Raw genomic sequence first — 102,136 nt, 5'->3', positions numbered from 1 at the left:
GAGACGAGCAACACTGGACTTTGGTTGGAATGCACAAAATACAAGTTTTATTTGGTTTTCACAAAAAGTTTAGAAAAAGGTTACAAAAACGAGTAATAAACGTGAAATAATAGATCATACAAAATCTCAAATGTACCAAGTTCTCAAAAAGCCTAAAAGCTCTAAGAAGAGCGTCCAGAAGCCTCGATCTTTTGTCGTCTCCTATTATATAGCGAATCGCGCTGGACGCGCCGGAGAGGGGGCGTGGCTTATCGCCCTGAAAGCCGTTCAACTGTCCGCCATTAACCATGGAAATAATAACCTCTATTTCTGCTTAGTACGTGTTGTGGAAGTCACAGATATCCCGGGAAACTAAACGCCGTCATGACGTTCATAACATTGTCTAGAGGAGCTCCGTGGATTTATATCGAAGTGTATTCACTGTGTCTAGCAAGCCACACGTCGCTGTTTACCACAGCTGTATGAACACAAAATAAACTGATTTGTCTGTGATTTAACGGCAATAGACTGACAAAAAGGGACTCCGAAATAACTACGTAATGATGCCGATTTGTACTTGTCTTCTCAATGGAGCTCTAATGGATTGGTGCTAGGCGATGCCAACATTGTAGCAGTTTTTTCCGATACCGGTGCCTAAACGGTGCCTGAACAGATACTTTTTTCTTCAAATTGATCAATATATTAACCGTTTAAAGTATACTATGAATATAAATAAATACAAAACACTTGGCTTCAAACTACAGCTTCAAACCTTTTAACTGTGAACAATATGTTAACTGTTAACAGTTTACAGTATACTTAAATAAATATAAATGAATAGAAAACACACACATACACTCTGTATACACACACTACAGCTTCAAACTTCAGCAATTATTTTGCAGAAATATGAGCATATTTTCCTTCTCTGGAAAAATACGACACGTCTCATGACTTATTTTATTTTACCAGTTGGTGGCGGTAATGCGCCAATTCGACGTTTGCCAACCGCCAGTTGGTCTCAAAGAAGAAGAAGAAGAAGCTTTCACGTGCCTGTGTTGTTGTGCTTTTGAGCGACAGCGCTATGTACCCCGTTGTAATAATACTATGAGTGAGGAGCGGAGGACCGAGTCCTGCTGCCAGGACGGAGTCATCAGGAGTCGTGTAAAAAAAAAGTATTTCAATCGGCTCAGGCACCGAAATCTGCGTTACGTATTTATTTCCTGATTCAACAAAGGCAGGACGTCAGTGATGACAGGAGAAACATCTCAACGCTGATAGGCTATCGCGCTGGGGCGTAACGCGAATATTTCGCCGAAGTTGAAAAATTCCAACTCACGCAAATTCGCGTCACTCCAGTCTCATCGCGTCTGTGCACAGACTTTGTATGTAATCTACTCGCGCGAATCATTCGTGCCGCGTTTGGTGTGAACGCACCATTAGGCTGATAGAACGCAATAGATCACAACTCATCATTGATTTGGAAAATAAAAAGAGAAATAGACAACTCACATAACATACAAATAACACCTTGAGATAGGATTTCCTCTTTTTCTAGAGGCCACAGGGACCACGTTCCCTATATGCTAATTAGGTGATAAACTATAATGCGCCTGGAAGACTTCTCTGTATAAGAGTCAACCAGATGCTCAAACCACAAGACGCTGCCTTAACGTCATTTGGAGCCTGGCCTCTCTCCTGTGTGACATCTCATGTGTCTTCAGACTTCCATTTTCAGTGAAACATTTACCACATTCTGAGCAGCTGAGAGGTTTCTCTCCTGTGTGAGTTACCATGTGTCTCTTTAAATGTCCACTCACTGAAAAAGATTTATTACAAACTGAGCAGCTGAAAGGTTTCTCTCCTGTGTGCCATCTCATGTGTGTCTTCAGACTTCCATTTGCAGTGAAACTTTTACCACATTCTGAGCAACTGAAAGGTTTCTCTCCTGTGTGAGTTCGCATGTGTCTCTCTAAATGTGCACGATCGGAACAAGATTTATTACAGACTGAGCAGCTGAAGGGTTTCTCTGCTGTGTGACTTAGCATATGTCTATGTAACTGTGCCGTACGTGAAAAAGATGTATTACAAACTGAGCAGCTGAAAGGTTTCTCTCCTGTGTGACATCTCATGTGTGTCTTCAGACTTCCATTTTCAGTGAAACATTTACCACATTCTGAGCAGCTGAAAGGTTTCTCTCTTGTGTGCGTTACCATGTGTCTCTTTAAATGTCCATTCACTGAAAAAGATTTATTACAAACTGAGCAGCTGAAAGGTTTCTCTCCTGCGTGAGATCTCATGTGTGTCTTCAGACTTCCATTTTCAGTGAAACTTTTACCACAGTCTGAGCAGCTGAACGGTTTCTCTCCTGTGTGAGTTAGCGTGTGTCTCTCTAAATATGCGCGATCTGAAAAAGATTTATTACAGACTGAGCAGCTGAAAGGTTTCTCTCCTGTGTGGAATCTCATGTGCTTCTTCAGACTTCCATTTTGAGTGAAACGTTTACCACATTCAGAGCAGCTGAAAGGTTTCTCTCCTGTGTGACATCTCATGTGTATCTTCAGACTTGCATTTACAGTGAAACTTTTACTACATTCAGAGCAGCTGAAAGGTGTCTCTCCTGTGTGACATATCATGTGCATCTTCAGACTTGCATTTAAAGTGAAAGTTTTACCACATTCAGAGCAGCTGAAAGGTTTCTCTCCTGTGTGACATCTCATGTGTGTCTTCAGACTTCCAAATTCAGTAAAACAGCTATCACATTCTGAGCAGCTGAAAGGTTTCTCTCCTGTGTGAGTTACCATGTGTTTCTTTAAAGTGTCATTCCGTCCAAAAGATTTCTTACAGACTGAGCAGCTGAAAGGTTTCTTTCCTGTGTGAATCATCATGTGTTTCTTCAGATTTCGACTCTTGCCAAATGTTTTCTCACACTCAGAGCAGCTAAATAGTTTCTCACCAGCACTACATCTTGAATCACTGATAGGAACTTCATCATTATTCACAGAGTTTAAACCTGACTGAGGTTTTCTGGTCTCCTTCCAATCACCACTGTCATCAGTGTCAGAAGAGTCTCCAGTCTTCTCATTAGTATCTGGTTCTGGATGTCTATCTGGATCTGAGTTCCTGCCTGGTTCTGGTCCTCCACAGTCCTCTCCATCAGCTTCTGTTTCCATCTGTTCGGTTTGACTTTGATGAAGTTGTGAGGACTGAGCTTCCTCTTCATCGTCTTCACTCTTCACAGGAGTGAATGAGAACTTGATATCAGCCTCCTCCAGACCTCGAAGCTGCTCTCCCTCCTGACTGGTCCAGAGTTCCTCTTTAATGTGTGGGGGCTCTGGGTCCTTCTGTTCCTCTTTAAAGTGTGGGGACTCTGGGTACTCCTGTTCCTCTTTAATGTGTGGGGGCTCTGGGTACTCCTGTTCCTCTTTAATGTGTGGGGGCTCTGGGTACTCCTGTTCCTCTTTAATGTGTGGGGGCTCTGGATCCTTCTGTTCCTCTTTAATGTGTGGGGGCTCTGGGTACTCCTGTTCCTCTTTAATGTGTGGGGGCTCTGGGTACTCCTGTTCCTCTTTAATGTGTGGGGGCTCTGGGTCCTTCTGTTCCTCTTTAATGTGTGGGGGCTCTGGGTACTCCTGTTCCTCTTTAATGTGTGGGGGCTCTGGGTACTCCTGTTCCTCTTTAATGTGTGGGGGCTCTGGGTACTCCTGTTCCTCTTTAATGTGTGGGGGCTCTGGGTACTCCTGTTCCTCTTTAATGTGTGGGGGCTCTGGGTCCTTCTGTTCCTCTTTAATGTGTGGGGGCTCTGGGTACTCCTGTTCCTCTTTAATGTGTGGGGGCTCTGGATCGTCCTGTTCCTCTTTAATGTGTGGGGGCTCTGGATCCTCCTGGTCCTCTTTAATGTGTGGGAGCTCTGGGTCCTCCTGGTCCTCTTCAACGTGTGGGCGATTTGGGTCCTTCTGTTCCTCTTTAATGTGTGGGGATTCTGGGTCCTCCTGGTCCAGACTAGAGCTCCACTCTTGCTGCTCTTCTTTAACCACCAACAGCTGCTGGACGTCTGTGGAAAATAATGAATTACATACACACCATAGAAAACTAATTTCATGTTTACAACTAATCCACTGATAACACTACTTTCCTATAATGTGGGGAGACATGTTGCACATTTTGTATGACATATTCAGACTTCATTCAAACAAAAACAAACTCAAAACTGACATGTGTCTTACCTGGCTGTGAGACAAAGTTTCACTTTGCGGGAGTTGTTCTTGTTTCTAGAAAATTAGAGTAGGAGCCAGGAACAGCCTGTGCCATTTTGTACACCCTATTTGGTCACTGGTGGTAATTGAGTCACATGGTGTTGTGGATAGCAATGGGGATATATGCTGTTCCGTGGTTTAGTTTGATGAATAGAAGGACAGGGGGTGAGAGTCGGAGTCTTCTTTTTTGCTGACTGCTAATATCGCTATCATCACTATTATCATTGTTGATCGCTGTCAATTACCTTTGTACACCAATGAGAAAGTATTTTGAACATTTTTATCTCCCCGGCTGTAAGACCTGTATGACTCCTCTTCAGCCTGAAGACGGTCATGACCTTTGCCCCTCGAGCATCTGATGTAGAGCCTCTTGGAGAACCCGTGCATTAACTGCGGCATCATGCCTCCCGGGGTAAGGTCTACTAGGCTGGCCGAGGTGGAACACCTCCTACCTGGAACCACGTGTCAGAATCACGCATGCTGACTACTAGGGATGGGTATCGTTTGGGCTTTTTCCGATACCGGTGCTAAAACGATACTTTTAAAACGATACCGGTGCCAAAACGCTGCCTGAGCTGATACTTTTTTCTTCAAATTTAACAATATATTAACTGTTTAAAGTATACTATAAATATGAATAAATACAAAAACACTTGGCTTCAAACTACAGCTTCAAACTTTTTAACTTCAAACTATGAACAATATATTAACTGTTAACAGTTTACAGTATACTTAAATGAATATAAATAAATACAAAACACACACACACACTCTGTACACACACTACAGCTTCAAACTTCAGCAATTATTTTGCAGAAATATGAGCATATTTGCCTGACTTTTATTTTTATTTTACCAGTTGGTGGCGGTAATGCGCTAATTCGTCGTTTGCCAACCGCCACTACACCTCAAAGAAGAAGAAAGTTTCACGTGCCTGTGTTGTGTTTATGAGTGACGGCGCTAAGTACCCAGATGTCGATGGAGGAAGTCAGTAGCCTGCCAGCCGTTTGACAGATCTCGTTCTTTTTTTTTGTTTTTCATAAATCATGGCCGAAGGTTCGCCAGAATGATGGAGGGGTTTGTTTCTAACCGTGCACGGCTCTTCCGGTTGTAATAATACCATGAGTGAGGAGCGGAGGACCGAGGCTGCCAGGACGGCGTTATCAGAGTAATGTAAAAAAAGTATTTGCCACCGGATTTCGGTACCCAACCCTACTGACTACGGGGTTCCACAAGGTTCAGTCCTAGGCCCCATTCTCTTATCGCTCTACACAACATCTCTGGGTTCTGTTATTCACTCGCATGACTTCTCTTACCATTGTTATGCCGATGACACCCAGCCAGCGTCGGAAATACACGAGGGCAAAGGGCAAAACTGCCCCTAAGAAATATAATTTTGCCCTCGATATCACTAGGAGGGGGGCAAAAAATGCCCCCATAATTTCCTCTAATAATAATAACAATGATAATTTAATGAACTTGTCAAAAACATCGTGGCCTATATGACCCAGTCCAGTTGCCATAGGATGGTTTTGATTTTCGCCTTGACTGATGTTGCGTGTGAGTGAAGCACCGAACTTTCTAAACTAATAAAAAAAATGGAGCGCTTCTTAATCAGACCTGTGACTGCGGTCAACTCAGCAGACACTTACATGTTAGTGCACCTATATCCTGAAATTCACGGTAAACTCATTCAAACGGCGCAGATCGGGAGTGAGCGAAGGACTTTGTAAAGTTAGTGGAAAAATTAACGGCAGACAACATCCTGTTTCTTGAGACGAACATCCGGTTTTCAGAATAAGATACCAACAAAGTATAAATATTGCATAATGGAAATGAGATTAAATGAATTATATTCACATTAAGTATAAAACATGCTACCTGCATCTCGTGAGTTAAAGGGAAAATACACCTAAATTGTGCGTAAAGTGTCTTTATTCTTTGATTTGAGGGTTGCTGGAAATGAATAATAGCTGACTGACAGTCAACTAAGATAATTTACTAAGCAAAAACTCTGAACTGAATTTGTACCTTCAAATCGCACATTTTTAAAGTTGTTACGGTGCTATAAAAATGTTTTTCTCAACAATTCCACACAATGACTAATGCATAAGTTCAGGACAAAAATGGGTAATATCACAATATTTGAGGTGCTACAAAAATATTTTTTCTCAATAATTCCATACAATGACTGATGTACATGTAATCAAGGCATCGTTGACTTAATTGTTAATAGTTGTTTAAAAAATGTAATAATAACAATAAATAACCACAAAGAAATAAGAATAAAATTGAATGATTGTCTGATTTACATTTGTTTTTTGTTTAAAAAAAATCTAAGAAAACACTTTGAATCTGTAGACTACTGCCTAATAGTCTTATAATTGCCATTTGCTCATATACTGTAAGCCTAAATAAGTATATTTATTATTTTGAACAAAGGTTACATGTTTCACAAGTTTCAAAAAGTGCCCCCAATGTTTTGAAAATGCCCCTGGATTTCAGTCACTTCGCTCTGCTGCTTTGGGGCGATTGGTTGCCCCGTCGCTCAGAGGTCCCTGCGCCCGATCGACCTGGTCACGGCTTTTTTGTTGCACTTATTGTATTCGTATTAGTTTGTTGCACTTATTGTTTTCGTTTGTTTCTGCACTGTACTTTGGCTCTGGGTTATGCTCTTAGATGCTGGTTTAAAAAAAGGAGATGTAGCCTACTTATGACTTCTGGTGACTAGTCGTTCTCTTGAATACCTATGTTGAATACACTTATTGTAAGTCGCTTTGGATAAAAGCGTCTCCTAAATGACTGTAATGTAATGTGAGGTTCACCTCCGCCTGTCAGGGCAGTAGAATCCAGCTCAACCTACCAATTTCAAAGAAGCGTGAAAAAACAAACAAAGAATCGTAGAGCTAGTTAAAGGTAGGCAGCTGTTTGTTTGGAGCCCTGAAACGTAACAGCAGACATAAGTCAAATTAAATCTGCGAGCAGCATTGATCGGGCTCTTGTAACTTCACGCACGTCGAGGGTACTAGCAGGACTCTTGCCATGCATTTCTGTGACCGTCATACACTGCGTGCACGAGTTAAACGGTATTTCCTGGTACTGGCAGGACTCTGAAGCGTGATATCTTATTGTGAAGGACAGAACTACGGTCCCGGATGTGTTGACAGCATTGATGGTAATTCTCTGAAACAAGTCAATAAAACCAACAGCACCCAGTGTTTACAACGAGAATAGAATTTGGTCCGAATAGATGTGGATTTTATTGGAATGTTCGCTAAAAAACTGTCCGGACCAGGAAACAATTCCGTTAACTCTCTTATGTGACATGAACATATTTTAGATTTCAACCCACTTTCCGGTCATTACGCTGTCATTTTCTTCGGCGATCGCCAACCAAACGCAAGTAATATTAATTCATACATATCAAATAATCTACGTGTCAAATTTCATGAATATATATGGACGTTTATATGTCTAAATACTATAGGAAAGTGACTTTGATGAGAGGAAGCAGAAAGAACGCTCGGGCGACGCTCTTTACTCTGAGAAGTGTCTCTGTATTTTCTCCGTATTGCTAATATAAGTTAGCATAGGAGTGTAGTTTGTAGCTAGCTTTACACTACTTTGTCTAGCCAATGAAAATATAGCATTGATGTGTGACATAATCTGTAGTCGAGGGGAGGGAGGCAGAAATGTTGTGTCTGAAAAAACAGTTGTGGCCGCGGGAAAAACGAACAAAGAATCATAGCGCGAGTTAAAGGTAGGCTGCTGTTTGTTTGGTCTTAGCTCTGAAACATAACAGCAGACATGTAAAATAAAATGTTTTTCTTGTTTATCATAAGCCAGGCTACATCAAGTATAATACACAATGATCTGATAAATTATGCAAATAATGTTGGTGTGTGTGTGTTTGAGAGTGAGAGACTGTACATTTATTGAAAGCCAGCAGTGGCTCTTATGATTAGAACTATTGTTTATGTAGGTAAGTAGGGTTGGGTATCGTTTGGGTTTTTTCCGATACCGGTGCTAAAACGATACTTTTTTCTTCAAATTGAACAATATATTAAGTGTTTAAAGTATACTATGAATATAAATAAATACAAAACACTTTGCTTCAAACTACAGCTTCAAACTTTTTAACTATGAACAACATGTTAACTGTTAACAGTTTACAGTATACTTAAATAAATGTAAATAAATACAAAACACACACACACACCGCCGAACTGCATGCTGGGTAAAGCTCGCCGACAGTCTGCTCACAGCTGTGAGAGGCTCTGTCGCGGCAGTAACGTTACATTAAAGAACAGAAAAGAGCGATGCAGGATGAACACAGACTGAACAACAAAAGGTATTTAGGTCAGACACACATGCAATGCTGATTACCATAATGTGTATGGTATTTGTTATAAATATACATAGACGGTGACAAGAAGCTATATGTAGCGGCTTCTTCTTCTTCTTCTTTAAATTCCATCCACCTTCATAGAGTGGTCTCGTGTGACGTCACAGTTTAGCTGTCGGCCATGTTGGAGTACACACAAAGCCACTGGCATGCACGGCTGAGTCGCATAACCTATCGATCATGGTGAACTTTTGTCCTGTCTTTGGTTGTGGCAGCAGAGCTGATAGAGACAAGAAATCATTCTTTCGTTTGCCAGCGGTCATTACACATCAAGGAAATGACACGAAGGCGCTATCCAAGCGATGTCGTGAGAAATGGCTGTCACGCATCTCTCGAGATATAACGGAGCTGTACCCCAAACCGGACAGTTTTTAGCTAATGTTTCAATACAATTCACTTACAATGTTGATAAAAATTATCGTGTAATGTTTTCAGTTGATTTAACGGTGTTGAACTGAAGTTAAACTTCGTACCTTTCAAACGAAATATTGTTGTAATTATTAGTTAGCTTTGCCTTTACCAGAGTCGTTAAAACGATGCCAACACCGGTGAATTAGCCGTGCACTGCTATTGGCCTAATCCGTGGGGACTTCTATCCTCGTTGTAAACACTGGCTGCTGCTGGTTTTTCGGGGATATTCGCTTGTTCCAGGGTCGCAAAAATGACCATCAATGCTGTCAACACATCCGGGACCGTAGTTCTGTCCTTCACAATAAGATATCACGCTTCAACAACTCCAAATGATGCAATAAAAGCTCCTTAATTTCCGTTTGAGCTGTTTTAGCGTCGCCCGAGCGTTCTTTCTGCTTTCTCTCATCAAAGTCACTTTCCTATAGTATTTAGACATATAAACGTCCATATATATTCATGAAATTTGACACATAGATTATTTGATATGTATGAATTAATATTATTTACGTTTGGTTGGCGATCGCCGAAGAAAATGACAGCATAATGACCGGAAAGGGCGTCACGACGGAATCGTTCGAGACAGGCCAATAGCAGCTAGCGCCGAGCGAGGCAGGCCATCGTTACGTTAAAGGAATGGAATTTGGCGTACACTAGAGTATGTGCGGATCACTTTATAAGTGGTCAGTGATTTTATTTACAAATTCGTTTGTGAACAGTATTTAATGAAGGAAATATAAATTAAACTTTGACATGAGAAGGTTACCGAAGCTTCATCGGACCGTGACAGCAGTCGGTGCCAGAGACGTGTCGAGCATGTACAACAGGCGAAACACATAGATGCAGCCTCAGCATTGCTTGATATGAGTTTAACATCAGATCATATATATATATATATGTGTGTGTGTGTGTGTGTGGGGGGGGGGGGGGATGAAGTTAGGGGTTAGTTTAAAGTTAATTCCTACACACACGCACACAATGACATGCATGTACAATGTAAACAAACACACGTGTCTGTTTGCACTGAGTAAACATTGAATATTGCTAAATATCTGACCAGATCTGTATATATTTACTCTTCCAATGACGAGATGAGAATTCTCGACGACCGTTGCTTTGACGTCTCGGACCCATCCACTGACAAACTGATTATAAGCGTCGAGCCCTTTGTAGCACTCCAGCTCGTCTTTTGTGTAAGGACTGGGGGTGTTCACGAGATACGTGTAGATGTTGGCGTAGTTTACCGATGGAAGATAAGTAGGATCGGCACTGAAACCATCTGCACTCATCGTATAGGGATCCAAGTTACCAATAACCTTCAATTTGGCCAGGTAGCGACCCTTTGATGCACTATCCAGTGATTCAAAGTATGGTATTTTCGCCGCACTTCCTTGTTTACTCGCCACCATGTAGGATCTGTATGTACTCCAACATGGCGGACAGACCTCGTAACTAAGGAGATCGTGACGTAGGTGAGACCACTCTATAGTGCATACCACCACCTACTGTACCGGAGTGTGCATTTTCAGGGTAACATTTCTTCACTGTTCCGATAATAAAATTATATATATATATAGGGGTGTAACGGTTCACAAAATTCACGGTTCGGTACGATACAGTGGAGCCACGGTTCGGTACGTTTCGGTACAGTAGAAAACTATAAATGCCAGAGAAATGTACTTAATTTTAAAATATATTTATTCATTACAACTAACATCATAAAGTTATTCTTTGACTTTGAACAATGATGGAACTATACCCGAGTGACTCATCTTCTGGGGTGTCTTCTTAGCAACACATAAGCATAAAAAAAAAAAACTGCTCCGTAATGTTATGTAGTATTGTTACTGACATCTTGCTTACATCTTGTATTGTTACTTATATCTTGCAAAATAGATTTTTAATCTCAATGGTTAAATAAAGGTTTTAAAAAAATAAGTGAATTGTATTGAAACATTAGCTAAAAACTTTCCGGTTCGGGGTACAACTCCGTTACTTTGTGTGTTAAAGATGCTGAGTGTTTAATGAACCAACCTGCTCTGTGTAACCGAAGCTGAGGGATGAAAACAGGGTCCAGTAGTTTCCGTTTGTCGCTCGTTCGTCGGTGGTTGACTAAACATCTCAGCATTGGGACTTTAGACATTTTCACACAACCACACAAACCGTTTGCTCTGATTAAACTCTGACTAGCGCTGTGTTGATCACTTCCGTCCCCGTCGGTCTGTTTCCAGCTAGCATGCTAAGCTAACTTCAATAGCTTTGTAGGCTACCGGGAGATGAGTCAGAGGAAAAACATCCAGAAAAACAAGGTGAAGAGCTAAAAGTCCATTCAGACATACAGAGACTCTGATGGATCAGTACTGATGGAGCTAACTGAGACTTTATCAACACAACAAAGAGACGCTGCTGTTGCTGACAACGTTAGGCGCCATGTTGATAATGGAGGAACATCCGGTTCCGCTGATGCGTGGTTTGTAACCTTCAAAATAAAAGCACTAGAATACTACATACTACAATAAGAAATCGTAAATGATTATTCCAATCTTCAGTTACCTTCCATCATTTCCATATGTAACAGGTATATTGTTGAAGTGATTTCTTTCTAACATGTATTTGTTTCTGTAGAAGATAAAATATCACCAAGTATTTGCCTTCTGATCATTTTCTGCACCTCTGCTCCCTCAGCAACTCAAACTGAACTGTGTGATTTCATTAATTTTCTTCAAATACACAGAGAAACAACAACTTGACATTACAGTATGTACTCGGTTCAGGGTGCACATTACTCGTCAAGGGCTACAAAAATAACCAAGTAAAACATCTAACCTAAATCACAACAACACATTTTAACAAAGCCATGAAAAACAATATACAAGAGGAACAACAGGGACACCTGGTGGTGAAAGTAACAAGGTTTGTGGGAAATTATAACATTAAACACATACTTGAGGAAGTCAATGTATTTGCACATTATTTGCCTTCTGGTATTTTTCTGCAATGCTACCTCTAAACATGCAGAATAACAGAATTTACACAAGGAGATAAATGCCAACATCTATGCAGTGTCTATCTAATCTATGCATCTATTGTCATGTAACACAGGACGGCCTGCAGTGATAGAAATGGCACCTAATAATTACAGAAGAACAGCAAACTGCTTTGAACAGTAAATTAACACTATACCAGTATTTATATAATTCTCACGGGTTCCAAGTGAAATGTACACTTTGGATAGTGTTGATATTTTAACTCTTTGATAGAGTTAATCAATTCAATCACATTTTTTTTTACGAGACATGAAAGTGTATTTTTAACACTGAATTGTGCATCTGTGTTCACATAAGTTTAAAAGTGTTCACCCACAAGACGTAACAGTGAACTATAAAAAATCATTGAAACAAACAATTTGATCTTTCTTTTTATTCCGAAAGAAATCTTCCAAGCACCATGGGCACAACTTAACTTAAGAAAGAAAATAAGTGTACAATATATAAGCTCTCATCTCCACCATAAGCACTAAGTATTAAGATACTTACACGTGCTTCCCTTGGTGCCGCGGCGCGCGCGTCCGCGCAGCACCAAGGGATTCTTTAGCTAAAACTCCCTAAACCGTTTCCCATTCATTTTCAATGGTAGTCCTAAACCAGTACGGATGTAATATATCTTTGGCCACCAGCAGCGCTGTGGTGCCGTTTTGCGAGAGAAAGATTTTCTCCGGTGTTTGTCAGTCAGTCGGAGCCTGGAAAGAGCATCGACAGCCCGCATTTTCCGGAGCTATTCGCTGTGTGGACACTACGTTGAACGGTAAGTCATTAAGATGAATAACAATGAATAAAAATGTCATGACAATTAGTCTGGGCTGTCTGACATTCACTTGAAAGCTATGAAGATAAAGTGAGTTGTGTTTTTTTTGTGTTATATTGTGTCGAAGTCGGACTTCTGTATGAGTTCGTTACCTTATAACGTAACGTAATCTGGAGCCGTTAACGGTTCATACCGGTTAATTCATGTCCGACTTTGATGCATTTTTGTGACCAAAAGTATCACAAGTTAACACGAACGTGCATGCAAATAAAATGAGTTAGCGTTTACTACGTATGTCAGTGAATAGAGTGGTCTCGTGTGACGTCACAGTTTAGTTGTCGGCCATGTTGGAGTACACACAAAGCCACTGGCATGCACGGCTGAGTCACATAACCTATCGGTGGTGAACTTTTGTGCCGTCTTTGGTTGTGGCAGCAGAGCTGATAGAGACAAGAAATCATTCTTTCGTTTGCCAGCGGTCATTACACATCAAGGAAATGACACGAAGGAGCTATCCAAGCGACGTCGCGAGAAATGGCTGTCACGCATCTCTCGAGATATAAAGTAAACACCGCGACAGACGGGTGAGATCAGCCACGGCTGATCTCACCCCAAAACGCCCGCTCTCTGCTCGGAGAAGTCGATATAGTTCAAGCAGGGCAAAAGTGTAATGGCCGTCCTTGAAAACTTTCAAGTGACACACAATTAAAACTCAAAAAAAAATAGTCTGTGACAGTAAATAAAGATATTTATTCATTTTATTTGATGAGAATCTCAGCTCATGCAAGGATACAGCTCTTGTCAACAAATATCACTTGAAAATATGTTATAAATGTGCACAGATTTTCTTCTTCTTCGTCTCGGTGTCAAACTCTGGAATGTACAACAATGTGGAAGTTGAGTCGTATTCCAGATTATTACATGTAGCCCGAATATTTCATCGCCTGGCCATATTGGGTAAGAGCCGCTTGCTAAAAGGGAGTGTTAGGCATCGACACATGGCGCGAGGGCCACCGTAAGGTCAGACATGCAGTATCAACTTGCACTCTGGAGTCCACAATCCAACATCATGGACTCTGTTACAGTTTTGCGGACAGACGACAGTGAAAGCACACACACACAGGCACGCACACACATCCAACACATGGAAGGAAGTCTGAAGACGATTTAAAAGCAAAGTAACACTTGATTCAGACATTTGTGAAAGACATGTTTAAAGATATTTAACATTAAAAATATAAAATAACGAGGAATGATATTAACCAGTACTCGTGGTACACGGGAGTAGATGTGAAACGGTTGTACAATATTTTGACTTGGAATTAAAAGCTGCTGTGTTCCTCTGACCCGTACAGCAGACCAGATAACTTGTAAGCTTCCTCCTGAAGTTCTAATGAGTAGGATTTGAACGTTTTCTTTAGCCGTTGGCGGCTTCTACTGGTGGTATCAGAGAACACCAAGAGTCAGCCACGCTAGCAGCTCTGAGCTAACACGCTCCAAAGATACGTTTCCAATTCCCCTTTTTGTTGCCAAGAGAAACTGTAAAATGCACAACTCGTTATAAATCGATGACTTTGCGTATCTCGTTTGTATTTAGGTATTTAGGTGTTTTTTTTATGCTGCATGTTTGGATATTTTTTTAAAAATTCAACGGTCGAGATGTTTTTGGAAGATTTTTTTTAAACTTCATATATTTCATATATTAATATCTGCCTCGATAATCCAGTATTGGTCAGGCAACGATGTAAATGTGTAAGTTTAGCATATTAGCATGTTAACATTTGCTAATAAAGACTTAAAACGACTGCACTTAGAAGTGCACTCCAAGGTGCGTCGGTACGCCGTTACCTCACTGTGTGGGTCAGAGAGGTCAGTGAAAAACTGCTCTCCAGCGTGGCGTTAGGTTCCTCGAAAATGTTACCCTGAAAAGTCGGAGGATCACTGAAGATATATCATCTGGTAACAATGAACGCGTCTGTTAAATATTGAGATATTTCAAATCAATAACTTTGATCTGTTGATGGCGTCGAACAAACAGAAACAAAAATCAGGGGGTTGCAAACATCGTTAGGATTCGCCCTCTGGGGACCATGAATGCACCAAATGTCTTTGCAATCCATACAATAGTAATCGACATGTTCCAGTCTGGGTCCAAAGAGGTGGAGCGACAAACTACGTGACAGACAGATGGCGATCGTTAGCTCTAGAGCGATGATGCTAAGTGGCTAAAACACACAGATTGCACCAATTCCACCCGGGATTGTCTCGTTTTTCAACACACACAGAAAGTTCCACCAAGAATAAGTAATGTGAAGGATTATATAATCACGTAGAAAAAAAAAAAGGGGGATTTAATTCATTCACACTGCTTCCAGTTTAGTGTGTACTCGGAATGTAGACCAGAACAGATCATGTAGGATGAGGAGAAGACAGCTGATTCTCATGCGCGACACAAAGCAGAGACACAAATGAATCGCTCTGAATCAGAGCGGGAGGAGGGATGGGAGAAAGGAGAGGAAGAGGTAGAAAGGGGCCGCGCTGGAGGTTAAGAGGCTTAAAAGCAGGTTGCAGAGATGATCAACGTCAGCAACCTTGATAACAGAAGAGTGCAGTCTGTCTTACTGTGTTGTGTGCTTGTGGATTCGGTTTGCAGAATATAGAACTCTGGTAAACTTCTGAGAAACATTCCCTGCGAGCGAAACAGCTCGACAAAAAAATTGAAGACACCAGCGTAGGAGAGGCCCTGGATATAGCATTTGACTAGGCATGTCAGTAGACTTAAAAAATATAGATATACAATATATCATGCTGCAAACTGTCCAGACACAGTCGTGGTATATATATACATATACATGTACGCTCCCGTTACAAACTTAATAATTCTTTTTTTTTTTCTCTCTCTCTCTCTCTTTTTTTTTTTTAAACAGGCACAGTAGTGTTACCCTGGGCAGAAACAAACATAAAAAAGAGGAAAGAAAGCAGAGCGCTCTCGCTCCGAAAGCACCGCCGCCTCGGAGTGGAGCACTGGGAAAAGAAAAAAAATGAATTCGCTGTGATCAGAAGATGTTAACTGAAATCGAACATTTTCTCTTTTTTTAAATTTGTGCATCGTTTTAAAAAAACAATTGAGTCGAGGAAAACAAGCGCTCCCTTGCTTTATACAAAGTCAGTAGTACTGAGAGCCAACCTCCCCCCTGAGGGGTTCAAGGAGCGCTGGAGTGACAGGGGAGAGAGTGGGAGTGGCAGCGCAGTAGTTTGAAGTAAGGCCTCTGTTGTAATTTTGTTGTGTGTTGGCAAAAAAAAAAGAAAAGAAAAAACATACATTTGTAACTTAATTACATGTAGCTTGATAATGTTTTTATATGTGCAAAAGTGTAATTCTTACAAATATGGGAAGAGTGTATTTTCATAGGTCACTGAGTAAAAAAAGAAAGAAAAAAAGAAAAAGGATTGTGCTCCAGGTGGTTCTTGTGATTTCCCCCCCCCCCCCCTCCCTCCCGTCCGCTGAACTATCCGTCCGGTCACCGCTCTCCGGTTGGTCTGAAAGGGCCGGCGGCTGACCTCGACGCTCACCGCTGATCGGGACGCCGGCTTCACGTCGAGTGGACGGTCCGCTTCAGTTTTTCTATCTCCATCTGTGAGGACAAAATTACTCTCACACACACACACGCACACACACACACACACACACACACACACACACACACACACACACAGGCTCAGTACGGGGGACTGTGACGCTGACAGAGAACTTCCTTCTCCTCTATCTGCCAGGGAGGGTTTTGAGCCCGTGATCCAGGCAACGTTGATCCCCGCTGTGAGGCACAATGGTGCGGGTTTTATTACTGCCGGTGATTAGGAGTACCGGAATGACAATGAAGCCGGAGCCAGGAGCTGGAGGAGAACTTCAGCCGAGCAGCACGTCTTTGACAAATCGTTTAAAAAAGCACAACGACACGATGCTCGATGAAACCACACCCACACTTCCTAATGAAGCCCACGAGTTGGAAGATTTCAGTGTTGGATGTTTGTTTCATTTCTCAAACTTTGAATTTGGCTGTTGCTTGTTAAGTCGTGACTATCTCATGACCCAGTTCCCCAAGGAGTGAAGCCGGAACATCTCCATCGCCCCCTGGTGGCTGGCTTTGAAAACAAGTTTTATCAGATGCTCTTCACTTCACTAACATTGGGTTTTCCTGACAGTCACAGAGGTTCATCGAGATATCATGGTTAGCTCTTGTGTCTTTCTAGCCAAACAGGTGTGAGCGTAGCAGCTAGGTGGGATATTTCGGCTTCATTTTTGTGCAGTGGGCGGAAGTGGAGGTGCGTTGCCCATCTACAGATAGTCCATGGGTAAAACCTGCAGGCCCACAACTTATTATCACCTAATTTGAGCTTTAAACAGCATGAATACATACAGAGCCTTGTTTAAAAAAACTTGGAGGAATAGTTCAATACACTTCTCTTTCTTGCCGAGAGTTGATGAGAACATCGTTACCGGTCCCATGTCTGAACGGTGACCTGGGGCAAGAGACAGCTTAGCTTAGCACAAAGACCGGAAACGTCACTGACTGATGCTATATACTGACACGAGGGGCAGCTGTGGGCAACAACCAGTTAATGCTGGGATGGGCCGGGGTTCGCGTCCACCGCTGTTTGCTTTTTTTTCGCTAGAAAACTCTAATGGCGTGACCCGTGATGCTGGGTCATGCCAGAGCACAGGGAGGCTGAATGTGTTCACCCTCCAGGGACCGCTAAAGCGAGCATGCCGGCAGCCATGTGACCAATGGAAGCAGCTGACCCGGCTTACATAAAATATTATAATCATCATTTAAAAAAAAAAAAAACATTGGCTGAAGGGTCTGCTCTCTTTTCTTTTGATACAATGTAACAAGCTGTCATGAAGCGCTGTGCAACGGTCATCTATGGTGTAACATTATCACTGAAAAGGATCGTTTTACTACAATATTACTGGTTTGTATTTTAACATGAACTAATGTAAACTACAGGTGTTTTTTCTTGTTAAGATTTGAATCAAGTTAAGTCTTGACTTTGGAGAAAAAAGAAAAGAAAACAATCACCTCGACGTCCGTTTAGTAGCGGCTCTGGAGCTTTCAAAGATATCACATGACTTTCATCAGCAGACGTTTGCCCAGAAATTGAGGGACTCAAACACACACGGAAAAACAAAGAAATAAAAAGGAATCTTAATTGAAGCTGCAGTGGCCGAGATATCCTGACTTTTGACCTTTAGGATGCACCAGCAAAGACTGAGTAAGTAAGTAAGCGTGGATGAAAACGATGCTGGATTTATATACTAAATAAAGCAGGGACGCTGGCCATCGATGTTACCTGCAAGGCCACGCGCTTCAGCCTCTCCTCATCCAGCTCTGCTCGTAGCGCCGCAATCTCTTTCCTGGAAGCAGACATATAGACTCATTAGTATGTGTAGAAGCTAAATGTCATTTACAAGCTGAAACACAACAACGATGGGAACAAAGCTCCATAACCCTGCTCCCGTCTGCACTGAGCTGCATTACATTTGCTGGGCCTTGAGCAGCTCCACGGACATCAGCAGCTCCTTCATCTGGCTCCTCAGCTCGGTCAGCTCGCCGTTGGGCTCGTCAGGCTCCAGCCGGGCCCGGCCGCCCTCTGAGCTCGGGGCTGCCGCGGGGCTCGGCTTGGCCTCGGTGCCGGTCGCGGCGGGCCTGAGGGGTGCCGGTGACAGGGATAAGGTGTTCGTGGAAGGCTGTGAAGGACGGAAAATACAAGACAGAGTCAGACAGACAGGGATTTGCCAAATGTGTTGCGGCAGATATTCCCTTACTTGGCTCACAGATCATCGTTCATTTTCAGACTCATCAAATGTGTCCAGTGATCCTTTGTGCAGGGCTTGGTACAAGCAATGACTCTTTCTTGAGAGGGGACAGTGTCCAGAATATACAGCATGTGGGTGACCTGGGATTAATCAGATCCTTGCACATCGTTTCCACATCTTTCACTTCATTTTTGGCATCACTGCACTCTCAAACTAGCATTCACCTTTGAAAGAAAACTGCAAATAAAAGGATATTGTTGGGCTACGGTGCACAGACCTCTCATCACGGACAGCTTTTCTGATCCCACGCGGCACCGAACGTTCTCCGTCTATGCTTTTATCACATCCATCTCACACAAATCAGTCTCTCGGGAGAGAAATGCCTCTATGAGAAATAACAATGACTTCACTGATACTAGAAGCTAAGCGTATTGTAGGCACGTCTAACCGCACATATCTCCTGCTGTCTTTATGTGGTGAACTTAACAAGCTACTCTGGAGTTTTGGACCACTAGTAGCACAATCTTTTCAAGTGCGAGTCTCACAAGACAACTCAGTTTCTGGGTATTCCAATGTGCCACAAAAAGGAAGGAAGAAAGGGACTGTTAGCAAACAAACATGGATGATTACAACATTAAAGGAATACTTCTCTCACACAACGTACACCTGTATATCAAGTACTCGCCTCGCGTTACCTTGAATTCTTTAAGTCAACTTCATCTTTCTGGCGTGCCTCCGCGGTGAACGTTAATTCGAAAAACGTGGAGGCATGCGAGAAAAACGTTTTCTTCAAGAAGTTAAGGTAGCACACGGTGAATGATTAATATATACAAATGGTCATGTCGGGGGTCAAGTATTCCTTCATGATTGTTCTGCAAAAATCTGCTCTGAAGAGGGAAATACATTCAACACACATGTCCACGGCGAAAGTGGACATGTGTTATTAAAATAAAATAAAGAAATACAGGCTACCGTTAATATTTATAATGGTTGATCAAGGGCCCACTCTTACTACAAGCTTTCTGGGATCACTATGAGCATATGAAGTTATGGTGGACACGCAATACAAAATAAATGATTCAATAACGACAAACACCATTTTCTTATTGTGTACTCGTCCATTCAGTTCATGACATCATTCACTCTGGTTTAGTTTCTCCTTACGTATTCCACGAATACCAGATAATCACACCCAATGGGAACGTGTGCTTTGGACCACAAATTCCAAATCTAGCGTTTAAAAAAACACTAGGTTTAGATTTAAATAGAATAGAATTTATACTATCTTTATCCCTTTAAGGGGGAAATTTGTCTCTGCATTTGAAACACACAAAAAAATGTTACACATTTCACACCCTACGCTCCACCTGACATGACAGAATGAGAGTAGGTGAAGAAAACAACTGGTGAATGGCCACGCCACGCTTTGACCGTGTGACAATGAGTGGAACTGACTGGAGAGCAGTACAATTCATATTTACGGTTCATATATGGATGTTCACACCAGCCATTTTGTTTTCCCACATTCTGTCTAAGCCATGATGATTATAGTTACATGTTTCAGGCTCCAGGTTAAAGTTCATGTGTTGACTGTATCCAATGCCGTGTTCGTCACACTGTATAGAAATAGTTTTGCCTGTGTAGTGAACAACATGGACGATGAGGAGCGTTTCTTTGTTACCGTCACTCAGAAAGAGGTACGGCTTGTTGTAATGATGTTGAAAGGGATCCCTTCAGGACCAGTATGCAGAGGAGGAATGATCACAGTGACCGCTAACTCTCTCAACATACATGTGACTGTTGCTTTAAGACACACAAACGCATCCTTGACCAAATACACAGTTCACCTTTAAAAAGGAAGCACTTGCAATCGTGCGTTTTATTGCATTGTCTTCGGTTTTTATCCTTTAATTTGTCTGCATCTACACACACACTGAGCTGTTTGGTTATGAGCGCTGCGAGCTAAGCTTTACTCCGCCTGCTTCTTATGTCTCTTGTATGTGTTTTTTTTTTAAACAACAGATGATCTGCAACCACCCCCGCCCCCCAGCTGAATAGTCGGGTCGAATTGGTCTCGGCCTGAGCATGACCAATCCAGACTCGATAGCATCTGAGGCAATTACTGAAATGCTGCCTGAATAGCAGGCGGTGGTCCTCTCCACGCGGAGGACTGTCACTGACGGAAAGGTGCCAATTAACCAGCTCGTCTTCCATGTTGTTCATATATTGTCCCTGGAAGGTGCTCAAAAAAATCATATGTACATGACACAGTGCTCCATGCTCCATGCTTGCAACTCTCACTGTCACAATAGATTATTGTGACAGTGGCGTGTGAACAATCAATTCATCGTCAGGTCTATAAAATGTATAAAAAAAGAAAGATAACCTGCGAATATCAATATTTGATAAGTACCTGCGCTTCTTTTGGTTTCCCTTCAATTCGTCACCCGTCTGCATCTACAGTATTTCATTAGCGCCGTCCTGGTGGGAGATCTCACTGTGTACCTCTCTCTAATATGGCTTCTCTGGGGTTGTTTTGTATTGTCTTCACAGTTTCCATTTGCTCTCTTGTAATCTTTTCTCCTTTCTTCTGGCCACTGCTGATTTGTTAAGTCTGTATTTATGATTTCTGGGGGGAAAAATGGACAAAGAGCTTATAAGCTGCAAAACCGTGATGACGGCTGTTCCCCCTCGCTCAGAGGACATGCAGACCATAATAACACCACTTGGTAAGCGTTTGAAGTCGTCCGGTGGTCTGCAGTACCGCGGTTTTGCACTCTGCGTCTCACGTTCCCAAAGTTTCGACAGGCGTGTCGGGAGACTACGGCGGCCTCAAGGTGACGTGAAAGGCTCTCTCTAGAGCCAGTGTTAGTTTGTCCGTTCTGGGCTTCTGTAGAAAGAAACATGGCGGTGTGACATGGAGGACTCCATGAAGAGGACCTGATCCCTATGCAGACATGAGGGGCTCATTCTCAGCCAACGATTCTTCTTCTTCTGCTCATAGATCCCCGTAAGCCTACACACTGGCCCTTTAAGTCTGCTAACGTTAGCCACAATAAGCCAATGGTCATGCCAGACCAAGTGACTCCCCAGTGTATTAAAATGAGCAAGTGTGTTTTACTAATAATTTATTCAAGACTGATGCATCTTTCTTCTGAATGTAAGTTACTTAGACTCACTTGAACAGTTGCAATAGAAGAGGAAAAGGCAGCGATGTTATGTCGCTCTTTGTTGGCCATGTCTTTTCCACGAAGGAGTGGGAATTAAAATGACATCCCTACATTTCAGTGAGAGGAAACCGCAAGGTGAGCTCTTCGCTGTGACTATTATGAATATTATATTCCTGCAAATAGATCCACCAGAATGCGACACACTGGCCCTTTAACCAGTCTACCGCAGTAGCTCCAGTTCCTCACTTTCAACCAGTATTAACATGGCTGTTGTCTTTAATTTTTTGTCTTGTGCGACGAGAGTGTAGCCCAACACACACTGTCATTCTGATGCTTGCATTCCAATGCTAAAGACACAACAAACAGTACTGAGAAACCGCTACACACGGAGTAATACAATTACATGAGAATTGATATTAGACATGATATTTAACACCCAACACCTTTGAGTACACTAAGCAACTAAGGGAGATAAGAGTTATAGTGATGAGGCATTTTAAGGGGGTCATTGTAGCAAACCATTTGATGGATATCGTACCATTTGCAGTGTCTGTCATCTGGTGAAAGATGGCGCTCTAAGTTACCTTTCTGGTTTCTGTCAGCTTTGGTTTGGCAGCAGCATCCTCCTCGTCGAACTTGAAGGACTTCTCCACGCTCACCTCCTTGGTGGGCTGCGAGGGAAGAGTTTGATTCATTGTTTGAGTCACATTGTGTGTGTGTGTGTGTGTGAGAGAGTGAGAGTGAGAGTGAGAGTGAGAGAGAGAGAGAGAGAGAGAGAGTGAAGGGGTGTGATGGGTAACAGAGAACCAAGGGACCTCAGAGTGAAAGTAAAATCCATGGAGTGGTACATCCATTTCAGAAGAGAGCGAGAAAATAATCTGATATGTAATAACGTATTTTTGGCCGATGAGCCAGACGTATAACCAGATGGACCTGTTGATCCAATCTGAAAAAGGCGGAATGTAAAGTGACTCAATCTGAACTTTTTTAAAGCAATAAGTGTAGCCTCATTACATTACAGTCATTTAGCAGACGCTTTCATCCAAAGCGACTTACAATTCAGATTCGATCACATTTCTAAACAGTAGGCACAGCTACAGGAGCGATCTTTGGGTCAAGTGTCTTGCTCAAGGACACATCGACATGGGACTAGCGGAGCTGGGATTCGAACCACCGATCCTCTGATTGAAGGACGGCCTTGCTCTCCACTTAGCCAAAGTCGCCCTCATGAAAGCTGACTTTGAATATGAAAGGTCCATATGCAACCTGAAGTTCTGAAGTTGATGGCCTGGTTGAATTACTACTGTAGATTAATACAAACAAAGAATAGACACCTGACAACAGCCAAAAGTGTCTTTTTAGCTTGAATTGAGGTTGATTAGCTACAGCTGATTAATTTGATGCCAGTTGTGTTTTCTCACTTCAAAGTTTATCTGACCCGGTGGCACCGATGACAATCATTAAGAATAACGAAATAGAAATAGCCAAACTTCTCTCTGCCATTCTCGTTTACTGGCGTAGGTCATACAGAGGCGTCAGTATTGCATTGATACTGCTTCACAACTAGTTAAACATTCCTTGTATTAACTTGAATGAATCTAGGTATTTGGCCTACCGGAGCCGGGTCTAAAAGTTATCAGAACCCAACCCAATCTGCTACACAGTACTGCATGTGTAAATCAACCGTATCATGTGACTATCCACCTGCAACAGCAATGTGACATGATATCCTGCAGTAAAATGCAAATTGGAAAGAAACGGAAACGATTTCTAACATTTTGCTAATCCTAAACATCCTGACATGTACAACATGATGGCCATGATGGGGCTAGTTGCGAGTTGCCGAGGCGCTTGTGTGCGCTCACCGAAAGTCCTCCGCCAAACTGGGCGGGCAGCCTCCTGCCAGGCATCTTTGGTCTGTTAGCAGTGGGGTGAGAGAGCTTCTCCGAGGTAGACGACAACTCGTCAAAACTGATCAGATCTGTTGGGAATAGATGGGGGAGGAAGAGCGGGAGACGGAAAACCGATGAGTAACGGGGTGAACGCACGATCTCATTTCATTATTGCTCGTGAACAGCTTGGGCAGCAGAAAAATGAGCCTATAGCCCTTTAAACTCTTAAATCTGTCAATGGGTGATAGAGTTGCCGAGTGATGAAGTTACGCCATTGGTCGAAGTGAGTCACGAGGTTACGCCATTGGTCGAAGTGAGTGACGAAGTCACGCCATTGGTCGAAGTGAGTGACGAAGTCACGCCATTGGTCAAAGTGAGTGACGAAGTCACGCCATTGGTCGAAGTGAGTCACGAAGTCACGCCATTGGTCGAAGTGAGTGACGAAGCTACGCCATTGGTCGAAGTGAGTCACGAAGTCACGCCATTGGTCGAAGTGAGTGACGAAGCTACGCCATTGGTCGAAGTGAGTAACAAAGCTACGCCATTGGTCGAAGTGAGTCACGAAGTCACGCCATTGGTCGAAGTGAGTGACGAAGCTACGCCATTGGTCGAAGTGAGTCACGAAGTTACGCCATTGGTCGAAGTGAGTGACGAAGTTACGCCATACAGGACTGTGCTGTCCAGTACTTCAGCAATGAAGTCCACAAGCTTGAACATTGGTGTATCAGTTGGAAAATACACAAACTAGGTTCCTTTAGTATACGTTGGTACGTAAGCTGTTGCTGCTCCAATTCTTTGGACGTATTTTCCCTCAGAGGCCATGTTAATAGCTAGCTAACATCAGGTATATTCTCTCTGGAACAGCAGAATTAGCACAATGCTAAATGCTACAGGACATTCTATCTAAGTTCTGGTAAAATGCGATTTAACGTCTGAACACATTCTCAAACAGACCCCGAGTGACTGCTGAGCAACCGCAAATTCTCATGTAGTGTCTTAGTGCGATGCGAAAATGAGATGCGTGGACTACGGAAAATCTGCATGCTAATTTTCAGCGTGACGACTTTGCACTTTGGAAATAAAGAGGATGTACGGTACACATTTAAATGCAACTATACGGTAATATGACGTTTGTTTATGAGTGTGTGCATTGGAGCACAACAAACTTAAACAGAGGACAGAATGAGTCATTTCCACTTTTTCTTTATACATGCAACTTTAGCTTGTTGTGTAACAGCACTTTGCAGCTTCACACTGACAAACCTGCTGCAGTCGGAAGAGCATCGCATGTGACTGCAGGCGAGATTGGATTTTCGTGTTCGACGGCAATGTGCGTTTCAGGATGCTAGAATAAGTGGTCTGCCGTTTTAGCGGCTTTTAGTCGCCTCTGCACGGAATCTGTCGCCAACAGAGAACTCTCTGGTGGGTAAAAAGAAATCAATCCTAGTTGTCTTTTTTCTGGCCCCTTTGGCGCCCCCTCCATTTCTCTTCCCCCCCTGTGCTTCTGTTTATCACTTAACACCTCAAAACTATTCATCTTGTAAATTACATCTCCCCCTGTTCAGTTTCCTCACCACGTGCTGTCTTTTTTTTTTTTTTTTCTCTCATGCTTACACTGAGCTCTGGCTATGTCGATTGAAGCTCTGCGTGTTTTCCCTCACGTCTTTTACCATTTTATTGAAGGCAAATTTGCATATTGATGCACAGCTCATAATGTGCAAAAGCCTGACGGCTGCAAACTGCTGACTGACAACATTTCAATGGTCGACGTGAGGGAAGTCTTGGTGGCAAAAGGTTCATGAGGAATGTGTCTTTTAACTGTATTATAGGTATTCCAATAGGTAGTATTCTTCTACAGGGCATCTAAACCTAAACCACAACTCTGAAATAATAGACTGTTAAATTAACAAATAAACCACTTTGGTATACAAACAGATCTTTGTATCCATAAAACTAAATGGAAAAATGGAACCTAGTTGAGGATGCCTGTTTAATAGAGTAGGGAGGATTTTTGGGGGGATAACATTTATTTAAAAACAGAAGTTGAGTCTGTGTGTTCTGGAAGAAGAGAGGGTTGTTACTGACGTCACATCTCCAGCAGTGGAGAACTCCCTCATGACTGCCTGACTCCACGTGCTTTAGTATTATATAACTAGAGCATGATTTAAGTGCTTTCTTCCAAATTAAGTAGAAGGTTTGTGTTGTAAACTGTGCCGTCGCGTTTGAGTTCCACCCTTGTCGTTGATTTCTTGTGATTCTGAGTCGTAGACGATAACGCTTTATTTATACTCGCGCTTGGCGTCGTAGCGCGAGCCTCCGCAGACGACACGCGAGATCCGGGCATGAACGGAGCCGTATATACTCGTATTACTCTCCAAAACGCCAGAGGGCGTACAAACAAAAGGAGCCGTGAAGAATCAAGAAGACCACAAATGTAACCCAGAGATATGCCCACAGACTGTAGGTGCCACCGGCAAAAGCCATGAACCATCCTCCACAATGCAGAGCAGGGATGGTAGTTATCTGTCAAATCTCATATCAATGCACCTTCATACAGGGCCTGTAAAGAAAGAAGTTAAGTATTGAATGCAAATGTAAGCAGTATATTATTAAGTATATTATTAGTATAATTTAGCAGTATATACTGCAGGGGCAGATCTGGGTGCTGCACCATTTGGGGAACTAATCTATTCATCGCTTTTGGCCTAAAAAAAAAAAACTGATTGGAAACTACTCATTTCGTCTCACTCGTGGAACATTCCGTTTCACCCAGAGTGTGTTTTGCAGTTCAAATAATCAAGATTCCGACAAGCAAAACAAATCACCTCCGTTATTGTAGACTGACATCTAGAGGCAATACTGTACATACCCATATCCAAGGACTTCTCCCCCCAGTCCCCGGACAGCGTTTTGGGTTTGGTGGGCAATACCGGCTCGAAGTCGGACTTTGGTCGCGTGGAAGGCACCTCTCCATTGTGCCTGAAGACAAAGAGGGGGAAACTTTTTTCAACATGAAATTACCGTACTCCTGAGAGTACATTCATGTAAAAATGACTGCTCACATCAACACACAAGAGACGAGACTAATAATGGTGCACACGAGCAGATGCTGGACTGCCGGCTAAATAGACATGGATAACGGACTCACTTGAGGTTCGGCGAGGGAGCGAGAGGCTTGTCCGGTCTCTTCGGGAGGAAGCCTCCGGGCCTGCCTTTCCCGGGAGGGGGGACTGGCTTCTTGGGTGGGACCACCGGCGCTGCAGGCTTGGATGGTTTGTGATCCGGCGCGGCCCTGTCAACTGAAAGCAGAGAAGAGAGTTGGAACAAGATGTTGATGAAGCTGTGAATGATAAAAGAGAAACAAAGAGGCAGAGAGGAGAATTTGTACAAAATATCATTATAGAAGATTGAAACCGACTAAATTTCAGCTTCCTGCAATCAACTCGACAATGACGCTCAGGAAACCGAGGCAAATCCTTTCGAAGTCTGAGTCTCAAAAGGTAAATTTGTTTTTGTGCAGCGCTGAAGCGACAAGAACAAATTGATGTTCGACAAGCTTATCTGCAGATAGAAGTTTGTCCTCAGCTGAACGTCTCGTCATCAGGCAGCACTGTTTCGTTGTTTTGAGTGAGGGTTACGGTCCTCACTATGTATCAAGTATAAAACTGCGCGCGCGCGCACACACACACACACACACACACACACACACACACACACACACACACACACACACACACACACACACACACACACACACACACACACACACACACACACACACACACACACACACACACACTGTTCGACCCGAAGTAAGATAGAAACCGCATTGACAGCACATCTGTCTCCTTACCAAGAATGACTTAACAGAGCTCGCCTCGACGTGTGATGCGATGAGATAACTCAAACCATCTGACCTCAAGGTGTCAGCGCTTCCTGCAATCACAGAGCGACCGCCACAGAGGCGTTTGTCGGAATCTGTCACTTCTATTTCTATCTATGGATAACAGATTCATCTGCTCCCATACTTCTTGCGGCTTTGCAACAGGGGTTTTGTTTTGTATCATGTGTTTAAGTGGGTTGTTGGTACCTGCATTTATTTCGTATGTTATATCAGATTTTTTTAATGCGGGTTTTTAACAAACCTTTGATTTTAACATATTGGAAATGTCACATTAACATATCATCCTTTTCATTCAATTATTCCAATTTGGTAGATTTAAAAAAAATCAAATCAAAAACTTTAAGAAGACAGAAAACACAGAAAACGACGGATGGCAAAAGACAAATAACCAATTACAAGGAACAATTTTGCTTGTATTTACAAAATGGAGCTTTTCAAAGGAGCATGACGAGAGTCACATGAAGCTGAAGCGATGCCTTTCAGGCGACGAGGAAGAGACTATTCTCACACTATGTAAACGTGGAGGAAGAGCAGCATGAGTAACAGAAGAGCAAGGATGAAACTCTGAGAGCAAATGTAGGAAAAATGAATTCAGTGAAAAAAAGAAAGAAAGGAGTGCTGAAGGAAGGACGAAATGAATAGACAGTGGTGGAAAGTTACATTTACTCACGCATCAAGTACAATTTTGAGGTACTTGAACTTCACTTAATTGCTTGTTTATACATACTTGCTTCATACTCTCGGCGATATAATTACTTTTCAGATTGAGATGCTTCCATTAAAGTCATATGATAATCTTAATACAATGTTAAACAAGTGGCTTGTGACATTTTACGTGACACCCAACAATGGAGCAGAACTGTTTTCCTCTTTCCTCTCCCATTATTTAACCTGACGACCCTTTGGAGGGGCCTGATTCCTAGACTGGACCAAATGGACGAATTGTATTCAAAACATATGCTGTATATAAGAAGTGGACTTTGTAACAATGACATCAACCATCAGTTTATGGACTAGGAGTTTGAAGCCTCGTGTTTGGCACTTTGACTGTCGCCAACTTGGTTCATGGCTGTCGCCATGTTGTTGTTTTTTCAACCGGAAGTGACACAAGAGGGTGGAGCTATGAACAACCAAGCACTGAATAAGACATTTGAAGGCATCCACAATTTTATGATCAACTTTCATGAAGTGAAAACACACTGTGAAAGGGTTAAAGTTCTAAGACGAAAACACAGACAACTCCCAGACCGGACAACACGGTGGTAGAGACCTGTCAATTACAATGTAGCCCCGCCCTAAAGCATACTCTGCTTTATGGTCTATTTGACTCTGAATGGACATCATGCTGTGTTGAAGAAGACTTGAAACTAGAGATTGAGACCATAAACTCATGTTTACAATGTTTACTGAGGGAATAAATCAAGAGAGAAGTAGAGTCATTTTCTCATAGACCTCTTTACAACCAGAGGAGTCGCCCCCTGCTGGTCAGGAGAGAGAATGCCGGTTTAAGTCTTCACTTTTCAGAATGGGCGGTTGCCACCTGATATAGAATAGTTTAAGCTAGCTCCACCTCAACCAGCTACAACAGTAAACATTCTGCCTACACGTTCAAGTCATTGGTATTGACAATCGATCAGTCACAAGGGACATGTTTCTAACGAACCACTACTTTTACTTTTGATGCATCTTCCACCATCGGCTAAGAAGTCCCAAAGGGAAGGCACCGTTGGATTAAAAGGAAACAGAATGGCTCCTGGTTACATCAGGTCAATAGTGGTGGCACGGACCACAGCACGTGAGGAATGGTGTGTTCCACTTTTTTTTTTTAAAAGGACAAGTGATGCAAAGGTGAGAACGACATTGAGAAAAGGAGCTGAGGAGGGTGAAGAAGTAAAGATGGACAGTCCTACCTCTGTCCTCTGGCCTGATGGGATGAGGCTTCCTGTCGGCACTGGGAACCTCCGGCCTGAGAGCTGAAAAACGAAACATGGTCCACAATCTGTCCGAACACGACTGATTCAAGACTCGCCAGACAATGAGGAGGAACACACACACTTTCAGAAGTACAATCGCACAAAGAAAACCACCGGGTACACACACACACACTATACTACGCACTGAGAGACAGTTGCAAACACAGATTCAATATGCCTCTCTATCTGGCCCACACTGTACTGTGCATGTATAGCTGCATGCGCTCGCCTGTGGTTTGTCTGTGCACGGACATGCATTCATAGATTCCTCAGAAAGACACACACCAGACTGCAACACGATGTCGTGGTGTCGAGGTTGTGAATGCAAATGCTCCGCAAATGCTTCCTGTTCAGACAGGAAAACGATGATGCAAGCGTGTATTTTGCAAACTGCAGATCTTGGTGCTATGAAGGGCTTGCTGCTTTAAAGCGAGACACTAAAGGAAAAAACATTGTTTCTTTCATGCGATGGTCGACGTTGGCTGATTTTGCTTCCGTCACACTTCTTCTTTCAGACGAGTGGGGAGAAAAATAAATGTTACTACATTTTTCTTTCTGCGTTGGTGGATTTCCCCTAAATTAACCACAAGTTACCATTAGAAGATGCCTCATTTGCATATTTAAATATAACATTTCAGAGAAACAAAACATAATGGTCTTACTCGAAGTAAACCACTGTGGAACTTTCATTGTTATATATCCATTAGTTCACAGTTTTACTCTATTCACAGGTAGTGTCTCCCCTCCACCACCAGTAAAACTATGCTGCCTTCTACTTCCATGTTTGGTGAAAGCAGAACTGCAAAACACTTTAAGTGAAACCACCACGTAACTCTGGAACAAGGGGGTGGTCTTTGAAAGGTTCCATGTATTGAGTTGAACTACAACTCTACATTAAACACTCGGTCCTCTCTGAATTGTGCTCATGTGGGAACCACGTGCCAGGAGATCAAACAAGAAAAGCCCTCATCGACCTCTGCATGTACGTTCTCCATTCTCCTGGTGAACCACACGCAAGTAATGCGATTACTGGCCGTTTTCAGCTCTGATCGGATTTCGGAAACATCATGCAAAGGGAACACAATTTGCTCTTATCGGGTAAAGTCAGGGGTTCTCAGCCCATTTTCTTTTTTTGTTTCATGGACTGTTTCTATACCGACACTGGCCTTAAGGCCTTGGACATCTGGAAACCATAACAACCCCATTTAACACTTTAACACTCCCCTACCTGCTCTGCAGAAAACACTCAAGGACACAGCACCTGCTGAGCTGAAGTGATTATAAAACACGAGTTGTATTGCATGCAATTCTGGTGATCCATTTTCCAAGTCTGATCTACATTTGTAGTTTTCTCTCCTGGGTTGATGAACAGGTGAACATTTATTTTGCTGTTGTTGTAATACTCACAAAAGGCTGCGGTGCAACACTACTCCATGTTCTAATTAGCACGAAGCACTTCTTCCAGGTGAGTTCTAAATTCCTCCATGGACTCTTTGGTTAAAAACATACTTTAATTGGCTCTAAACTGCCATTAGGGAAAACATGAATGCTTCTGGTTCTATTTAGAACAGGGTGTAATGGTGCACTTCAGCCTCTTGTGGCTGAAATGAGAATTACAACAACACACACATTTTATTTCATCAACACCTGAAAGAAAGTAATTGAAATCTGACTTGGTACTTTGCCTGAGCCCTGATCCTGCTGTGGCTCTGCACACTCAGCACACTCTGAATCAGTCTAAAAAGGTGACTGCATTCAGTATCCAGCCAGCTTTTGTTGGAGAACCAGCATGTTCCACTGCACTGATCAAGTCTCACCATTTCCTCACGCTCCCCACTGAGCTGGGGGCGTTTAATGAGGCGGACGTTGGTTCTTACCTCTGCTTTTTGACGGCGGAGGTGGCTTCTTCGGCTTCTGACAGGAAGAGAGGGTGAGAGAAAAAAAAGAAAATAGGTCAGAGTGACTCACATCTGTTCTCTCAGTTACAGAAATCAGAAGGAAGGAGAAAAGGACGACAGATTAAGGTTCCGGTCTTAACACAGAACATCTAATAATATCCAAGAGCCCAGCCTGGAACCTGGAACTTAAGCCTTTAATGGTCAGAGGATTGCAAATTATTTTCGCATACAGTACAAAGGCTGGGCTACAATTCACCAATACAACAAAGACCATATCATGTAATACGCATGCTGTTGACTTCCACCATGCTTCCCAGCCTGTACATGAAGAAGCTAAAGGTTTGGCTTTACCACGGCTTTGCTAGTAGAATATTCAACAACAAGAAAGCTCGTTTTTATCGTTTTCCATCATTCATAGAGAGAGATTGCAGCGACCATGGCAACAGCAGCTTCAAAGGGAGGCGTGTCCACTTAAAGAGCGGACCGTGACTGCGTCACATTCTTCCAGAAGGCCAGCTGCTTTTTGCTTTGATCACCACCTGTACTGCTGCTAAGCAACTATTCACTGACAGCGCTCTTGTCAATCGTCCTTGAAGGACAAGCCCTTCAAAACACAGCGCGTATAATCATTCCTGTTGCGTTATTAAATCTCAGCGCGGCCCATCCCGACACGTCACTGCGTTCTCTTCTGCTCTACCTCTACACGCTCCCGCCAGCTCAGGTTATCGGACGACTAAATGTCTTGGCGTGATTATGCAGCCGACGCTCAGATTTACACGACTCCAAAAGCGTGTGACCGCGGTCCCGTACAGCGAGTGCATTCAAATGTTTAAGGCCACAACCTGGACGTAGACATGGACTCATCCCAAAGCTTAAATCTTAGGTGACTTCCAGTATCTGAGTGGGACACTGTTCATATTCATCGTGAGTTTATGATTAAATGGTTTATTAAGATAGGAAAATTCCTGCATTCACAATGTTACTTAATAAAGTAAAAAATACAAAAGTATTCGCATCAAAATATATTTAATGTACCTAAAGTAAAAGTATACTCTATATTCATATAATATATTTACAGTAGGCCTATATCATTGGATTACAGTTATTGATGCTTTAATGTGTTCATCCCTTCATCACTTGTGGAGCTGGTAACAGTGGAGCTCATTTGAACGACTGTATATACTTAATAACTGTACACTACTTAACAATACATCATAGTTTATTAGTTGATTTATATGTTTTATCAAGAATCTGAAAAGAAGCCGAACTACAAACTAATATTTTCATGTTGTCCCATGCATTAGACTAAAAGTATAAAGTTACATAAAACACTCACGTATGGTACAAGTATCTCAAAGTGTACTTCAGTACAGTCCTTGAATAAGTGTGCTTAGTTATATTCCACCACTGATAGAAAAACAAAGTGCACCAGATTGATGCATTTAGCTCCGTTACGGGGGAACATGCCCCCTACACCCCCATAGAGGGTCCGAGCGCCGCCCACTGTAGTCTCACAACATCCTGTGTGATCACCTGAGTTGAAAGAACAATTGTCAGTCAAGCATTAAGTTTGTGATGGATTCATTACTCTTTAGGCTGACTCTATAATCGGGGCATTTCACCAGGAGTGGGCGATGCTCGTTGTCTAGTGGTCGCTGTGATGGTCGTGCTGATTGAATGTAGAGGAATTCATCTGATCTGTGAACTGCCAGCGTCTGTACTGTATTATGAAACCCGCCCACTGCGTCCTGCTCGATGTGTCTGTCTGTGGTTTGTGAGGTAGTTTGTCAGGTTTTGAGCCCGGCCTTGCTTTGCCCTCAGACGTGGTGCTTTTCACACAAGAGAAATATATTTTTAAGAGAAATATATGTTTTATATGTAGAGATTTGTCACTGAGTCACAGTTCAGTGTATTCTTCACGGGGAAACCTCCGTGGGGTTATAAGGACACTGATTTCATCTTTGCGTAAGACAGAGAGACAAAGAGGAGGGTCTGGACCTCCACCTGGTTATACCACTTCAAAAAGTCTCAACTGGCCCTTTAAAGAGGAACCCATTGTGTTTCATGGCACTCACATCACCGGCGGCTTACCTCTTCTGACTCCTGCTTGGGAGATGATCTCACCGAGCCTCTCGACGTGGGCGTCTGAAACACGGACACAAGGACGACAGGATCAAATAAAGTAATGGCGTCTGAGGAAATCATGGCCTCGCTGCATCTGCTTGTCAGAAGCCGGAGCAATGAGCTAAAATGCATCCGGCTGATTATCCGTCGGCCTCGTTACCCGATAGTGGGAAAGCCCTTCGTCAGAACTCAATGTGTGGAAAACATAAGCTGTGCTTTACTGCTCCATAATATCAATTCGATGATGTACGGTAATGGACCGCCATGCGTCAGGAGTTGAGATTAACATGAGCAAGGTGAGGAATAGACTCACCCTCTCCCAACTCTACATTACAGGTTTTGTTTTCTAAACATATTTCATGATAAACTTTATCGAGCTTTTTAAAAAGGTGACTTTAGTCTTTTTTTAACCCGTTCTCCCATGTTTCTATGGATAACTGACTAATCAGGGCAATGGAACTGGTCCAGTATCGAGGGCAGAACGCAGTAGATGGAGCAGCCTCTAAACGGGCTGCGATGTAATCACACAGAGGCCCGCTGCTCATTAAAGTCCACTGAAAGTGTTCGTTTAACCACCGACGAGCTCGGCTTGTTGAGGGGGGGACGAAAAAAACAAGCAAAACTAAACACCCGGAAAATGTGTTCTCCCTCAATACTGGACCAATTTTAAAAACTGCTGTCCTCAGTCGTCACTTTGTATCATTATTATAAAAACTGAAATAGTAGTACTGGGCCTTTCAAGGGTTACGTTTTGAAAATGAATGAATGTTTGGAAGTTATTATCAGGACTGTTGATGCATCAAAGAATGTTTTCATGCAGACTATATGTTGTCATCTCTTTAGACGAGGCTCTGAAACTGATCTCACCTCTTTCTCTGCTTCAGACAACGCGACTACAAAGTTGTCCGGGAAGACGCCGTCTCTGCCCCCGATCTCCCCTCGCCACCAGCCGGGCTCTCCGGTGTCCTGTCACAGATCCCCCAAAAAAAAAGAAGAAAAGTCACATTCTCTCCAACGGGCCTGCTACTTATTTACGTTGCAGCAAGAGGCAGATTCTAAAGAAAAGAAATGAAACTTCACAAAATCCCAAAAGTTAAAGTCAGTCTAGAAAGCTAGAAAAAGATATCAAAAACAACACTTGTGACCTTTTTACTGAGCACTTCTCATCTGTCTCCACTAGATGGTGGTAGTGTTCTACTACAGTCTTAGTGGGGCAACTGAAGGAGTCAGAGTCATCACACCTCGACATGATGTCACAGGCAACTGAGCCGAGCCAACAGAGTCTGTGGCCCAATCCCAAGGCTCTTAATTGTCATTTCCTCGCTTCTCGCTTGAACCGGAAGTTGTTCTGCTCCGCCATATTGACGGCCGTCCCAAAGCTCTTATTTCTGCTCCGAGGAGCAAGGAGCAAGGAGGGATCTCTGAGGAGCCATGAGCGAGGGTGCATGAGAGCAGCCCTCCAGGAAGTGTTTTAGCGACCGACACGTCCCCTCGTTGTTCACAAGTTATGTGATTGGATGCTGCAGCTGATCGGACCGATTATTCTCAACATCTCTGGAGTTTCACACCAGAGTGTAGACGGATCACAGATTAAACTCTAGTTTATATTTGAATAGGATTCTGATTCACCGTCTGGTTTAAATAAATGTGCATTGTAGTCTGAACAACAAAAGGACCACAAACTACTTCCTTCATTGTTTAGAAAGATTTGTCTTTTCATGATCTGATGTTTCCCTCAATAAGTTTTATTATGATACAATTAAAGTCAGAGAGCTTTTTACATCATGTATCATCGTTCCATTCAGTCACGTGAGGCGGATCATTCCTGAGTGTTTGATGAGTTTCATCATTTAACTTTGACCTGAAACATGGAGCCTAATAAATTAATTCCAGTGTTCAAGAGAAACCATAGTCGCATTCTGCTTTTTTAAATAATGACTTCACAAGCAGAATTTCAAGACGCAATTAATTCATAAATAAGACAAACCCACCCCGCCGGTAGAAATCAGTCCTGCACTTATAAACAGGACACAGAACACAGTATAAATACCACAGACTGTGTATAAATACTCTCTGCAGTCTGTTAACCGGGGAACAGACTTCATCAGAAACAGGCGTCGCTTCACGTGATGCTTCGGACAATAAGGACGTCTCATGTCTCTTTAAACATATTTCCTTGTTCCCTCTCTCCTCGTATGGTTTCCTCGCGTCTCTCCATGCATCCCTGGTGGGAGGGACTAGGACGCAAGGAAAAGACGCAAGTGAGGGAAACGGGAATGCAATTAAGAGACTTGCGGTGTACCCTGTGTATCTTTATGCACATTTCAGTTTGTATTCACGACTTTAGACGGTGTTTTGTTTTAGAATAATACTTATGATCAGCGCATAGATCCATGTTCATTCATCAAGTCTCTCCCATTTAACTCATCGGTGGCCAAACTACGGCCCTCGGGCTAACTGCTGCCCGTTTGTTACCACGGCCTGAGGTGGATGTTCTTTTGGCTCGAGCATATTTCTAATAGATTGCACTGTAATTGCACTGTATGTGTACTGGACATTTTTTAGCTTGAACTCCAGATGTCGCTGCCATTTTGAACGCCTACTTGACCAACACTGGTAACTAGTCGATGAAAACATTCACCCCAGTTGACTGGGTCGGCACGGTGGAACCAAAAAGTTGGCAAATAGCAAATGTTTGCTGACAAATTTCTAAAACGTTGTGAAAATGTTCCCCCCCCCCCCAGAAACCAAGCGGTGAAGTGTTCCTTTCATGCAGGAGGCGGTGAACGCGTACCTTGCTCAGGATGTGGATGATATCGCCCTCCTTGATGGTCAGCTCGTCCTCATTTGTCCCCTCAAAGGTAAAGGTCACCTTACAGTACTCTTTTGCTGAGGAAACAGATACGAGGGTCTGAACAAGGATTCAAGGAAACCAAACGGAGCGCATTACATGAACACAAAGTTTACATCAACACAGTCTGTTAGAAGAACTGAATAAGGGGCTTCATCATATCCAAACTACAGCAGAGCTTTTAACTAATGACAGACGCTAAAAATGCTAACAGAGCTAGCACGCCCACTTTAGAAGTACACAGGACGAACAGAAAAAAACACTCACGCCCCCCCCCCCCACGCACACACACACACACACTGACAAGGAACTGTTGACAGTAAATACAGGTTTCCACACATCAAAGCGTCCTCTGCAGTACTTTTGCGGTGCTTTACCTTTGGATTTGCCGTCTCCGTCCGCTCTCTGCGAGTCTGTCATGTTGGGATGGGCGGGCTTTGCAGCGGATGGTAATGATGGGATTGGCTAAAATGGAGCAAACCATACAGATGGAAATGATTTAGCGCACATGAGTGGATGTGTGGCGGAGTCCCCGTCTGTGAGACGGGTTCGTGTGTGTGCACCCAGTGAGCGGAGTCACGTGGCTCCGTGAGTGTGGAGTGTAATTGTTGTGTGTGTGTGTGTGTGTGTGTGTGTGTGTGTGTGTGTGTGTGTGTGTGTGTGTGTGTGTGTGTGTGTGTGTGTGTGAAAGACGCTGTTCATTTTGGGGGGTTGAAGGGCAGGTAAAGGGGCGGGTCCAGCAGCATTGTTTTCAGAGGTTTTCAGATAAAAACTCATGTGATGTAGGTTACCAAAGTGAGCTGATCAATAAAGTTATGAATAATGTGAATGCAAGCACAAGGTGAGTCAGCGTTGTGTGTCTACTCCCTTGTTCTACAGTGTGGCAAAATGACTGTTTTTGTCAATGGAGGTTTTGAAGAAAGCAACAGAACGGTTTGCGTTCCCCCCGTCGTAGCAGGCCGTCTGACGACACGTTACCACGGGTCACTGGAGGAGTTATCTTTGGGCTCTTCAAAGTCACCAGATCCCATTAACAAAAGCAGCACTTTAACACGGCAGGACACAAGATCTGCTGGTCTACTGCTGCCTCGGTCGGTAAGTTTGTTTCTCTTATCGTGTGACGAGTGACAAACTAGCGCAGGGTCCACAGCAGCACTTCACCAAGCTTCCTCGCTGGTACTCCTAAGTGCTTCTCCTAGCTGAGGAGCGTGGTGCCACCGTCAGCTAAGTTACTGTATGCAATAGAGTGGTGAAGGGATTGAGACCACCAGAGAGTTAGCATCACACTGGTTCCCTCAACAAAAACAATGAGATTTTACCACTGAAAGTGTGACTGCAACTGGACGAAGTGAACAAAACTCCACCAGAGTCACATGACTTCAGGCAGAAGTCATGTGTGTGACTGCGTTCACAGCAAAGTTCAAACTGCAACAACCCTGCATCTTTAAGTGTGCCTTCGACTAAAACCAGCAACACAAACTCTACAGGATTCACATACATTGACAAACCTCGTCCTGAGGGGCGGGGAGGTGGTGTTGCTGCCGTTTACAGGAAGGACATTAAAACAACCACCATTCCCATTCCTGCCGTTCATTCTTTTGAACACCTTGCCTTCAAGCTCTCTGGTCCCACTCCTTTGGTTACTGCTGTAATCTACCGTCCACCCAAGCCAAATCCCTCCTTTCTCTCTGACTTGCGCATTGTCGGCACACAACTCAAAGCCCACCTCATCTCCAACGATCTGTTCGAGTCATTTCAATCTGGTTTCCGCTCACAGCACAGCACTGAAACAGCCCTCCTTAAAGTCACCAACGACCTCCTCCTCTCCTCAGACGCTGGTCATCTCAACATTCTCATCCTCCTCGACCTCACCGCAGCGTTTGACACCATCAACCACAACATCCTTCTCTCCCGCCTCAAATCCTCCCTCAACATCACCAGAACTGCTCTCTCCTGGATTAAATCATATCTCACAAACAGACAACAGTTCATCAGTATCAACAACTGCACCTCCTCCACTGCTCCTCTGTCTCAAGGCGTCCCCCAGGGTTCGGTGCTTGGTCCTCTTCTGTTCATCCTCTACTTGCTCCCTCTTGGTAACATCATCCGTCAACATGGACTTCACTTTCACTGTTACGCCGATGATGTCCAACTCTACATCTCCACAAAAGCCATCACCACTGCTACTCACTCCACTCTCACCAACTGCCTCACTGACATTAAATCATGGATGCAAACCAACTTCCTCAAACTGAACTGTGATAAATCTGACATGATCATCATCAGTCCCAAATCCCTAACTAAAACCTGTCACAACTTCTGCCTCACCATCGACAACTCCACTCTGTCTCCCTCCCCACACATCCGCAACCTTGGAGTCATGTTTGACAGCAACCTCTCCTTTGAACACCACGTCAAACAAATCACCAGAACTGCCTTTTTCCACTTAAAAAACATCGCCTGTCTCCGCCCATCACTCTCCTCATCTGCTGCTGAAACTCTGATCCATGCCTTCATCACCTCCAGAATTGACTACTGCAACAGCATTCTTTACGGCACATCATCCAAAATCCAAAATAAACTCCAGTACATCCAGAACTCTGCTGCTCGCCTGCTCACCCACACCCGCTCCCGTGACCACATCACCCCTGTTCTCCAGAACCTCCACTGGCTCCCCGTCCCACAACGGTTCCAATACAAAATCCTTCTCCTCACTCACAAAGCCCTCCACAATCAGGCCCCCTCCTACCTCACCGACCTGCTTCACCACCACACTCCATCCCGCCGGCTCCGCTCCTCTGATGCCAACCTCCTGTCCCTTCCACTCAGGACCAAGCACCGGACATGGGGCGACAGAGCCATCTCCATATCTGCCCCCTCCCTCTGGAACTCTCTCCCCAAAAACATCGGAGATTGCACTGACCTTTCCATATTCAAATCACAAATCAAAACTCACCTGTTCAAAACTGCTTTTAATGTGTGACTATTATTGTGTACTTTGTTTTTAGTGTATTGTTTTTATATATGATGATTTTAATGTAAAGTGTCTTTGACTGTCATGAAAAGCGCTATATAAATAAAATGTATTATTATTATTATTATTACTTAGACTCTCAACAAGTTCAAAAAGGAAGACAAATCAGAATCTATTCTTTCTAGCTCTATGTATCTTGTTCTTTATGAAGTTGGATGTCCCGTCCTCCTGTCAGAGGAGCAACTTTCAGGCGGGATCGCAATTTTAACCCTGTGAACTCCACGCAGCTTCGGGGAATTCCTGCTCCTGTCACATCCTCTGTGTGTGTCCTCGACTTTCACTGCAACATAGAAGCAGCACCTCTATGGAAACAGCACACTCGTGGCTAGAACTAGAGAGTAATGTATTTTGTCAAGTTTAACACAGTTACAATGCCACTAAGCTAAAGGAGGACCAGTGTTCTAGTGGTGACCTTTAGTCGTCTCATTTAGACACTTGTTAGCTACCGCCTAGCGTAAAGGCCGGAAGGGTTTTTGAACCCTTTTATATCGTAGAACAAAGTGATAAAATCTCTTTTGCTTGTGGTAACATTTCCGGGTTTAAGGACTTATTCATGCAGTACTGTACACACGGCATACAAGGATGTATATAAACTGTGTATGTGGCAGCGTCATTATGCGTAAACCTACGTCAGGCCACATGGAAAAACGTCTTTTAGACGCAAAAACGTACTTCGACCAAACTGTTGTCTTGAATACATAAAGAACAGCGTTGGGAAGCTACAGAATGATGTAAAAACATCAAAAAAAGGAATAAATAATGGACCCGCCCTTTTAGGATTGTAGATTATTTGGAAAGAAAGAAGAATTACTCAAAGACAGCAAACTGTGAAACACAGCAGGCTTCTACCTTTTCTGCTTTACAAGGAGGTAAAGTCTGATGTTACAGCTTCTAAGTGATGATTAGTCAGTCACAGCAAAAAAAAATAAAGACGACATAGAAATAAACAACCCGAAAATAAGTACCATCATGCTGTGGTGACTCAGAGAAATGAAAGCAGAGTATCAACCTGCTAAAAGTAACCAGGCAGGTGTACAATAGAACTTTTTGGATTAACTGAAAATCATCCCAAAAAAAATAAAATAAAAAGAATGTCCCGAACAGGATGCTTTATGTCCCCGATACTGCTGCAGGCCGAGGGGAGAGCAGCGAGAGGATTGGTCGAGGCCAAGCGGAGATATCTTCGGCCGTGAGGAGGAAGAGCGTGAGAGCATGCGACATGTGAGGAGAGCGAGGGAAGCCGTGTTAGTGGTGAAAGAAAGTGCGAGGGCTGTTGTGAAGAGGAGAGACAAGGAGAAGAAGGGAAGAGTTTCAGAAGGCAGTCACGTGCTGAACTAAGCAGCGAGCCCACGTCATCATTGGCTACGTCAGTACGGTAGAGGGATAGTCGGGCGCTTGGGAGAGTGGTTGGATGAGGTTCTTCTCCACAGTCAGTGGATTACTTTAAGTGCTATATTTCATCAGCGCTGTGCTGTCAGACAGCCCGCTCTGATGGGGAACTGAAGTCCTCGTATCCATCTGTGTGATCCTCATCGTCACCAGAGACTCCATTGGAGAAAAGAAAACAGGACTTTTAACAGGAAGAACGCGGGGGCTGCTTGTCTGCCGCCGCCTACATCTGTTAAGCTTAGTTGACACTCGCCGTAGTAAGAGGCGCGCGCCAGAAAACAACCTAATCCCGGCGGTGCGCCGTCGTGCCACTCGGAATTTTTGTGACTGTCACAAATAGTTCACTGATAAAAAGCACCGTTTACACGTCTAGGGATACAAAGGACATGTCGCTGTTAAATGCTTTAGAAACGGGTGTTAAAAATCTTCATTTGAGTCAATATTTTACATTTCTTCATCATGCTTTTAATACTGAACTTGTTTCTTTACAGGGCTTGAACAAAGGTCTCCATGAATATGAGTTTACAGATAATTACTATGCCTCCTCTGCATTGTGGAGGCTGGTTTATGGCTTTTTGCCAGTTACACCTTCAGTCTGTGGGCATATCTCTGGGTTACACTCTTTGTCTTTTTCATTCAAAAACAAAGCTTTAGTTTCTTTGTGTTATCGTGTGACTTTGGTGAATCACAACGAACCAAAGACTCACAATAACACTCGCGAACTAACTAACTAACCCGATGGAGGCAGCGGTAGACCAGCCACTCCCGTGCTGTGAGGTAAAAATACTGTTTTTATCGTTTTTCCCAAGAGAGTCTGGAGGCGAGATCATATAGAACTGCTTCAGTTGCCCGTAGGAACACAGGCTTTATGTCTGACAGCAAGGTGAACCGCTGCAGATATTCTAAATATAGCGCTAACTTTCACTGATAGTTAAACTCCATCCACTGCTGTAACACACAGACTATGGAGAAGCACCTCTTCCAAACCATCCCTTTCATATCAACATGCCATTGATCCCATATCCTCCCTTGTGTTTATTAAAACTCAAAATACGAAATAAACAAATAAACAGAAAATCAAAAAATTGAGTTTTGTTTCCATTTAAAAAGTAGACTTCCTGTTTCCACACTGGCTGAATTGATCTTAAACTGTGTGTCAGTGTAACTGGTATTTCCTGCTTGAATTTACGGTCATTGAAGGTGCCAATGACAGCGAAACAGGTGTGTTCACAAAGAGAAGAAGCTTCAGGTGAATCTGGGATTGTTCCTCCAGTGTAGGCAGTAAACAACAGAAAGGTGCATCTTCCTCCAAACGACACAGAAATAGAGAGAATAGACCCGCATGTCGTATAGATGGTTAAGAGATAGAAGTGAGACTCACACATGTTTACATAGCCTGCTGCACGTAACTGTCAGGACTGAAATATTTTGGGCGGATGTTATTTACATAGACCACAACGTATGCAAATGAGCCTCGTCTCATTTGCATACGTTGCGGCTTTAAACAATGTGATGATAGCTATTTAGAACGGCCACGAGTCAGGAACCATCAGATTCCACTGAAGGACCGGTTGAGTGAGTGGACTAGATTGTTTCTGTGAACAGTAGCGGGTGAGAATCCTTCGGTGTCTCGTGATTCTCTCTGAGTCGCTGCAGTCTGCGTCTGTACGATTATGCAGTTTTACACTTGAAAAAGTTGTATCAACTGATTGCGATCGTGCTGAACTTCCACAAATAAACATTCATGAAATGTTTTTAGTATTTCTCAATGATTTATCTCAGTGACTTCAAAACCCCCAACCCTAGTAAATAGGTAAAAAATAATATCACTGGCTTTCTTTTTCCAATGAATTTGGAATTTTCGGACTGAGACAATTAAAGTAGTAATATTAACTTAAATGCCAACGTTATGAATGAAGCTTCCAGCTATGCGGCCCAGCCCTACTAGCAGGTGTTGGGCTATGCCCAGTGTTATATCTGACTCACGCAGTGGTCAGTCTGTGGTGATATTCCTCACCTGTTACAATGAATAGTGCATGTGCTAAAACAAAACCTTGGTGCAGTCCTTCAGTGAATAAGGATTGAAGCAAGTTAGCCTTCTGAACCCCACGAGAAATGTTGTCTTTAAAAAAAAATTTAAATACACCGTTTGTCAAAGCCAGAAACAGAACTTTTGCCCAAAAATAAAACTGTTTGCACAAACGACAGCGTGTAAGAAATATTAAATTCTGTGCTTCACAGTGCAACTGTAAAACCAGCCGTCATAAAAAAGTGTCAGTGACACTTGGACTGACCTGCAGTGTGTTTACACAGAGGACTGGAGAGCTTGTAAATATGTTTTCCCACTTTTTTGTCAGAGAAATGATTAAGAAAGTGTTTTTTTAACGATCTATGACACTAGACCTCTAATAACAGTAAAATCAATGTTTTAGGTGCTCCCTCCTTCTAGCCATGGTTGTTCTGTTTCCATAGAGGTGCAAGAAAAGCACGGCCACTGTGAGTAAACATACTGCCTACCTACATACATATCTTATTTTAAACATAAAAGAGAAAAAAATGTCTCCGGAAATATAGTACAGGAGCTGAAGTAAAGAAGTTCTGACAGCAGTTCTAATGTCCCTCTGTATCGTGTATGAGAAAAAAGTGTTTTTGTAATTTCACCTTTCAATACTGCAATCTTTACCCTGACGGTCACCACCTCCAGATGATTGCTTTAACCGTGACACTGGTGAGCAGTGGTATGTACGTGCACAGTCGGCTAGAACAACATGTCATAGACTGTATGTTCTCACTTACTCTCTCCTTCTTCTCCTCCGGTTCGTGGCTCGGCAGTCGGGCCCTCAGTTTGACCGACCCTTCTCTGAAGATATCGCCGAAGCCGACGCCTCGGATCTTCTTGGGCTGAGCAATGACTCCGTTCCCCGAGGCGGGCTGCGGGGACGCGGCGCTTTCTATTCCACTTCCATCTGCGGAGGAGAGACACAGCGGTGGTGAATTAATCACATCTCACTGCTGCACTCTATGGACCCATTAACAGTTTGGAAACTATGACGCCGTACGGACGTGTGCGCACGCAGTTTGGCAACGGAAGTACGGCAAAAGCTCGTCTAGTTTGAATAGAGAATAGTAGAATATATCAGCTGTTGAAAACAAGAACAACAAAAACAGAAGTGACCATATTATGACGGCAGAGGAGCGACGTAGAGACTCTGGCAGCGACCCGTCAATCACAAGGTAGCCCCGCCCCAAAGCATCCCCTGCTTTATGGTCTGTTTGACTCTGAATGGAGCATCATTTACAAAATGAACATCATGCTGTATTGAAGAAGACTTGAAACTAGAGATTGAGACCATAAACTCATGTTTACTGAGGTAATAAATCAAGAGAGAAGTAGAGTCATTTTCTCATAGACTTCTATACAACCAGAGGAGTCGCCCCCTGCTGGACATTAGAGGGAATACGGGTTCAAGACACTTCTGCATTGGCTTCACATGTCAGAACCGGAGGTTGCCTCCTGGTTACTACAAGCAATCACAGACGTATTTGTCTGAAAGTCACCAGTTAACACGGTTACTCGTTAAACTGAAACACGGGACCGCAGTATAACTTGAATCCCCTGTTGGAGTATCAATTCTGACAACCGAACATGCAACAAGCAGACACTGTGATGCTGGCGATGGCATGAATGCAACGTTTAAAGCTTGCCAACTCGTCTAGACGGCTTTGGAAAGACTTCTGTTGCCCACATGCCCACGCGTATCTCTGATGACGTCGGCTGTGAAAGAGTCTATAGGACAGGATACATCATTATTCTTGGAAAATACACATTTCATTCCCCTTTCAGCCACCAGAAGGGGCTAGAACTCTGTTTGTGAGGAAACACAGATGACATACACCATTCCTAAACGTATGAATGACAATATTCATTCTTAAACAACTGTATGTCTGCAGTACACCAACACATAATGAAACAAAAAGCAGGCACGAGATGGGGAACTTAATTCACAGAGCTGTTGGACCTCCCAGTCACACAAATAGCAGACGAAAGGCTTCAAACGTCTGAACCTTCAGCCAAACCTCTTGTTCAGGCTTGTTTCAGCTGAGCCGCAGTAACACCTGAATGTAACTGCACTTCATTTTACTGACAACGAATGAATGGCCACAATGCAAAGAGAAGAGCAACGCCGGGGAGGAAATGCTCCGCATCAACAATTCTCGAGTAAGTCTTGAGGCAGTTTGCCGTTCTTCCCGTCTTACCGGTCTCGTCCGCGTCGTTGGCGTCTCCGTCCTCTCCCGTGGCGTCCAGCTCTTTGACGAAGTTGGAGGGAAACAGTCCTGACTTGCCGTTGAAGCTGCCGTTCCACCAGCCCTCCTCAACCTGCGCGGGGACGACAGTAGAAGATTTAAACAACCTGACATAGTAATGCAATTTGGGTTTTTCTGTACTTGGCAACATGGCTGACTTCACCCCGACTAACCCCTCTCGACAGACGAAGGGGAAATCAGGTCGTTAGGAGTTTATAGATCCAGTCTTAAACCTCCAGACTCATCTAATATGTCATATATGTGTCGACCGTGTTTCACATTTAGGAGTTCAATTCTGGATGATTATGTCAGGCCCGCGCTACGCCAACGAGAAACACGAGCCGGAGCAGCCGACTGTGTTTCCGAGCGACTTGCAAGCGTTCTAGCCACGGACGCTAACATTAGCTAGCACACTACAGTTGACTGATATTCCAGTTCTTCGTGTTGGTCGCGTCTCCCCAACTGTGTCTCATCAAGACAGTCTAGCTTTTCGGGGGGGGGGGGGGGGGGGGGGGGGGGTTGTCACTGCAAAGCATCACTACAGCGAGTCGTAGCACCACATCAGTCCCCGTCTTATTCACATCGGCTTCCCCATGAGATCACCAGAGAGAGATTACATGCTTTGTTGTTTTTGGCACGACTATCTTAATAACAACCTGTAGTGTGTGTGTGTGTGTGTGTGTGTGTGTGTGTGATGCGCCATTTTTCTCTCAGATCTAGTTCTCAGCTGTGAACATTCCCATTACGAGCCTGATGTAACCCAGATTTCACAATCGTTCAGGCCACAAATCTCTTGTGGCTTTAAGGAAGCTCAACGGTTCCACTGGTGCCATAGATATACGATCAACACGAAGATGACGTTTTTATTAAGAAAAAATGCAAAGCAAATAATACAACATTTAGAAAAGAAAATGAAATGTGCATTTCTTGCAATAAGTATAAATTGACACGTTAAAGACCAACTTGTACATTGTAATACACACACATTATGCGTTTGATGTTCGTCGCCACAGCGCACACATCTACCTCCTTATGAGAGCGTCTCTCCCGTCTCTTACCTGTTCTGACTTGCCAGCACCACAAATAACCGGTTAACAGTTATTTGTTGTAATATTACACACAAAAAGAACTGAGCCCCGCTGTCTGGTTTATCCTTAACGCCCAAAAAACAGGTTGGCCGTTAAAAAGGGCCCATGTGGATGATTCAGGAAACGCCTGCTTTACTCAGCCGCTCATGACAGAACTTCATTAAAAGTCTACCGCGTTGATGCACGCATCTAAAAGTACCTCTTCGATGACGTCTACGATCTCTCCGATTTTCAGCTCCAGCTCGTCCTCGTTCTGCGGCTGATAGTCAAACAGGACCTTGCACTGTCTCCTCTTGGGCTCTGTGGAGGGCGGGTCAGAAGACAAGAAAAAAAAAACAACACCAGTTAGTCACCCGACCTGTTGTGTGTGTGTGTGTGTGTGTGTGTGTGTGTGTGTGTGTGTGTGTGTGTGTGTGTGTGTGTGTGAGAGCTGAGACAGCAAGCAAGGTGTAAATCCAGGGAGTGGGAGGCGGCATGCACACACCCTGCTGAACAAGCAGAGCTGCACACGGGGAAACGGAGCGAGCGGAGAAGGAACGACGCTGACGTGAACGTGAAGGGACAGCATCCAGCAGAGCGAAGAGTCCAGACTGAGGACGACTGGCACAAAGCTGGTCCCCACACTTACAGGACAACTTTGTTCATTTACATTCCCTGATCGACTGCCATGTGGTAAGAATACAAGTAGATTAGCTTTAATGTGCATGACGAGGCGCAACGAGAGCAGTGAAGACTCAGAAACGGTGCAGATGCAGAAGATAGCGCGGGGACTTTTTCCTTCGCTCCTCTGAGCGTGAGAAACAGGTGTAGCCGGCGTACGGTCCGGATAGGCTCAACAATAAGACAGAAGGAAATGTCCCGCATTACTTTATCTTCAATGTAATCAAGAAGCAACATTTCTCGTTCATTCACATTACGTCCCGTGTAAAGAGCAGACCGTGCAGAGTGACAGCTGGTGCAGGAGGAGCCCTGCACCAGCTGTCCTGTGGTGAAGGGGAACTGAAATAACAAAAATGCATTGGAGGAAGGAAAACGTAGACCGTACAGGGATTTGTATTAAACACAAATAGGAAGTGTAGTATTTCGTGCTTTCACTGGCAGTATTAATACTGCACATCACTCCAGCCACGACGCACTCTAACTAGGGACGGGTGTCATTAGGACTTCATTGATACCAGTACTCTTATCCACACTCGCATCGGTTCTTTTTTATAATATCGTTTGGGAAAAAAAGACAACTCATCAAGAAAACAATCAATATTGCCTTAATAATTTCAAGTAAGTTCAAATACATTCACAGCTGAACAACTAGCTACGTGATTAGCTTTCAATAACTTTATTTCCATAGCACCTTTCCAAAACAAAGTTACAAAGTGCTTCAGAAAATAAAACATGAAAGCAAATAAGAAACACAATCAAAAAGGTAAGATAAGATAATGAAACATATAAATAAGTGAATAAAATAATGTAGAAATATGCTAACGGTATTTACAGGCATTGAACGTGTACGTATTGTGTGTGTACTCATTTGCAATAGTGTTGCGTGTGTCATAGAGCAAAGGTTTGAATCTCCCGTACAAAGAAGACGCTCTGACACAGGTAGTTTAGCTTAAACTCGTAACTAGATGTGTTGTGAAGCGGGTTAGTCCGTGAGATATTGTGTAGCAACCTGTAGGAACAGTGGACCGAGCCCTGACTTTGTGTCTGTTGCTTGGGATACTTAATCAATTCTTGTGTTTTGTGAAACCATAGATCCATGTTGTTTATGCTTTGATGCTTGACTTATTAAATTGTTAATACTTATAGATCGTCTACTGTCTTCTGTTCATCGAATGTAATTCCAATCAAAAGGATCGGCGCGGGGTCCTTCTGAAGGATAGTCTTTTGGAGTCAGATTATACGGTGGGCTTTTTGCCCGACGGTAAATCCCCAACAATAAGCAGAGCATCTTACTCTTGGAAGCGGCCGGCGGCTGAGGCAGGAAGCCGCCGGTCGGGATGCCGATGGTGCTCATCCTCTGGACCAGGTTGGCCACGTTCCCCGCGCTCTTCTCTCTCCTCAGAGGCTGAGACGCCTCCTCTTTAGGCTCGCTCTTGGTTTCCTTGACCTCTTTGGATTCCTTCTTCACTTCCTACCAAAAAAGACAAATAACAACACGGCAATAAGTTGGAAGCTCTCTGTTCCACCGCGTCTTTAATGCAGCGTACTTTAGGATCACTGTTATTAAATCATCATTCTATCTGCAAGAGGTCATGAAGTATTCTGCATCTGTGGCTTCCATTGCTAATTCAATACTTTACCTTTTCTTTCCATATTCATAAAAGACATTTTGAATAATTTCTTCAAAAACAGGTGATGTATTACATCTAAATGAAAATTAAATGTGAAAATTGTAACGAATAAAATAGATTTTTGCATTGACATCAATCAAAATATTGGTGAACGTTAAAACAACGTGGGAGACATACTAGATGAAGTCATCTTCTCAGAGAGGAACACCGTGATCACTTTTGTTTGTTCGGTGGCAGACAGAAGCTCATCGTTTGCTGGGCGCAGGCCGTGAACCTCACTTTATAACCCACAACCTTAAACCCCAGATGAACCCGTCAGGGAGGCGAGGACACGCACACAGCAACAAATAAGCCCAGCAGACCCTATTGTTCCTCTTGGGACTGCAGCCAAAACAGTGTGGTCACCCAGACCACTTCCTGGTGTGGTCTACGAAACGTTCCGCTACGCCGCAAAACACAATGCATCCCCGTTCCACATCCAGCTGCCATGTGCATAAAAAGTGCAGCTGAGACTGCAACAGTGTGGTCACGTAACGCGAGCAGGAGAAGCGAGATGTGACGACGCAGCGCATGCTGCCGGGCTGAAGAGCCACGAAATAACCCGCAGCTATGGCAACGTGTGGCAGTGCTGCGTGGTGCTGGTCACAGCCCACCTGTGCTAAATGTAGCGTCACGCAGCCACAGCTGCTCTCCCAGCCGGGGGAACTCCCTGAGACGAAAGGCACAAAGTCCAAGTCCCACCTTCACCAGGTAGTGTCAGGACTCAGGGGCATACAGTGCGAGCCTTATGTATGCATCACTCGCCAAGTCATTCAGAACTGGGACCGCCCTATAGACATGCAACACAGCAGCTTTTTTCCCAAGTATAATAATTAAATGAGAGTACTCAAATACAGAAATATGTCCATCACCCAACACACAACCATATTTGCAGGTAACTTAAAAGTCTCAAATGATCCTAACCTGCATGGGGAATGCTTTTGCAGCAGCTTATTACGGAACTGTAACTATATCTGTGGTGCATTATTTATTTTGATTTATTACTTTGTACAATTGTATTATATTTGAATAGATTTAAATGTCATTCTAATGCACGTCTTTGTGCTGCACTTTGAATTGTTTGAAAGGTTTCAGAGCGTCATTAATTTGCCAACACAAGAATAAAACACAATAAACAATGTTAGACATCGTCATCATTGTGAATTCTTTTAACCGCATTGTGAAAGTCTGGTACACCTTGTATTGTGTAGAACTATTATTATTATTATTATTATTATTATGATGTACGCAGAAATAGTATTTTAACTGTCAAATTCAAAAAAGTGCCATTAGCCTTTCAGTGCATTTATTAAGGGCAGTTAGGATTACTGAATGTTTCATGAAGTTCATAAAGAACAAGAGACACAGACATCATCAGTCCTTCTTCTAGCAGATTGAAGCGGCAGCAATCCAGCAACTTTTTATCTCACACATGTAGAAAATGAATTTCTTTCTACCGGCCAGAGCGACGGGTAGCCTCCGTAATTTACTCTCATTCGGCGACTGAAGAGTGCTCATTCTGGACCCTGGGCGCTAGAGAAATAAACTTGCCTTTAAACAAACATAAAGAAGTCTGCTCTGCAGACGGCGTTCACAGCCAAGTTCAGACTGCAACAACCCTGCATCTTTACATACATGCATACATGCATGCATACATGCATGCATGTATGCATGCATGTATGCATGCATGTATGCATGCATACATGCATGCATAGCTCTCCTCTCTGCTCAGTTCAGTCAAAGTTTCACAAAATTGTTGTCATGTGACTGTTGGTCTCAGAAGAATCAATCATGGCTTCATAGTTGCGCTGAGCAGCTCAGAATTTAATGTTTTTTACAGGATCTGATTAACGCAAAAGGTTTACTTGTGGCGAGATTTTAAATGAGACATGTAGAATAACATGATTTTGATGAAATATCACAATTTTAAGCTTAGATTCTTTTCTTTTTTTCACAAAACCATCAGAGATGGTGTGTTTCAGGAACGTCGGAAAGATGAAACACTGACGATAATGGCGCTCTTCACAGCTTCCGGCTATAATAAAGGGTGTAGTTTGAGTGACTCTTTAACCCTTGCACCTAAAAGCATGCTTTTTTTTAAAGGACCGTGGCGTATGACCACGAGGGTATACAACGACCCTCAGACGGGTCACTCTGTGTAGACTCCAGTCAAAAGGTGACAGAGGCTTTTCCTGCCAATGGCTCCAAGGCCCACAACAGGCCCAACAGGTCAGTATTATCGTAACTGAAGGGAAAACTTCCTGTATAGAGAAAATGATCATTGTTATCACTCAAACACACCCACACGGAGGGACTGGTCTGGTGCTGCACTGTTTTCAGTCATTCAAAATAAGAAACGTCACACTGGGAGCTCAGGGGAACAGCAACTAAGTGTGTGTGTGTGTGTGTGTGAACAGGCATTTTTGCACTTCCGGTTCCCTTGTCTCAAAGTCGATGTTTTTTTGTTTTTTTTTAAAATGGGTTTTTGGTTTTGCGTCTGGAATAAGGTCTGTGCTTAAAATATTGCGTTCTACACTATGAAACACAATCAGTAGGTCCCCTTCTCTGGAAATTTCAAGCTTTTAAGCATCTTAAAAAAGGCAGTTGGTAACAAGTGGCTAAATAACTACGGTAGTCCTCCTTGTAGTGTAGCTGTTCATAGCCTAGCATTAGCTTTTTACTCCACGCAATTGCATTCACCCTTCAAAAATAAAAATAGTGATGTTCATCTGCGGAGAGTATCCCACTGAACAAAAACATTGGGGGCCACAGAGCTGATTTCCTGCAATAATCCAAAACCCAATGGTAATAAATCCCACTGGCTTTTTGTCTAGGGAACCACTTACCGATTGGCCAATAAAAATGCTTGATCCATGTATACCCTGGATATATTGAGGGTATTCTCTGGATACCCTCTATACGAGTACATCACAGTAAGACACCATCAATTACAGAGGCAGAAACAGACTACAGTAAAAACAGCTTCCACAGAGAGATGAGGATACGGAGAGAGGAAAGAGTAATGTGTGCGAGTGTAGTTCGTGTGAGTGGATCTCTGCTGAGCGCTTCACATCGCCACATATATCCACACACACTGCCTGCCCACACACACACACACACACACGTTAATTAGAGTGAACATTAACTACAGGCATCATCTCCTCGTCCTGCACACTCATAAGACAAAAGGACCTTTTGTCTTCCGTGTCAACTTCGACGGGTCTCATGGTTGAAGTGGCCAACACGATAGAAATTACAAGAACCACTGGGCTCTTCACTGAAGAGGTGACGCCAACGGCTGTCAGTCTGTACCGAATGTTCTAGGACTCGGACCACAAGCTCTTCATGGACAAGAGTCTAAATTTTATTCTATTTTGTGAGCAGTTTAGTCCACAACCTCGGGACCAGAATAGCCGTCTTGGTTTTGCCCGGGTAGCTAGCATCGCTAAAAACAAATCCCCCGGTAGATAGCGAACTAGCTTTCTCCTGCATGAAAACAATGAGCAAAACGACGACAAAAGAAACGGACCATGGTGGTGATATTGCCGGAAACAGCCAGACACATCTGCGATATTATCACCCTGTGGTGTCTGATCTGTAGCAGGTGTTTCACAGTTTTAGCTAGTTAGCAAAATCATTCCGCTCCTCCAGACGTTAGACGGAGGTTTTTGATCTGTCTTTTTTTAAACTGCTCACATTTGTGTACAACTACTTGCGGGACTCAAAAGCAGCCCTTGTTTTTTACCCCAATTTGATTGGTTGGAACAGCCGTAAACAGCGCCTACTAGAGGCATTACTGCTGCAGTGTTGAATCTGCCTCCAGTTGCCTGCCCTCCATCTGGAAATCACGCCGATGTGTGATGTCATCTGCAAAGAACCTATCAGCATGGCAGTGCAACAGTTATTTATAATCATGAGGAGCGAATCGGGAATGATGCCGATAACAGACCTGGGTACCACTTTGAGATATTGTAGACGTGAATCAGTGCTGTCTGCACAATGAATGGCTGCACATCATTGGCATACATCATCTCATGCTCCCCCCGAAGACAAACATTTTTTGATTAAATTGAAAGCAAAATTAGGATCGATCTAAGATATTTGTGCTCTTCACTGTAAATAACATGTTCTTGTACTTTACTTGAGTATTTCCATTTTCTGTAACTTTATACTTCTACTCCGCTACATCTTAGAGGTGAATACCGTACTTTTCGGACTATAAGCCGCTACTTTTTACCCAACGCTTTGAGGCGTAGGCTTATAGTCCGGTGCGCTTTATATCCGGGTTTTTCCGTAGCTTTTCTCCGCCACAACAACCGCAACTTCCGGTTCCGGTCAAACACAACATTTACTAGCTCCCGACACAGAACAGTTGCTACCAGCAACCCCTCTGCTACCAGCTGTTACTGACAGGGTTGCTACAATATGGATGAAGTACCTTTGACCTACCTCTCACTAGGACTGTTAACAAAAAAGGTTGAACGGCAAGATGCTTTTAGCAGTACATGTCCGACTCACTAGCTTCTAAGCTAATTTTAACATTACGGCCAATGGGGAAATGCTAACCGCGATTAGCATTAGCGAATATATAATATATCTTTGTACATCTTTTCATGCAGACATACTTGCATTACAGACTAAGGTCTCTCACGGCTACCAAACGAAAAGCAATGAGGCAATAACTGTTGTTGCTCATAGCTCTGAATAGCTGTTGTGCTAGCAGCAACTGGCCAAGCCAGTTAGTCGTGAATGCTATTCAGAGCTATGAGCAGAGAAGATCAGCTTTTTATCAAGTCTGCCAGTGGATCCTAACAGCCCGGAACAGTGTGAAAGAATCCACCTTCACCAACAGGTTCCGAAAGGCTGGGATACTATGAGAGTAAGGGGACAGCGCAATGAGGAGGACAACACAAGCGCAAGGGCGGATTTGCCCCGGTTCATGATGTGGTGTGTCAAGGACCCAAATGCAGACTCGTTTTTTTTTTTTCCCCAGTTCTACAAAACTTGTTCTACAAAACTTGTTCAAGAGTTTTTTTGTGTGCGTGTTTTTGAGTGAGAGAAATAAATGTTTGCTTCCTGTTCCTATTCCTGTTTCAGAATAAGATATTTCAGAATAAGATAAACTATGAATTATATTCACATGAATATTAACATTTCCGGTTTATAATGGGAACTGTAGTTCCAAAACTTAAGAGCATGATTGTTCCCACAAATAGAAATAATCCATCAATATGAACTTTTTTGTGGTGCACTATAAATACTTTAAGATTTCAAATGCTCAGCAGGTCTCAACATGTTCCCTATATCCCTCATCCCTCGTGCACACGGACCTGAACACCTGAACCCCACACAAATCACACAAACAGACACGTCATCTTCACGACAATCTTTTCCATCGACTACAGTCATTTCGAGGAACCAGGGACACATTCAAGTCAATTAGTTAGCACAATGAAGCGCTCCTTACCATCTCCTCCCCCGACATGTTTCATGTCTCCCCCCTCGGCAGCTACGACGGCATTTAAAAAGGAAGCAGGAAGAGGGACGACGTCGTGGGGGGCAAAGTTCAGCCGGGCAGCAGGATCTTTAGAGGATTAACTGGCCGAGTGACTGGGCCAGGCCGTTTAGCAGATTACCTATCTCACTACGAAGGATTAGGATCATAAAGGCATGCGCGGTGGGAAGATAAGCTAACTGCTCTGTAGTGACTCATTTCACTTTGTATCGGCTGTGTAAATACCTCGCCCAGAACACCAGATTTCACAGCAGAGCGCTCAGATGCATCGAGTGTACTACCGAGTCGTAACGAGAGATGACTCGACTGATAGCGTGTCTCAGTCTACAGCTGCAGAGTGAACTGTGTGACCGCATCAGCCGCAAACTGAGATTACAAGTTGGATTTTAAATGGAATATTACATTTAGATATGTATGGTATATTTAAATGGAATGTTTACATCAATAGGATGTTGACTGCTGCTGCTGGTAGGCATCGAGAGGACTCAACTGCTTACCCTTCTCACTCAGCTAATAACCCACAAGCAACTCTCTTTAACCCTCTGAACACCAAAAACCGCCGGCGGGTTTGAAAAGCATGTTTCCTTTAAACAATCAGTAAAACTACAACGTGTATCGCAGCCAGAAGCAAGGAAAAAAGAAAAAAGACTTTCATCTTTCTTTCTTTCTTGTCCTTGAACGCAGCATGTGCGACGAAAGCTTCAGTCAGAAAAAAAGCTACCAAAACGAAGCTTAAAATCGTGATATTTCATCAAAAACATGGTATTCTACACGTCTCATTTTAAATCTCGCCACAAGTAAACCTTTTGCTTTAACCAGATTCTGTAAAAAACATTCCATTCTGAGCTCATCAGCGACATGTGTGAGTCTTCTCTCCTTCTAGCCATGAGTGTGGCGTTTCCACAGAGGTGCAGCACTTATTGCAGTGAAAGTCAAGGACACAGAGAGTAGAATGTGACTGCTTGGGTTTCAGAGGGTTAACAGGGTAAACGCCAGGGCACACAACAATTTGCGACACATACTAATGAGCGTGCATTTAAGAATTTACACCGCCAAACGCCATGCTGGGTAACGTTATAGACGGGACAGCTAGCAGCGTGACACTCTGTTAACAGCTGGGAGAGGCTCCGTCGCCACCGCACATTCAAGAACAGAAGAGAGCGATGAAGAAAGAGAAACCTGTCGGAATGTCCAACGTATTGTTAAGTTCTTGATCCTGCTTTTCACCAAGATGTCGTCTCTGCAAACGTTACGCTCATTCAGATTTCTTCATATGTTGGATAATTTTGTGGGGACGAGCAAACCCTAAAACACTAAAGCCTTCAGTTTACACAGGACATTAAAATGTTTGTTTTTTTGTGTATATTATATGCACTCGTGAATGTAAAATAACCAGCCATAAAAAAAAATTATATATATATATATATATATATATATATACATATACACATATATATATACATATACACATATATATATACATATACATACACATATATATATACATATACATACACATATACACATATATATACATATACACATATATACATACATACATACACACACACACACACACACACACACACACACACACACACACACACACACACACACACACACACACACACACACACACACACACACACACACACACACACACACACACACACACACACACACACACACTAGTGCTGGGCAATGATTAATCGCATGGATGTTTTGCGATTAATCGCATTGTTATGGCAAAGATCAATAATGAATTCAAAAGTAGTGTATTGTGCACTTTTATTTTAATAGTACTGCTATATGAACAAAAGGGCAATAACATTTGGTTTGCAAACACTTACAAAAACAAATTTGGTGTTTTTTAACAGCAGTATTCCTTTTACACAGCAGCAGTTCTATCTCTTCACTATCTGTGCTCAGTGTGTGACTGTATGTGAAACGGTCCACTGCTGTGCAACAGGAATAACATGTTTCAGCAAAAACGTCTGTCTTCATGACAGTCAGAGCATGTGAATGCAGCTCTACTGTTCATCAATATAATGCTGTAACTCCGAGGTGATGATGGTGACCCAGCGATCAAAGAATAGACACTACGCACAATTTAGGTGTATTAGGTGCAGGTAGCATGTTTTATACTTGTGTATACGCATGTGAATATAATTCATAGTTTGTTATCTTATTCTGAAATATCTTATTCTGAAAACCGTATGTTCGTCTGAAGAAACCGGATGTTGTCTCACATTAATCTTTCCGCTAACTTTCTTAGCTCATTCTTGAGGCTCATACATGCCGTCATTCGTTGCGATCCTAAAGGTGCGTTCACACCAAACGCGATGCGAATACTAATCGATACTAATCAGCTGCAGTTTGTTTCCACTTCTCTGTGGCTTTTGTTAGCTTGTCTTGCTTTTGTTTATCTAACTATACTTCTCCCACACGCTGCAGCAACGTAGTCTGCTGAAGACTTCCTTCACTGCTGCCAGTGAGCAGCGGCCTATCAAAATAAAAAAAAATAAAAAAATGCGTCAACGCCGATAAAATAATTGTCGGCGTTAATTAATGAATGTGTTAACGCTAAATTAACTAATTAAATAGTCCATCAAATCTGATACCAATAAAGGCTGGACTATAACCTCTTTTTACGGTCAATCAGCGCACGTCCAAATCCAGATGTGACTAAGAAATCAGCCCCCACATCTCCAACACAGATGCGACAGCCCTCGCAGCTTCAATGAGATGATCTCTGATGGAAACACAGCGTTTGCAACCTCAGAGGAAGTGCGAGGTCAGCTCTGGTGAAGAGTCAATTGTGATCGAGCCTTCCTCTTCCTCTCACCTTAACAAAGTTGTCGGGGAAGAGGCCCCTTTTCCCGTTGAGGTCCCCCTCCATCCAGCCGTCCTCCTCTATGTAGCGCACGTTCTTGATGACGTCGCCTGGCCGCAGGGTCAGCTCGTCCTCGTGGAGCGCGTCGTAATCGTACTCCACCACGACCTCTGCTCGGGACAGGGTGAGGGGGGGGGGGGGGAATAGATGGGAGGGTGGGGTGGGGGGTAATGGTGGAAGAAAGAGAGGAAGCCGGCACAGGGGGGGAGGGGGTAGCAGGAAGAGAATAAGGGTGTGAGGGGGTGATAAGAGAAACAATAAGACAGTTAATAACTGAATATCAAAATTACATCTTAACTCGTATTAATTCCAGAGCGATAAAACATAATAGTTGTAATAACTTTTGTCATTCTGGCAGTTTGTATAGAAACCTCCAGGGCAGTTCAGTTGTTAGAATAGCCTGCAGTAGTCACAACATTCGTCTGAATTGTCTTAATTAGCATACAGGTTCTTGAGCTATGGCCAAAAACCTGTTTTGTGAGGTCACAGGGACCTTTGACCGCCCAATTATAAGCCGCTTTTACCTCGAGTGCGAGTGGACGTTCCTGAGTTATCAGCAGAACGGGATGGAAGTGAGGTCACACAGACCTTTGACCACCAAATGCATCCATTCAGTTCCTCCTCGAGTCCAGGTGGAGGTCTTTGCAATTCAAACAGGTACTCAAGTATCCGTGTACACACTGCTGGTAATATTCCGAGCGGCTCGAATACGTTTCTGATCACAAGAACAGCGAGTGAGAGAGACAGAGGCGAGGGACTTTTTGGCAGGCCTCCTGACTGCTTGCAGAGCAGCAGGTTGAGCAGCCTCTAAAAATAACAGCAGGGCTGCAGAGGACTAACTGGTAGTCAGGTATTTCACCGCGCGGTCTGGCCCTTTGAAAACACATGACTCACGGCGGAGAGACGCTCCACTGGCACGGCCGACTTCACACAGAGCACAGCCAAAACAAGTACAAGAAGGGTGCACGTACACACACACACACAAAAAAAATTGCACACCTGGGCAAAGTCATTCAGCACCACAGCTACATTGGTTCAGCAGCACAAGATTAACTGCTGTTGAACTTGGCCGTTCCCACCACCGGCTCTCCCCTCTGACATCACCGGCCTTGGCCTCAACGCTACAGCAGCCCGGGCCCACATCATATTTAGACATATATTCACAAAGCTGAGACTCATGAGCGAGAAGGGGGGGGGGGGATTTACTGACTGACGTATTCTATATCGTAGAGCAAAACATTAACATATGTTAAGCCTGCGTTAACCACCGAACTTATTTCAGGCACCTATCCAAAAACACATTAAAAACAACAACACATGGACTTCTAAAGGACGGAACCGGATGTGCTATTTTCTTTAATTGTTGGAATGCTGTTAAGCATTCCAACTATTGTTATCCTGTTTCTTTATTCCACTATTTCTTCCGTCCCCCGTTTCGTCGCAACGCTTCTTCTTCTTCATTTTTTAAGCTACAGAAACCGTTCAACTATCAAAATGTTCAGCTCCTTCAGCTCATGTCAGCTCCTTCAGCCCTAACTGAAATGCTTGTGATGAGCCTGTCATTTAATAACCGGTTTGTGTTTATCTAACATTATGATTCTGTCTCCTCTCCCCTTCTCCCCCACACCCCACACCCCATTTCAAAATAAAAGCCCCAGAGAGTGAATTCTAACTGAACTGCTTGTGATAAAGCCTGTCATTTAATAACCTCTGTTTATGTGTCAAACATGATGATTATGTCTCCTCTCCCCCTCCCTCCCCCACCCAGTCCCACCCTTTCAAAATAAAAGCCTCATGGATTAACTGTATTTAAACGTTTTGCTCAAAATTAGGCTTTTTTGTTGAAATAATGAATGCTCTTACTAATACTGCCACAACTACTACTACTGCTAATATTTCTAGTATTACCACTACTACTACAACTTTTGCTGTTGCTACTATTACTACTACTGCTATTACTGCTACCATAAATATTATTACTACCACTACTGCTATTACTACCACTACTATTATTACTGGTACCACAACTGCTAATACTGCTATTCCTGCTACTACCAGTACTAATAACCAGTACTAATACTACTACAGCTATTAGTACGACTGCTGATACTACTACTTCTACTACTTCTTCTAATTACAAATACTTCAACGACCACTTCTACTACTACTGCTACTACAAATGTCACTACTGCTACAACTAGTACTTATTCAAATGCTACTCATACTTATACTGCGAATAATACTTCTCCTACTACTACTACTACTACTACTACAACAAATATCACTACTGCTGGAATTCTTTTAAGCTACAGAAACCGTTCGAATATCAAAATGTTCAGCTCTTTCAGGAGAGGGGTGACATAACTTCATATTTGTAATCTTTCAACTTTTTGAATTATTCAGCTTTTTGCAATTTTTTTTAAAAATTGGATATCTATTTTCAGCAATGTTTTTGAGATTCATTTCAGCTTTCAGCATTCCAACGCATTTTCAGCAGGAAATGCATTTTCTAGTTGTTTTTAAATCTCCTTTTCTTTTGCCTTATGTTTTGATGCTTTTAATGGTTTTATGTGAAGCACTTTGAATTACCTTGTTGTTGAAATGTGCTATACAAATAAACTTGCCTTGCTAAAACACTGACTAATTTCCAGGTCTCGTTCTCTCTAGAATGGGATTACTGCAGTCAGTCAAAGTATTTTAGTGTATTCTCACCACAGAGAGTAGTGCTACTGCCTGTACGCCACGCCGCATGTCTTTTGAGTGTGTGCGTATCGCCTCCTCAGCATACCTCCGTCATGTCAGCTCTTGTTCTAAACAGTGGCCTAAGGGTTAAACTAACAGAGTGAGAATCTCAGTCTTCACTAGACATATTTCCAAGTCTTCTTGAAGCATACTACATCATGTTCTATGTGTCATCTCCAGTCTCGCGTGGGGCTATCTAACCCAGAGTGCACGGCACATGTTGGACGTCGCTTCCCGTCTGTGTGGCGGAGAAGGACCGGAACTTCCAGGTTATTGTTTTCCTTTCCTCGCACAATGCTTCCAGGTAAGGAGCTTGTAACAATATGGCTCTTATGTAAAGCCAGTGACAGACAGGGGGATGTGACGGGGGGAGAGGGGAGGGGGGCAGAGAAGGAAAGAGGGGAAATACCCGAGGCCACGCATGCAAGCCGACTTGGTGGGTGGACTGAGGTCTGGAGGAATGCTTCCCCCGGAATCATTTTAGAGTGAAATGCAGTAATCTGGTGCACTCAGAGACAAATTAGGAGGCTAGATCTATGAGGACGTTTGTGCTCTAGCAGTGGTGGAACGTAATAAGTAGGGATGGGTACCAGAACCGGGGATTAAAGGGGAACTGGTGCTAAATCGCTAAAGATATGATAAGGTAATGATAAGCTCAGACCTTACCGGCTCTGCTATCGGTACTTTTCACCCTGGGCTGCTCTTTGTGTCGCCGCAGAGCAGGACATGCGCCCGGCGAGGGCTAGCCATACCAAAGTGCCAAAATGTTCATATGAAACTTTGGCGGGACAAAACAGACTATCGCAGGCCGCCACAGTCAAGGTATCTGCACTGGTGGATTTTAGTCGATCCACTAGTAGCAGGAGGCATGCGGCCTGAGCTAGGCTCAGAGAACAGTAACACAGAATGTGAGGGGCTCACACACACACAGCTCGGACATGTTCAAACACAGCTAAGATATCCTCAGAGATGAGCTGCCCGAGGGAAGGCATACCAAGAGACTGCCAGGCAGACAAGTCAAAAAAGATCTGTGCGCTCTCTGTGCTTCTCTCGAGTCGCTCACGCAATCAGCGTGGAGGAAACTCATAACCGCATTCCTCCCCCCGCGAGCTGAGCTGATACGGAGGGCACGGTGTCAGCGAGTGAGCTGCTTCAGTCAATGAAAAGACAACCCTCCCGTTCACCTGCGTGTTACCCACGGCACAGTGGAGGATAACAGCTCGACATGTGTGCGTTCCACCAACACCCTCACACCTGGGAGCAGCACAGGCTTTGCACGGTGACTGCATCGCTATTGAAACACGTCCTGTTTCACAATGTACATAACCAAGAGTTCCGTTAGCGAACTAAAAGGCCTCCAGCCGCGCGCACACAACGGCGGTGTCCGTGAGTGAGAGAGGAGGCGTAACTATTGCTGCGTGTTACGGCTGTAACGACGCACAGGCCGTAGCAGAGCAGACGGCCGTGGTGGGAGCAGGAGTCTGCTAATCTGCTACAATCTGCGAATAAAAGTGTAGCTCTCGCCAATAATCAATACGCTTGTATCCATGTGTGCAAAGTGCCTCTTGTATTTCACGTCATTTAGCAGTTTTTGCAGCGCTAAAACTATTAGTCAATCAAATCAATTTAACCGGAAATTCCAATTTCTTAAATGTGGGGAATCGCTGCTTTTCTTTACATCGTGTGATAAGAATGTTGATTATTTTTTGACTTTTATTGAGAGGAACGTGAAAAGACCACCTACCTCAACGATTTCTCAAGAAACAATTGACAGATGAGTAAATTTGGAAATGATGCAATCGTCAGAAACTACGTCATGTTTCCAATGTTTAAGAGTACAGTAGCATCGCAAATATGAGGCTTTGGTGCTTTCGCCTTACTTACATTAATGAATTGAACACATTTGGGTTCTGACATTTGGTCAAAGTTCGAATGAAAAGGAGGCTGGTGTTACGATGCTAACATCTGCCTGACGTATCCACTCATTGTGGAGCCACTGACGTGTCCGGCTACACAGTTTGTACCTGAAGCAGGTATTGGGTCAGCTGAGACGAGACAAAAGATTGTGTAGGATTCAGTTCATGATCTAGGACAGCGGTTCCCAAACGTTTTAGGCCACGCACCCCCTTCTACATCCCGACCGGGTTCACGCACCCCCAACCCCCCCCCCCCCCACACACACACACCTTAAAAAAAAAAAGCAACAGAGCCGCATAAAAATCGGACGAATGAGAGAACAGTTTGCTCGCGCGTGGCGTTTGTTTACAAGATAAAAAACACAAAAACTCTTCCTGCACCGTGCCTTCGAAAAGGTAACGGACGTAACGTTACGAAGGTAACCGACGATTGGCCAGATTGGCCACATCTGTAGGCTCGTCTACTTGCAGAGAGTAAAACTCACTCTTCTTCACGCGACCGACCAATGTAGCCAGGATGTCTTCGGACAAAGCATCGATGCGCGCGACACAGTGTTGTTGGACGCGGGATAACGTCCAACTTTTTCGCTTCTCTCTCTCCAATCATACATTCCACCATCTCTTTAACATTTTGTTCCCTCTCCACCACCGCCTCTCCTTCTCCCTATTACGCGGTCAGAATACTACCACAACACGCCGCCTGTCTTCGGCAGAAATGCGCTCATCCACGCACGAGAACACCACCGAGTTGTAATATAAACCTCCATAACACCCCGCCACTCTCGGCTCATACCTCCCCAGCAACAAGGCACATCACCCGGTCACAATACCTCCAGAATGTCCCCCGGGTGAAATCCGGGACTTGGTTTTATGGTTCCGAGTGGCGGGCGCTCACCCGTTGGCGCCGGGACGCGAGGTCTCCAGCCGCCCCCGCCGTGAGGCACCCGATCGTCAGGTCTGTCAGCCCTCGGAACAGGCCGCGGGTCAATAACTTGTGGGTGGCGGGGTAGAGGCGAGGCAGATCACAGAAAAATAATAAACACTAAAGTATGGCAAAGATATGTTGATGAGAAGCGTATTTGTACGTCAAACACAAACGTAATCAGGGAGAAAATACGTTCGTGGTAAAACGTAATTGAGAATGCATTTTAGTTTTGGGGGAACGTAATTTTTAGGAGACAGGACTGCACCGCCATTACATTTTTCCTCTCGCGCACCCCCTAGAGGCAGCTCGCGCACCCCATTTTGGGAATCCCTGCTCTAGGAGAACAGCTGAGCATCGTTTTCTCTGGTGAATGCATCCAAACTTACAGAATGATAAATAAGTCTTTGCTAAAGCTGACCGAGTTTGAAAAAACATCTAAATTTCCGTTGTTGCGATATTAAATTTGTTATACGATACAATACCTTTTCACTATTCTCATTTTAATTGAAGAAAATATTAAAATGGTGTGATTTTTGCAGGGATCTGCACCCAAAAAATGTGGACCAGGTCATCTCTGCAGCACCAGAATATTGTATTTAAAACGGTATATTAACGCACATTTTGCCTTTGACAAGTATTGCGCCTCCTGCGATTTGAAAAATGATAGTAGGCGACACAATAGAGACATTTTTGACATAACGTCAACACTGGAACCTCTCCACGTTCTGTTGATAATGTCACGCGTTGCATCTTTAAGCACCAGATTAACCAGACCAAGCTAACTGACCTTCATTGGTTAAATTAAAACCTCGGTGGGAAATCAACACAAAACCACTCGCTGGTAAATATTAGTTGAAGCCAGTGAGTATTCAAGCAGACATTCTGTCACAAGTCCAGTCTTTGTTTCAGTGGTGCTCCGGGATCCTGCAGTGAGGTTGACTCATGAAAGAGAGCACTAGAGCGGCGTGTTGGTGGGATTAAGAAGTTGTTCATGTCGTCACAACGTCCCTAGTTCATGTCTTGCAGGGGGACATTTGTTGCATGTCGTCCCTGCTCAAAACAAACAAAAAAAGAGGGCAAAAAATGCACCAAAAGATACAACACACTGTAGAACAGCTGCTGGCTGGTGGGAAGAAGACCAGACAAAACAAAATGACAGTTTTTGGATCAGTTTATGACACGGATTTTGCAAGACTGTGGTGGGTGGACTGAGGTCTGGAGGAATGCTTCCCCCGGAATCATTTTAGAGTGAAATGCAGTAATCTGGTGCACTCAGAGACAAATTAGGAGGCTGGATCTAGGAGGAGGACGTTTGTGCTCTAGCAGTGGTGGAACGTAACAAGTAGGGATGGGTACCAGAACCGGGGATTAAAGGGGAACTGGTGCTAAATCGCTAAAGATATGATAAGGTAATGATAAGCTCAGACCTTACCGGCTCTGCTATCGGTACTTTTCACCCTGGGCTGCTCTTTGTGTCGCCGCAGAGCAGGACATGCGCCCGGCGAGGGCTAGCCATACCAAAGTGCCAAAATGTTCATATGAAACTTTGGCGGGACAAAACAGACTATCGCAGGCCGCCACAGTCAAGGTATCTGCACTGGTGGATTTTAGTTGATCCACTAGTAGCAGGAGGCATGCGGCCTGAGCTAGGCTCAGAGAACAGTAACACAGAATGTGAGGGGCACGCACACACACACACACACACACACACACACACACACACACACACACACACACACACACACACACACACACACACACACACACACACACACACACACACACACACACACACACACACACACACACACATCCTCAGAGATGAGCTGCCCGAGGGAAGGCATACCAAAGAGGACAATGCATTACATGTGAACGTAGACTTCTATAAATGGACATGAGTTTAGAAGCCTGTTTTGCTGGATTCTCATACGTAGTGATTAGATATTCTAATGAATCCAAGAGAAAGATCTGTGTTAGTTATGGGATCACATTCTTTGTCTGCTTTCCTCCTGCAGTGTTTTTTGTTATTCTCGTTGCTAATTAAATACAGTGTTAGCTTCACATGTCTCCTACATCCTGTCAGTGGTGTATCCCTGTAGTGTTTAATACTAAGTATAAGCAACAGAGTGCACGCAGAGCAGTCTTGTGTGGAAGCAGTTACAATATGAAAAGCACCACGTCTGAGGGCAAAGCAAGGCCGGGCTCAAGACCTGTTTCACAACATAGTCCTTCCGCTCACTACCTCACAAACCACAGACAGACACATCGAGCAGGACGCAGTGGGCGGGTTTCATAATACAGTGCAGACGCTGGCAGTTCACAGATCAGATGAATTCCTCTACAGTCAATCAGCACGACCATCACAGCGACCACTAGACAACGAGCATCGCCCACTCCTGGTGTATCTCTTTACAACTTATTAACCTTTCATCCTTTGAGCCAACACTCACAAAATTAACCACTCGGTCATCACAATCTGTCAAACACATGAGTATAGTCCATTCATATCTATGATGGTGTTAACATAGTGTGAGGAGGTACAATTCATTTAGTTTTTTTACCGAATTGTTCATTGTTGGAAGGGTTGTTGTTTTTTTGCATGGATGTCATTTTGAGGCAAATATTCTACTCACTGTATATAACTTTAAGTGACAGATCACAGGTAACTGTTCTGGTACAGTAGATGTAATGCCACACAAATAAATGTACTGTATGTACTGTTGAAATCAGAATCTAAAGAGCTCAGTGCGATACGCAACAGCACTCAGCTGGGCAAACGTGTATAGTACAGTAAGTAGTCAGTGTCAACAAATGAGTAAAACTAAAACAGAGATCTGTATACAGGAAACACTTCCAGGCTTCACTGCTATGGGGAGAAACAAACAACATCCAAACATATTGACCAGCACGGCTCACAGGAAGCACTTCATATTTCAGTGGCATTGGCCAATAGGGGTTAAAGCATGAATGAGAGTGTTGTGGATGAGTTACTACTTTTTTTGCATGCATGCAAAATAGTTGTGATGTCCCATGAAACACTGATTGCGCTTACAGAATAGAAAATGTTAAAACTGTTTCATTAAAAAAAAAGAGCCAAAGCGATTGATAAAAGACCTAACACGCTGCTGTAAAGGTTAAAGGACGGGGGTCCTGGGTCCACACCAGAAAACCAGACCCCTGGTCCCGTGTTACGTGGGGACAATACACACACATGCATTGGAGTAGTGGGATAGTCACCACACACAGTAACGTGTACCTATTCCAAATGTCAAAAGGGGGAGCTAACATATCAGAAGACGCAAACTGAATGCCTTTAAGTTTCTTGTATGTAGAGTTATTTCAACACTTTAACCGCAAGGAGTCCTAACTTTGCCCAGCCAGGCGAGAACAAACTGCCCATTTAGAGCAACTAACGTCACAGCAGCGTTCAGGGCATAAAGTGGTGCCATGTTGACATGAGCTTTGAGGCGGCTCCGTGTTCACATTAGCTCGACGTGCATTCAAGGATGGAGGTGGCGTTATCCTGTTAAGCGGACAGCTAGCTGGCTAGGCTAAGTAGCTAGCTAACTGGCTTGCTAACTTTTAACTCCGCTGCTGGCAAACACCGACAGCGCGATTTAATGTCACCGGCATTCGGTTTTAACGCCTTGCGTGTGTTCGACTCGCTTCGTGCGTCGAGTCGAAAAGAAGGCGGCAGTGAACATATTAAAACGCAGGCGCCACATCATGGAAAAACTCACCCATTCCCGTCCTTCGTACCGCCTCGCTATCGAACGCTGGGAGTCTGTTATCCAGCAGCAGCAGTCTCGCTGCTAGCTAGCTACTAGCCAGGTAGATGTAATCAACCGCAAAGTGGGGGTTTCTTTTGCCGATTCACAACAGCCGAAAAGACAGAGAAATAAATAAGCCGTATATCCATTCGTCCTAGCCCCGGCGGCAGCAGCGGCGTCCCCAGTTCTCCCCAGTTCTCCTCTCTTGGTGGTGCTTCAAGATTATTGTGCAGGAAGTTAACCAAGGAGTCGCCACCTTTCTTGGACTTGTCTCCACGGGTTGCTGCTGCTGGCTGCTGCCACCAAAATACAAAATAGCAGGAAACTTCGCGATGTTTCCGCCTCGGACAGTCCCCGCGAGAGAAAGGTTTAATGGAATGTTGGTTTACACCCCCCCCCCCAACCCCACTCCTTGAATTATTAGCCCACTCAGCAAGTACAGTAACTGCTGTACGTGGGTGCGCGAGAGAAACTTTAGTTACTCACTCGAGCTCTTGACAGTTATTGTGACATTTGTCTTTTTTTTTTACTGGACCACAACTCATTAGGGTTTCACTCATATGAACCGATAATGAACCGATAATGCATGCATTATCCTTTAAAAAATATATATTCACCAATTTTGACCAAGAATCAGAAGACAAAATTCAGGTTCAAACATTGTTGGTCTGGGTGAGAATCAAAGCTGCTATTCCAGTCAGTTACTCAATATCTCAGTGGCTCCATATAACAGTATTGGGGGAGGGGGGGAGTATTTCACTCAGTTGATCCTGGTGATCCTGATGCAGAATTCCCTCAATGACTTCTGGCATGGTCATAAAGGGCCCGGCATGATCCGAAGCATTCACACCACGCCCCAAACTACGTGATTGCTGGGAAGGAAACAAAGAGGTAAAACTGCTCATAAAACAATCCTACACCTGAGCCTGTCTGAAGAATCGTTAAAAAAAAAAGAAATTGAAATCCCTGGATTGCCAGAAAAAAGCCAGCCATTGCTGGCCGGTAAAGGCTGCAGATTACCCAGCTTATCTCTTTCCAGCACCAGAGAACGAACTGTGAAAAAAGGAAGTAGTTGAGGGCAAATTCATCCTGCCAGGATCCATTTAAGCAAAGTGTCAACAGTTTCACAAAGCAGCGTAAAACACAACTTCGAAGCAAACGTGTTCAACCACGCGAGTACCACACACACACACACAGAACATGATTCATTGTTGGCTCGTGTGAATGCCATGCAGTGGAAGTCCAAGTGGTTTATGGGGACCACAACAGTCCTCATTTACATCTGGGATTTCTGTCATGGCTGCCCATTTGTTGTCCAGACGTCTGCATTTCTTCACCAGAAACATGTCTTTAGAATGTCTCCATTGACATTAATTAATCCGCTTAGATATAGTTAAAGATAGCATGACGAGTGTAGATTCATCCGCACTAACGGATGAGAGTGGATGTGAAGGATTTTGTTGTTAAGTTGGCATCAACTACACTGTAAAGAACTAAATAGATACTACATCTGGGGAAATCAGAGACGGTGTCGTGTAACTTGAACATGATAAAAAAGTAATTAATTAGTGTAGAGACAGATGTGAAATTCTGTTTGAGGACAGCGTGACACGTCATTTTACAAATCTATAACATTTCCAATAACAACTTTGTGGTTCAGTGCTAATTGTAAAGAAAATGGGAATGCCCTCTTATAAAAAAGCTATATTTCAGCGATGTTCATTCATCATTTATTTATCATGTCGTGGAAACTTTACTGTTTGGTAATGCGTAATGTTATTTGTCTTCAATTCCCTAATCATTGTCTTGAAGTCTGCTAAACAGCTCTCAATGAGACAATGTACAACTGGTGCACTTCCAATTATTAATTCCAAATGACTGCAGACATAACACAATAGAAACTGGTTATTTATTTGGGTCTGAGTAGCAGAGCAGTAATTCCTAATTTCTACATAATTAGTAACAAATGACCTCCAAAGACATGTGAGCAGTAGGAGGCTCAGCCGTACGGAGGCCCAGAGCGGGAATGCTTGCAATTCTTTTTTCTTTTTTGAATGCCGTTATGATCACAAATTGATCATGTCGTTATCTCAAGTGACAAACAAGTCACATGATTAGCTGATCACGACTGACGTGACAAAATGTTTACTTTAGTTTTTGCACTAGACGCCGCGAACAGCGGCCTCTATGGTGAAAGTCTTGTTTGACCCGTCCAACACAACACACACATTGTAATTTTGAGGTAACGAGATAAGAGATAAGATAATACTTTAATGGTGGCGGGAAATTTGCAATAATGAACCCTATCACTAGAAAACAAAAGGTTTCTCTTGTTACTTCAAATATGTGGGTCGAATCAGTCAACGGTTAAATGCATTCAAACGACCTCGACTTGGTGAAGTCAGCGAAAGGATACACGTGGGACTACGTCTGCGTTTGCAATTATTATTATTTTTCTAAACGTTAATGGGAACAAAGCTCATTCTCTTGCGTTGACGACATAATTAACTTATGATTCGTTAAAAAATGTTTTAAATAAATAAGTAATTGTAAGTAACAGTTGTATCCGTATGTGTGTTAAAAGCGATTATCAAGGAGCCCTTCAAAAAGAGCACCGTACATAAACACCTCCAATGAAGCTGTTCAGGGCCCAACAGTAATTGGGAGAACAATGCATGAGCTGTCCTGTGACTGTCTGAACAAACAAACAACACAATCACATGGAAGAGCAAGGAGCAGGCACTGCTACAATGAATGGTAACTGAATGAAAATAAGTTTATGTTTATGTATTTATACTGCAGCAAAACATATTAACTCCAGACCTGTCTGTTGCTCAATGTAACTTGGCTTCACTGTGTAATCTAGCAGATTGAAACTGCACTTGTATCTTGTAGTACTGTATGTATGAATTCATATGTATAGAAAGATGGCTGGCTGGATAAAAGTATAACTGGAGGGAGGGATGGAGGGATGGGAGATAGATGGATGGATAAAAGTATAACTGGATGGATGGAGGGAGGGAGGGAGGGATGGATGGATGGATAAAAGGATAACTGGAGGGAGGGATGGAGGGATGGGAGATAGATGGATGGATAAAAGTATAACTGGATGGATGGAGGGAGGGAGTGAGGGATGGATGGATAAAAGGATAACTGGATGGATAGACAGACAGACAGACAGACAGACAGACAGACAGACAGACAGACAGACAGATAGATAGATAGATAGATAGATGTACATTTGTAAATTGTTTGTCTGTCTCATTTTTTCATATTTGAGCTTGTTTTCCAAATACACATGTCAGGATCCCTGTCTAAACCCCTGTGTTACCTCTGTTATCTGATCTCCTCTCCTCATGTGTTCTGTCATTCCCCTGTTTGTTATTGTGTGCCATGCGCTCTGTGATTTTCCTCTGCCTCCAGGTACCTCCCATGGCCACACCCCTGATTAGTGCACAGCTGGACACTCCAGCCGATTACCTCCTGCAGGCTGACACACCTGATCCTGATCCCACTAATCATCCTCCTGGCACTATATCAACCCTGGTCCCGCAGTACTGGGTGGTCAGTCCGTACCATCTACCACCGGCTTCAACCCCGTACCGGCTCGGTTGCCTGCTTCCGGTGGCGGTCGACGGGAAACCACACCGGCAATCCTGCCTGTCATCCTGTGTCGGACCAAGGGATCCACACAGGTGACCCTGCCTGCCTTCCGGTGTCGGTCCACGGGAAACCACACTGTCGCTCCTGCCTTTTGTCCAGAGTCATCCAGTCTGTTCTGTTCCTGAATCATGTCTTGCTATTGGGTCCTGTCCTGGAAGCCATTCACGTTGTTGAATGTGGCCTACTATTAAACCAGGAGGTGGAAGCAGAGTCAAAGTAACTGGATCTATTCAACAACCCTGCTTTTTATTTTTAATTTCTAAGTCTTTGGCAGGTTTGAGTGAGGACCCTCAGAGCCGGGGCCTCTCCTGATAGATGTTCATCTAATGTACACCCGAAGCGTCACTGTGTCTATAGAGGTTTCGATTTGAATATGCAAATTAAGCATTCTCTTTGATGTGCTAATTTGCATAGAATCATTTGCAGTGAAGAAATCAGAACATTGGACAAAGCCAGGTTAAAAGTCCCCGCTTTTATTTTGTTGACCTTTTGGAGTTTTTTTTACAGAGGGAAGTTTGGATAACTCTTTGTATCACTCCATAAAACAGAAAATATTGTCAACAGCCATAAAAAGGCACATTTTCACCATGTTTTTTGTCATAAAATGTTTCATATATCAGGCTATAAATGATAGATGAACAAACCGCTCTGTAAAAACCTTCAGAATAGAGAGAGGAATGAAACTGGAGGGTTTGGTGTTTGGGAGAGCTGCTGAAGTGGAGATTTCTAACTTTGTTTTGTAAAATAACAGACATTTGAAAGACAATACAAGTGAATAGGGTAAAAAATTATAAATTATATATATATATCACCATGAAACGACCCCAGTTTATTAAGACAATTGTTTTTTTCTATTAAGATATATTTAAGTGGCAAATGAGGCATTATCTAATGGTAACTTCTGGTAAATGTAGAAATCTACAGATGCAAAAAGACAAGTGTCAAATAAAAGTTGTCTTTCCAGCAGTCTGAAAGAAGACGTGTTATGGAAGTAAAGTAGCCCAAAATAATACATGAATATCGTGGTAATGGTGGATCCAAACATGAAGAGGCAAAACAATTGCTTTGGTGCTGTAAGTTGTTATCGCCAAGTTTGTCCAGCAGAGATCAGGCTAACCTTGTTATACTTCAGCAACAAGTGTGCTCCCTCAGCTGCTTCCACACGTTTAAAGGGCCCATGCTAAATCCCCCAAATGAGTGTATTCAAGAGCATGTATTTTGATTTGTTCCAAAAAGCTATTGTAGTGTAAATGGTGTTATTGTTGTGACTTAATATACCTCCTCGTGTTGCATTTAGTCGACTTCCGGTGAGAGTTCAGGGAGAGGATGTGGACATGGTGGAGGAGTAAAAGTACCTCGGTGTCTCCATCGACAGCAGACTGAACTGGAAGACCAACATCAACGCTGTGTACAAGAAGGGGATGAGTCAACTCTTCTTCTTGAGGAAACTTCGATCCCTCAACGTGGGACGCTGGAGATGTTTTACCAGTCTGTTGTAGTCAGTGCACTGTACATCTGTAGTCTGCTGGGGGAGCAGCATTGGAGCCGGAGACACCAACAGACTTAACAAACTAGTTAAGAAGGCCGGCTCCATCATTGGCTGCAAACAAGACAATCTGGAAGAGGTGGTGGAGAGGAGGACACTAAAGAAACTATTATCCATGTTGGATAACCAGGACCACCCTCTCCACCACCTCCTGCAGGGACAGAGGAGCACTATCTCCAACAGACTGATCCAGCTCTGCTGTCACAAGGACAGATTCAGGAGAACATTCCTGCCCCCTGCTATAAGACTCTATAATAAATCACCTCGGGCCAGATCAAACAAGACTAACACTGATACACTGTTGCTGGTGATCTTGTGCACTACTGTTTTGTTTGTTTTTTCCAACTTAGTTAATTTAATACGATTCTATTTGGTGTATATACTGTGCATTTTAATTTTCTTAAATTGAATAGGTCCTGCTCTGTTAATTTATTATATTGTGCATTTTCCATACTTACTATTTTTATTTTATTGTGTAACCTTGTTTGCTGCTGCCACAGGCAAATTTCCCCTTGGGGATGAATAAAGTATATTTCTGTTCCAAACAAGAAAACCAATGATCAAACAAGACAAAAACGACAATTCAGTCCTGCAGGGCATTCAAAAAAGAAATTAGCATTAAGCGGAATGTAACAGCAAAACAAATAAAGAAATCAATTTTCTGGGCAGATAATATGGTTGGGCCGTGAACATAAAACATTCGACATCAGGGAAAACGTAACAAAGATGTAAAATGTCACATACGACTTTTATACATATATATATATATATATATATATATGAATACTTATATTATATTTTTTGGTTTTAATTACAAAACCTTCAACTACAAATCTCCTTTAACTCTGAAATCTGCCACTTGCGGATGCGAGCATGAGTGTTTCCCCTTTAGGCCCTCGTGTGACGGACATGTGGGCTGGAGTCTGGTCCGTTACCAGGAGACTCCTCTCGACAGCTGCTGCTGCTGAAGCCTCCAAACTCCAAAAGGAAGCAGACGAGCTTTTGACACGAGTTCACACCCGAAGCTGTGAATCCAGAATTGATTGGTTTTGCCACAACATAGAAAATGGGGTTCAACAGAGACACACAAAATGACAAGGTGACAGGTAGCTTACATAATGACATATTAGGATGATTGAACAGGGCTTTCATGGAGTATTGACTTGTGGAGAGTTATGGAGTACGTGAGTTTGAATTGCCTGAAGACCTACGGCATCAACAAGCTTGTACCTTCACATATACGTGGTGGAGCGTCCATCTTTCTCAGGGCCAAAACAAATCTGCAGGTTTTCCAGCACAACCCCCAGCATGTCCCGATACGAATACGTCACAAAGGAAGCACTGCTCTGAAACTTGCTCACGTATGTCTCTGAACACCCATCGCTGACGAGGTGAAATTTGTGAGTAGGAACGTGTCAAAAAAAGGATTCAAAGTTAATTGGGCTGACATTTAATCAGTGCAGAGGCACCTTCGGCTAAAAAGATTGCTTTTCATGCTCTGGTCAAATTAGAGATTTTGGGCTATTTTGCTTCCATAACAGGTCTTTCAGACTAGTGGAAAGACTACTTTTATTCACTCCTTTTGTCTATTTGCATCTGTAGATTTCTCATAAATTCACCAGAAGTTACCATTACATAACGCCATCATTTCAGAGAACGTGTAATAAAAAAAATGATTGTCTTCATGTGAGTAATCAACTGGGGAAATATCATGATATCTATTTATTCATTTATTTTTTTACCCTGTTCACCTGTAGTGTCTTCAAAATGTCTAACTTTACAAAACACATTCATGCACACATGGTGAACATTTGTTTTTATGTGACAGTATTTTCTAATTCATGGAGTGATACAAAGAGATATCCCAAATTCCCTTAACAAAAACCTTTGACCCTAATATGTCAACGAAAGGAAACAAGAACCTGACTTTAAACAAGGTTCACATTTATGTTGTGGAAATGTATGCAAATCAGCGCACAGTACAGTCCAATAGCTTCATTTTTGGGTTGTGATTCCACCGTTTGCCTTCTAATTAAGTTCAAGTAACCTGGAGGATTGTTAACAACCGACATGGTCCTCTGACTGCTCGCGTGCCTTATCCCTCGCCTGACTTCTTTTTACCAATGTCACCTAAAAACACAAAAACCCAGTGATAATAAACCGGAATTCACTTTTAAAAAGAAGTACGGATAAAACACACTCTGTCCAAATCTTCAATTTGTAGGTTTATGGCATTAGTAGGCAATATAGAATTCCCTGGTGGTTGCAGAGACTGAAAGAGGTTCACACAAAGTAAAAAATGACTGCAAATCTACAACCGAAAATGACACTTTAATACGAAGGTGGACCTGTGTTACATTGTAACTATGGGGGTTTAAACTATTAGGTGGTGTACTATAAGGACTACCATTGCTATGCTCCTCTGTAACAATTATGTTCTAATACAAATGCCACCCTGTCTGTTTCTCTCTTTTATTTGTATTTATTTATTTAATTATATTCTAGTGTAATTGTATTATATGTTGTACACACTGTCAGGGCTGAATCTCACCCCACAGCAAGGAGGCCAGAGCACGTGTCCAGCTGCTGTACACAGTGGACACGCTGCGATAATAAATCTACCAAAACTGGTTTACAATTAAAAGTAATTTAATCCCACTGATGCAAATACAATTACAGTGAAGTACACTATTTCTATGAAATATTACAATATTTAACCCACTTTGGAAAAAACTCTTCCCTGGTCCCATGAGACACATCCGTCCCTGGAACCTACGCTAAGAGAAGAGAAAAACTTCCTATCCCCGCCCTCATATCCGTTCGAAACTCCTCCCCTTCCGTCTATCACAATTTCTACTGGCTAACTTCCCTGTGCACTTCTGTAAACGCCTGTCTTCATGTCTCTCTTTCCCTGAGTTCTTAACACATTCAATGACTGTCAGTTATGGTTTAATCCCTCTATGATAAACATTCCATATAACAGATAAGACTTTGCAACTTTTGGCAAAAGCTACATGTCTCAAATTCTCCATCTAGCTACGAATCCTAAAACACTTTATGCTTATCTTAATTATGCATTTCCAAAACCCTTATGATTATGACTAATTATGAATTCTCAAATATGAATCATTAAACACTTTTATTATAACTACTAAACACACAGTTCTACACTCAAATTTCCTACAACACACATTGCATATATTATTTATTCATGTTTTTGTCCCTCTTATTAATATAATTTTTTGTGTACATGTGTGTATGTATACATGTTTAGGTGTATATATATTTAGATATATATTCACTACTTGTTAAATTATTAATCCTATTATTCTTGCTATTATTTTTTATCATGTGTATTGTTTTTTGTCAAGGACTGTTCTATTTTATTAGAAACTAAATTACCGCAGCAGCGATTAAAATGTTTGCCAGGTTGCACTTTTGCTTGTCGGGTGGGCTGCTGTTTGTGAGTGCTGGTAGTAGATGGTTGCGTGCATGCTGAGAGGATTTGAGCTTGTGTGTGTGGGTGTGTGTGAAGCTCTTTGAGCATGTTGGAAAGTGCACACACTTTTTCTTTGTTTCTTTTTTCCTCAACACATAGACCAAACACTCTTTTCCCCAGAGACTGTTTTTTATTTCTCCTCCATAGAAGGCAACTTCACCTCGTAACTGCAGTCTGAGGACATGAGTTGGCCCCGCAGGGACCAACTCTTTGGCCCACTGAACAGTCAGCTCAGCTCTGCAGCATGAGCGAGCAGCGGCAGTGTCGGTCAGTAGGACACATGTGCCCTAATATCCATCCCTCACTTCCCCTATGAACGCGGTGCCTTGAGGCTCGAGCGTCCTGCCTGACGGGGCCAAAACACTACCCGCATTGTGTGTGTGTGTGTGTGTGTGTGTGTGTGTGTGTGTGTGTGTGTGTCTGTGTCTGTGTGTGTGGATGTCTCGACAGCGGGGGCAGTAACTGGAAGTCGGACGGTTTCGCAGCTTCGCTCAAGGCGCTATGTTTGATTCATTGATATATACGGGACAGAGGCAGGCCTAATATCGTGACGAAAAAATAGCCCCGTGGAAACACTTGTGAAGTAGAAATCATGCAGGTTCACGAGAAACTCCTTCAGCTCGGACTCCAGCGGGTCCTCCAGCGGGGCCTCCGGCAGCGACCAGTCCCCAGATCCGGGCTGTGCTGAAGCCCTGGAGGGAGGAGGAGGGCTCAGCTCCTGGCCTGGAGGAGGAGACACTTCTGCCTGGAGCAGAGCTTCGCCTCGCTGTTCCTCCGGTCCCCGCTGGGAGCCGACACCAACACCACGCTGCTGGAGACCCAGGACGTATTGCTGGGCCTGGTGGAGCGAAGGGAGGCACAGGGAGAACCTGAACCAGGACTGAGCGGGGCAGACCGTCAGACCCCTGCTGCGGTAAAAACAATTTTTTAAAGGAAGTCTGGTGTGAGGAAACACCACAGGTTTGTCTGCCAAAATCGACACAAAATGAAACTTCTTCGAAGTAGATGAATTAAAGATTGCCAACACCTCACTTGATTTGATCTTTTCCAACAAGTCCTCATATTTACATGGCAAAATAGAACCATATAACTGTTCCGTATCACTAAAATGATTTCTGTTCTGGAAGCTGTATAGCCTACTAAATCTACTTTACAAGATGGTAATATGTCAATCTGCCATTCAAATGGTAAATGGACTTGTAAAGCGCTGTTCTAGTCTTCCGAACACTCAAAGCGCTTTAACACTAAATGTTAACATTCACCCATTCATACACTGATGGCAGGGGCTACCATGCAAGGGGCCACCTGCCCATCAGGACTCTAACTAACCAGCCACGCCCATCCACCAATTGAATTTGGGGTTCAGTGTCTTGCTCACGCCACATCGACATGAACTTGTGGAGCCAGGGATTGAACCACCGATCCTCTGATTGAAGGATGACCCTGCTCTCCCACTGAGCCACACTCGCCCCTGGAAGGTTTCTGACATGACAGACCGGGGTAAATAAGTCAGTTGCAAAAAGTGAATAAAATATCACAGCGCTAATTCATTTGTCTATCTAGCAGACGTAGGTGGTTGTTTGTCTTTTCATTTTCCCTATCAAAATGTTAGGTCAATGGGCCCAATTCAGGGCACATCAAAAAGGCTGTTAAATGATTCATACGTTGAGCATGACTCTGCACTTTCTATAAAACAAAATCCAAATACACAGAGAATGGCCTAATGCCGGAAATGGGGAAACTGGATGACGAGGTTACTGTAATGGCTTCGTAATGGAAAACCCGGCTGTATCACACAGCAGGGGAGTGTGAGGGGGTCGCCTATACATCCGAGCTCAAAAAGCCATTACCGCTTTGTTATCTGCATTCACAGGGGCAACCTTAGCAGCAAGTCAAGGGAACATTAAGGGAGAATGGAATACCGTATTACTGCATTTCATAATAAAAGTAAACCACATGAGACTTTCTGGAATCATGTTCTACTTACAGAATTAAGGTGAAGTGCTGGCCCAAATGCAGCTCCAGTATAAAAACCTGCTATCGCTCTCAAACTGAATGGCTGATTGCAGTGGCGGCTGGTGGAAAATGTTCTAGGTAGGGCCATCCTATCAATTTCAGCAAACATCCCAGTATGATTTAATGCAAAAAAATGAAAGTATCAAACACGCATTATTACTTGGCAGTTAAATATTTAACATGTATTCCAACACGAAAACAATCAGTAAATAACACTTATATAATATAATGTAACATGTTTATTTATTGAGATGCCCCTATGGACCTTGTTATAGGAGGTAAAGATCAGGAGAAGTAAACATGAAGTGTAATTATGAATACTGATGTTAAATTAAGCTATGATGAGTTTTCACTGTTAATTTAACATCTCTATTACATGTTGATGTCTCCATGACCAAGTTAAGCAGATGAGACTGAGGACAGCTGTGTAGAAGAAAAGATGTTCACTTTGCATAATATGTAGCTTGACAGAGTTCTCATGTGTGTCCTGGTGTTCTCATGTTTCCTTACCTCCTCATCCCTCACTCCCTACCCTGGTGTTCTCATGTTTCCTTACCTCCTCATCCCTCACTCCCGTAACTGTCTGTGCTGGATCCGTCCCCGTTGTTTTAAAAAGCTAAATAAATGATTAGCATGACGTCATCCAGCTAGCCAAACCTGTCTGGTGTTCAGCTAGTACAGAAGCTTCGCATGTACTGCTTCCCTTTCCCGCGAGTCTGCTGTCTGATTGTGAGGTCAGGCTGATCTGATATCAGCTCTTTGGCTGCAGAATCTCCGCCAAAGTTCTCCTCTCAAACGGGTCTTGGAGGAGGAGTGCTCGCGCTGGTGCGGGCGCCTGTAGAGACTTCTCCTGACGAGAACGCGCAGCGAGGGGGGCCTGATCGTTCTGGCCCCAAGCTGAATCTATTTGAGGGCGCTGATTGGCTAAATTGTATGTCACTCATTTATATCTTGAATCAGCAATTGGCTAAACTGCTTCATAGCCCCGTCTCTTTTGGGCCAAAACGATCAGGCCCCCCAAGCTGCGCGTTCTCAGAGTGTCGTGCACACAGACAGAGCACGAGCAGGAAAGGCATATATTTTGCGCAGATATCATACTTTACACACATTACTGGGTACATGCCATAGTTCAAAAATGGCCCTCTATTGACCAGCCGCCACTGGCTGATTGTCTTAATACAGGCAGAGATGTTAAATAATAATTCCATCTAAGTGACTAAACTTCTCTGATGTTGCTGAAGGTTTATTAGTGTCAGTAATGTACATACAATGATGCAACTTGTAAATAAAAATATACATTCATTCAATGTTAAACACAGCTTATACGCGGATATGTGAGTTCTAGTACACGAAGGTCAAAAACGCCAGGTGGGGCACTCTCGCACTCGCCTGAACAAAGTGGAAAATACTAGAACTCTGAAGGATAGCTTTTGCCCCAGTTAAATGTCACATAGTCTTACAGAGAACCAGTCTCAACTGCCTGCTCCATCTTAGAGATAGAAAGAGGCGCCCTTGCATATCTAGCGCCTAGCTTATCTAGTTGGCCGAACATAACAATATGCTGCTGAATCAACATCTCACACACACTGACGTTCCAGAGAAGGCGGATCCCGGACGTGAGCCAGTGTGGGCGGAGATGCTCAGAGCTCCATCAGGTCATCTGAATGCTAAAAACAGATCCACCTCCTACTTTGCTTTGACCAATAGGCTCCAAAAGGAGGACCTAATATATGAACGCATGCGCACTCTGTCTAAGCGCCTTTTTAGCTTTTCATTCGCTCCTACAGAGTGAACTTTCTAGGTCCGTGCACGTTTAACTGCTGGACATAATACTTCTGTCACAAATAAACCTTATTGCTTGAATTGAGCTAAACGCCTCGACCTAAGTCTGTTCACCTGAGTTTTCTCCTCAACATGAGATTTATTCTCAACAAACTGACCAAAACACGACAGTAAACTGACCATATTCTTAAATGTTGTAACTTGGCTATTTTAAGGACCTCGTCATGTTGGGGCCTGAGGTCCACTATTCTCTTCAATGCTGGGCCCTTTCCAAGACAAACCCCGAACCCCCCCACAAAAATACGTAAGATGGAATTGGTAGCCTAAGCTTTTATCGGAAGATGTCATTTTATCCATGAGATAAAACTTCCAACGTTCCAAATAACGAGTGAGTCACTAACGAGTCACGAAAAATTTGTGTTCGTTTTTGAACACAAATCGTTAGTCACGTGAGTCGTTTGTCTGCGGCTCAACTTTCGTCCAGGAGACCGTGGTTCCCGTGCGATACTAAAAGTAAAGTTGGTATTATGTCACCTGAGTCTTTAACTAGTCAATTAACTCATTAGTGACTCATTAGTGGCGTCAGTCACGTGACTTTTTTGTCCCTCACTCGACTTTCTTCCAGGAGACCATGTTGACCAATGTTGACAATTTGTCAAGTGAGTTCGTCAGTCATGTGAGTCGTTAGTGTAGTTCGTCACGAGTCACTATGGGGGCGGTCGTAGCTCACTGGGTAGAGAGGGTCGTCTGGCAACCGCAAGGTCGGCAGTTCGATCCTTGGCTGCTATACGTGTCCTGTGCCGAAGTGTCCCTGAGCAAGACACTGAACCCCTAACTGCTCCCCGGGCGCCTCTCAGCAGCCCACTGCTCCCAATAAGCTAGGGATGGGTTAAATGCAGAGGACAAATTTTGTAAATGTATATGACAATAAACTTAAAACTTAACTTAACTTAACTAGCGTGACCAGCAACTTGTTTGTCGTTTGTTGTATTGCCTAAACCTAACTTCCTGTGGAGAAGGAAATTTATTTTGAAAAGACACTCTGCATGTAACAAGCATGTAGTTTGAGGCGTAGTGCTACGGACCAAGTTGTATTGTTTTGCCGCATCGGTGTGAGAATAATAGACTTGATTCTGACTGAAAGACGTGGAATGATTAGTGTTTAAAGGCAGAGTATTCATTTTTATTTTTATTAGTTTTACAAAGTAAAGTTTTTATCTTGCATACAAAACAAAAAATTAAAACATGCCATGGAGGCTAACAAATGTCAGACAAATACAAATATCTTGTTAAGCTTCAGGTTACAAAAAAAAAATCATACTGTTATGTCTCACAGCACACTAAGGACATGATGTCCTGGGCCTGAACCCGCGTTCACCTGCAAGAACAACACCCCCCCCCCCCCCCCGTCCCGATATACGACAGGGTTCAACCACACACGTGCACGGCTCTTACGAAGCTGCGATTGGCCGAGGCGCGTCACTAACGCCCGCCCCTCTTTGCCTACGTCATAGCAGCAGGGCTGTGTGGCGCTACGCAGCGCCGAAGAGAGAGAGAGAGGGAGAGAGAGAGAGAGCCGCACTGCACACTGACGAACTGGACGGGGCGAGGTCCCCCCCCAGCGTGGCCCTCATCCATCATCGCAATGGGAATCATCAACACAGCGTTCCTTCTGTGCCAAGCCCTGGTCCCGTACTACCTGAAACCGGTCCACCTGGAGACACGGACTACAAAGCCCTGCAGTTGAGACTACTGCTGCACCAGAGCTCCTCTCCTCCAGCAAGCCGCGGAGGAGGATGATGATGATGATGATGATCAGGAGGAGGAACATCTAGGGATGAGAAGTGTTTCTCCAGCAGGCAACTTGGACAAAGACGTTTGCTCGACCCTCATCTGTATTTAGCTTAGCACACCAGGACGATGTCTGCCCTGTGTGCGTCCGCAGTGGTGAGTACACCCAACCTCCCTGTTTGGTTTTTTTATTCTTTATTTCTCAGGACTCCACCAGCAGGTTCTCCATTTAAAGGGACAGTGTCTGTTTTTTGTTTTGTTTTTTTGGTCCCAGACTGAACTTCAAATCAAGTATCTAGAAATAATCTCCAACTTTGCCTGTTAAATAAACTCCAAGAGAGACATCATCGTCAGGTTTAAAACACACCAGCAGTGTGTCTGTCATTCATTCACTCCCTCTGTGGGTGAGCAACACAAAAGGGTCTCCAGTTGGAAGGATGGAGAAAGTCAGCAGCCCATTGTTCACGTGTAAACGCTCTGTGCCGGACAAACAACTGGAAATGTCAGTCCTCTGACCCCGTCTCAACAAAGACGCGGTTTGATTTGGATCAAGCAGAGAGAAAGGAAGTACATTTAATACAGTCGCGTGGGTTTTAATCAGCAAATACCTTGAAACTGTGATAAAAAAAGCGACTATCACTTACTATCTTTTACTATCACCATCAGTTTAATTTATGAGTGGGTGATGGGTGGATGCCTTTGCAATTAGACAGGATTTCCCTCATTCACACGGTGGAGGTGTCCCTTCGTTATGCCAGACGTGTTGAATGTAGTTGGATCTGTAAAGTGCTTGAGCTCTCCTCACCCTCAGACTTTGCCTTCGTCTCCTCACTGTCACGCAGACGTCAAATTCACTTCTTCTTTTTTTGGTTACAAGACAGGAAATAGGAAAAAGAGGCTTGGCTATGTGGGGATTATTTCAACTTTTAATTTTAACAGCAAGGTTTGTTTATGACCTCACATTCGTTTCACCAGGTTCTAAGGACATGATTTGTTAAAAAAAACTTAGAATTTGAATGTCTATTATGTGAACATGTCTGTCAAAGCAAAAACACCCAATGTAGTATAACTGTAACTACTTTGGACCATATCTAAGACTTAAGTAGCATTCTGCTACTCCATCCGAAATAAACGAGACAGAGAGTAGCCAACGCGTTGCAGTTAGGCTGCCAAGATAATGGTCAGTCATCGATAAAATAATGGGAAAGTACAGCCTCGGGTCTCAACCTGGTCTCAACCCCAGCTCGTCAAAGACCGGCACCGAGGCACCCTTTAGCGTCTTCATGAGACGCTCCAGGCTTTCAACTGACTCCTACATAAACCCATCTGTTTAATTATTGGACTCTCAGAGCATCAGACACAGTAAAAAGAGCGGTGAAGGCCGCCTAGGAGGAGGTTAGGGTGGAAGGTTTCGTCAAACAAACACAGGACTTTCACTCAGGAAACCCGCGTGAAACCAAGTCAACGTTTACTTATTGTACCGTACTTGTTACGTAAGTCACGTACTTAACTAACGCCACGTACGTAAGTAACGTAACAAGAGTGCTTATTTTACATAGCACACCTACTTTTCCTAAACCACCATCTTTTCCTCAACCTAAGCGAGTACTTTTGAGGCCTAAAGAAATACTCCCCAGTTCTGATAGAACCGATGCTAATGCAGCAGCTACGCTAACCTCTCCCGCCTCTCCGCGTCGTGTCACACACACCTTAGCCACGCCCATAGCTAGCAGTAGCTCCTGAACGGGATGCTGATTGGGTCCGTGCTCTGGCTCGCCGGACACAAAAGCGTCACTCGAAGCCTGACGAGATGTATTTGTGAGTGTCATGTGATCCAGCTTCCATTTCAAACATAAACGCCGTATCTGTCACGTGGACACATTTTCATGATGGACCCTCGACGGACGGTTCAGTTCCATTTACAACAGAGCCGTCGGCCATGTCGGCAGTAAGTCAAAATCTCTGCTGGGAATAAGCCAGCTCACTCGTGTATTCGTGGCAATGCTTTAAAATATTTAAAATGGAAAAGCTGGCTCTCCGAAGCAACCCGTTTTGGTTATAAGACATAAACACAACTTCAGTGACATCCTGTAAATCGTTGCCCTGTTTCGTCCATCTCCGTCTCCCTGGTTCCTACATTTTAAGTGACGTAAAAAAAAAAACACTCAACATTTTATATGAACCCTTTAAACAAGCTGCCGCTGCTATCGCTTTAAGAAATGCACGACTCAGAGAATCCGCCCGGACCGCGAAACCAAGACTGCAGAGGCCGACGTTTTGTGAGTTCTACTTTCACAGCTCAGTTCCAAGTCACCAGCAGCAGACTCAAAATATCTATTCCACGCATAAATAATCTATTGGCAGCGATGTCTCTCTCTGTGAGCTGAAATGGGCCTGAGCACAGCACAGCAGCAGCACAGCAGCAGCACAGCAGCAACAGGTGCTGCTGCGCTGCATGCTGCCGCGTGTGTGTTTGTGTGTGTGTGTGTCCCTTTAAATGGATAGTAATTACAGTTAATGTCTTCCGCCACACACAGACACACAAACATCCCACCCACACTCAAATGTTTGTATGCACACACCACATTATGTAACACACGTGTTCCAACACACACACACACACCAGACTAACAGTAGATTGATTGTTTTCTGTCGTGTACAGTGAGTCGAGTCGTCCCGGGGGAAAAACCTGCAACAATTTCTGAAAGAACCACAATAGTGAGCGGTTTGAATCTCCTGCTCGGCGCCTCAGCCTACTCACTTCCTGCTGTGTGGTAAAGCGTGTTGCCCACTAAGCACGAGTCGCTAAGCCTCGTCACAGGGTTTGTGTGCCTCGCGGCTCTTCCTTTGGGGCGCGGCGGCCCCTCCGTCCACGTGCACATTAACCGCTCATGCTGTTTAGAAATGTATTGACAGGTGCTTCCGCCTGTTGCTCATATCAAGTTTCAGGTGGGTGGGCTAAGTTGTCCTTTGTGCTGTGGTCATGATTAGGCTCAGTTCCTGTAAATGTTAGGCAGTGGTTAATAATGCTGCGTACAGTATTCCAAAATCATTCCAGTATTACGTTGTTATTAAGTACAACAGGGATGTGTCAGAGTGTCTCACAGCAGCAGATGGTAGAAAGAAAAAAGTCATGATTCAGCAGTTTTGATAACAAAAGCATAAAACCCTCCTGGGACCCTCTTTAGAGAGGTCAAAGTGAACACTTTAAACAAATGAGAAAAAAAGCAGCATTTGCTGTGAAAGAAGAGGGGTTTTGTGGGGAATGTGGTTTTATTCGACAGGGAATCAACCAGCCCTGACTGGACCCAACCAGCAACTGCCCCGGCACAAATAACTACATTAAAGGGCTGCTCCAGTGATTCAGTGTGGCACTTCCACAAAGCTGGGAGACCTTCAAGAGACGGATTCAAAATAAGAATTGTCAAAAAGAAAGCAGCAGAGGCGGAGATATGGGGACTTTTAGTCTCTAATGTGGAACTCCAAAAACATTTGATCCTACAAGTTCCAGAACTTCCCCGACCCCAACTTTTGGTTAAAAATGATATATTATACATTTGTTGCTGAGATCATCTGGGTTCGTTTTTTACAAGACATGTTTCCACTCCTTACATCTTTCTAGAAATAACCTTCCAACGTTGACTTACTTTCTTTGTTTTCTTGCGCAACAAAAGCGCTCGGTTAGGTTAAGGACAAGATCGAGATAAAATGAGTATGTTTTGTTGCGTGGCCAATGAGTTATTTAACAGCTAGGTAAAATAAGTCAATGATGTCTTGGTTTCATACAGTACACCCATCTCCTGTGTGAAATCAATCGGAAAACCCTCTACTTCCCTCTGTGAATACAAAGTCAGCAAACCTATCCACACAAAAAATGGGACCTTGAGAGGTTTTAATTTCATAAGTAAGACTCACAGAAAAGATATGTTGAGGCTTAGAATAATAATCTTGAAGATTTTCATTAAAATAAATGCCTGTTAAGTCGCTTTCCATCGACGAATGAGGTAACACTTTGGGGATTGAGCCTGTGGCCCACTGATGAAAGCCTGAGCGTTTGCAGTATTGCTGTAGAACTGGGTGTCTGTGGGGACATTCTCCGGGAAGAATCACAAGTTGCCATCATAGGTTGCCATCCCAGCTCGGCTCTGACCAGACACCACTCGTCATTTCCTGAAATTTGAATATTGACGTTCAAGTACTTGAATAAACGATGGTGAAAAGCTTTAAAAAAGTAAATAGAGGATTCATAATATGCCCCCAGAAACTTATGGGTGATGTCACAGATGCTTTTGCCCAATCAACACCAATTCCACTGTCATGAGACATTGGCTATTCACCGTAATTCTACTATGAAATCAATGCCTTGGTGTTTGGAAATTCACTCCTCCATAACTCTAACATCGGTCATAACAACAACTGTCTGATGAAATTCGGCGTGCAGCCGTGGCGCATCACATGCCGACGTCTGTCTGACTGCTCACTTACAAAAACAGGGAAGTGGAAAAAAGGGGTTCAGCTTTAGGCCGCCTGTCACCTAAAAATAGATTTGACCTGTCAAGTCGTGCTCCTGCTCCGATGCCCACGAGCAAACTGGGTCCTGGGCGTGTCTCCGGATGGCCTGTGGCTGCAGCCTGGGGGGTAGAATTACAGAGCGTTCTGCACAGAGTCGGGGGTGTTGAGGCGTTTCTTTCTGAGTGCCTGCGTGTGTGTGTGTGTGTGTGTGTGTATTGTGGGTGGGTGTGCTTAACAGGATCACTGCTCTGCAGTGGTGCAGCGGTGCCACAGTGTTGCCTGTGTGATGTAAACAAGAGCTGCCTGGCTGACGGTGGATCCGTCAGCCAGGCACAGTGAGTCAGTGAGTCACAGCGGCATCAAATGAAAAGTCCCCCGAGCCTCCCGGCATGCAGCAAAATCCTTGGGATTGAGTTACACCAGTTATTCAGACATAGATCCTCGCTAACGTAAGTTTGTTTCAAACGAGAGATTATATCATTGGTTTGTTCCAGGCGGTATCCTCCGGGTCTGAAAAATAAAGCCGATGCTGCAGTGTCTTAAACCTGCATTCTCTCTAATGTCCAGCAGGGGGCGACTCCTCTGGTTGTATAGAAGTCTATGAGAAAATGACTCTACTTTATTCCCTCAGTAAACATTGTAAACATCAGTTTATGTTCTCAATCTTTAGTTTCAATTCTTCTTTAATACAGCATGATGTTCATTTGTAAATGATGTTAATTTTAGAGTCAAATAGACCATAAAGCAGAGTATGCTTTAGGGCGGGGCTACCTTGTGATTGACAGGTCGCTACCACTGCGTTGTTTGGTCTGGGAGTTGTCCGTGTTTTCATCTTTGAACTTTAACCCTTTCACAGAGTGTTTTTCAGTTCATGAAAGTTAATTGTTACATGAAAAACTTGTTATTCAGTGTTCAGTTGTACTGTTGGGTCCTTTGTGTCATTTGTGGTTGCAAACAGCCAAGATGGCGACGGTGAAAATGCCAAACTCAGGGTTTCAAAATGGCCGTCCACAAACCAATGAGCGTCACGGTGACTTCTCCTGACTGTCAACTCCTTAAATACAATTTATGGTTTTTACCCATCACAATATGGGGACTGTGTATTAAAGCTACTATAATGTGTAAGTCAGTTAATAAACAACATCTAGAGCTCGATGTAGCGCCGTTCAAAAAGCTTCGTTGGCAACAGCAAATAATGCACATTTTGCCTCGTAGGAGAATGTCAAAAATACATTTATTTTTTCAACTGAGTGCTTTAAGGGGTACTGCAGCAATTTGTTAATGCACGTCCATAACGGGGAAAAAATGAATAATGGTCAAAAATCAATGCAACAGAGGGGGAGACATCCAGACTTTTCTGTCGCTGTCACAACAAATGGGATGGAAAAGGACACCAGCAGTGACAGGGACACACCGGCGTGGGAGCAAAGAGGGATAACGGCATAGCCCAGTTCTTGTCCCATCGCCCTGCATCTGGCCGTCTGATTGGCTGGTCGGCCTGAGCACCGGGCAGATGCTGTAGTTTATAGGTAGTGCGGCAAGACACGGACAAAGTTAGCATAACAAGAGGAAGGCTGGCAGCACTGAGACTGAAATTGATTCATGCTTTGCTGAGCTGCAGAGGTGGCTGTGTAGAGAGCATGTCTGTCCTGTGTGTGTGTGTGTGTGTGTGTGTGTGTGTGTGTAAGCAGTTTTGTACTGACAAAGTGCCAGCGCTGCACTTTGTTTCCATCTTCTGCTTTTTTGAGTCTTTGTTGGCATTTTATTTTCCTAATGGCTGCAGTGACAAAAGAGTGGTTGCATACTTGTGTCTGATTGGGAGGGAGTGGTGCTTACAGCGAATGCCCAGACGCAAGCAGACACGCTCACTGTCTCAGAATATCAGCCTCTGGTTTGCTGCACGTTAGCTTTCTGCACTCCCTCCCTGCCGCGCTGAATGGGTCATGAATGATCATGATATTAGGCTGTTTGGTCCAGCAGTATGCGAGACAGACAGACACGTAGACACACCTGAGCATGCACGAGCATACACACGATCATATACATAATCTCCTGGCAGGGATAATAATTAGTGAGTTTTAGAGGTGTTTATGGGAAGATACATCTTTGTACCATTAAACAAAGCCAGGCTAGCTGTTTCCCCCTGCTTCCAGTTGTAATGCTAAGCTAAGCTAACCACCTGCTTTATTTTTAGCATACATACATGTCTTGGCAAGACAGTAAATACACACATTTCCAAAAATCTTTTCCCAATCTTTTCCTTTCAACCAACTTGAAACTGATGTTTGACCAACCGCGTCGTTTGCGCTCCTCTGTTTTTCCTCCACAGTCCCACCTGATATGTCACAGCGAGAAAAGCACGTGTGTAAATAATAAAATGAATTTGCTGCTTCAGTTTTAGTGTGCATAAAGTAAGTCTACTGTGCAGTACCATTTGTTCATGAACTTGCAGATGCAGCAGTATGTTTCAGGCTTTGGAATAAGTATGTTTACCTGTAAAATGACTTATTAAGCTCCTTTTGTTGACTTTTGGGAATGGCCTGGTATTTTTCTGTGAGCCCGCTTCCCCACACAAAACCAAAATCTGCACCACGGGTTCAGGCTCGAGAAGCACAAGGGTCCTGTGAAGTTCCTGTTTAATACTAGCACGTCTTCTCTTCCACAACCTCACGTTAAAAAGTGAGCGACGTAGCTCAGTTACATTAAGGTCAATGAGGGCATGCTATTTCAAGAATAAAACTCTACAAAGGAGCAAAAAGAGCAGACGGAGAGGGAACCGTCCGTTGTCCAGTAAACAAGCAGAATGTTCCCATTCACTGCCGCGTGCCTTCTCTACCAGCGTCACGTCGATGTTGCGTCAGTGGGATCAATGCGTTCATTCACATCGACGTGCAGAGTTATGAGCAGCATGTCGAGAACATGCTCCTCTGATGTTTATGGATGAGGGTTCTGGGAACGAGTACAAAGAGCCGAATGGGTGGTGTGCGGTGAAAGGGCAACAGAGCGGCGAAAGAATGGACTGCTTTATTCTTATTAGCACTAATTATGAAACAAGTTTGTCTTCTTTCGATTGTTTCATGAAGTGAAGTTTGTGGGAAAAGTCTCTTTATATCCTGTTATCCTCCTTCATGTCTCAATTTTCTCTGCGGTGGATTGCGTTTAAATCACGGTGTCCAAATAATTAAAAAACACAATTCATGATTTGTATGTGGGGCCAGTTTATGGGCCTCTTAACCTCTCCTCTTCTGAAGGAAACATGACGCAGTGATGCTTTACTGGTATGACTCTAAAGAAATGCTTTTGTTCAGTGCTCATGGATGACCAACATTCATGTGCGTCATCAGCTAAATTCTCCCCTCAGTGCATCACTTCAAAGCCAGCAGAACTGTTGCTTCTGCACAGAAGGGCTGCTAATCTTCATTCACATTAGTCTGATTACACACACTCGGGGAAGGGAAGAACACTCATAGACACACATTGTTGCACACAGATCCACCCGTCTCCATCCTCGTTTGTGCTTCTCTCATACCGTCTGTCGCGGTGTGTCCTCCTCTTCCACTTCGGTGTCGGATCAGGCAATCGTAGAGTCGTAAATTCTCGGCGTGACTTGGCTGCGAGACATGGCAGAGTACACGTCAGGCCTTGAAGTACGTTGGTAGGGAGCTTAGCTACATAACAGAGCTAACAGCCAATGATATCGGAGGTTGCATTGAGTTACATTATGATGTGTTCAAGCTCTATTCAGTAAAAATGAGTATTAGGCAAATATAAATGATACGTTATGTTGGTGTTCAAATGTAAAGACAATTTTGTTTTTAGGGAGAAACTTGAATAAATCCAGTTGTTGAAGGATGTTTTTACAGCAATATACAATAGATATTAGAAAGGTAATTTTGACCTGTTTAACTTCCTAACACTAGCTCTGAACAGCTTCAAATGCATCATTGAAACTACTAATAACAAGAATAGTTAAATGAAAATACAATCATACATCTCCTAATAATTTGAATTGTGTTGTGCAGTTGCAGTTGTTATGCAGTTGAACACTATAGATGATAACAACAAAGTAGAAGGAAGTGTTGGGAGTGTGGTAAAGAAAGTTATTCTGGTGAATTTATCAGCAATCAATCGATAAAGAATTGGATTGGTTGTCCGTGTTTCCGTCTTTGAACTTGCCTAAAAAGTCTCTTTTCAGCGTTTTACTTTGCTCCACCCTCTCATGTCACTTCTGGTTGCAAGAAACCAAGATGGAGGCGACAAAAAATCAAGATGGCGACAGCTAAATACCAAGATGCTGATGGTCAAAATTCCAAACTCAAGGCTTCAAAATCGTAGGCCTCAAACCAATGGGTGAAGTCACGCCGACTACGTTCACTTCTTATATACAGTCTATGGTCAGAAGGCAAAAAAACAATGGTCTTTCACTACGACACAATACACAGGGTAAAATGAGCAATTATCCCTCCCAAGGCTCATTTGCCTTCTCGTCACCACATGTCTGTTGGGTCAGGCTATCATTGGGCTGATACAGTTTAGTCAAATGTTGACATTAGCCACAGACTCAGAACAGCAAAGCACTGTCAGCCCTCCAGCATTATTGGAGAGGTGGCTGCCTGAAGTTATTGCTCTGACATGACTCAGTCACTTTGTTAGCAACTCAAATGAAGAGGGGGACAGGATGAGTCATGAAATGAGGTTGGATTAAATGGGTATTTTCCGACACATTTCATCAAAGCAGACTCACAGATTGGGAACCTAAATGGCAGCACTGGAAATTGGACTTTCCAGAATCCATGTAACCCAAAACACTCATCTCTGCCAGCCTGGCCCGTGATGTGTCATACCGAATTCTACAATGAGAAATCTGAGCTTTAGTCTTGCTCACTGTGTGTCTGGAAACCGTTTGATTGGATGTGTCAATGCTTTGGTTTTGTGGGTCCTAAATCCAACATCAACAAAAATATATTTGGGTAAACAAGAGTGAGAAGGAGTCTCAGTTAGGTTGGGGCGCTCTTGGTCCTTCTGTCGCTTGCTCCGTCCAGCCAGCTGTCCATCTGTCTGTCCAATCAATCCAGCCATCTGTCCAGCCCCTTTGATCAAGAACTAAACGCTCTTCAGAATTTGTGGTCAGTTTATTATTCAATCTGTGGTTATTCATGAATAAGAATTACTACTAATGTTGGTCTGCTCTTGATTGTTCTTCAAGCTCTACCCTTTGGCAATAAAATGTGATTTCTGCTTTTGGATTATGGCTTGGAGGATTGTGACCATGATGGGATTTGCATGCATTTGCTCCCAATTTTACAAGAATTTAAACATTTTACACAAGATAACTGACAGACGCTTTTCCTTGATATTTGCTGTGGATTCTCATGTTCCCTAGAGGACCTTGTGAGTTTGGTCGTATTTTGGCATTTTGGTACATTAACACGGCTCTAAGCATTCATGCTCCCAGAGGGAAGAACCATTTAGAGCAGCGGTTCCCAAACTTTTTAGGCCGCGCACCCCCTTCTACATCCCGACTGGGTTCGCGCACCCCCCCCCCCCCCTTAATAAAAAATAAAAAAAAAGAAGCAACAGAGCCTTTTAAGCCTTCATAGCCGCATAAGAATCGGACCAATGAGAGAACAGTTTGCTCGCGCGTGGCATTTGTTTACAAGATTTAGTCCGCTGTTAAATGTTGCAGTGTGAACACAAACCGAACAAAGGAGCAACTGCAACATTGTATCATATTAATCCCTGAATCGGAACAAAGCAAACGAACTGAAGGTGTGAAAACGCCCTGAAACACTGCAACAAAGTTTCAATAACTTTCAGTTACACAAGGCGTCACTTTTAAAGAGCAATACGGATGCGAGGACACACGCACAGGCTCAGAGGCAGATTATCACATTTAATTTACAATTAATGACCGACTAATGCAGCCAGGATGTCTTCGGACAAAGCATCGATGCGGCGCGACACAGTGTTGTTGGACACCGGGATCATGTCCAACTTTTTTGCTTCTTTCTCCCCAATCATACATTCCACCATCTCTCTGGCAGCTGGCGAGCTCACGTCTTCGGCGATTGTGTGCGGTAGCCCCTTTCTCGCTATTCTGTAACCAGATATGAAGCCCGTAGTGCGTCATTTATAGACCCAACACATGAATGAGACTGCAGTTGTTTTTGGCTGTTTTGTAACTCCTCCAATTTCGATATAAAGAATGTAAGGGGATTTTGACTTGCACTGGCATGCTTGGTGTTCAGGTGGCGACGTAAATAAGAGCTTCAGACTGTTAGCCAGAACCTCACTGCACACCACGCACTGTGGCTTTGGGCAATCTGCGTTGCCAATCCAAGTGAAGCCCAGACACAGATACTTTTCATCATATTTCCTCTTTTTTTTCCCAGTCTGATGCTCACTCTCGTTTCCTCTTTTTCACCTTGACTCCGCGATGGGCCGATGTGCTCCCGATTTGTCTGTGCTGCACCTCTCCGTTCCCCTCGCCTCCGATTCCTCTCTCTCTCTCTGTCCCTCTCCTCTTTTACGACTGATAGCTTCAGATGTCCCACCTGACAGTTTTTAAATTAAAATTACATTTTTTTTAAATATTTAATATTATTACACCATCAGACCGCCATTACACTTTTCCTCTCGCGCACCCCCTAGAGGCAGCTCGCGCACCCCCAGGGGTGCGCGCACCCCACTTTGGGAATCCCTGATTTAGAGGAATCATTTGGCGAAACGGCGGGCAACTTACCTAAACGGAGAGTACATTTTGGACTTGCATTCACCTAGGCCTAAGGTATTGTAGGTATTGTGGAACATGGGGCTCTAGGTACTATACTATATACTATACTTGTACTATAATAACCCAGTACCAAGTCGTACTGAAACCTCTTCAGTCAAACAATACCTGCCTCAGTACCTACACCAGTGTATCTGTATGGTTTAGTTTGCAGCCAATCACTGCAAGCATTCCCCCGTTTCAATGCGACATGTGATTGGCCTGCCGGCAGTTACAACAACAAGATGCAGTATCGTGTGACACTGAGTGCTGTGTGTTTGACAGAGTTGGCAGTTTGGCAAAAATGGTCAAAAGGTTGGCTACTATACACCTGTGGGGTCTGATATAAATAAATGTGGTGGTGGCATTTTACGCAACTAAATGCATCCATTCACATGATAGGTATCGAATGAAGTAGAAAAAAAGGTATCAAATGATGTACTCTATTAGTATTGGTATCACTTGAGGGTGCTGGTAACGTAAAATGATACCCAGCTCTAATGGGGCTTCAGTCACATTGCAGAGAGATATTCTTCTATCTAAATACTATTGCCTTTTTTTATTTCTCTTTAACTTCCACGCTTTCTTTTCCTCTCAGCTCTTATGTGCAGTGATGGTTGACATCTCAGCTCGGGTTTTGACCACAACCAGCCCAGCTGACCAATCCATCCTCTCACCCCGCCACTATCAGCACACCGACCCAGACTCGGGCACCCACCTGGTCTGTGACAAGTGCCCGGCAGGCACTTACGTGTCCGTCCACTGTACCCCAGTGGCCGTGAGGGAGTGCAGCCGCTGCCCTGAAGGCACCTTCACACGGGGCGAGAACGGGATGCAGAAATGCCATCTCTGTCAAGCTCCATGTCCTGGAGGCTTCGTCGAGAAAGCCGTCTGCACGCCCATCCAGGACAGAGTCTGCACGTGTCCCCCCAACAGCTTTTGGTTGCGGGATGGCGGCACAGAGTGTAAGCCCCACTCACTGTGCCCGCCAGGGACCAGGGTGAAAAGGCGGGGAAGTGAAACAGAGGACGTGCTCTGTAAGCCGTGCACCAAGGGAACTTTCTCAGATGTGGAGTCGAGGGTGGTGAAGTGCCGGACCCACACAGACTGCCAAGCTCATGGGCAGGTGCTGCTCACACCAGGGACAAAAGGGACAGATAATGTCTGTGGAGCCCCTTCTGCAGCCCTCTCTTCCTCTTCACCTGTCTCCACAACCACCCTACTGGGGCCTGCACAGGCTGTGCTTGTACAGGAACCCATGACTTCTTCATCCACTCCATCATCATCCATGACTGGACCTGCACATAAAGGTGAGAGACACTGATTGAATGCAAAAACGGTCTGTTTATGACTGCGTTTGATATGGCTTTTAAGATAGCTCATCAAAAAGTGGCGTGATGTCTACTGAGACTACACCTTGTTGAGATGGGCTGATTTAGGCTAGTAAGAGCTGAAGTATGCATGTACTTTCCTCCTTAATTGAATTGGCATTCATGGTGAAACATTTTGAGGAACAGGCAAACATACTTTCTAGATGTGAGTGTAGATAAGAAAATAGCACTTATTACAGGGCTGGAAGTCAGGATCAGCTTAGCTTAAAGGAGTGGAGGCATTACTCCGCATTATTGCAGTCATATACCGCAGTCATATATTGCTGAATTTGCCAGTTGGACACTGTGGGAATCCTAAAACGAAAGACATTTGTAGGCATGGAAACAAACTGGTGGCAGCTCCCTACCTCCGGAATGTTACTATTTCTTACTCATTCACCCTCCTTTTTTCCTACTCCCTCCCTCCTTACTTTCCCCTCTCCCTTTTGTTTTTCTTGTTCTCTGTCCTCCTCCCTCCCTCGCTATCCTACCCCTCTTACATCAGTCTTGTCTGAGTCATTTCTCAGAATCAACTATCTATAGCCAGAAAACCTCTTCTACAATGACAATGACCACAATTGGAGTGGACACAGCGCCTTGTCAGTAAATGTACATTTGTCATGGTGGGTCAAGTGAATGGAATGTTCAAAACAAATTTGTCTTAAAGTATGTTGACGCTTTTAATGAAGCGCAGATTTAAAAAAAGACAAATGTAAATCTGTTGAAACATTTTAAAATGTCAAAGGCTCTCTCTATATATGCTATTCAGAGCATTAACGTAGCAGCAAACAACTATTTGTTGAAGTTTCTCACAAATAACTAATTTCACAAGAATACGTTTGAGCACATCATGATCGCTTTACTAGCTGTCCTCCCAAATTCAACACAGATTTATTGTTCACTATGTAGAATTATCAGGTCAAATTTTCTGTCGAGTCCTGATGCCCGGTTCAGGGCACCATTACGTTTTCAGAATCTTCGACTTGGTACCGAAGAATCAGTTCTCGTGACATCCCTGGAAGTGCATGTGAGCGTGTCCCCCTGGCAGGCTCATGGCCGCCGCTCTCCACTGCACCCATATGGCGGTTACAGCTGATAGCGCCGTCCAGACCAACAATGTCATTGGTGCATTACTATAAAAAGTTGACTTCTTGCTGCCAGCCAAAACAACAGCCCTAATTTGGGGATTAGACCCGCTTCTGTGTACCTCTCTGCTGATAAAAGGATGAGAGGGATTACCAGCCATCCAAGTGACAATCCTAAAAACAGTCAGCAGCGCATTCATGATTTAATGCCATTATACAACACCTATCCCATTAGCAGCAGCACATGGGCACAGAGTGAGCAGCAGGGAGGTGATGGCGGCCACACCGATAATCAATAGCAGTTAATGACGCACTAATATTGACTGACCATTACAGTTTGTTCCCATGTCTGAAAAGCACTGACCCTGCTGTTGGGACAATCCTAATTGTACTTTTCCCATATCAACAGATTTGTTCGGCTGCGAATAGTTAGCCCATCCCAATCCTTTCTCCTTTTTACGTTTTTTTCTAATTATTCCTGCACTGGAAGCCTAAATGTGATTACGATTGCCCTCGCTTAGGCTTAATCAAGGGACAGACTGTGGGGTGAGCAAATTCAGAGCTCATCTTCTGTGAGATTACAAGTTGGAGCACAGTTGTGCCTAAGTGTGGGGGAAGGAGTACAGCTGGATTGTACTTTGTTTTACACCAAGATTTTCACTCAAATAAATACATGAAACAAACAGAAGTATCGTATTTCCATCATGTTTTCTAATGTTTGACAGGAGCTCTCTTCATGTCTCGCTGTGCCATCTTCTTCTGCAATGGTTAAATTGACTGGAGGATACCAGCTGTTTATCTTGAAGAACCATCTCCTAATATTGGCAAAACAGTAGTGGATGGAAAACTCATATTAATTAACATTTTCTTTTGGCAATTTTCTGAAATTCAGTTAAAACCTGCTTTACATTTGGATAGAAACCTGGCTATTGACAACCAACTAACTTGTAGTGAACGTGTTGCATCTGTCATCTGTTCTGTATGCAACTCAATTGCTTGTACATGTCATCTCTTGCCTGGACAGCTGTAAAATCCTTCTGGCAGCAGTAAGGATGCATTTGGTCCACAATTTTCAAGTCACTAATGCCTATCTATAGAGTGACACCCACCTTTTTGTCCTCCATCCATCATTCAGGTTTATTTGCCTTCTTATTCGCCTCTATCAAGCAGTGAATGTCAAAAATATTGGTCTTCAGTTTGGTGTACTGGACACCCAAGGGGTGGGTGTCAGTAGGGAAGCAGATGACCGAGATCACGGGGGGGCGGGGGGGTTATTATTCCTTTTGTTTAAGTGTCAGATTGCTTGCGTGGATTAAAGTGTTAGGTTTCCCTTCCGTAATATCTTCTGTTTTCATTGTCTGGGTAAAGCAAATCGCTGATGTGAATTTCCTCACCCTCCCTTTCTTGTCTCCCATCTCTGCACTATCTGGTCTCTTGGCTCTCTGTTCTCTCTCATCTCTCTTCCTCTTACTTGCTCTATCTTCGTCGTCGTCATCGATCCCTCTGTCTCTCATCACAGGCACCTACAGCCAGTCAGCAGCCATTCAACTGAGGGGAAAACCGGGTGGGGAAGACCACCGTGCAGAGGGGCTACTCCTCAGCCGGTCTGGCACTCCCACCCCACCAAATCGCGATCCCCCACGGATTCCACATCTCCCAGCTCCCAAGCAACACTTAGACCTCGAGCACCAACACGTGCAACCCAATTCTAACCCTGTGCCAGGCCCCATCAAGAGTGCGGTGGAGGGTGCAGAGGTAGTCAGGGTTGATATCAGCAAGGTAGCCGGCCAGGGGAGTGGGGGTGGTGGAAGTGGGGTCTCCAGCTACTACAGGCCCACTCGCAGAGGGTCCCCAAGGCCGAGCACCCATGATCACTTTGATATCAACGAGCACCTCCCCTGGATGATAGTGCTGCTGCTCCTGCTGGTGCTGGTGGTGATTGTGATCTGCAGTGTGAAGCGGAGCTCTCGCGTGCTGAAGAAGGGCCCCATGCAGGACCCTAGCAGCATCATAGAGAAGGCAATTCAGAAGAAAGCAGCTGCGCCTCCATCGCAGGTCAAAGAGAAATGGATCTACTACTCCAACGGACAGGGTAAGCCTGCTGTTTCTTTGATTTCAACAAGAGTGATTCCATTAAAAGAGTGTATGAGGCTGCTATGACAAGTGAAAAGGGAAATCGAACGTAAAGTGTCTTAGACCAGTGATTCTTAACCATAGGGCCGCGGCCCATGATTGGGCCGCGGCCCATGATTGGGCCGCAAGCGCCACCTAGAGGGCCGCGAAAAACGTTCAGTTTTGCACCTGTGGGCCGCGAGGGCCGCGGGACTGCATAGGTTATCAATTGAAGACACCAGAGATATCACTGTTATCCATGAGACACTCAGTTACGATACAGCTTCCCACCACCAGGTGGCGGTAATGCGTCAGTCAGTTGTTTAACAAGCTGCAATAAGCAGAAGAAGACACTCAGCTAGCCGCTAGCCTGTAGCGAAAGTTATGGATAAGTTATTAAAAAGAAAAAATTAAGACGACAGTAGTGCCATACCCCCCAAAAGTCTAAATGTGTGCGCAAGTACAACCCTGACTTTCTTAAGTTTCTTAAGCTTTGTGAACGGAGGCAACGAGGCAGAGCCGAGTGCTCAGTGTGTGGAATGTGGGCTAATGCTATCAAACGAAGCACTGGAGCCTTCAAAAATAAAGCGACACGTAGCGACGAAACATCCAACGCTCGTGGGAAAGTCTGTTGGGCTTCTTGTTGTGTATGCAGGTTTACATACACATGATAATAAATGTCTTTGTGATCATCACATTGTATCATCTCATTTATTTAACAAGGGTTTTGCCTGTTCAACACCGGCGTCCTCCATCCCCTCCCCTTCCGTTCCTACGGCTTGTTTGCGCAAATACGTCACAAAACATGTCCGTGTTTGGTATCCCAGCATGCCCAAAATCCTCATCTTTGCAAAGAAATCATCGATTTTCTTTCATTTCTTATGGTTTCTCCACAAAAGGAGCCCACACACACACTGTCCACAGTCGCCATAACCGCTGCAAGTCGTATCTTGCAGCATTTCGACGGAAAAAGACACATTACAGACCCGAAAACGTGCTAGCGGATGTTACCATGGAGCTACTGCCTTCAGAAAACGCTAGTACTTATAGTACAAACCTTATCCTCCTCTTCCATAAGCCGTCAACCAACGTTTGCGTAACTGAGCTATTCTCATTCTCGTTCGTGCGCTCGGTCGCAGCCATTAAGCACAGCAAGTCCGCTACTCACACACCATGTCTTCGACCATATATACATAGTTTTTGCAATTTGTAAAGGCTAAAAATAAAAGGAAAATAATATAATATCACAATATAAAGGGAGAAACACCTTTAGTGTGTCAGAATATCATGTGGTTACCATGTGTCCATTTGGGTCTCCAAATGTCCTTTTAGAGCTCCGCCTGGATCTCTTCATGGAAGAAACACTGTAGAATGGTCATACTTTGTCCAATCTTCTTCAAATTTGAGGCAGTTGTTCACTGATAGTGTAGTTGCAGCCCTATACTGTCCTTTACCTGTACAGATACAGCCACCGGCAGTTATTTATACTGAAAGATACTTTTTTATTTTATGCAGACAAAAATCTTAAATTTGTACTGACTCCAAAGGCCCACTGCTCTGTTTCTGTATGACCTACAGGTTGTCTGACACTTTTGATGCATATAGTCAGAGTGGGCCCCGGGACACTTTGTACTTGAAAAGTTGGGCCCCGAGGTCAAAAAGGTTAAGAACCCCTGTCTTAGACCACCACAAGCCTCTTGAACAGAACAGATTCAAAGGTTGTTTTTTCAATGGAGTGACGTATAAAGCTGTGCTAATCCACTATATAGAGGATTCTATACTTTCCCTTCCACACTTTAGGACAATAAGATTATGTAATATTTGGCTCAACTTGGAATCCATTGGCAAATTGTCTGATGGCGATTTAGCCTCTGAAGTGTCATGGCCAATATTTTCGGGGGTTCTGGTTTAGCTGGACCAAAAGTCCGTGCTGCGGTCTTTGTTTACATTCCGATAAGCAACTTGGGATGTGGGAATGGAGTTGGAGTTGAGAGATGACATGTAATACCAGATTGTTGCACAATTGGCCAGTTCCCAAGCTGATTCTAAGCTATTGAAACGAAAAATCATCGTCAACGGAACACATTGGCCCAAATTGCAATTCAGCCAATGTGGTCCGCCTATTTTGTGCTCTACACAGACCGTTTACCTGCAATTAACCCAATTGGTACTAATACTACTCGGACTACAAATGGAAACCAGAATGCTTCCTGAACCAAAATCTTGTCCCGTTGCCCACATATTCTGCATTCATAAGCAGATATCGGTTTATTGAGAATAGATCATGTTGGAAGTTTACCTGAACAAACAGGTACTCAAAAGCACATTCACAGTATTTCGAAATAGATTTACATCTTAATGAAAATTCTTCACTCCGGTGTTCCAGGTGGTAGTATGAAATAAGATGCTGCAATGGATCCGGCTGGAGTACACTGAGATGAATGAGCTGATAGCAACACATTCATGAATGAATGCATTTTATTTATATAGCGCTTTTCACAGACAGTACTATCACAAAGTGCTTAACAGAGCAGACATTTAAAAGCATAAAAAACACAATGTGACCCAAGGGTCAATAAATTATCGACACAGAGTGAATAAAAAATGTTAAAGAATAAAATAAAAATAAAATTCATCCCAGTGTCCACATACATTTTCACACTTGGTCCTATTTTTATATAAGATAGAACTTTATTTTAAAGGTCTTTATGTATGATTTTGTTGTAAAACATCTCACATGTCTCAATAGCAACCATCTTTATGAGACTTCTACCAACCTGGTATCACTCCCAACTCATCATGTACCGACGGTTGGTCAGTGCCCCTGCGAGTCTAATGTCAATGCACTGGGCTTTCAACTAACTCTACTGTAATACACCTACAGTGTATGACATCATGTTTATAACAATGTCAGTAGCATTTTGACATCCCTGTTAATATGTAAGACATATGCCCTCAAATAACGTGTCATAGCAGTAACCTGCCATGATGTTCTATAATCTCAGGACTTGTGGTTCTACACGGTCTACATCCGCAGCTAACACGGTCCCATTCGGGTGTGGTGGCACGCGTTTTGTTCTGCTCCCGAGCCGTGTAGAACCTTCAGTTGATGCCATCGAGCCACTGTGGGTTTCTGATCCAATTGATTGTGCTCCACAGCACATGGCGTGGAGGCCAGTGGTTACATAAGCAAGGACGTGACCCTGTTGTAGTACCACCCTGCTGTCACTACCATCTAACCCCAACACACACGCCCAGGTTGCATCACTGCTCTCAGTTCTCCAATTTCATCTTGGTTTCTATTCCCTCCACTCACCTCTCTTGTTTTAAGTCCTTATTCTTAGTTGCTTCTCTCTTTCTTCATCATTTCTTTGTACCTTTATTTCCGCACATTTTTTCTACCTGTTTTGTTGTTTCGCTCAAATCTTGTTGTTTCTTCCTCTTATGTTTCACTCACTAAGCTTTATTTTTGACCTCCTCCTGTCTCCAGCTGTCTTACATCCTCTATTTGCCTCTTCTATGTGCCTTATTTAACTTCCTCTGTCTGATGCTTGTTTTGGAAATTTTGGATTTCACTTCTCTCTATATTACTTACACCCCCCCCCCCTGCACTCCTCTACAGTGCCCGTCTGTTGACACTGTGGCTATCAACAGGTAGAGTACATTTTGTCCCACAGCTGAGCTCTAGATTTCAATCAGAGAGAAAGACCCAAACCCAGGGGACACCTCCTGCCTGAGACACTCGACTCTCCATTTTGAAACTCTGTATGTGTGTGTGTGTGTGTGTGTGTGTGTGCGTGTGTTAAAGCCGAGCCACCCGCCACCCTCTCTCTGCTCCCTCAGTGCCTGGCCACAGAGAACTGGAATTATCTGGTTTCAGCTGCATCAGGGTTGTTGTTTGGTTGGCAAGGCACATTAGTGGGTCAAGCGGGTCTCTTACAGGACGACAAAGAGAGATATATAGACAGAAGGACATGGACAGAGAGTGAGAGAAATGGTGCAACACTGGTGTGCGTTTATGTTGGAAGTGTGAGTTGTGAGTTTGACAGTGGGACATGTTGTATTGTACCGTTGCTGGCTAACCACACTGGGGTTTCCTTGTCGTTACCTAGCAGCCCTTGTTAGCCCAGATACTGGAGAGGCCTGACAAAGAGAGGTATGGATGTAAATAGAGACAAGTAACTTTGAAGATGTCACGGGAGTTCACAGGTAGGACCCAAACGCAAGACCACATGAGACAGAAGTGAATATTAACAGGTTTTATTTAGACTGTGCGTGCAGGTGTGGAGCCCGTGGTCCGACACCCGAGCGGCAGATCGACGGTGTGAGGCCCGTGGCTCGACGGCGTGAAGTCCCGTGGCTCGATACCAGAGAGTAGACAGATAGACGGTGTGAGTCCCGTGGCTCGACACCGGAGGGCTGGTGGGTTGACGGCGTGAAGTCCCGTGGCTCGATACCAGAGAGTAGACAGATCGACGGTGTGAGTCCCGTGGCTCGACACCGGAGGCTGGCAGCTTGACGGCGAGTGTAGTCCGTTTAACACACGGCGGGTAGAGCGGCGGAGTGTAATCCGTGGACCACAAGGAGGGCAGAGCGGCGGAGTGTAATCCGTGGACCACAAGGAGGGCAGAGCGGCGGAGTGTAATCCGTGGACCACAAGGAGGGCAGAGCGGCGGAGTGTAATCCGTAGACCACAAGGTGGGCAGAGCGGCGGAGTGTAATCCGTAGACCACAAGGTGGGCAGAGCGGCGGAGTGTAATCCGTGGACCACAAGGAGGGCAGAGCGGCGGAGTGTAATCCGTGGACCACAAGGAGGGCAGAGCGGCGGAGTGTAATCCGTGGACCACAAGGAGGGCAGAGCGGCGGAGTGTATCCACAAACACAAGGAGGGCAGAGGATGCCACGGGGTTTCAGCAGGTGAAAGACGGTACGACCTGACAACCCCAGACTGCAGGACCAGAGCTTATGTAGTGACAGCAGACTCATTAGTGGGCCCTGAGTCTGGTGTGTCAGGCTGCAGGAGGTGATCGGCTGGAGTGTCCTCAGCTGTGCACAATCACGGGTGTGGCCATGGGAGGTGTCTGGAGGCAGAGGACAAACAGAGCACATGGCACACCACAACACACAGGGGAATGACAGGACACATGAGGAGAGGAGATCAGGGGAAATACACAACGGGTCAGACAGGGATCCTGGATCCTGACAGAAGAAGCTTCTTTGACACCATAAGAGATAAATTGCAGGTTTCCTCCAACCCATGAACTGTGCTCGATGCATAACTTAGGTTTCTGTATGTTGAATGCAAATGCCAGAAGAACTACATTCCCTGAAAGCTGCACTGATTATTCTTATCTTAACAGTGGACAAAATGACTGTGTTTGAAAGGGATCAACCCACAGAGAATTATCACTCAACTCTGCAGTTCCTCTCTGCTCAACATAGCGTTTTAGCATCTCTCAGCTCATTGTTTTGGTTGTCCCGGCCTACAACTTTACTTGTCTTTTTTTTTAATTAATAGTGAGATCAAACCCACAGCTCAAATACACAGACAAAGGTAATGATACTCATGCTCATCACCTCATGCTTAGTACTGTTGTTGTGA

At 43.8% G+C, this 102,136-nt stretch overlaps 3 protein-coding genes across 3 annotated transcripts in view; 1 reads left to right on the top strand and 2 right to left on the bottom strand.

Annotated features, from left to right (window-relative positions):
- Positions 1–1,013: 1,013 nt before the first annotated feature.
- Positions 1,014–2,833, bottom strand: LOC306793612 (uncharacterized protein). Its single transcript, XM_079291283.1, has one exon. The coding sequence runs from the start codon at positions 2,781–2,783 to the stop codon at positions 1,629–1,631; it is 1,155 nt and encodes a 384-aa protein (XP_079147409.1). The 5' UTR covers positions 2,784–2,833; the 3' UTR covers positions 1,014–1,628.
- Positions 2,834–16,354: 13,521 nt separating this feature from the next.
- Positions 16,355–66,644, bottom strand: cd2ap (CD2-associated protein). The gene is made up of 19 exons (XM_079290649.1): positions 66,360–66,644; positions 56,989–57,146; positions 48,252–48,429; positions 46,498–46,598; positions 45,163–45,283; positions 43,702–43,871; positions 36,860–36,947; positions 36,426–36,520; positions 34,499–34,597; positions 33,599–33,652; positions 31,487–31,523; positions 29,547–29,609; positions 26,881–27,031; positions 26,602–26,711; positions 23,706–23,821; positions 22,425–22,511; positions 18,393–18,601; positions 18,205–18,268; positions 16,355–16,487 (listed from the first exon to the last, which is right to left on the bottom strand). Exons 1-19 carry the CDS (start codon positions 66,361–66,363, stop codon positions 16,446–16,448), a joined length of 1,947 nt encoding a protein of 648 aa, XP_079146775.1. The 5' UTR covers positions 66,364–66,644; the 3' UTR covers positions 16,355–16,445.
- Positions 66,645–80,500: 13,856 nt separating this feature from the next.
- The window catches only part of tnfrsf21 (tumor necrosis factor receptor superfamily, member 21), a 44,904-nt gene continuing 23,268 nt past the window's right edge, over positions 80,501–102,136 (top strand). The window contains exons 1-3 of the mRNA XM_079290765.1: positions 80,501–80,842; positions 92,566–93,277; positions 95,942–96,514. Of these exons, the coding sequence (XP_079146891.1) occupies positions 80,816–80,842; positions 92,566–93,277; positions 95,942–96,514 (1,312 nt within the window). The 5' untranslated portion in view covers positions 80,501–80,815. The remainder of the gene's footprint in view (positions 80,843–92,565; positions 93,278–95,941; positions 96,515–102,136) is intronic.

Source organism: Melanostigma gelatinosum (assembly GCF_949748355.1).
Source record: "Melanostigma gelatinosum genome assembly, chromosome: 19".
Classification (NCBI taxonomy): domain Eukaryota; kingdom Metazoa; phylum Chordata; class Actinopteri; order Perciformes; family Zoarcidae; genus Melanostigma; species Melanostigma gelatinosum.
Note: the sequence above shows the minus strand (reverse complement) of the source record. Positions and strands in the feature narration are given on the sequence as shown.

Excerpts from the sequence above, each read along its gene's own strand:
- LOC306793612 (XM_079291283.1), bottom strand. The coding sequence starts at position 2,783 with ATGGTAACTCACACAGGAGAGAAACCTTTCAGCTGCTCAGAATGTGAT.
- cd2ap (XM_079290649.1), bottom strand. Across the intron at positions 48,430-56,988 it reads TCCCCGACAACTTTGTTAAG|GAAGTGAAGAAGGAATCCAA; the intron begins GTGAGAGGAAGA and ends CTTTTTTGGTAG. Across the intron at positions 26,712-26,880 it reads GCTCCCTCGCCGAACCTCAA|GCACAATGGAGAGGTGCCTT; the intron begins GTGAGTCCGTTA and ends CTTTGTCTTCAG.